Source organism: Saccoglossus kowalevskii, chromosome 6 (assembly GCF_978046115.1).
Source record: "Saccoglossus kowalevskii chromosome 6, keSacKowa6.1, whole genome shotgun sequence".
NCBI classification, from domain to species: Eukaryota; Metazoa; Hemichordata; class Enteropneusta; family Harrimaniidae; genus Saccoglossus; species Saccoglossus kowalevskii.
Window position 1 is genome coordinate 15,029,501 of NC_140646.1, and position 134,456 is coordinate 15,163,956.

The window sequence follows — 134,456 nt, forward strand, 5'->3', positions numbered from 1 at the left end:
GGTAAAATACATTGATTAATGCTGTCAATACCAGGGTGTTATTTTACAGTTGACAGCAGTAGGTTGTAAATAGGTGGACAAATCTACAGTTTTGGTTATATTTTTCTGTAAATATTAGTTTTAAAATAAGTATCAGAAATATCAGCTCAAAATCCGTGCATGTTTTTCACACAGAATAGTGTGATACCCCTGGCAGCTTGTAGGTTTTACGGATTCATCAGTGCATAACACTCTTAGTTAATAAACAGAGAACGGCATTCATCCATTGGTCTCAATGACAAACATAATTGGGTCTATTGTATGCTGTTGTACAGTAGGGGTTAGAGAAGTGATCTCCCTAGGGCTAAGCAGGGATAATACTAACTGTATGTGTACAAGTACAATACTGTATCTAGATAAAGAATTCACACTATTCAATTAACTTTAAGTTTGAATGAAAGGAGAATGAAAGAGACCGACATTAGTTGTAGGTGTACACAGCATTGTATGAATATATCCCATGACATTATCTCAGCTGTTATAGATATAGATACATTCTCCACCTCATTGACCACATATTCCTGGATTTAACCAATTAAATATTGACACAAATGTCTAAATTCTATTTCAAGATTTTATAAAGTTGAATTGTGCAAGTATTTTTGAAGCCAATCCATATTGCTATAAGGGGGATGCAATGTCTCAAGGGATGCACTGTTCTAGCAAGTTCATTAGTCTTGTCAAAGAGCCATAAATCATGGTTCAATTCTGTTCAAAATCACTTTATTCTCCCACAACCTTCTGTAGCTAGCAATTTAAACATCATATTATGTAAAAAAAAAAAAAATACCATGGTTGTTGAGTGTGACTGATTTATGGATGTTCGGAAACCATTCATCCATAGAAATTTTTCAAACTTTCCCAAGACACCCATCATCATTATCACCTCAGGCTAACTTGTAGCTAGTGTTGTTGCTATACATAGACCCAGAAATAAATTGCAAACCAATTTATTTGCGAAAGAAATATTTCTCCTGTACCTTAATTTTTTAATGTAAAGGCATACTGTTGCTACTTATTGAATTCAACAACAATTGCTGAAACAAAATGATTTTGCTAGTACGGTACTCTGTGTTTAATTATTAAAAAGTGTATTTTGAAATATTATTGTGAGTAGGTAATTCAATCCACGATAATTCCTCTACTCTTAAAAAAACACTTAAAAATAAGCTTAGTTGATCAAAAAAATTTGTTCAAGGACAAAATGATTAAAACTGCAGATCTAATTCATGACAAGATTATCATAGGTTACCCCAACGTCTAAATTTCAAGCCCACTTTAAAGCGGCTACATTACTCACTTAAATAAAGTGACCCATGCCTTAGAAGTTCAACTAGCATGAAGGCAGAATGTAGTATCGTTATACCTAATTCTAGCTATACAGAAAGTCAGGCGTGACCACCCAAGGATCTTTTAGGACCTAGTCTGTTATCATTATCCCCTGTGTTTCCCCATAACAATAACCCCAAAGTAATGTTAAACTGTATAATTTATCCTCGTACTGCTAGAAAGCCAGCTGTTATAGGCGAACCTCTTTGTTAGTTATCGGTATTGTGCATCTGAATAGAACAGGTTTCAAACCATGTCATTGTATTTCCAACATCACGTTATCCCAGTAAGACATAACTGTATGTTTTCACCAATGCTTTTGTATAATTTCCCCCAAAACGTGAAATACGATGATTTTAAATCTTGGTACCCTGCCCAATCTGTGTATATTCACGTTATGTTCCTTATAGATAAACATCGATACGCAATCGAGTAAAGAGTTGTATAAAAAGGATTTTAGTGTTTGCTGACAACTCTAGTGGCTGAGAGATGGTTTCGTCACGAATCTGAAATTCATACATCATTGTACCTGCTCTTTGCAAAATAAATATTTATTTAGTAAATGTTGTCAAGTAAATGCTGCAGTCGTGTAATTGTCTCAGGTTTGTTTGCCTTATTTCAGATACCTAACTGGTATCGGTTTATTATACTAGTATCTTTCAACACTAAGCGTTTTACCCACTGTTTGTTTAGTGCCATTTGTTGAATCGTGGACTGGTTTGTTCAGTTGAATATATATTTAGAGATGCAATGGATAACATTACTTTTCACTGTTTGAGCGAAAGTGTGTGATTTTTACTGGAGGGGTTAGGAAGTGGTAATTTAGCCATCTATGAGTTGGGATAAATCTCTACCGCAAATCTTCAATCAACTGGTTATTCAGGTAAGCCATGCAAGGAAAACAAACAACAAATATATCAGTTTAAGTGGCCAGGGGGGGTTAACATTTCACTTGGTATCGCTTAACAGGCTCAGATACCCGCTCAATGTGCTTCATACCTGAAACTTTTATGGATTCCAACTACCGTACTTTCATCAGTAAGTGTAACCATCTGCATAGCCATTAACAAAATTCTGACTGGCACTGCTGAAAAAATGAAGTTGTGGAATGTGGAAGTTGAAAACAATGACTTTACACAATTGCTTACTGTGTTTGATTAATCAGCTTTGATGGAATATCAATGTCAATTTGCATTTCGTTACTAATGGTGAAGTTCAGAGTAAATTAACAACTAAACAAGGCCGCCACTAGGTGGCGCTGTTCGCAAGTTACTCATATTTCATAGCAGAAAATTTGTTCACGTGGATATTAAATTTTCAATAAATTTTTTTTTTACACGATTCCAAGCCCAGAACAAAAAGTTCCTGGTCACTTTGTTTTCCAAAATTTTTGTTATATTTTAATATTAAAATTGTCATAAAAAATTGTTCTTTTATTTTGACTTAAATTTGACTAAATATAAATTATGAAAATAGTGAGGGTTGTCACTTGGTAGGTGTAAAGATTTTTTTCTAGTCTAGCAACCAAGATCCAATAATTTCACCATATAGAAAATACACCATGTTGAATAGATGAACATAATGTACCAGTAGGTCATGAAGGGTTCAACCATTTACACCCCCCCCCACCCATAGCAGGTTTATACTTTACATCCTTGTTTAATTAAGAAAGGATATTCAACTTGTGTTGAAAAACATTGTAGTGTAGCATGTCAGTTTGCAAACTTTCCATTTTTTCTAACATCAAATAAAAGAAAGCTGATGTGAATGTTTGTAACTGTTCAGTAATATTTGGGGGAGGGCTTATATTTACTAAGAAAGGATTTTAATGAATATGTAATCTGGGACATATGTGGACCAGATCAAGTTACAGTGGTGGAAACAATTAGTGCAGTTGTAAACCATAGTAGGAGATTCTTTCCGTAGACTTGGAGGTTCTTTTCCCTCCAATCAGTGAAGCTGAAAATACAAAAGTAGGGTATTAAAATTTAATGCAAATTGCACACTATCACGGAATTATCCTGTGTCCCATACTGGTGAGTGTATATACCCTGTTGTGCTGTAAAAATCCTAAGTTTTACAGTTTAATTATGACAACACACGTATACACTTCTTAAAATTGCTTTATAAAGTTTATTGACTAAATATTGACTTTACAAAAATATGAACGCTAATCTAAGATGAGAATCTTAGCTGTCTAGCCCCCCCCCCCCTATGAGTATAATAATCTTGACTGTCAAGGAATGCTTTCACCCCTGTATGTGTAATAGATTAGGCTATTACTGGCTTGTTCATTGAAGTGTAAGCAAACACTGACTGTTAAAAAACCAGCAAGCAGTGCAACACTACTCATAAAAACTTCTATCTTTTTTTTTTGCTAGCTCACTTTTTATAAGCTGCATGGAAAGAGAACTGTTGATATCTTTGAATTGAATCCAGGGTTTAATTCGTTGAGAAATGCTTCCGAAAGTGACTGCATCAAAAGATTGTGCTCCGACTCCGTGACTAGTGTGTGATAATAGTGTGTCTGTTTCATGGAAGCTATCCAAGTCTCATTTATATTAGTAGAGTGATGTAGGACTTCATGTGTTAGTACTTGCACTCAGGTCTTCATGGTAGTAACAACTTACAAATAAGCCGAGTGAACTTTGAAGTCTAAGTATGTGGCTCATCTGTGCTCTGCTATTGCAGGTTAGTGATCTTTTTATTCAACTTTTCATTCATTTTTTTCATTTAACTGAAAAATATTTTTCATATCCACACTGTTCAGCATTATGTGAATCAGGATGTGTGGAGATTACTGCAAACACTGTGATATTATTATAAACTCTGTAAACATCACAGAATTTTGTAATTTGGTGATTTAAGGATAAATAAGTGAAAAATGTAGAAATTTCACAAATACTATTTGCTATTTTACTGATTGAAAAGTGATTTTAAAATGACCAGTCACAATGAATAATTTAACAAAGTTTCTGAAAATTTTCTGTCCTCAATAGCCATGACTATTCTTAATGTAATTTAGAGAATAAGTCACTGTAATTCTTCAGGACTCCCGTGTAATATTTACTGAATTGAAAAATTGTTTTTGCTAAAATGAAAATGGCTTTATTTTTCTGACCTGTGTTTACTATTGAGAAATGTTAATTCCTTATTGCAGGGTTAAATTTTATCATGGATATATCCATTTGAGGTTTAAAGGGCGGTGGTTGTCACACCAACCATGCACCCATCATACAAACAAAGATGGTGACTTTGACTGTTGCGCAGACCAACCAAAGCTTTAACTATGTAATTTCCTTGGTGATTGGACAGTATTGAAAGCATCACCGACAGACAGTAACTCGTACTTCTTCATAAAAAAAGCGCATTGAATTGTGGGAAAATCAATGTTTATCGACATAGATGTTGCACATAAATTTCGTGACGACCACTGCCTTTTCAGCTCATAGTTTTAAACAATATACTTGTATTTTATGCTTAACTTTTAATTTATCAGTAGATTTAGTTGTCAAGTAGACAAATGAAAATATTTCTATATATGTCTTATGTTCAAAAGTATGTTGATTCTATAAAACCATGCAGCCCAACAGGGCTGTGTTCTACCATTAGGGGTAGACCAATTTTTCAGCTGGGGGATCTATACATGTCATATGTGTGGACACATCTTATTTGTATAAAACCATGCAACCCAACAAGGCTGTGTCCCTCCTTTAAACAAACCATTAGGGGTACACCAATATTTCAGCTGGGGGATCTATACATGTCATATGTGTGGACACATCTTATTTGTATAAAACCATGCAGCCCAACAAGGCTGTGTCCCTCCTTTAAACAAACCATTAGGGGTAGACCAATATTTCAGCTGGGGGATCTATACATGTCATATGTGTGGACACATCTTATTTGTATAAAACCATGCAACCCAACAAGGCTGTGTCCCTCCTTTAAACAAACCATTAGGGGTAGACCAATATTTCAGCTGGGGGATCTATACATGTCATATGTGTGGACACATCTTATTTGTATAAAACCATGCAGCCCAACAAGGCTGTGTCCCTCCCTTAAACAAACCATTAGGGGTACACCAATTTTTCAGCGGGGGGATCTATACATGTCATATGTGTGGATGCATCTTATTTGTATAAAACCATGCAGCCCAACAAGGCTGTGTCCCTCCTTTAAACAAACCATTAGGGGTAGACCAATATTTCAGCTGGGGGATCTATACATGTCATATGTGTGGACGCATCTTATTTGTATACAACCATGCAGAATGACAACTCTTAGCCCTCCTTTGTATAAACAGTGGATCAATTAGGGATGGACCAATATTTCTGCTGGGGCCATTAACTATATGCATCATATCAAAGGGGGGGGGGGATATGTTGATTGTATAAATCCATTTAACCTGGACGTAATAGTTAATTAGATAATTGAGAACAGAAAACATTAAATGCCAAACATTTCTCATATACATCATAACTTTTATTTCTGATTTATCTTAAGATATAAAATCATATTTAGTTAAAAAACCTTGATTTACTACATTCACTAATAACAGGGAGTCTTTGCTCTCCCTATTAAAAGCAGTTAAATAGACCAATATTTATAAAGGGGGAACTTTTTGGCAAATCATTTACTTGATTTTTTTTGTTGGTAGGATAGCATTTTTTTCAAGAGTTGTTTTTTCTCAAGATGTATGTAGTGGAACCCCCCTGCAGAAATATGGGTCTATACCCTGAATCTATTGTAAAATATCTAAAACATGATATATCTGCATGTTGATCCCTTCCTATAAGGATACATGTGCATGATTGTATACTACAGTAATCAAGTAGCTATGCTGGAATGTTTAGAGTGAGTTTAAATTTTGCCAATTATTTTCAAAGTTTTTTACTCCAGTGTGCAAAGCACACAATGGAAGTCTTTGTGTATGTATATATATATGTGTATGTATGTTCCATGGAAATCTCAAGAACCACTGGTTAGATTTCAACGAAACTTGGTACATATGTGCTCTGGGACAACATGCAGACCCCATAAAAATATGTGCATATTAGTTACCTATTTTACATAATAATTATCAATATTGACAACCCAAGTACCAATCATCACATTTCAATGAAACTTGGTACATGCATATTCTGTGGCATTGAACAGACCTGATTAGTTTTGGGTTGAAATGTATGCATATTAATTACCCGATTTGCATAATATGAATAATCATCACATTTCATTGAAACTTTGTAGATGCTCTGGGGTAATCCAAAAAAGACATTTTTTGTGTAATGTTGAAAACCATGAATAATGATTATCTAATTTTTTTAGCCAATATCTGATATTTCAAAAAATCAGATTTATATTGAACTAGTGGTTGGTAGAAGTGCAATGTACAATCGGATTAATTTTCTGTAATTGTTTTCACATTTTGCATCTTAAATGTATATGTGTGTGTATGTATGTTCCATGGAAATCTCAAGAGCCACTGGTTAGATTTCAACGAAACTTGGTACATATGTGCTCTGGGACAACATGCAGACCTCATTAAGTTTTGGGTAAAAATATGTGCATATTAGTTACATATTTTACATAATAATTATCAATATTGACAACCCAAGTACCAATCGTCACATTTCAATGAAACTTGGTACATGCATATTCTGTGGCATTGAACAGACCTGATTAGTTTTGGGTTGAAATGTATGCATATTAATTACCCAATTTGCATAATATAAATAATCCTCAGATTTCATTGAAACTTTGTAGATGCTCTGGGGTAATCCAAAAAAGACGTTATTAGTGTAATGTTGAAAACCATGAATAATGATTATCTAATTTTTTTTAGCCAATATCGGATATTTCAAAAAATCAGATTATATTGAACTAGTGGTAGTAGTGCAATGTACAATCAGATTAATTTTCTGTAATTGTTTTCACATTTTGCATCTTAAATAACAGACCAGTATTACGGTAGTTTCCAAACTTCTTGTTTGAAAGGCTAATCTTAAATTTTTAATTTATTTTAAATATGCCTTCAATACTCTCAGCACACAAGAGTTCTTTCTAAGCTTCTTTTGATTTAAATAGTGACAGAAAATTGAATATGGGTGGGGTATAATTAAAAATGTTAGGATTGTTCATTCCACGCGTATGAAATACCATCTGAACAAGTGGAAAATGTCTTTTTTTTGGTTAAAAAATGAATTCAATTTTCCAGCTATTTGCATTCTATTGTAAATATACACATGACACATTACTCATTTGGTTTGATGAAGTTTATATTGGCTTAATACTTATTCATAAGTGAAAAATTCAGATCGTGTAAAAATTGGTGTAGACTTTTAAATTTTAGCAGTATTTCATTCTCTGAGCAAGCTATATATTAATACTTTTTAAATGTAAGAAACAACATTTATAATAATCAGTAATGAGTGAATTACAATACTGGAGTTTTATACATCTAAACTTTGATACTGTTTTTCATGGGTTATTTCACCATAAGGTTAAGATTGACCACACCCATTCATTATGAAAGTCCTGCTGCTTTCAAATCACAAACTGACACAAATATTGGCATAGCTTAAACAAGGTCAAGTTCTATATCACACAGTGTCAGAATCAGTCAAAATATTAAATCCTATTTAGGTTACATGTCTTGCTGGAATACTGGAATTAAGGATGGTTGTGGCTACCAAACACACTTTTGGAACAGGACTTTTCTGAAATTAATTTTATAATTTACATTGCTGTTCTAAATTCTGAAGAAAAAAACGAGCTAGTTTTCAAATTATTAACCTTAATTTTCAAGCCAAAATGGCAACTAAAGTTGGATTCAAGACTATAGGGAAATAGCAAAGTCATTGTTTCCATGGAAACAAGTTGGGTACCCCAAATTCGTATTTGTTTGTTGTCATTTGTTCAAAGCAACCATTCACTCAGCAAAATCAAGAATTTCTAGTTTTTTTTTTTAAATTTTAATTGTGTCCATCTTCAATTAGGTAAGTGGGCATGTTTTAAGCCCTGTAGGACCTTTACATTGTTATTGCCTCTATCATACACCTCCTGTAAAGTCAATGCCTAAATAAATAACGTTAATCTTGAAGAATATCAAATTATATTTTTATTTAGCTTTTTGGGGATTTTCACGTTTTTTACGCGAATTCCAATGAAATTACCCTCAATCTGGCAAATTATTTTTTTTGCTAGTAATTTAAAGTGAGTATAAACGCTAAAAGTAAAAAAAAAATCTTTGATTGCTGTCTGAAGAGTTTTTATTGGTGTTCCACATGGTTAAGTCAAGGTTATAAGCTTATCAAGACTTGTAGCAAAAATAAATATTAAAGCAGGTGTCAGGAGAAGTGTCTCAACATGTGTCAAGGTTGGTATTAAGACAGGTGTCAAAGCAGGTATCAAAGCAGATAGAAAAATAGCTGCCAGGATAGGTGTCAATGCAGGTAGAAAAATAAGTCTCAGGACAAAGAAGGTAGCAAAACAGATGTCAAAGCAGGTATCAAGACAGATATTAAAACAAGTGTCAGGACAGGTGTCATGACATGTGTCAAGGTCGGAGTCAAGACAGGTGTCACAGCAGGTAGAAAAATAGGTGCCAGGATAGGTCACATGACATGTGTCAAGGTTGGTATCAAGACAGGTGTCAAGACAGGTGTCAAGGCAGGTGTCACAGCAGGTAGAAAAATAATTGCCAAGATAGGTGTCAGTGCAGGTAGAAAAATAGGTCCCAGGACAAAGAAGGTAGCAAAACAGATATCAGGACAGGTGTCACAACATGTGTCAAGATCAGAATCAAGACAGGTGTCACAACAGGTAGAAAAAATGGTGTCAAGACTGGTGTCAAGGCAGGTAGCATGACAAGTGTCAGAACAGGTGTCTCGACATATGTCAAAGATTGTATTAAGACAGGTGTCAAAGAAGGTATCAAAACAAGTGTCAGGACAGGTGTTACAACATGTGTCAAGGCAGGTGTCACAGCAGGTAGGAAAATGGTGCCAGGATAGGTGTCAATGCAGGTGTGAAGATAGGTGTTGCAACATATGTATCAAGACAGTAGCAAAGGCAGATGTAATCACAGGTGTTGAGATATATGTATGAAGACATATGTCAAGACAGGTGTCACAACAGAAATACCAAGATGTCACAGTAGATGTACCAAGATAGGCGTTTATTAAAGAGAAAATCGCATTTTGAGTTTGGTGCCTGTATATTCGATTTCACAAAAACATATTATGGTTATTGTGTTTATAATTATTATAATGTAGCAAATATGTTAATAATTTTTCGGTTGCCAACTTAACAGTTGGATTTCCTGAATTTCATGGCGCCAGCAGGATGTAATGTAAAACACATCTTTTTAATTAGCATGTTAATTTTGCTAACTTGAATTTTAATACTTTTGAGAATATTCGCAGAATAAATTGGTTAAATTAAAATAAGATTGGCTAAATTAGGTCCTCCCCTCCAAAATCAAGCTTTGTTTCAGCAAAATTTACCCCTCATATTTCAACATTTTTAAGGGGGAGCATGTCCCCGGACCCCTAGTAAGGTTGCACATTTGGTGCAAAATTGAACTTGGGTCTCTCGTTTTAGTGTGTGTCTCCAGTGGTGGTCATGTCCTAGATAGGATAGATTGCTGGATCTACTTGCCTATTGGCACAATAACCACTATACTACCATTTGTTATGAATATATTTGTTATGGTCGTGAGTTGTGTGTTTATATTTTTGTAATTTGCATTATTTTTATATTCGTACAAAGTGTTCCTGACTCACAGCTTAGTAATACAAATACATGGTCCAGTATCTTAATTGAAATCTATTGGTGCTGAATATTGATGATATCCAGATGCATTTCATAACAAGTGACTTCTGTTAAATCTGGTAAACAATGTACAGGAGTACACAGTGGTGTATTATTTGATCTGAGAATCTGAGCTTTGAGTACAAAGTTAAGCAGTATTGTATATGATAGAAACCGTCACACTGTTGTAGAATCAGTAGTCCTGTAATATATGACATCATATAACAACCAAATCATATGAGTAAAGTCGCAAGCAATGTTATATGTTTATGTTATTAACACAGGCATATGTGTTTGTTTTGGCATATTTTTCATATTTTGCAATCTGTTTAATTTACTCTGACAAAACATATCACGATGCATGTTATGGCATATCACGATGCATGTTATGGCAAGAGATAAAACCTTTTATTTGGCCCAGGTGTCATTATGTAATCTATATTCTCCAACGAATGTTCACAAAGATAATTTTTACTCAGTTTTAAATGGTTAAAAAAGTATGAATAAATTGGCAAAAAATGTAGTTCAGGTTTGTTTAATATTTACTGACTTGACATTAATGAGAATATTTAATGTTTCCTGTGTTATTGTATACTTAATTAGTGTATCGGTATCTTTTGTGTTTTGCTCAATCTTGATATTTGTGAAATTGAAATGTTGAATATTTTATATTTCCTTTCAGAGGAAGTAAATAGGAAGTGATGAATTTCCTTTACAATCAAACAATATTAAAATATTTCTATGCCTTGTTGTAGATGTAGACTTACTGTCACCATGATATTGTTCCGAACACCAAAAACAACAATATTGCCAGTTATATTGCTGACTGGTTTGCTATGTGTATCTTGTGATCTTTACATAATTAGAGCTGGCTAATTCAAACCATTTTCACGAGGGTGTATTGTTCGGCTAATTGTGGTCATTTAGCATTATGACATTGCATCTGACACACCATCAATTGTGTCATGACATTTTTTAATGTGTCAGTACATACATTTGCCTTTTAGAAATTTATTTGAATGGCAATCCCACTGTGATCTTCAATTTATACTCAATGTGTCTGAGTCCCCCAGTATTAGTTTGATGTCTCCTGCTGAGATTAGTAAATGACATATCTCCATACTAATTAACAGCTTCAGCCTATGAGAAAAATAGTGTGCATATTAGATGACTCATTTGCATATTAATTAGATGCCATGCCAAAGTTTCCTGACCAAACTATATCTAGGAGTTAGTGACATCAAAAGTGTGCATATTAAGTGACTCATTTGCATACTAATTAGCTACCAAAGTTTCCTAATCTAACTATATCTAGTAGTTAGTGACTTTAAAAGTGAGCATGTTAAGCAACTCATTTGCATAATAATTAGCTGCCAAAGTTTCCTGACCAAACTATATCAAGGAGTTGGTGACATCAAAAGTATGCATATTAAGTGACTCATTTGCATACTAATTAGCTGTAACATTTTCCTGACCTAGCTTTATCTAGTAGTTTGTGACCTTAAAAGCGTGCATATTAATTGACTCATTTGCATACTAATTAGCTGCCAAAGTTTCCTGACCTTCTAACTATGACTGATTTGCATACTAATTGTTTTCAGATCTACAAGCTTTATTTCTTTGGGATAGAAAAAGATGTGGACATTTTTCTTTTTACCCACAAGTAATTCTGTTTTACTCCAGCCTAGCCCCAGTTTTCAAATAGGGAAACACCGATGTCTTTTACTTCACAAACAGCTGGTACTCAGAATGCTTCACCTGGCTTCAACATGAATTGACAGGTCTATCATGAATGGTATGTGGACATACTACAAATATTTTATGTTGTACGCACCAGTCCATACTTTGTTGCTGTCAGGGCTGATTGTTTCTGGGACAAAAAACAATGTGAAGGTTTATTGCAAACTTGTTGATTAGGTAGCAAGATGTAAATGTATAATTTTTATTTCAATTGTAAGGAGTCACTAAATGCAAGTAGACGTTTTATTTTCTTGAAAGCTTTTCCTTAAATTTACATACTGAGATCATGGAGTTATTATATGAAATATATTTTTTGTATTTAATAGTTCACATATGCACAAATGGTGGGAATTATTAATGATTTTTACTGAACGTTGCGAATCACGCACGTTGGAACACTATTCAGAAACAAATTAAATTTGAACATAGTCAGATGAAAAGCTGTTAATGATTCCCAACATTCAGATACACTGCACTGAAATGCAATGAAATTTATTAAACATTTGTTGTGATTGAGGCCATCAAATTTTTCACATCATAGTCCTAAGTGTAAAAATTAAATGACTAAAATTTGATAACAAAATATTTTCCTCTTCTTGTGAGATCTTTTGCATATCATCAATTGTATTCTACATTCTAAAAAAAAAAAATCATGTAATGCAGCATGATCATTGTTGTGCTTTACCACTAGTAAAAAAGAATATTAAATCTTAAAATTAGACTATTTGTTTAAAACTGGTTTATATTACAATTAAAACGAAATTAGTTCTGAACAAATGTAATTCTTTAATTAGTTGGTAGTATGTTGTCATGATATCCTTTCTGCTATCAATTAACTTAAAACATTTCTCAGACCAGGAAGCAATTTCTGAAATAATAAAATGGATGCTAAATAACCTAGCTTGCTATGACAACGCTTCCAGTATGGCAAGGAAGTTTCCTTTGTCACATGTTACTGAACATTCTAAACTTGCTCCATTCAAGATCTCATGAGAAACTGGAAATACCCTATGAACAGTTATACAGTGTAGTTTATTGTGCATGGTTTGATTATCATTCTTGGAATGGTTTGCATGCTATCCATATTGTTCAATTAAAGAATTGCACAATGATGCGGAAATAAGGGGTTGACCATTAAAACTCTGGGAGGGCCCTATATATAAGAAAAATATGCAAATTATATTTTTTGTGTCTAAAACATTTTTTTTTATATCAACAATGATGTTACTTAATTGTCCTTGTAAGATGTTTTCTGCACAGTATTTAAAAAAAATAATCAAGACTTGAGTTTCTAATGGTTGAGCACTCAAGTTAAAGAGTGTGACAGAACAAGTAAAAAATAATTATTGGATTTTATAACCATCATTATTGCTAATAGTTGATTTAATTAATTTAAATATTTAGTTGATAAATTTTATCAATTACTGTTGTTATTTGAAATAAATGTATTGGCAGTTATTTATTTTTAATACTATAAATGGCAAAGTCAACTTTGACACCATTCCCAAAATAAACCCACATAATTTTTCCTTTAATTTGTATTTGGTATGTGAAATTCACTTGGTCTGAACATAAAAACAAATATTAGTGAAAACAATTATTTTATTGTTTTTACTTATCGTGATTATGTTTAACCTTTTTAAATCCTTCAGGAATTTGAACCATTTCAATAAAGTGGAATTTTTTTTAGTTATTACAGCCTTGCATTGCATAGAGGATACTTGCCTAGATGTTGAATTGTGCTCTGTATATAACCTGTAGATGTCATAGCAGCAGGGAATAACTAGGTCTGCAATAACTCATAGATTATACCATGCCCAGTAGCAAGCATATGTCAAAGGTGTCGATACAAATATGTGCTTCTGTTGTCGTTAAAATACTGTTCAAGTTGGCTGTTTTTGTCGGCTTTCCTTCAGCATCTTGAAACTTTTTGTAGAATTGGCCAGCTTTCATCCATCTTTTGAAATAATCTGTAGACTTTGTGGGGGTTTCTCCTATCACTGGAAAACTTTAGAAGTAGTTGGTAATTTTTCCCCTGCCTGTGTATTTTAAAGGTGCATCTCTTAATAGCTGTAGTGTTTGCATATTCTGTAAAAACTTTACCCCCAGTCCCATCCCCATCTCTAGAAGCCTTCTGAAGAATTTACCAGTTGTTCTCCACCCCTTGAAAATAATAAATAGACTTTGTTGTTTTTCCCCATCTCTTAACCTGGAGAATTTTCCATCTTTTCTCAACCTTTTTAAAATATTTAATAGACTTTGTTGTTTTCCCCATCTCTAAAAACCTGTAGAATTTGCCGACATTACTTTTGTCTCTTTTGAAGTATTCTGTAAACATGCTGTGTCAGCCTTCTCCCCATCCCTTGAATCATACGAGGAACACAATTTCGGGATTATGTGCACATTTTTTGTTATGACTTTGAGTTTCTTAAAGCGTGAGAGGTCATCACCTGCGCATGCGTCAGATGGCCATAGCGTGTCATTGTTTACTAACAAGTGTCTACCCATGAGCCTTAGCGTTTTTAAGGGTTGTTATCGTCGCTTGGGACTCAATTCCTGCATGTGCGTATGTGACACCCTCCCGCTTAAAATTCTGAAAATACTATAACATGTGTTTATTTCGCAAGTTGGTAAATTTCGAGAAATTTTGTAACCAAAGACATGAAGTCACAATGATTAAAGATTTAATTGTTAAAAATAAGCTGTTTATTTTTCATACAGTATTTCATTTTTTATATGTATTCCCATGAATAGGGTTCCTGTGGAAGTCGTAAATATCTTGAAATTGTTTTAGTCCAAGTTTGTCCTTTTTAACCTTTTTACCACCAGACTTTCTCGTGAAAAATTTTCTTCACTTTTTTTTTTTTATATTTTTGAAAGTTTTTGGAAATGAACCCTAATTTTGTAGCCAACAGACAAAATTTGAGTCAATTTCAATTTTTACTCAGAAAATTCGTCTATTTATGTCTCAGTTTTTTGAAGGAAAGTGCAGACTATAAACAGGACTATTTTGTGAATTTGTGATGAAAAGAGGGAACTGGTGGTGAGAAGGTTAATAAGGCCCTGAAAATATCAGCAATTGAAAATCCGTACAGCAACATTTATTGTTGAATATGGTTTCAAATGAATCTTTCCTTTTACAATAGCTTTTGTGAGCTGAAACCCGTAGCAGTCCCGATTAAATTTAGTGAATTTGATAATTGAAAAATGCTTTAAAATTCTTTATCTAATTCTCTGTCACATTTATACACTTACCGTGGAGCGATTTAAGTAAAATATGATTGTGTTTTCGGCGGCAACATCTCTTGAATCTTTGTAGTGGACATACTATATCACCAATAAGTATCACAGCTGCTGAGTTTTCCAGACTCTTTCACTTTAGATATACTTCTCGTAATTTTCCCGCATAATTTCCAAGGACCATTCTTATAGTTTGATGACATCTGTTTTATAATGCATCGTATGATAAACAATCCCATAAGACTGTCGTTTGCTATCATATAATGTATAATTCTGTTCATCTAACCTTTAAATAAATAAGATGTAACAAATTTTTCTCAAAGTCGTGTCTTGTTTAGGTTTCAGAACTGTGGAGATAAATTTGAGGAATTTGGAATTTAATTGAGGCGTGCACTATCATTGCTGTATGTATGCACAAGAACATTATTTGATCAGATGGCACTAGAAAAAAAAAACATGAATACTGTACCATATTTACTCTATTAGATATGTATATGCTTACTGATAGTAATATGACGTCAGCGATAGTCAACAAAGTCTAAGTTGCCATACTTTAACAAAGTAATCAGAGTAATACTACATGCTTGGTGAGTTTTAGGTGGTTTTCCGAGCCCTATCACTGGTTGTGTGTTGTCACAGTGGTATTACACATGTGTTACATGACTCATTTTGTATAGAAGGACAATAGGCCAATGACATGTAGAAATCACACCTGATTCATGTATGTATCATAGTAAACCATAAACCACCTGCTTAGCATGTTCACTAGAGTGCATGCACACGGCTCGTTGAAAATTCTGGGACTCTATGGCATTAAACTACTCCCATAGTAACGTTGGTTGCTTCTCTATTTCAAGATTAATAAACAATAATTAGTTTATAATTGGCAAACTAATTAAATTAATTATTTAAAATTTATAATTATTTATTATGAAAATTTGTTGCATTCTTGTTTTATTATTATTATATTACAACAATTTTTCTCTGTGCAGAAATTTCAAAACCACGAAGTTCCACTTGCAGTTCCACTTCTACCATCTGTAAACTTGATTTTCCATTTTTCGCTGTATCGACCTTCTGCAGTTCTCTTCCAAGTGGTGTTACCCAATTTCAAGTAGTGATAGTGAGGGCCACACTCAGAGACCACTGTCTAGTAACAGCACATGCATGCACTCAAGTCAGCAGATAACATTTATTATGAATTCCTAATTAAGATTAGAATAATTGCTTAGCAGTGTGTTGGTACAGATTGTCAAACACAAGGAAAACCATTTCGTGGATTTTATGGTATGTTGTGGACATTCTTACAGTAGATGTGTTTTTGTTTGAATGTGTGTGGTTATTTTAACAGTGTATGCATTTTAAATCATGCATAAAGTCTGGTGATAAGTAGTAATCAACCTGTCACCGTACTTTTCCAATCCCCCAGTGTGTTATTGTTAAAATCAGACACATGTCCATATTAATTCACAGTTCAATGCCCCCACCATGTAGTGTAAATGACCCTTCAATTTTCTAGTCTAATGTGTTGCCAATCTAACACCAATCAGACCAGTGGAGCCATGCATTCACAGTGCACTTTGACACCAATCAGACAAGTGGAGCCATGCAATCACAGTACACTTTGACACCAATCAGACCAGTGGAGTCATGGAGCCACAATATACTTTGACACCAATCAGACCAGTGGAGCCATGCAATTACAGTGCACTTTGACACCAGTCAGACCAGTGGAGTAATGCAATCACAGTGCACTTTGACACTAATCAGACCAGTGGAGTCATGGAGTCACGGTGCACTTTGACACCAATCAGACAAGTGGAGTCATGCAATCACAGTACACTTTGACACCAATCAGACAAGTGAAGTCATGGAGCCACAATGCACTTTGACACCAATCAGACCAGTGGAGCCGTGCAGCCACAGTGCACTTTGACACCAATGAGACCAGTGGAGTCATGGAGCCACAATACACTTTGACACCAATCAGACCAGTGGAGCCATGCAATCACAGTGTACTTTGACACCAATCAGACAAGTGGAGCCATGCAATCACAGTGCACCTTGACACCAATAAGACCAGTGGAGCCATGCAATCACAGTGTATTTTGACACCAATAAGACCAGTGGAGCCATGCAATCACAGCACACTTTGAAACCAATGAGACAGTGGAGCCATGCAATCACATTGCACTTTGACACCAATCAGACCAGTGGAGCCATGCAATCACAGTACACTTTGACACCAATCAGACCAGTGGAGTCATGTAGCCACAATGCACTTTGACACCAATCAGACCAGTGGATCCATACAGTCACAGTTCACTTTGATACCAATAAGACCAGTGGAGCCATGCAATCACAGTGTACCTTGACACCAATAAGACCAGTTGAGCCATCCATTCACAACGCACTTTGACACAAATCAGACCAGTTGAGCCTTTTATTCACAGCGCACTTTGGCACAAATCAGACCAGTGGAGTCATGCAATCATAATGCACTTTGACACCAATCAGACCAGTGGAGTCGTGGAGTCACAGTGCACTTTGACACCAATCAGACCAGTGGAGCCATGCAATTACAGTGCACTTTGACACCAGTCAGACCAGTGGAGTCATGCAATCACAGTGCACTTTGACACCAATCAGACCAGTGGAGCCATGCAATCATAGTGCATGCACCTTGACACCAATAAGACATATGCTATGCATTCACAGTGCACCAATCAGACCAGTGGAGCCATGCAATTACAGTGCACTTTGACACCAATCAGACCAGTGGAGCCATGCAATCATAGTGCATGCACCTTGACACCAATAAGACATATGCTATGCATTCACAGTGCACCAATCAGACCAGTGGAGCCATGCAATTACAGTGCACTTTGACACCAATCAGACCAGTGGAGCCATGCAATTATAGTGCATGCACCTTGACACCAATAAGACATATGCTATGCATTCACAGTGCACCAACCAGACCAGTGGAGTCATGCAATTACAGTGCACTTTGACACCAATCAGACCAGTGGAGCCATGCAATCATAGTGCATGCACCTTGACACCAATAAGACATATGCTATGCATTCACAGTGCACCAATCAGACCAGTGGAGCCATGCAATTACAGTGCACTTTGACACCAATCAGACCAGTGGAGCCATGCAATCATAGTGCATGCACCTTGACACCAATAAGACATATGCTATGCATTCACAGTGCACCAATCAGACCAGTGGAGCCATGCAATTACAGTGCACTTTGACACCAATCAGACCAGTGGAGCCATGCAATCATAGTGCATGCACCTTGACACCAATAAGACATATGCTATGCATTCACAGTGCACCAATCAGACCAGTGGAGCCATGCAATTACAGTGCACTTTGACACCAATCAGACCAGTGGAGCCATGCAATCATAGTGCATGCACCTTGACACCAATAAGACATATGCTATGCATTCACAGTGCACCAATCAGACCAGTGGAGCCATGCAATTACAGTGCACTTTGACACCAATCAGACCAGTGGAGCCATGCAATCATAGTGCATGCACCTTGACACCAATAAGACATATGCTATGCATTCACAGTGCACCAATCAGACCAGTGGAGCCATGCAATTACAGTGCACTTTGACACCAATCAGACCAGTGGAGCCATGCAATCATAGTGCATGCACCTTGACACCAATAAGACATGTGCTATGCATTCACAGTGCACCAACCAGACCAGTGGAGCCATGCAATTACAGTGCACTTTGACACCAATCAGACCAATCAAATCTGCAGTGCACCAGTTTAGCAATCTAATGATTTGGACAATTCAGTGTCACACAATAGGGAGGGAAAATCAAGGATTTTGAGCTCATGGCAGCTCAAGTGAGCTTTGTCTGTGTATAATGACTGAATAAAAACAAATATAGATTTCACATGCATTTGAAATGCTAATTGTCAGCTTGTCTGTCTACTGAATGATGTCTTCATTTCATACTAACAGAGTCATGATATTGTATTGGTTACTGAGATTGGTATTTTGGTTGTATCAGGGACCACCATGAAAGTTTACACATGTGTCGCTAGGGAGGATTATTTTCCTATACAGTGGCCGACCCCTTTATTGTTTGTATTTCCTGGATTAATTCACAACAGTCAGACACAAAATAAAATAAACACTTAATAGTGACATCTTAATTCAGTGGATATGCATAGGAGAACAGATAAGCCCTATGCTGGGATCACAATAAATAGTGACATCTTAATTCAGTGGATATGCATAGGAGAACAGATAAGCCCTGAGCTGGGATCACAATAAATAGTGACATCTTAATTCAGTGGATATGCATAGGAGAACAGATAAGCCCTATGCTGGGATCACAATAAATAGTGACATCTTAATTCAGTGGATATGCATTGGAGAACAGATAAACCCTGAGCTGAGATCACAATAAATAGTGACATCTAAATTCAGTGGATATGCATAGGAGAACAGATAAGCCCTGAGCTGGGATCACAATAAATAGTGACATCTTAATTCAGTGGATATGCATAGGAGAACAGATAAGCCCTGAGCTGGGATCACAATAAATAGTGACATCTTAATTCAGTGGATATGCATAGGAGAACAGATAAGCCCTGAGCTGGGATCACAATAAATAGTGACATCTTAATTCAGTGGATATGCATAGGAGAACAGATAAGCCCTATGCTGGGACCACAATAAATAGTGACATCTTAATTCAGTGGATATGCATTGGAGAACAGATAAGCCCTGAGCTGGGATCACAATAAATAGTGACATCTTAATTCAGTGGATATGCATAGGAGAACAGATAAGCCCTGAGCTGGTATCACAATAAATAGTGACATCTTAATTCAGTGGATATGCATAGGAGAACAGATAAGCCTTGAGCTGGGATCACAATAAATAGTGACATCTTAATTCAGTGGATATGCATAGGAGAACAGATAAGCCCTATGCTGGGATCACAATAAATAGTGACATCTTAATTCAGTGGATATGCATAGGAGAACAGATAAGCCCTATGCTGGGATCACAATAAATAGTGACATCTTAATTCAGTGGATATGCATAGAAGAACAGATAAGCCCTATGCTGGGATCACAATAAATAGTGACATCTTAATTCAGTGGATATGCATAGGAGAACAGATAAGCCCTATGCTGGGATCACAATAAATAGTGACATCTTAATTCAGTGGATATGCATAGGAGAACAGATAAGCCCTATGCTGGGATCACAATAAATAGTGACATCTTAATTCAGTGTATATGCATAGAAGAACAGATAAGCCCTATGCTGGGATCACAATAAATAGTGACATCTTAATTCAGTGGATATGCATAGGAGAACAGATAAGCCCTATGCTGGGATCACAATAAATAGTGACATCTTAATTCAGTGGATATGCATAGGAGAACAGATAAGCCTTGAGCTGGGATCACAATAAATAGTGACATCTTAATTCAGTGGATATGCATAGGAGAACAGATAAGCCTTGAGCTGGGATCACAATAAATAGTGACATCTTAATTCAGTGGATATGCATAGGAGAACAGATAAGCCCTATGCAGGGATCACAATAAATAGTGACATCTTAATTCAGTGGATATGCATAGGAGAACAGATAAGCCCTATGCTGGGATCACAATAAATAGTGACATCTTAATTCAGTGGATATGCATAGAAGAACAGATAAGCCCTGAGCTGGGATCACAATAAATAGTGACATCTTAATTCAGTGGATATGCATAGGAGAACAGATAAGCCTTGAGCTGGGATCACAATAAATAGCGACATCTTAATTCAGTGGATATGCATAGGAGAACAGATAAGCCTTGAGCTGGGATCACAATAAATAGTGACATCTTAATTCAGTGGATATGCATAGGAGAACAGATAAGCCCTATGCAGGGATCACAATAAATAGTGACATCTTAATTCAGTGGATATGCATAGGAGAACAGATAAGCCCTATGCTGGGATCACAATAAATAGTGACATCTTAATTCAGTGGATATGCATAGAAGAACAGATAAGCCCTGAGCTGGGATCACAATAAATAGTGACATCTTAATTCAGTGGATATGCATAGGAGAACAGATAAGCCTTGAGCTGGGATCACAATAAATAGTGACATCTTAATTCAGTGGATATGCATAGGAGAACAGATAAGCCCTGAGCTGGGATCACAATAAATAGTGACATCTTAATTCAGTGGATATGCATAGGAGAACAGATAAGCCTTGAGCTGGGATCACAATAAATAGTGTCATCTTAATTCAGTGGATATGCATAGGAGAACAGATAAGCCCTGAGCTGGGATCACAATAAATAGTGACATCTTAATTCAGTGGATATGCATAGGAGAACAGATAAGCCCTATGCTGGGATCACAATAAATAGTGACATCTTAATTCAGTGGATATGCATAGGAGAACAGATAAGCCTTGAGCTGTGATCACAATAAATATTTACTTAATGCAAATGTGTACTAGATTCATGTCGGTCAATCACCTTTATAGATGTGAGGGACATTGTTTGTCATTTTTTTGCATATTTCTGTTTTGTGCTGTTCCAAAATTGTATAACCACAATTAGCATTTTTTAGACCATCGCACTGTGATGTCATATGTTTACATTTTGACAACCAGTATGGGAATGTACGATAAAAAATGTGGCTAACTGATCAATCAACACTAGCCTACGATCTGCTGCGACAACAAGTTGTTTTATTAACAGCAACACATACATGTATATTTACCATAATAACAACAGCAACACACAATAACAATGTTATTTCATCTTTGGGTGCAAACGCCTGGTTCTTGCCAATCAGTCACTGTGTGGGTCAATTCGTACAAAACGTAACGCCAGTCAATAAATTTTTTGTAATTATAGATTATCCAGATTTTTCAGTTGTGTAATCAATTTAAAGTTACTGTTGTATGTGGTACTGCTATATGTCTGTTTTTATAATTCATATAAATTAGATTTCAAATCATATGAATATTATTATTATTATTGAATCGTTTATATGTATGGATATAACATTGACACCTGCACCATTGAGCAATTTAACCTTGTGAATAACTAATTCAACTTCTGTCACCTTATGTAAAAAAAAAAAATATACTTAATTTTTTACATTTTTTTCTAAAATTTTAATCAAGACATGTGGCCAATTAAAAGTTATGTCTTTTCATTCAAAATTATCAGAAAAATGAATAAAAATGTTGCACAAAATTTTTAGGGAGAAAAAAAGTTAAATCCACCCTACATGACTTTCACCCTCTTTCTCACCCCCCACCTTACTGATATACTGATATTTGACAGACATCACTATGGTATTTTCACTTGGAATTTATTGTTGCTGGAATGATGAATCAGTGAAAATAAAATCCAGTGAGAATACACAATGTATCTTATATTTTACATTCAACTCATCAAAAATCAGTGAAAATAATCTTTATACTAAACAGTTAAAATGTCTTTTCAGCGAAAATCTAATCCTTTTAAAATAAGATGTTATGAAGTACCGGGGGGTACCAATAGATTTGTTTTGCTGCAATTGAGGCTGACCTTAGTTCATTTATTAGCTCAACACAAACCCTGCTGAAATACATGTATGTTTTTAACTTTACTTGACCGGAATATTTGACCAATGCTGTCATGCTTACAGACTCAATATTAAGTTTAGACTACACATACAGTAATCTATTGTTGCTGTAATGAAATCCTGATACTGTTTAATGTTTGCAAACTTTTTCAGGCTTACTTCTTTATAAATGATGCCTCACATTTTGATCTGCCAAATAGCTAAGCCATAGATTTGCATGGTCAGAGTTAATTTTTGAAAGGCACCTTCTGAGCTGTTGGAATGTTGGTACAGTATATAGTGTTATGATAGACTCGCGCCTGATTTCCTGTATGTACGTTCCCATACGCTTTCTTCTACTATCATTTTCTTCATTATAAATGTATTATACCACCACTGCAAGTTCATATACAAAGTTTATCGGCAATCATGGATGCAAAACGGCAGTGTGTTGGCCTTGAATGTTGGCGTAATGATTTTTTCGATTCAATTTCAAGTATTGTAAAATATTTTAGCTGGAATAAATTTTCGCTGAAAAGACATTTTCGGTGTTTTGTATGGAATTTATTTACACTGATTTTTGATGAGTTCAATGTAAAATATAGAGAAAAGGGTATATTCGCTGGATTTTATTTTATTCTCACTGAATCATCCCTTCAGCGAAATTAAAATTAAAGTATATGAAGTGAGGGTAATTAGTCATTATTATCAAGTTAGTGAAGTAATGTCATGACATTCTGTTACAGCAATTTACATGTACAATAAAACCATTTATTTTTACTAGCATTTAATTTCACATTTTTTATGTTTTGAGCAATTTCACTAGGTTTTAAAGTTCTTGAAATTGATAGAAACAATAAGTTATATGTTTATTTCCCATGTTCAAGTGGGAAATCAAAACCTAGTGAATAATTATTATGCTTACAGTGTTTAAAATGTAGGGATAAAAACATCAGTTTAGTTTGTCAGAATCTACACCGATTTGTCTGACCTGTATCAGTTTATATTGTCCTAATTCTTGTCCCAGAAGAAATTATATCTGCTACTGTGTAGCGAAGGTCAAGAATTCATTGGGAGGTTAGTTGTTCTATACCCTGGTATTTCTAAACAGCTTTCCTATCTATACTGCATACATCATTGGAATCGTTAAAAGATATAGCCATGTATTATGGCATGATTTAGAGGCTTTTGATAGAGGAATACATGAAAGTATTGAACTTTGGTCCCTCATATACAATTTACTTCAGTTGACATAACTGACGTGTAGCATAAGTTCATATATCGGTTAAAAATCCGATGATGAAGATATCAATTAACCACAATCTTAATTATAACATATTTTTTTTTGTTTCATTTACCAGTTATGAATTAGTGCGATCTGATAATGAAGATATCAATTTTGGAAAAATGAAATAGATTTAGGATTCACAATTGAGAGTGATTTATAAATCTTTGAAAGTAAAGTGATTTTGATTTTCAGAATCAATCTTTAAGGACATACATGTGTGTGTGTCTAAATCGATAACAGTTAATTTAACACCATGTGTATAATTATGTACATATTTGTCGGCATCTGTATCTCATGTGCATATTTACTCCCAAGGTAACACCTTGGGCATCAGAGTTAACTTTTGTTGCAGAAAAGAAAAATCTGTATAATTTTTTTTTTATACTTTTCAATCAAGAGCTGTACTAAATGATTATTTGGTGTAAAATGAATAAATAATTTATAGAAAAATTTGAGTGGGAAAAATATTGTCTTCAAATGTGTGAGGGCAGATCAGGAGAACTGATAACTGCTTTCAGTAAGAATGTAGATATAGTGGGAGGTTCAACTTTAAAAACACAGCCCTCACTGTTGTATATAACTACATTGTATGTGAATTTTTATTTAAATCAGGTTTGTTTTGTTTCAAAGACTGTTTTAATCCTCCTTCGAAAATATGTCAGGCTTGTAGCTAAATATACACTGGTTTTAAATGTTGTAAATCGCTTCCTATATGTGAAGTGAGTAATCTCATTTTGGCCTGAAAAATGATACAAATTAACTCTTACACTGTATCACTGTATCAAACAGCTTATAATGTTGTTACATTGTAGTTAAAATGTGTTTCACTGTGTAAATTGCGAAGTAGCAATCTAAACACAATATTTAAAATGATGGCACTTAAAACAAAAATTGTGATGTCATTTGTGTTACTACACCTACAATACACAGTGATATGATTTTAAAAGCTGTACATTAGATGTACTCTAATGGTATCAAGTTGTAATTCGTAAATCTACCATAGTATTTCTTCTTGAATATTTGATTGACACAGACCATGAACACATAGCTCACCAGGACACATGGTGTAAGTTATCTCAATGATATCTGACACCAATATTAAATTATAGAGCAGTCACATGAATACTGTAAACACATTAATTATTCATTGGTTTTTAATATCGTTACTTTCACTGATAAGTAAAACTAAGTTAAATACATGTGAATTTTTAATATAACTTTAGAACTTATTGTTTCACTGCCAAGTTTGTTTACTTCAAACTCGGGAAAGTTGCTCAAAACATTAAAATTAGATCTGAAATTAAATGCCAGTAAAAATAAATGGTTTTACAGTACTTGTCAGTTTGTAGAATCAATTACGTTTGTTAGATATGAATCTAAAGTTCAATCAAGATAAATTGACTGATTTAATTAATTTTATTTTATTTTATATAATAGTAAAAATAATGTCATTTTCTTTATTTTGTATTAATGCGTTTCCATTTCATGTCATGAGAATGAAAAAAAAAATATGGGGTCACCATACAAGGTTCATTCTAATGTTTTGGGTCATTTCACTATTGTTTTCCATGGCAACGATATTTCTCAATATCTCAAAATTTTAGTTGGTGACATAGGGTTAAAAAATTATACACAATTATACAAAAATGTACTTGTTTATTTCTAGAAGTATTAAAAAAGTGAAATTTTTTCAGTGGGTTTTAAACAAAAAATGTGTTTCCATGGGAACTGCTAGTAAATGGCATTTTGTGCATATTATTTTACATATTACAAATTTATTCTCAAAAACCTGATTGGCAGTGAATTGAAAAGTCTACATACTGTCCCAATATTGACTATAAATAACAAATATAATACAAAAACAATTTAGTAAAATATATACACTCAATATACACGTTACACGGCACACATAGTACTGTAAAATCTGTATTAGAAGCCACGACTTCTATTAAAAAGGTACAATTCCACAGAAGGAATGCAGCTTCTATTAGAGCATTTTTGGTTCTCAATTATGCGCGACTTCTATGTGGCTTCTAATGGAGATTTGTCAGTAATAAAATGTTGAATTTAGGAGCACTTTCCTATCACCAAGAATTCAGGAGCATTTCCTTAACCACCAGAAATTTAGAAGAACTATGTGCTAAAATACCATTAATACTGACAATGTGAATGTTTTATTTTGAGTTTGAAAAGAGCACTGAATTGGTAAATGTAGCCAGCGTGGACTGGTAAAGTTCCCACCAGTCTACTACAAAGCAATTGAAAACACTCACACATAACCTGACCTTACCTGAACTTACTGTTTTTATTTTGACATCGAACTAATCAAGATGACTCAAATCTCTTAGAAGTTTTCAATTTGTTTTGAAAACACTTGAAAATTTCAAGTGATTAAATGGTAATCGTAAATAAACCGTTCTTCTGTCCACTTGTGTATTATAATAAAACAGTTACCGAAACTCTTCTTATGTAGTCCAGTCTTACTCTTATCAACAATAAGCTACTATCAGTGTTTTTCTCTAAAAGTTTGAGTAGGCGGTACAACTGAAAACAAGTTGAAGTAATTCTATTACCGGTACGTACTCACACAAATTAGAAATCTTCCTTCATGAATATGAACAGATTGATATTAGGCCAGGAAAACAAAATTCTCTGTTTCTCGTTTGATGGAAATTTTTTAAATGCGGCGAGGCGATTTTTGTTTTGTTTTTGGAATACTGAGTTAAAATAGGGGAAATTTGAGACAAGTGCGAGTACAAGCGCATTTTGGGATGCTTTAGAAGGAAGAAAAAAAAAATGCGCATGGAAAACGAGAAACAGAAATATTTTTTTCTCAGCCTTATATCTGTTGCACTTTAGTGAAAATCGTTCTTGTATCGTAAAGTATCCAGACGTGATGGTTTGAATCACTCAGTATGGCTGTATTTATTCGACTTAAGACTTCTAGTATACCATACAGTCATGCCTTATTAAACACTCTGTCCATTGTTTATCCACCGTATGTGCTGATTTACAAATAACGGTATGCAGTTTCCTATACTATGCTAGATATACTGTTTGTTTGAATTACTTTCAATGGTATTTACATTTTTTTTACAGCACGTAATACAACCTTTTCCATGAAGCTAACAGTATATTACCCTTTTCACCACCAATTCCCGCTTTTCATCCCAAATACACAAAATGGTCCTGTTTATATTTTCCTTCAGAAGATAGGAACAAAAATAGCCAGATTTTTTGAGTAAAAACTGAAATTTTTTGAATAAAAACTGAAAATTGACTCAAAATACAATATTTGGGCAAGGAAGTTTAAACAAAGCTCTACTAAGTTTGTCATTGCAATTTTACCAACTTCTCAGTAGATTATTGTAGCACAGTTACGGTACATTTGTGTAGTTATAAAGTCATTTGTAAGACACTGACACAGTAATGCTGTTGCACTAACTGTGACAGTGTCGAACAATAGGCTACTATAGTTGTACACTGGGCAATTATAGTCAAACCATTGGTCAGTGTTGTTATTGGGATTCCAAATCTAAAGTATTTGAACCCTTCTACTGTACTACGTTCTTAATCTGCGTGTATGCTACTAGAACCACATTTTACCAATTGAAAGTTATTCAATGAGACTCCTTGTTAAAAAAAAAAACAATGAAATTATTACTGCTCCAAACGTTTTGCAATATCTTCCTGACTAACAACAATTTTGTCAGCATAAAGTGGTTTACAGTACTTGACTTACTGTAAAAGTTATTTAATTATTTGCTTGTTTATAATTTCGAACTCATTGTTTCCTTGTCAAGTTCATGAACTTAAAAACCCAGTGAAATTGCTCAAAACAATAAATGCATCAAAACTTAAATGCTTATAAAAGAATGCGGTCATTCATAATATATCATTTTTACATGTTTTTATTTCAATTTCATATAATGATGAAATAACTTTATCAAAAATATTATTTTCTGTCATAAAAAAATGACAATTTTGATCTTTTTAATTCTACTAATATATGAATTCATTTAACTGTATTAAATTGTTAATGAACAGATATATTTAATTAAGAGTGTGTTATTACTATTATGAAGGATTTGCTAGATATTTGATTGACAATCATATACGTAATCTTATTAAATAACTGAATATGAAAAAAAGTGTGCCCTGATTGGCTAGATATTGATAGCCAATGAGTGTTACACTTATGAAAAAACTGAATATGATAAAAAGTGTGCCCTGATTGGCTAGATATTAATAACCAAAGAATGAGTGTTACACTTATTGAATGACTAAATACTATAAAAAGTGTGCCCTGATTGGTTAGGTATTTGTAGCCAATGAATGTGTGGTACACTTATTGAATGACTGAATATTATAAAAATTGGGCCCTGATTGGGTAGATATAAATAGCCAATGAATGAGTGGTACACTTATTGACTAAAATATCATACAAATTGTGCTATGATTGGTTAGATATCAATGAATGAGTGGTACACTTATTGAGTGACTGAATAATATAAAAAGTGTGCCCTGATTGGCTGAATGAATGGTACACTTATTGAATGACTAAATATTGTAAAAAGTGTGCCCTGATTGGCTGAATGAATGGTACACTTATTGAATGACTAAATATTGTAAAAAGTGTGCCCTGATTGGCTAGATACTATTAGCCAATGAATGAATGGTACACTTATTGAATAAGTGAATATTATAAAAAGTGTGCCCTGATTGGCTAGATATTATTAGCCAATGAATGTCTGGTACACTTATTGAATGACTGAATATTATAAAAAGTGTGCCCTGATTGGCTAGATATTATTAGCCAATGAATGTCTGGTACACTTATTGAATGACTGAATATTATAAAAAGTGTGCCCTGATAGCTTTGATATTAATAGCCAATGAATGAGTGGTACACTTATTGAATGACTGAATATTATAAAAAGTGTGCCCTGATAGCTTTGATATTAATAGCCAATGAATGAGTGGTACACTTATTGAATGACTGAATATTATAAAAAGTGTGCCCTGATTGCTTTGATATTAATAGCCAATGAATGAGTGGTACACTTATTGAATGACTGAATATTATAAAAAGTGTGCCCTGATTGGCTACATATTATTAGCCAATGAATGTCTGGTACACTTGTTGAATGACTGAATATTATAAAAAGTGTGCCCTGATTGGCTACATATTATTAGCCAATGAATGTCTGGTACACTTATTGAATGACTGAATATTATAAAAAGTGTTCCCTGATTGGCTACATATTATTAGCCAATGAATGTCTGGTACACTTATTGAATGACTGAATATTATAAAAAGTGTGCCCTGATTGGCTACATATTATTAGCCAATGAATGTCTGGTACACTTATTGAATGTTTGAATATCCCAAAAATTGTGCAGTGACATACAAATTGTGTTATTATTTGATTACCTAATGGGAAGTAATTTATTGAGAGAGTGAATATCCTACAAGGTGTGATTGGCCTAAATCAAGATTTGATTAGCCAATGAGTGTTAACTTTATTAAAGTACTTTGAATGCTCCTTGAATGCCTGTGCCATCACTGATCATTAAACCCATGTTCATGTTGTTGTATTTTATATCCCGAGAGTGGCTGTAAGGATTGAATTGCATGTTCAATGTCTGCACACATCTGCATATTGACACAACACTGAATTGTGGTGGAATCTCAGACAAGCCTGTCTGGGATGAGGTTATCTGGTTCATTGCATTACAATCATCTCTCAATTTGTGTAGTTTAATTTATCAAAAAAACAACAACCCTGTACAATTTAAGGATGACTGCATCCTAACACTTTTGATGCAGAAATTTCAGAAACTAAGTAGATGAAATTTGTATTTATTTTTTTAATCAGTTCAAACCTTGACATGTTGATTACTGAGGATGGAAGGTATATGTGCATGGTTAGTGCTGGGAGGAAAGAGGTGGGTGCAGGTTGAAGATTGCTTCAGGTGCTCATTCACATCAGTTATAGCATTGCAGTAACAATTTATTTTAAAAAGTAAAATGCATTGAGTTAATTTCACAAACAAAAGTTCATCAGATATTCCCAGTGACATTCATTTTTATATATTTTTTTATAATGTATAATTTCATAAGTGTTATGAAGAAAGGTAACGAAAGTTGACTTTGGCATCCAAATATGACAACTGTGATAACAACAAATTAAATTTAAATCTCTTGTTATCAGCAGGAAGTTCTTGTAGATTACACAGAGTAGTTATACAGATAACACAAACACATTTTTGATCTATCGATATCGTGCTAGGATTTAGAATTGTTTGAAAATGTCAATTTGAAAAGTTTCTTGGGAGTTGTTTTTAGATGCACATATAGTGATTTACGTACATGGCATTAATGGACATTTCTTGCATTTGTATATTTCTATAATAATTGAATAAATAAATAATTAACTTTCTACTGTACAATAAATTTTCTAATGAAATAATAAGTGTACATTCATCACAAGTATTTGTCTGGAAATTTTACCCATATTCTGTGTTATGAACAGAACTGTAAATGTACTAATTATTCGCTGGTTTTTAATTTCGCTCTTTTCATTGATAACTGAATAAAACTCATTGTTTCCTTCACAAATTTGTGAAATTAAAACACAGTGAGTATGATCAAAATAGTGAAATTAAATGTCAGTGAAAATAAATGGCTTTACAGTACCCACATTTTCCAAAATGTTGATCAAGCACAATAAAATTGTCAATACTTACTACTAGTATATTGCTGTCAGGAAGGAATAAGATGTGTTTATTTTAAACAGTAATGTAAACTACCTTAGTATGAGGTTTGATTTAACCTTGTAAGTCCTGACTTCAATGTTTGGATTTCCCACCACAGCTTATCAGCACCTTGTTCTGATTTACATCTACAAACCTATCACCCAGTGCCAATTGAGAGGAGGGAAAACAAAATAGTTTGAGGAATGTGAAACTGAGTATGCGGCCACTGGAGCTGAATAGTATATCTAAATATTGTGCCATGTTCTGCAAATAGATAAATATGCACCATTTGGTGGTGGTGGTGGTGGTGGTGGGGGGGAGTCCATACAAGCCTGGAATATATTGGAAATTTCTGGAATTTGAAAAGTGAAAGATGCCTTCGAATATTGAAAAATCATGAAAAATGAATACTCGGCATGCAAAGCCATCAGTGTTGAAAAGTTGTCTATTGAAATCACATGGAATTGGACAAACTTATGTATTTTAATAAATTATTTAATAATAAAATGTTATATAACCTTTCTTTTAACCCCCCCCCCCCCCCCCCCCCCCGCTTCCTGGTATCGATTTCAAGTAATCACTGATCTTTGTTTGTTTGTCCTACTCCCTGTGTTGAAATGTAAACTGAAGAATTGAATCATAAGGATGGTTAATATAACAAACTATTCCTGTCGCAATTTGGTTTAACACTCCCGTAAAATGTTCAAAGTTGTGATGAGGAAATGTCATGGAAAATTGATAAAAGAAGTTCTGGAATTTTATTAAAGTTGTATGAATTCCGATTACCATATGCCCGTTGTTAACACGTGTTTATCAACACCCTTAACAAATGCATTTCAATCTCCGACAATTATGTGTATAAGAAGTACTAGTATATTCCTTTGAAGAAATTGAATGAATGGGAAAAGTGTTTAATAAAGACGGTCGTTTCTAACGAACGCCTATTTGTTGCAAAAAGTAGTCATATACTGTATGGTCGACAAGCACCCGTCACGGTCGCCAATCGTTTTGAGACAATAACAGATCATTCATTCGCAGTTATAAGTATTCTTGGATGAACTGGAATTATTTATTCACAGTTTCGTTCGTGAAAAGTAATTAATTGAACAGTCTAAAATGGCAATAATTTAATAACACGATATATCCCCCAGAATGCTAAAAACGGGTTACAAAATGTTGTGTGCATTGTTTCCTTAAATGCCCTTCCTCCAAGTATACGTTTTACTTACCCCACGGACGCATTGCAAACGGTACACGTGTTCGTGTTCGTTTACATCACATCTCGAACCACGTCTCTGATACTTGTAACACCCTAATTTTATCGCTAATGACACGTGGGCGCTGGAAATTATCGTAGCTATATAAACTGCCCCGGCATTTGATGGAGAAAAGTGTCGGGGAGGTCAGAAGTTGATGACAAAAACGTACCATTATATTTATTACCCCAGCAATATGTGCGACGAATTGATATGGTCCTATCAGTATCACACGTGAAACAAAATTCGACAGATTTTTTTTTTCTCGGATCTCATGTCTTATAATACACACAATAGATAATTGTGTTATTAGCTCAGACACATATCATATTAAACTATTAACATACTAAATACTATACTATTCGTATCGTTTTGTGAATGTATAGCTCTGTTACGGAAAATATCAAACAACGCCACCACATGGCGTATGGCGTCACGCATTGAGTGTCCGACTATTTGGTGCTTCCAATCTGTCGAGCTCATTGCTGTAGTCCACACGCGATGTCAGCATTGCTATGCAACGCGCAGGAGCCTAACTCGAAAGTTGTCGCTGATTGCATGTAGTGTAGAAAACTTTTATCCTTCGGTCAAGACGGTGATTTGGAAATTTAGCTGAAGCTACGCAACAACAGTCACTGACTATTTAGCCAACTGGATGCGTTAAAGTCGTGACTTGGCACTGGGGTTTGGATCGTAATAGCCACGGAACAGCAGTTTCTATTGTACATTGGCAGATGCCCAACAGTCCAAATGTTTAACTTTTTACTCCAGATACCGAAGTCTCGTCTTCATTGAAGTTTGGTGTTTGTAAATACCGCTGGTTCCCGTTAAGCGCTTGCCGATTAGTCGATAAACTTTTACCACGAGTTATTCAACCATCTCCCACTGAACACAGGATTACAATGTGTCCCTGTCGGTGATACAGCATAGTTTGGCACCTTTTCATGCAGTGGAGATTTTTGTTTCTACATCTCAAACGTAGATATTAATTGAACGTGTGTTCCTCTGGGAGTGATACATTATTGCAACTGTGACTACTAGCCTATGATGACAATATGCCGATAAAAGGACCAGTTCGTTGCCTTCTAGGTGTTCATCTCATCATTTTCCTCACTATTGTGTCCACAAACGCAGAACATCGTCTACAGGCACGTTTTACTGTATTATTTTCAATACTGCTACTTTCCGACTCATTCAAGCGGGCCATTCTCAGTTCCTGTCCGTTTAAGAGACGGGGTGTCCGGTTTGCCCAGGTCACGTAATCTGAAACATTGCCTTTTTCAAGTTCTACAAACTAATAATAATGTGATAATTGTTTGTGGACTCACTTGAGAACAAAGTTAGTATGTAGTTGGGCTATGGTCCAACCGCACTGATTAATTACTCGCGTGACTCTTTACTGGGCATGTTTATCGCAACAAAATCTTTGGAGTGTGTGTTTAAAACGATTGTAAGCGATTTTAAATTACGCCTGGGTGTTTAGCAACGGCCAAAGTTTTTTTTTCTCAATCCCACAACTGTCTATTCATTTCCACGAAGATACTGGGGCCGCCGCATTAACGATTTTGTATTTCAGACAACTCACTGAAACGTACTCAAAACAAATGTGGTCTGTTTATTTATTTTATAGAGCTTCCTGGGTCACGCGTCGTCTGCAAGCGCCGGAAACGGCATCACAGAAGAACCAGGTAAGCGTGTTTCATCTTTCATACGGCCTTCAGTTTAACTAACTTTCGAATGTCTGCATGTTTGACTGTGGTTTGTAAGCCACAGGCAGTACAGATGGTGATTAAAAAACAAATCCACTGATTAGATGTGTAGTGTAGGACATGGTCCACCAGACAGACCGACTGACCCATTTTATGCAGGCATTTAAACTGCAGAGTTAAAAAAAGATAAGCAGAAAGCGTGAAGTCGGATAGTTTATTTATCTCTATTCATTGCGTAGTTTATGAGTGTGTGTAGATAAATAAAACACAACAATAGTATGTTTTTAACATTCAGATGATGATACACTTTGTTTTGCATATATTAGCTACTGTGAAATACTTTATTTTAGCGGGAATTTATTTTCACTGAAAAGACTTTGGGTGTTTTGTATGGAATTTATTTTCACTGATTTTTGACAAGTTGGATGTAAAATATAGAGAAAAAGGTATATTCGCTGGATTTTATTTTCACTGAATCATTACTTCAGCAAAAATTAATTCCAAGTGAAAATAAAGTATTTTACAGTATGTAGTTTTAATATATAACAGAATAGTGTGGACGCCTCCCAGCAGATTTCAAGATTAGTAAAAAAACACTGTAGTCTTGCATATTTCGCTTTGCATCCTCAGTATAGCTAAAAGTGAAATTCTAATACTGTATAATGGTGTCTATTTCCTGTATAATGCTGTCTATTTCCAGCATTTTAGCAATAATTACAAAACTTTCAATGAAAAAGTTCAATGAAATGGATTACAGGTAACCATACCTTCTAAGGGGTAACTGTAAAGCTATTGTCCAAGAGTCCTAACTGTGAGTGTCGGTTTCTCTGGAATTACGTATCTGTTGGAGAATAATTAAAAGTTTTCTCTAATGGGTGTTTAGATACTCATTAATAACTAGACTGAATGTAGTATTCCATTATGACTGTAGTGGGTGGCCTCTTTAATTTCTCAAATGCTAATTCAACTTTCTCAAGTCTTTGTATTTAGCGGATATCATACAAATTACTTGTTAAAATTTCCTCTCAGAGTTTACATGGTGTGAACGATTTATCTTACGATCTGACAAATCCAGATTGGCTTTTCGGCCGATTGAATATAAAACTGAATGTGCATTTGTCAACTTTGTTTTTAGTTTAACCTCTTTTCTTTGTGAGTAACAAAGGGTGTTTTTCTTTATGCACAGTTGGTTTGCATGGTTGTTTGGTTGCATTTATTCCCTAGACACTTGGTCTTGTGAGACTTGAACACCATGCTAGATACAAACTTGTGGTTCTTGTACATTTACAGTTAAACGTCAATTGTCCCAATGCCTGGGACTGAGATACAATTATTCATATAATTGATTAGATAGATTTATGGATAAATCATTAATGGGGACATAAAAAGTAGTTACATAATTTGAAATTTGTATAATTGATATTAGGGTAATTTAAAATTTGTGTAATTGATTTTCAAATAATTAGAAATTTTTATACCGAGGTAGTTGATATTAAGATAATAGAAGATTTGTAGAACTGATTGGGTAGTTTGCAATTTTTATAATTAGAAATTTGTATAATTATTAATTGGATAGTTTGAAATTTGTATAATTTATGTTTGATCAATCAGTAATTTGTATAGTTAATTTTTGAATAATTAGAAATTTGCATAATTGATGTTTTGATAATTTGAAACGTGTATAATTGTTAATTGGATACTTTAAAATTTGTATAATTGATTTTTGGGTAATTAGAAATTTGTATAATTGATGTTTGGATAATTAGACATTTGTATAATTGGTGTCTGGATAATTAGAAATTTGTATAATAGATTTTTTGTTAATTTGAATTGTGTATAATTGTTAATTGGATACTTTGAAATTTGTATAATTGATATTTAGATAATTATACATTTGTATAATTGATTTATGGATAATTTGTATAATTGATGTTTGGATAATTTCAAATTTCTATACAAAAATTATACTTATATATATTATATTTTTTTTACAGTGTATGAAATGGTGATACCGGTACAAATTGATGAGCATGGAGAATACTTATCTCATAACTTATGGCCTCATAGATCTAAGAGAGATAATACCGAGAACGTAGAACAAATTCACTACAGTGTATCAGGTTATGGACAAGACTTTCGCTTACAATTAGAACCAAATGAAAAACTTATAACACCGGGATTGTCATTACAGTGGCGACGAAAAGAAAGTACATACACCACAGAGTTGGATATAACAGAACATTGTTTTTATCGTGGTAGACTTCTATCTCATAAAAATACAACGGTAGCTATCAGTACATGTAATGGGTTGGTGAGTATGAATTATATTTATTTCTGATTGAGTCTTCCCTAGCTTTCATTTCATCACAGAACACCAGTACGACATAGAATAAACACTCTTGGTTGCAGTCAGGCAAGTTGTGTAAACCATTAAACATTTGTTATCATGCTTGAAATCTTCGTCGTTTTCCGTTTTCGTAGTCACTGTGACTCTGTCTAAATAAACCTAGTGATAATTCCCATGCAAATTTTTCCTAACTATATTATTTGTTGGTATTCTAAGGGACTTAATTTCAAGAAAGTTTCTCTCCTTCAAAAGAAACCAAATGAAATGTGCCTTCTAAAACATTTGCCAATTTTTTTTTCTGAATTCACAAAAATGATTGTCTCCTGTGAAAGTTTATGTGACTGCTTGAATGTGGTTCTCTTTACTTCAAATATAAAATATTTATGCCACTTTACCAGAGACACAAATAACAAAATTGGAGAGAAAGTTTCCATCCATCCATCCATCCAAATATTATTAATAAAAATATACTTTTCAGCCCGCATATTGTGATACATAAGCCATAAGTATCACCATATTTCAGTTCCCTACAAGATACACCCTGTGTACGTCTTTACATTGTCTGAGAAGTAAGAGACATTTAAATAAAAAGACAATTTGCCCCTAGACCACCCATTTTGAACAATTTAAGATGAATTAGAAACATTTTGTCGACTACAATCACAGGATAAAGAGTTAGATTTAATGTGATTAGTCTCTAAGAATGTAAAGTAGGTTCATCTCATAGAAGTGCGATGCAATTTTAGAATCAATTGTTGTGGCTTTTAGTGCGATTACAGGAAACAACTATAAGGACGACTGGTAACATTGACAATGTTGTACGGTTGTGTTGGGAACAAAGGATGAGGAACTTGTGTAAAGTTCACTATTTGTACACAGCATATAAACTTATATAAACATATAGTTGTTAAATTTAGGAGTTTTGTTTACATGTTTTGTGCCATATATACAATTCGCTGATAGCTGTTTGAAAAATGATGTTCGGTAAAATTTGTGTAGTGCTAAAAAAACTGTGGAGGTAACAATTTACATACTAATTTGCATAACATTTGCATTTTAGTCATTGGCTGTTTGTGTAAATAAAATAGCCTTCAAGTTTTTACATGTCTGTTTATGGGGATTTTAATAGTAATACAAGACATTCAGTATGTTCCTGTATATTACAAAGGAATTGTAGGCGGAGGCTTCTTCATCATCATATCTTTATATGTTGCTCCAGTCACGTCCAGGGCTTCAGTATTGATGGTACATTACCGGTATTTGCCTTACGTAAATGACAGAGGTGTGTCAAAATACAGGATATTTTATTTAATGATTAGTATACAATGCAGTTATTGTTTTAAGTGTGCTTGGATTTGCTTGTAATATAGAGCAAATCCTGTGTGACAATTATGTACTTAGTAGACCCAGGAGGTCTGTCCCTATGATGGAATCAGAATGACAGGCTTTAGAATTGATAATAAAACTATGCAGCAGCTTTGAGGAGATTACACATACCAGTCTTCAGTAAGTCCCTCAAAAAACCACATCACTTACTGAGTACTGCAAATTAGCATGACAGCAACACCACTACTCACTTGAGAAACAGAAAAGTTGTGTGTCGGGGATAAAGATAGATAAACATCTATGAAGTGGAGTTCAATTTAAGTGGATTTTCTGAACCCCAAAACAACATGCCTTTGGGAATTATAACAAAGTTAAGGAATTTTATGGTCAATACTTCGGCTCCAGTCTGATTCAACTCTAAGCTCCATATGTTTTTTTAATGGTCTTTATATATAATACGGTCAGGTCTGTACCTTTTGACCAATGCATAATGACCAACATCTGTATATTTTGAAATGACCAATTGACCACTACTAAATAGCTAACCAAGTTTTACACATTTTGCCATTTACCCAAAGATTTTTTTTGGACTGATTTTGAGATATTATGCTAATGGTAGGCCCCTGAACAAGCATAATTAGCTGTATTCTTATTATTATATGCATAGTTGAAGTTTCAGAGTACAAGCATATCCCTTCAAACCATTCATGTTAACTTTTTAGTCCACGTTCGGACGTAGTCCGAAAACGGGGACTTGTGTTTTGCCCTGTGTGCGTCCGTGCGTTTGTGAGTCCGTGATCACCTGTATCTCGAACATGCATGGACCGATTAAGTTCAAACTTCACTCATACATCACACATTATATGGGACATATGCACATGCATTTTTTTCATGATCTGATTAACGATAGCCGAATAGCAGCCATTTTAAGGCCGAAAATGCATCAAAATCGCACATTTTCACCATTCCGGACCCAGATCTCAGTTATGCATGGACGGATTTTGTTCAAATTTGGTACATACATTAAACATAATAGGACCTTGATGCACCTCATTTTTTTTTTCGGATCAAGTTCAAAATGGCCGACTGGCGGCCATTTTGTTTCAAAGAATTCAGTTCTGGATCCGTATCTGAGACATGCCTGGATTGATCGAGTTCAAACTTCACACACGCAAGGTACATCATGTCACAAATATGTATGTGCATTTGTTTCATGATCTCATTAACGATAGCCAAATGGCGGCTGCTTTAAGGCCGAAAATGCATCAAAATTACGTATTTTCACAATTCCGGAACCGGATCTCAGTCATGCATGGATGGATTTTGTTCAGATTTAGTGCATATATTAAACATAATATAAGCTTGATGCATACCAATTTTTCTTCGAATCAAGTTCAAAATGGCCAACTGGCGGCCATTTTGTTTTAAAGAATTTAGTTTTCGATCCATATCTCGGACATGCCTGGACAGATCAAGTTCAAACTTCACATACACATCATACATTATATCATACATATGCCTGTGCATTTGGGCCAGTCCTTTTAAGGTCAAAAATTCACAAAAATTGCACATTTTCACCATACCGGAACTGAATCTTAGTCATGCGTGGGCAAATTTAGTTTAAATTTTTTTTTGGATTGTGTTGAAAATGGCTGACTTTTGGCTAGTTTGTTTTACTGAATGCAGTTCAACATCCATATTTTTGCTGCTTTGAATGTATATGTCACTCAAATATGAACGGAACGGGGACGTGTCATTGACAATGACTTGTTCACATTCATTTTAATACAAAATAAGCATATGCGCTACTATTAAAGCAATTACCAATCTATCTCTGCAAATAAATTTTTTGCTAGCATGTGATCTTATGCTTGTTGTTGATTGGTCGATGATGCATCACAGCAGTACAACTTTTAAAGATGTCCACCAAAACATTGTCATGCTGGTGTTCGATTTTCAAACTCATTGAAAGTGTGCGCTATGTTGTTAGATTCTGGCTGTTTTCAAAGTGAGAAGCTTATTTTTGATGTTAGTAACTGAATTGCAGTAGGGCATGTTAGCCATCTATACTACGAAGTGCTTTTGTTTGTTTATATTTCTGTGTCTGGCAATCAACTGGACTCTCAGCTTGAACTTAAAGAGCCTTTAAAGATAGTACCCACATTTTTCTGTGATGACATTTTTTTTGTAAATTATATTTATTTCCCCGATTTTTTTTTGCATTTACGAAATTTTTTTTATCAACTATCGATATATTTTATAACTTGTTTACCAGTAGAAAGAAAACAACACAAGAGCCCTCTAATAACAAAAACAAGAATAAGCATAGTAAAATCTTCTGTCACTTTACCACAAAATGGCAGTGTGTGGAGGGTAGAGATACTTTCAGAGTTCTAACTGCAAGGAACTCTGGGAGGGAGCAAATACATCGTTTAATTTTTTCAGTCTTAAGCATACCGGTAAATATAAGTCTTCTCAGGCATGCCTGGGCTGATTTTCATTCAAACTTTATATTGACATCATTCTTGGTGTAAAAAAAGCCCACATAATAAAGTATGAATAAGAACGTTAGCAATAACATAAATTTACAAAAAATAAACTGTGCAAAATCATTTTTGCCTCTACAACAAAAAATCTTACATGAAAATGTTAATACAGTTAGTACAATCGGAGAAGATGAACCTGTCTTTGACTATTGTGTTTATATGTTGTCTGTTTCATGTACTACTATATTAAATTCAAAATAAACATCACAAACTTTTAACAAGCTCATATACATTTTATTGACACATCTTTGTAACTTTGTAGTTGGAATCTTTATTGACATCATATCCTTAATGGGATTAGACCAAAGACTATAGAGAAGACTCTAGTCTTTGATTAGACCTCAGACTTGTATTACTAGTCTGAGATTAGACCAACCTGATTAATATCTGATTTAGTGTATTTTTTTATTTATTTTTCTATTAAATTTAATAAATTATCATTTATTTTGTTTGAATTAATAGGTATTTTTATTGTTTTTTTTATAATTTTTTATGTGGTTTTAACATTTTGTCATTTTGACACTCTACCTTGGTAACAAACAAAATAATAATTTAATGAAATAAAAAAAAAATAATAATAATAAAAAAGGCCAGTATCAACACATCAAGAGTTATCAGTAAAAGGTACATTTTTTTACAATGTGTGTGTGTGGGAGAAGGGTGGGAGGTTCCCCCATGACTCAATATATTTTTGAGGCATACCCCAAAATATCTTTAAAATTTCTAAAAAATTATCCAAATCTTGAATTTCTGGATATGTTTAAATAATAAACTCAGTACAAGGATTTGTTGTATCAGTTACCACTGTTTGTCTGTACTTTATTTCCCTTAGTCAAACTTGCAAGTATGACAACATTAATAATGTAAATACAGTACATGGATAAATGTATGAGAAAAGAAAACCTTTGGTAGAGTTTTAAAATTACATACAACATGAATCTGTTGGTGAGTCCATGCGTGCAGTGAACATACTGTTGACATTGAAAGGCCAGTGAGAGTAGGGCTATTAAAAAAAAAGGATTCTCTTAAGACTTGACCCTTGTGGTTGTAAATATATCTCTAACTGGTACGCCACCCACTGTGTCTAATATTTCTTGTGCACATAGCTCACATTCATGTTTAGATCTTGTGTAATATATTGTTATAATTTATGTAAATCGGATGTTCTTGTCACAAACAGAACTCTAAGTTATAAATATGATTATACGCTTTGGGGAGGAAGGTGTTGACTAATACGAATGGGGAGGGATAGTTAGGGTCTATCAGAACAGATAAAAAAAAATATTAGGAAAAAAACCAATAAACAGTTATTTTTACAAATTCAATAAAAATAAAAGCAAAGTCATCCTGAAAACAATTCTAGCTGAAAACTAAGTGAAGGAAAACAATTATTTTACCAAGTTTTGCTGCCCCTCCCCTTCCAGGGTTTCTCGTGGTCAACTCTTATGGGATGCCAATTAAGATTTGTAGGTAAACATGAATTTGGTACGAAAAGATGACGTTTTGGGTACAGCCATAGGGTGTATGCAATTATACTGTGTTTGACATTGCCCTGATTAATGGGCGCGATGAAGTTTTTTGTCCAAGTGAGGGAGAGGAAAGGAATTCATGAAATTGACACATTCAAACAATTTAAGCCTAGCTTGGATCAAGGAAAGATACTGTGTACATGAAGAAGTGGCCTTGTTCCTGACACACTGCAAAATAAATTTGGCATTGCACGTATGGTATGTCAATAATAATAAACTTCACATAAGTGTGATTGGTGAAAACTTACTTAGTCTAGTACCTGAATCCTGCTAATGCAGGAAGTCGTGCATTAACAAAAATCGATTTGTGCTAATTTGTTTTTTTCATATTTTATGGTATTTTCATTATTGTTTTCAATACTTGCATATTAATATCATGTGAAAATGCACCTGAGTAGTTATGTATTCACACTCCTAAGTAGTTCATTCATTTGTATAAGTTGGATATATCAATATTTAATTAATATTTACTGTAAAATACTTTATTTTCGCTTGGAATTAATTTTCACTGAAGGAATGATTCAGTGAAAATAATATTTTACATTCAACTCGCAAGTGAAAATAAATTCCATACAAAACACCCAAAGTCTTCTGCGAAAATTAATTCCAGCTAAAATAAAGTATTCTACAGTATTTCAAATTAGTGTTTTACTAATGATTCAAGCAACCAAGTGATTATGTGCAGATTACTCTTATGTAAGTATTGCCATGGTGATGAAATCATCTTGAAAACTAATATTTTTCTATAATGGATTAGTAAGCAGAAAATATTCTATTCTTGTGTTAATTAATCAAAATGAAGAATTGAGCAAATATTAATTGATATAAACTGAAGTTAATTGGCCATTTTCTCATTTCTCTGTATTTTAAAGCATAAATTGTGTAATTTGATTATAAGTTTTGTTGTGGTCTTACCTTAAATCAGCTCTCTGAGGTCATTCCTGAATTGGGTTGCGGGAATATTATGTGAAATATTTTAAGTTGATTGGTATGCATGTTTGTGAATTGTGGAATATACCGGTATTCATAGAAATTTCAGATTGCAACCGCAGTAATTTGGAGGTGAATCTCTCTGAAACAATTTGTGTCAGGAACATTATTCGAAAAAGTAGTGATTTAAATTTGAACAAATATTTAAATGAAAATCTGAAATGATCGCTGACATTAGGATACACTGTAAATCATATAAAAATGAATATTAATTACCAGTACATATTTCCCAAAATTTGGCGAAATTCAGACCATTAAAGGATGTTTGTCATAATTTTTCTAGTCTCAAGAAAGTTGGTCTCTAAAATTAAATCAGATTACAAAAAAGAATTTGCAATAGGCACTATTTTGCACTATAAATTTTTTACTTTTATATATCAAATATTAATACCCGGTATGCATAAATGCAAATTTTTCCTAAAAATTATGATTCTGTGGCCATTATCCTCTGATACATTATACATGCACATGGGGAAAAGATAACAAATTAGCTCTTAAACAGTTCAACTAAATATGGTGTAGAATCCTGAGCCAGCCTTCCACAATCTGATGCTGATAAAGACAAGCCTTGTTTATTTGACTTTGAGTGGCAAATAACCGTTTTAAAACAATGTTTGAACAGCATAGAATAAATAGACTAGACCATATAGTTCATAAGGTGACATGAAATATTGGAAAAAAATAAAGATATAATGTTATCATACTTAGTATATGTTTGACATTTGACCAATTCTGATATAGTCGGAATTGAAAGATTTCTATCAGGCCATCCAGGGATGCACATTATGAATGCTGTTCCATTACCTGACACCAGAGTAAATATATTAAAGGCATATAACATTTAGGTTTTGTTTGGTTTGATATTTTTGTCATCAGATGTGACTATTTCAATTGTTATTGAAATAATTGTTCAATTATTAAGCATTGTTGGGATAAATATATGTGTTTCATATGTACATGTATGCATGTGTATACATATGGGTATTGTGATTCTAAAGCTTATCTAATATGGAAGATTGGATACTGTATATAGTTTTAGTAATTAACCCACCTCAGCTGATCCAATATCGCATGACTGGCAGTTTTACTGAGACTATTGCATAAACCCATATTAGCTGATCCAATATGGCAGTTATATTGAGGCTATTGCATAAACCCATATTAGCTGATTCAATATGGCAGTTATATTGAGACTATTGCATAAACCCATATTAGCTGATCCAATATGGCAGTTATATTGAGGCTATTGCATAAACCCATATTAGCTGATCCAATATGGCAGTTTTACTGAGACTATTGCATAAACCCATATTAGCTGATCCAATATGGCAGTTATATTGAGGCTATTTCATAAACCCATATTAGCTGATCCAATATGGCAGTTATATTGAGACTATTGCATAAACCCATATGAGCTGATCCAATATGGCAGTTATATTGAGGCTATTGCATAAACCCATATTAGCTGATCCAATATGGCAGTTATATTGAGACTATTGCATAAACCCATATTAGCTGATCCAATATGGCAGTTATATTGAGGCTATTGCATAAACCCATATTAGCTGATCCAATATGGCAGTTATATTGAGGCTATTGCATAAACCCATATTAGCTGATCCAATATGGCAGTTATACTGAGACTATTGCATAAACCCATATTAGCTGATCCAATATGGCAGTGAACATATTCTATTTCATAAACCCATATTAGCTGATCCAATATGGCAGTTATATTGAGACTATTTCATAAACCCATATTAGCTGATCCAATATGGCAGTTATATTGAGGCTATTGCATAAACCCATATTAGCTGATCCAATATGGCAGTTTTACTGAGACTATTGCATAAACCCATATTAGCTGATCCAATATGGCAGTTATATTGAGGCTATTGCATAAACCCATATTAGCTGATCCAATATGGCAGTTATACTTAAGGTTATTGCATAAACCCATATTAGCTGATCCAATATGGCAGTTATACTTAAGGCTATTTCATAAACCCATATTAGCTGATCCAATATGGCAGTTATACTTAAGGCTATTGCATAAACCCATTATAGCTGATCCAATATGGCAGTTATATTGAGGCTATTGCATAAACCCATATTAGCTGATCCAATATGACAGTTATATTGAGGCTATTGCATAAACCCATATTAGCTGATCCAATATGGCAGTTATACTTAAGGCTATTGCATAAACCCATTATAGCTGATCCAATATGGCAGTTATATTGAGGCTATTGCATAAACCCATATTAGCTGATCCAATATGGCAGTTATACTTAAGGCTATTGCATAAACCCATTATAGCTGATCCAATATGGCAGTTATATTGAGGCTATTGCATAAACCCATTATAGCTGATCCAATATGGCAGTTATATTGAGGCTATTGCATAAACCCATATTAGCTGATCCAATATGGCAGTTATATTGAGGCTATTGCATAAACCCATATTAGCTGATCCAATATGGCAGTTATATTGAGGCTATTGCATAAACCCATATTAGCTGATCCAATATGGCAGTTATACTTAAGGCTATTGCATAAACCCATATTAGCTGATCCGATATGGCAGTGAACATATTCTATTTCATAAACCCATATTAGCTGATCCAATATGGCAGTTATATTGAGACTATTTCATAAACCCATATTAGCTGATCCAATATGGCAGTTTTACTGAGACTATTGCATAAACCCATATTAGCTGATCCAATATGGCAGTTATATTGAGGCTATTGCATAAACCCATATTAGCTGATCCAATATGGCAGTTATATTGAGACTATTGCATAAACCCATATTAGCTGATCCAATATGGCAGTTATATTGAGACTATTGCATAAACCCATATTAGCTGATCCAATATGGCAGTTTTACTGAGACTATTGCATAAACCCATATTAGCTGATCCAATATGGCAGTTATATTGAGGCTATTGCATAAACCCATATTAGCTGATCCAATATGGCAGTTATACTTAAGGCTATTGCATAAACCCATATTAGCTGATCCAATATGGCAGTTATACTTAAGGCTATTTCATATACCCATATTAGCTGATCCAATATGGCAGTTATACTTAAGGCTATTGCATAAACCCATTATAGCTGATCCAATATGGCAGTTATATTGAGGCAATTGCATAAACCCATATTAGCTGATCCAATATGGCAGTTATATTGAGGCTATTGCATAAACCCATATTAGCTGATCCAATATGGCTGTTATATTGAGGCTATTGCATAAACCCATATTAGCTGATCTAATATGGCAGTTATATTGAGGCAATTGCATAAACCCATATTAGCTGATCCAATATGGCAGTTATACTTAAGGCTATTGCATAAACCCATTATAGCTGATCCAATATGGCAGTTATATTGAGGCTATTGCATAAACCCATATTAGCTGATCCAATATGGCAGTTATATTGAGGCAATTGCATAAACCCATATTAGCTGATCCAATATGGCAGTTTTACTGAGACTATTGCATAAACCCATATTAGCTGATCCAATATGGCAGTTATATTGAGGCTATTTCATAAACCCATATTAGCTGATCCAATATGGCAGTTATATTGAGGCTATTGCATAAACCCATATTAGCTGATCCAATATGGCAGTTATATTGAGGCAATTGCGTAAACCCATATTAGCTGATCCAATATGGCAGTTATACTTAAGGCTATTGCATAAACCCATTATAGCTGATCCAATATGGTAGTTTTACTGAGACTATTGCATAAACCCATATTAGCTGATCCAATATGGCAGTTATATTGAGGCTATTGCATAAACCCATATTAGCTGATCCAATATGGCAGTTATATTGAGGCTATTGCATAAACCCATATTAGCTGATCCAATATGGCAGTTATATTGAGACTATTGCATAAACCCATTATAGCTGATCCAATATGGCAGTTTTACTGAGACTATTGCATAAACCCATATTAGCTGATCCAATATGGCAGTTATATTGAGGCTATTGCATAAACCCATATTAGCTGATCCAATATGGCAGTTATATTGAGGCTATTGCATAAACCCATATTAGCTGATCCAATATGGCAGTTATATTGAGGCTATTGCATAAACCCATTATAGCTGATCCAATATGGCAGTTTTACTGAGACTATTGCATAAACCCATATTAGCTGATCCAATATGGCAGTTATATTGAGGCTATTGCATAAACCCATATTAGCTGATCCAATATGGCAGTTATATTGAGACTATTGCATAAACCCATATTAGCTGATCCAATATGGCAGTTATACTTAAGGCTATTGCATAAACCCATTATAGCTGATCCAATATGGCAGTTTTACTGAGACTATTGCATAAACCCATATTAGCTGATCCAATATGGCAGTTATATTGAGACTATTGCATAAACCCATATTAGCTGATCCAATATGGCAGTTATACTTAAGGCTATTGCATAAACCCATATTAGCTGATCCAATATGGCAGTTTTACTGAGACTATTGCATAAACCCATATTAGCTGATCCAATATGGCAGTTATATTGAGACTATTGGATAAACCCATATTAGCTGATCCAATATGGCAGTTATATTGAGACTATTGGATAAACCCATATTAGCTGATCCAATATGGCAGTTTTACTGAGACTATTGCATAAACCCATATTAGCTGATCCAATATGGCAGTTTTACTGAGACTATTGCATAAACCCATATTAGCTGATCCAATATGGCAGTTATATTGAGACTATTGCATAAACCCATATTAGCTGATCCAATATGGCAGTTATATTGAGGCTATTGCATAAACCCATATTAGCTGATCCAATATGGCAGTTATACTTAAGGCTATTGCATAAACCCATTATAGCTGATCCGATATGGCAGTGAACATATTCTATTTCATAAACCCATATTAGCTGATCCAATATGGCAGTTATATTGAGACTATTGGATAATCCCATATTAGCTGATCCAATATGGCAGTGCACATATTCTATTTCATAAACCCATATTAGCTGATCCAATATGGCAGTTATATTGAGACTATTGGATAATCCCATTATAGCTGATCCAATATGGCAGTGCACATATTCTATTTCATAAACCCATATTAGCTGATCCAATATGGCAGTTATATTGAGACTATTGGATAAACCCATATTAGCTGATCCAATATGGCAGTTATATTGAGGCTATTGGATAAACCCATATTAGCTGATCCAATATGGCAGTTATATTGAGACTATTGCATAAACCCATATTAGCTGATCCAATATGGCAGTTATATTGAGACTATTGGATAAACCCATATTAGCTGATCCAATATGGCAGACTGGCAGTTATACTGATTCTATTGCATAAACCCATATAATCCTATCCAATGTGGCTGTTGACATATTCTATTGCATAAACCCATATTATCCTATTCAAAATGGCAGTTGACATATTCTACTGCATAACCCCATATTAGCTGATCCAATATGGCAGTATTGCAGTTATACTGAGGCTATTGCATAATCCCATATTAGCTGATTCACTATGGCATTCAGGCAGTTACTCTATTGCATAATCCTGTATTAGATGATCCAATATAGAAGGATAGCACCTATACTGGTCTATTGTAAAATTACTTATCATCTGATCCAATGTCAGACTGGCAGTTATAGTGAGTCTATTGCTTAATCACATATTAGCTGATCCAATATGGCAGACTGGCAGTTATAGTGAGTCTATTGCTTAATCACATATTAGCTGATCCAATATGGCAGACTGGCAGTTATAGTGAGTCTATTGCTTAATCACATATTAGCTGATCCAATATGGCAGAATTGCTATGTTTTTCCCAGCACTTACCTCTGTTTTAATAAGTACTTATATTGTGAGCGCTGTACTGAATTTTCTGTGGTTCGTTTTTTTTAACTGAATGTCAGCCATTTTGGTTCAAAAAAACTTCATTTGAATGTCAGTGAATGTTTTTTTTGACATGCTTGGTCTGATACATTGAGGTCATCGGTCACTTTGTTATCATGACATTTGAATGACTGAATAATGACCATTTAGTTGTTTCTGTGCTTGTGCTGTCTTCTGTGACATGTTGTACTTATCATATAGCCAGGGCCCAGAAATGAACAATTTTAAATTTGTAATTATAAAGTATCTTAATGAGGTTCAGATGATATTGAATATTATATGTATCTTCTATATGATGGTTTTATGCCATTAGGACACAGAAAAAATATGTGGGTCCCAGAGTCTGAAATGTCATTTTTACATTGGTTTCTAATGTGGAATTTAATTTTACTAGTGAATCTCACTACATTCAATGGGAAAATCTCCCATAATGCATTGTACATATGGTCAGTAACATGCTCTATATCGTTAGAAATGTCATGTCTATGGTCTTATAGTTTTATATACTTGATCATATAGATGTGATTGGATGATCTATACCCTGATTTTTTCATTTAATAAGACCATAAACAAATAATTAATTCAGCAAAAAAAATTAAAATATTATATTTGTTTTAATTATTATATTTACTGGGTATAATAGGTTTGATCTTGGCGATGGTACAATGGTTAGCACATTCACACCACATCAGATAGGTTCTAGGTTTGATCTTGGCGATGGTACAATGGTTAGCACATTCACACCACATCAGATAGGTTCTAGGTTTGATCTTGGCGATGGTACAATGGTTAGCACATTCACACCACATCAGATAGGTTCTAGGTTTGATCTTGGCGATGGTACAATGGTTAGCACATTCACACCACATCAGATAGGTTCTAGGTTTGATCTTGGCGATGGTACAATGGTTAGCACATTCACACCACATCAGATAGGTTCTAGGTTTGATCTTGGCGATGGTACAATGGTTAGCACATTCACACCACATCAGATAGGTTCTAGGTTTGATCTTGGCGATGGTACAATGGTTAGCACATTCACACCACATCAGATAGGTTCTAGGTTTGATCTTGGCGATGGTACAATGGTTAGCACATTCACACCACATCAGATAGGTTCTAGGTTTGATCTTGGCGATGGTACAATGGTTAGCACATTCACACCACATCAGATAGGTTCTAGGTTTGATCTTGGCGATGGTACAATGGTTAGCACATTCACACCACATCAGATAGGTTCTAGGTTTGATCTTGGCGATGGTACAATGGTTAGCACATTCACACCACATCAGATAGGTTCTAGGTTTGATCTTGGCGATGGTACAATGGTTAGCACATTCACACCACATCAGATAGGTTCTAGGTTTGATCTTGGCGATGGTACAATGGTTAGCACATTCACACCACATCAGATAGGTTCTAGGTTTGATCTTGGCGATGGTACAATGGTTAGCACATTCACACCACATCAGATAGGTTCTAAGTTTGATCTTGGCCATGGTTAGCACATTCACACCACATCAGATAGGTTCTAGGTTTGATTCCCGGACTGTTCACTCAGTGGTGTAAATTCAAGTACAGTCATCTATCCTTCCAAATTCACGGTATTAGGTTTAGGAGACTGGTTTGCATACATATACTTACAATTATATTAGAGCCTAAGACAAAAGAAAGTTAGGAGAGACAGCAGTGACTTCAATAACTAGCAAAGTCTTACACAAAAATATTTGAACAAAAAAACAAAAAAATCTTTTGATACATTAAACACACTATATTATCTAATAAATACATCAATCAACTCATTTTTTTTTGACAATTGACTTTTCACCTGCTATGTTGTGTTTTATTGATAGGTCTCTAAAATCCTGTTCTTACTTTTGAATGGGCATAATTCTCTTGACTACGATTCTTGATCGACAATTTTGAAAAAAAAAGTTATTTGCCTTTATTTCTGTGAAAGTGACAATTGGCTTTGACGTTTTAAGTGACACAGTCATCACGTGGCATCCATGGTTGATGTGGGTCCCATGCAACATAACCATAGCTTAGAAAACACATTGTTACATAAAATTGGATTATTTGCACGGTGACTGGTTCTTTAAATTATACATTGTTTTATGCATTCATTTTCTTAATGACCAATTTTCATACTTTGTTTTATTATATTAATGTTGAGATTCATTAAAGATACAATATGATCAATAAAGATCATTATATAGATATGGTATTCTGTCTGGAATTGAAATTAATTCATGCCATTAAAATAACAGATTGAGATTTTATTAAAAATTTTTGAGTTAAAATTATCTAAGTTTATGTTAAATTTATTTTAGACATTCTATATAAGCTTAGAAGTCTGTAAGTAAATTATTTTGAATTGTGCATCAATGAAATTGCTGAAAAGTTTATGAATGGGCAGTTTAAAATATACTGCTGTTTGTCAGTGTAAGTACATGTGCCAATATAATAATGAATGATTACAAAATAATGGCTTTGTTGACACCTTGATAATACCGGTACTTAATACATCAATAAACTCATATTTTATAATAGAAACCATTAATCTGACTTTTCACCTAGTAGTTTAAAATATTAATCTATAAACAAAATTTTTTATTATTGTTGAAAACTAATCTTGTAATACCACATCATGAAGGTATAAAATATCAGATTAGGATTAAAGTGCATTTTATAATTGTTAATCCTATCAAGATCCAGACTCTAGTAAAGTGGCCCTTCATATTGATTTTCTTTTATCTCTGTTTTATAATGATCATGGTTAAATCCATGGATTAAATATGTATATATTACCTTAAACCCCATTTTTCCACACAATTAGCACAATGAAGTGTTCACTGTATCTTCCGTTGTCCATCTTTGTGACAGACTCTATCATACAAGTCAATCACCTTCCAGTGTATTAACATATTTTTGTTTGCTCAGTGCAAAAGGTACATATCAATTATTGAATTATGGGAAAAATACTATTGTAGATTGCATTAGTTTGACTTTTTGAACTTTTACCTTAATATCTGATGTACAAACTGGTCTGTTCAGCTGTTAAAATTCAAAATTCAAGTTGTCTGCCCATTAGCAGTTGTTAAAGAATTTATTCAAGTGCCTGTCATTTTAAATAGACCATTTGCAGGTTTCTGTGTCACCATGGTATTTTTGTGTGACATTTTGTCGTCCTTGTTTAACATTGGTTGTTAAAAAGGCAATCCTCAAAATATCCATTTGATAAAAGTGTTGTGCAGGTTTTAATGTTCATACTGTGAACTCCTAAAAATGTGTAATCAATTGCTTTAGTTAAAGATGATGGTGCACATGTCATACATAAACTTCTGAACAAGAAGCCTACAGCACAACTGAGGTAATCGAACAACATACTTGCACCGAAACTCAAAAATAGTCATTTGAAAATTGGTTAAAAGCCATATAACTGAGGTTCGTAGTTCAACAACTAGTTCAGGTACACAAGTTTGTTCTTCAGGCTTTTAAACAGTAAATTACAGGGAGATTTAACTTGGCAATGTTTCAGGAAATTCCTGTGTCAAAAATGTCCATCATTAACTGTCCACAGGCACATACAATGTTTGCAGCCTAGTGTAGTTAAAATCAGACAGGTGGTCCAGTTTTAGCAAGTAGAATGTCTGGTGTCAATCAAGCTGTCTACTGGAAGAGTACACAAAGAATAGCACATTTCTTGTAATTGAAGGAAGTATTTATGCCCAAAGCAAGAATCTGTGCCTTTAACCTTTTGAGCGCCATAATTTTTCCCGCCAAAATTTTGGTGCATCATTTTGCCTATTTTTGTGTATTTTTTTATATTTTGGTCCAAATGAACATGATTTTCTATTGGCTACAGGTCGTGATCAAAATTTGAAAAAAAAATCAAAAAAAATTCAAAATTTGTGTTGGCAAAAGTTGACTTTGATGCTCAAAGGGTTTAGGTGGAACTGACATTTGTAGGTCAAAATGTAATTAAAAGTGGGCACACTAAAATCAGGAATTACAGAATGAAAGTTGAAAAGTTAAATTAATATTACAACAGTTTGAGTAGCCGTACTTTAGCTTCTGTATAAGGAAGTTGTAACTGCGTTGTGGTACATATTGATCTTCTGATCAAGGTAAGACCACTTGTTGAACAATAGGGATAATGCAGCCACAAATCACTGTCACTGTACTAGTAATTATGTGGCTACTACAAAGTATTTAAAGCGAGAGAGTCGTCACTTGCGCATGCGTCAGATGGCCATAGCGTGTCATTGTTTTTAAACAAGCGTCTACCCATGAGTGTTTTTAGCGTGTGTTCTGATTGTCGCTTGGGACTCAATTGCCACGCATACACAGGTGACAACCCTCCCTCTTTAATTGATTATTGGGTGTGTGAAATTATTACTGGGAAGTTGAATGTTAGCTGCACCCAGAAAGGGTAATATTGGGGAATTAAATGTTAGCTGCACCCAGAAAGGGTAATATTGGGGAGTTGAATGTTAGCTGCACCCAGAAAGGGTAATATTGGGGAGTTGAATGTTAGCTGCACCCAGAAAGGGTAATATTGGGGAGTTGAATGTTAGCTGCACCCAGAAAGGGTAATACTGGAGAGTTGAATGTTAGCTGCACCCAGAAAAGGTAATATTGGGGAGTTGAATGTTAGCTGCACCCAGAAAGGGTAATATTGGGGAGTTGAATGTCAGCTGCACCCAGAAAGGGTAATATTGGGGAGTTAAATGTTAGCTGCACCCAGAAAGGGTAATACTGGGGAGTGGAATGTTAGCTGCTCCCAGAAAAGGTAATACTGGGGAGTGGAATGTTAGTTGCACCCAGAAAGGGTAATATTGGGGAGTGGAATGTTAGCTGCACCCAGAAAGGGTAATATTGGGGAGTTGAATGTTAGCTGCACCCAGAAAGGGTAATACTGAGGAGTTGAATGTTAGCTGCACCCAGAAAGGATAATATTGGGGAGTTGAATGTTAGCTGCACCAAAAAGGGATAATATTGGAGAGTTGAATGTTAGCTGCACCCAGAAAGGGTAATATTGGGGAGTTGAATGTTAGCTGCACCCAGAAAGGGTAATATTGGGGAGTGGAATGTTAGCTGCACCCAGAAAGGGTAATATTGGGGAGTTGAATGTTAGCTGCACCCAGAAAGGGTAATACTGAGGAGTTGAATGTTAGCTGCACCCAGAAAGGATAATATTGGGGAGTTGAATGTTAGCTGCACCAAAAAGGGATAATATTGGAGAGTTGAATGTTAGCTGCACCCAGAAAGGGTAATATTGGGGAGTTGAATGTTAGCTGCTCCCAGAAAGGGTAATATTGGGGAGTTGAATGTTAGCTGCACCCAGAAAGGGTAATATTGGGGAGTTGAATGTTAGCTGCACCCAGAAAGGGTAATATTGGGAGTTGAATGTTAGCTGCACCCAGAAAGGGTAATATTGGGGAGTTAAATGTTAGCTGCACCCAGAAAGGGTAATATTGGGGAGTGGAATGTTAGCTGCACCCAGAAAGGGTAATATTGGGAGTTGAATGTTAGCTGCACCCAGAAAGGGTAATATTGGGGAGTGGAATGTTAGCTGCACCCAGAAAAGGGGAATACTGGGAAGATGAAAGTTGGCAACACTCAAAAGGGTGATACCGGGGATTTGAATGTTAGTATGTGTTTGAGGCAATTACATTCAAATCATTGGGTAAAAAAGAATTGTCAGAATTAAGTTTATAGTTTAGCTGAGTCTATTTACTATTTGCTGAGTCTATCATACAAATGTTTATTGGATAATATTAAACTTACATGCAACTGTGACCCACCATGTTTTGTAGGTTGTACTTTCAATCGAGTTATAAAGTGCTAAATAATCTCGTAATAGCTTGGTTGACACCTATCTAATAAAATACTGATATTATGGTTAAGACAATCAATGATCGAATAGTTTTGCTTGTGTGGAACTTTGACATTTTTATAACTATTGTTCTTTGTATACTTTCAATGGTGGCCATTACAGGCCATTCAAAATTATGATTGATTTGGTAATAGCTTCATTGACGCCTTGAGAATACTTAATACTGTAATAAAAGCCTATTTTATACCTATAATTTATAAAACTGACTTTTCACCTACTGTTTTATGTAGAATTAGGTTGTGTATTACATGGTATGGTTTGAATATCATATTTACTCTATTGTAAGCGCATGTTCAGTTGGAGGTTGGGGGTGTTTGCATGTTAAAATTGTGTTTTGGGGGAATTGTATAAATACTTCAAACCTGTGCTGATCTATTTATGCAAAAATTGGAGAAACGCTCTAAGTTACTTTAGCATGTAGGTAGACTTGTTTAGGTTTGATGTCATATGTTTGATACAGTAATGGACTACTTTCCGAGTTTATACGGTCAGATTTGCAGCCACAATGTATACTGTATACAATTTGGCAATAGAACAAAAATGAAACCTTGAATAACCAGGTAAACTTTTTATATTTTTTACAATGTTAAATGGTTTAGTGCATTCCAAAAATTTATCATCATCTTCATGATCCCAGTTTCTTTGTGTTGTATGATCACTTACACTCACTCGGAATTGGAGTGGGGGGGGGGGGGGGGGGGGGTTTATATATAAATATTTACACCCTAGTCTATTATCCTAACACATTATTTGTGCATACAGTGTGTCTATGGTTGAAATTAAAGTCATAATAAGCCAGTACGCAATAGAGTAAATTCGGTATGTGTAGGATATTGTAAAATACTTTTCGATTGGAATTAATTTCCTCTATTTTTGCTGAGGGAATGATTCAGTGAAAAAAAGCCTGTAAATATACTTTTTTTTTCTATATTTTACATTTAACTCTTCAAAAATCAGTGAAAATAAATTCCATACAAAACACCCAAAATTTTCAGCGAAAATTAATTCCAGCTATAAAAATAAAGTATTTTACAGTACAAATTTTAATATAGTTGAAAGCTTATCTGTCGGCAAATTTTGATTTATGTACCCCCAGTTGTAGGCAGTCAACTTTACCAGACTTAAATAATATTTTTTTGTTACCTCATAAATTATGAAATATTACAGAAAATAAAAACTAAAGTGTTTGTAAAGTTGTATGCATAGTCGTATGAATTATGCGAAAAATGTTATACTTTGTAACTAATTAATTTCAAATTTATTACAAATAAATAAAAGTTAAAAAAACTTGGGTAATCTGATCTTTGTTTGTAAATTTGTAAATAAAACCCTGAATGAAAACTTAAATATTAGTGAAAGTAATATACCAGTAGGTAAATTAAATTAAATTACTGTCACCTCCGTATTGTCCCGAATACCAAAACAGCAACTTTGCCAGCTAAGTTGCTGACTGATTTGCTAAGCGTGCTTCAATATCGTTACGCGATTAGAAAAGTTGGGTCAAACTAACCTCAACAGGAGTCGTCAAACTAATAGTGGAGGACTCAGACACGTTGAATATAAATAGAAGATCACAAGTTGATTGTCATTCAATTTATTTTAATGAGCGTAAATGAGTGCATTTAGCCGAAAGACTCATGATTTTTAAAGCCGTTTGAGCTAACCAGCTCTAATCGTGTAACAATGTCAAGACGCGCATAATAAATGTTTTGGATATTTTGAATATCCAAATCTCTTGCATTTAATATTAACGCTTAAAATTTCAGACATTATAAGAATTATTGTCATGATGCCAATGTTTTTTTTTTTTTTGCATACATTGAAAAGATATAGTATTAGTTATTAAAGGGTGATAGTCGTCGTGACACACATGAGATATATGGGTCTCATATAAACAAAGATGGCGACTTTGACTGTTGCGCAGATCAATGAGTACAAACTGAGACGTTACCAAGCTTTAATTAGATATTTTTTTAGGTGATTGGAAGGTATCAAAGGAGTCACCGGTGGTAATTAGTGCAAGTCGCGCCCAGGTCAAACCTCATACTTATGATTTCCATTAGAAGAGCGCCTTGGATTGTAGGAAAATCAATGTTCATCAACACAAATGCCGCACATGTGCAGCGTGACGACTGCCGCGCTTTAAATTGTAGTGACTCCAACCACTGTCAGAGTGGATAGTGTGGCTAAATAATTGAATCCTCTGATGTGATCTTGTCACTTATAATATCTATAGAACTGGTTGATACTGATGGCATTACCTTTGTTTGATGGATAAGACACTGACATGATGTCACATTGTATCAACCATCTCATGACCTCATATTAAGTGATAACCTAATATTATTTAAACTAAGGTTTTGTGAGAGATAAATGATTTCAAGGCTCTTTAAGGTCGTTCTCCTTAATTCAACCAATTAAACCAATAGACACGATCAAATTATTAGTTTGTCTCAAACATTGTGAATTGCGAAACAATTCGTATTTACCTAGTACGAAATTTTTTATAAGAAAAAAAAATGTCAAATTTGTATTTGAATTTTGGAATATGATATAGACCGTTAAATGTAGAAACCAAATATGTGTGGGAAATAGTTTTGTGACCTTAAAACCATATTGTAAAAATCAATGAAATCCCACTGGTTATTTCCTATGAGCAGCTAAGTCAGATTCTGTCACCAGTTCCGTTGCAATAGACACATAATCAGTAGACTCAAGTTCAAATTCTCTCTTGGGCTGAACACCAAAAAGTATCGACCCCTACACATTGGTTGAGTGTGCCACAGACTCAATGGGAAGGCTGATACCGCTGGTCGAGATTTATTCACTAAAGGATGCGACTTTGGAGGAACCTTGGTTAAGGTTTATAGGTGCTTGTGTTCAGCCGGGCCTGGGCCTGATTGACGATTGACGCCAGGATAGCTAATTAAATTGCCATTATGATAGAAAGATGGTAACATAGCCCTGTCACATAGTATCAAACATGGACTATGGTTTCTGTGACAAAATGCATTGTATGTCAGCACTAGCATTTGTAATTTACAGTTAAAAAATAAATGTGGCACGAAAATATATTTAAAAAAAAAAATTACAACCCACATCGTTTTATTTAAATATTTCTATCAATGTTTTGATCGAGATCTGTAACCATTAAAAAACTATGTTCATTTAGTTCCAAATTTAAAATGAAGAATTTGTTAACAATGATAGTAACCACATAAACTGTATGTACTTTTTGGCGGCTAATAGCAACAAAAATAAATGTGACACAGATCAACAGAATGTGAAAAATGTATAAAAAAATGATATAATAATAATCAAAAATAGACAAAAATGTTGACGTTCAAAGGGGATGCTTATTTAGTTTAATTGGGTGTTTGTAATTGAAGATGTGAAAGTTATAACTCCAAGTACATGATCGAGGTATGTAAATTGTCAGTTTCACTGTAATGCGTAGTGATTAAAATTTAAGTTATCTGTTCTTGTTGGATGTATTTCAGTTTTACAACCCTGTTACATTTTATTAAATAACAATTTGTAAATGTTTTGTTGAAAAAGTTGACCTTTTATCGGTAGCATATAGGGATTGTAGCATTAGACTCATGAGCGGTAGATCTGAGTTCAAAACAAGACAAAGCCTTTATGAGAAGGCTATAAATCTGCTGGAGAATTAAATGTGACTTTGGGGGAACCTTGGTTAAGGTCCACAGGTGCTTGTGTTCGAACACGCCTGGTTGACGCCAGGATAGCGCATTAAAATGGCATTATGATAGGAAGATGGTCACCCTGCCTGTTACATACATTTGTAGTCCTAAACTGGATTAGCGCATTAAAATGGCATTATGATAGGAAGATGGTCACCCTGCCTGTTACATACATTTGTAGTCCTAAACTGGATTATTCACACTTGCAATTTGCAGGAGAAACAACAGTGATACTTTAATTCGATGTCGCCTGGCACAAAAAATATTTAAAAAAGAAAAAGAAAGTTGACAAAAGATGAATGATGACTAGCATTAGGTGAGCTATCTGAATTAGTTTTTGTTTTTTTAGCTCTGCTGTCGACTTTGTCTAGCAAAGTTAATCGATTACTGATTGTCTCCTGCGACAACTTTTTACATGCATGACTTCTTTATGAAAAACGATTGTTTTGATACTTGGTTTTTATGTATCTTGGGTAGAGCTCTCTTAGATTTGTTCATTTCATGATGATATCTTCAATTCTCTAATTTTGATGAATTTTTTTGTCATTTTTGGTAAAAAGTGATATATTTAACTTCTTGATGAAAACCACAAGTTTGATTGCTTTGATATTATACATATAGGTACTACAGGTGGACTTCTCTCAGATTTGTTCATTTCATGATATCTTCAATTCTCTAATTTTGATGAATATTTTTGGTAAAAAGTGATATTTTTGTCTGATTGCTTTGATGTTATACAAATAAGTAACTCATGTGGACCTCTCTGAGATTCGTTCATTTTGTGATGATATCTTCAATTCTGCATTGCTTACAAGAGGGACAATCTCAGTCGAGAGGCTGCTTTTTAGTTATGAACCTCAGTTGTATTTATTTTGATCTACTTTTAAATGAAAATGGACAAAGTCATTGTTTCCATGGAAACAAGTAATTGTACCTTTCTTTTTATTTGTTTTTTGTAAGCATAATATCAAGAATTTGCTGCACATGGTAAAACTGTTGTAAAATAATTTTTCGCAAATATCTCAAGTCGACGAAAACTACAAGATTTTGTAGCAGTGAAAATTTCTTTGGGGGTCCTACAACCCGTGTCAGTGACTTTCACAACATTTAGTCTTCTTGAATGCCAAAAAATCCTATGCTATGCAATACAATGTTTATATATTTTAGACTAAGTCTTTTGAATTAAAGAAAAAAAACAAAAGAAAATAAACTTTGTTTAACTGGATGATACAAATCTCATTTACTTTGTAGAAACAAGACTTTCTGAAGTTCTTGTAACTTGAACGGGAGTTTCAGTTTCATGTCTTTCGTCTAGAAAAAAATAAACATTGAATACTGTATGAATGGAATCTGTTCTACCTCAATTGTTTTGTTAAATACTTTTGTATATCTAGAAAATAGTTGTACAAATGGTGTTTAAAAATGTTTAATATTGTTGTGAAACAAGTAACTATAACAGAATGTTACTCAATATTATCAGGACCAATCTAGTGTTTTTCTTTGCAAGAAGCACTGACTTCTATTTTTGATCCAAACTGTTGCTCTCAACAAGGGAAGGAAGGGAGGTTTATTTATTGAAATGCTTGGGGCTTTTCCTTTGTACTAACATTTTTTGTATTTTGGTTTGCAGTTTTTTGCCATCAATATTTTTCTTATGAACAAACAGACAGAATATAATATAGTTTGTGAATTGTCAAAAAATTCTAAATTTGATGGAACAAGTATTTTTTTAAATGGTGACATAGCTGACTTTGGCTGTGAAAGTGTTAAGGAATTCTGTTTGAAGACTTTTATGCTTGAATCTTCCAAGCCAGTTGCAGCCACCCCCAATTGCAAAATGGTTCAACCCTTGGGTATGATATTAGTGTTACACCTTATTCTTTCTGAGCAATTGGAAATTAAATTTAATGCTTTTTTTTTTGTAGCCCATTCTTCTGATATCTTTGACGAAGTGTTAAATTAATTGTTTAAAATTTGTGACGTTCAGTTAATGTCAAACACTGTTAATATTATTTAATATAGTAGATATTGGGTAGCTATCCCCAAGCTAATTTAATTGTACTTGTAAAATCAATGTTTTAACCCCAGGGACCCCCATTCTCTTATCACAGGCTACCGTCAGTCAAGGTTGCTTGCAGTAAGTCAAAATATACACTGGTTGTAATAAGTCTTGGTGTACATGAATGCTTGTGATTGATGTGTTGTTTTTAGAAAGCTGACAATGTCCTTGACTGTCTTGCTGGTTGAATTAGTATTCTCTGAGGATAAAATTCCTATGTTCAAATATCTGAGTTCAAAAGTACATCACAGTATTCTTAAAACTGATGCTGTATTTACTGCCAGTTAAATACTGCATCTCATCCTGTTAACAACATATAGCTGCTGTGGGTTATTTTCTTTTTGGTTCCTTCCACAAATACCAAACCCAAATGTACTGTATGAGAAAAGGTGGCTATGCTAGATTTGAGATCATAGGTAAATCATTAGAGGGCGGTGGTCGTCGTGCCGTGTCCTGTTCGATATGGGACTCATAGCGATGTATACAACGCGTGTAAAATACATTGTTTATTTACATGAAATTCAAACATTTTAAGTAATATGAATATCATATTTTTATAAAGAACGGTAAATAATGTTGGAAACATATACACAAGTCACACATTTAAAAATGGTCTCCCAACAACAAAAAAAGTAGGAATTTATGGCTGTCTTGAATAAATAATGACAAGAAAATTGTTTAAAATAATGGAAAAGTATAAAAAATTTTATGTCCCAATTATGTAAAAATTATAAATGTTTATTGGATGTTTTAATAAAAGAATGTTTGGAATATCATATATCGTGAATCAATCATTGATAATAAACTGTAAAATACTTTATTTTAGCTGGAAGTAATTTTCGCTGAAAAAACATTGCATTTATTTTCACTGATTTTTGGTGATTTGAAGGAAAAACATAATGAAAAAGTTATTTTCACTGATTTATCCTTTCAGCGAAAAATACTGAAAATTAATTTCAAGTGAAAATAAAGTAATTGTCCAAACAAATAAAAAATTAGGATATGTGGCTATGTCGAAATAGATAATGTTAAGAGCATCAATATGAGAGTAAATTGAATACTGTATTTACTCTATTAGAAGCACATCTCAAATAGAAGTGCATGTGAACCAACAGTGGATTGCATACCGAATCATTAAAAAAATTATCATGGAGACAATTAGAGCAAATACTGTATTTAAAAAAAAGTATCCAATGTCCCAACAATTTGCAAATTATGGATACCTTACATGGCTGTCTGGAATTAAATAATATCCGACACAACAGACATAAATTGCATGTCAGGACTGGTATATAACAATTATTTTTATTGAAGGTGAAATCCAGGAATTCCGTAAATTATATTGACACAATAAAGAATTTTTTTTTTCGATTCATAGAGAGGATTACTCAGGACAGAGGATGAAGATTACTTACTAGAGCCACTGCCAGTACATTTACATACAGTTCATAATGTTAATCAAGAAACAGAGCATCAACCTCATATGTTGTACAAGAGATCTAACTTACATCGAGTTCTCAGAAATACAGAAGAGCATGGAGAGATGTTTCATTCAAATAATTCTCATAAACAACATTACTGTGGCAGGAAAAAAAAATGTAAGTATAGTGGTGAGGGTAGGCTAAAAAATAAAATTTGTTTTTTTTGGTTCTGAGGATCCCACAAAAGGGTGTGCTGATGCTCCTTCTGATATGTTTTTTGGGTGGTGCTCTCTCAGTTTTATTCTATAGTTAAGGTGAATATTCCTGTAATTTTTGTTGAAAAAATGCTATATTGGATTTCTTACTGGAAACTGCTAGACTACTTTACGTTTACGTTTGTGGAATGGATCTCTGTCAGATTGATTTTGAGTCATTTCTCTATCACATTTCTTCAATCAGTGTTGATAACTTCAATTTGTCTACCTACTTGTTACCTCAAAAATGCTATATAAAGACTGATTCAATTTGTTTTCTATATCAAACAGTGGAGCTGCATCAGCCAACACCCTGCTAGACAACCCCCCCCCCCCCATAAATTAATACTTGCACTGACCAGGGACAAAACTATAATTTTTTCCATTTTGAAAAATCAAAATAACTTGATTTATGGCTTCAACTAAACCAATTTACTCTCACACACAAGAAATTGTTTGCAATGTTTCTGGTTGTGGTGGGTATATGCCACTTTGGAGTGAAATAAATACGTTTTGAGGTGAACGAAAGGACAGATACTTCATGTACCGTAAAATCTGTATTAAAAGCTGCATCCCTAATAGAAGTCGCACCCATTTTTTGTGAACAATTGAGAACCAAAAATTCATCATTTCTCATATGTGTATATGCTCTAATAGAAGCCGCATCCCCTCTGTTGAATTGTACCATTTTAATAGAAGCCGCGGCTTCAAATACAGATTTTACAGTACTAAGAAATATACTGCAAACAAATTATGCATCGACTCAAGTGTTTGCAATGTTGTCTGTTAATGTTACATTTATAACTAATATGTTTACACTCTGTATCTTGCGCTAGTGAAATGTCAAATATGGTAATATTGACACTTACTGACATCTCCACCATACATTACATGTTTGTGTAGTTGAGTAAATTTGTAAATTCTTGTGTCCGCTGACAATTGTGTTGGAAACTGCTCTCTCTCTCAATTTTTGAGTGCCCTGATTTATAGTTGTAAGTGGCTACTGTAATACCACGGCTACAGACTCTTATGAACACAATGTGAAACTTTTATTCAGACTGCTCCCTTGAATTATCAAATTATTGTGCAAGACATGGACAAGTATGCACCACCATATTTACATATATTGATCCGTAGTTTTAAAGCTATCAAGACAATAATTGAAGTATTGTATTGAAGAAGTTTTTATTCAAAGAACTATTAATTCAGATTTTGTATAGTGAGTGCATGGGGCATGAACTATTTCTTAAACATGAATTGACCGATTTCTTTCACATTTGGTATAAAGACAGTATACATCTGCAGTTTGGCTTTGATTTGATCAAATATGACCAACTAGCAGCTAGTATGGCTGCATCCTAGAATGTCTCCATTCATGTTCTAGGAGATACAGTTTTATATGTGTACATGTATGTTGGCAATACACATTGTGGTGTAGATGCAAGTTTTTTTTTCTTCTGAGATCTTATTTTAGATGTCTAAAGGTGATCGATTCATAGAGAGAACCATGCTAGTATTTTATTACAAGATATATAACTCAGTAGCAAAATTATTTTATTTTCAAAAAAATATAACAATAATTTATGATTTCAATTTATTTTTAAATTTCAGATCAACCGCATGTTCCAACGAAGCCATTTATTTTGAATGATGAGTATATGGATGGTGGCATACGTGAGAAAAGATCCATTGGTAGTAATGAGATACCTACGTCCAGATCAGTTGAAACTTTAGTTGTTGTTGATGAGAAGATGCTGGAAAATCATGGATCGGAAAATGTTACTACTTATGTCTTAACTGTTCTTAATATGGTGATTATTTTATTCCTTTTTTTGATTAAAAAAGACACTGTTGTGGTGATTTACTTAAAATGTCCTATAAACTATTACCAGAATAGCTATAAGGACATACTAAATAACTAACTAGTGAAATACATATAAAAAGAAGGGGTACATGAACTTGTTTCCCATTGAAACAATGACTTTGTAATTTCTCTATTCTCTAGCGGACATGAAAACAAAGAACAACCTCTCACAAAATTGTTCTTTTGGGCTACTTGTTAAAACTCTCTTGCACTGGGTAACAAAATTACTCCTTACGTGTGCAACATATCTAAATTTGGTTGCTCAGGATTACTTCAAAGTTGAGTTTATGCTGTTTTCACCAGCAATTCAACTGGCATTCCACTGCCAATCGCACAGAACTCGTAGAAATACAATGTACATGGTACAGTGGTGTGCATTCGAGCAACATAGAACGTTCTGTGGGGTAGCTCGGCCTCCGAGAATAGTGTTAATTTAACCCCTACTCTGATTGCCATTGATGATTGGTCAAAATACATACTGAGAGTCATTATTAGAAAACTGTTACAAATAGACAGCCACAGGAAATAACTTTGAATAGTTTCAGAAAATTTAAAAAAAAGTACTGTGAAATACTTTATTTTAGCTGGAATTAATTTTCGCTGAAAAAGCTTTTTGGGTGTTTTGTATGGAATTTATTTTCACTGATTTTTGGCGATTTGAATGCGAAACATAGGAAAAAAAGTATATTTGCTGGATTTTATTTTCACTGTAGCATCCCTTCAGTGAAAATAGTGAAATAAATTTCCAAGCGGGAATAAAGTATTCTACAGTATTAGTTGTAAGCAACTTAATAGACTGTGTTGAAAATGTAATAGTTCCGGTAATTGCTAAGAAAAACAAAGTACCAACTTGGTTTTGTGAGAGAGGGCGCCCTATTTTCTAATGACTTTGGTTCCGTTTTTAAATACAACATTGAAGATTGTTAAATTGTTGTCAGATAAACAATTTGTTCAAGAGAATATAGCCAGATATTTCAGCCAAAATACACTAGTGTTTTATAAGATACCATGATGTGATGTTATCAACGGTATTCACAACAGATTTTCACAAGATTCGGCGCAATTCTGCATTATAACGTTATAATTAGCCATTTTTATTTTCCTCATATTCTACAATTATTGACTTGCAGTCTTTTACACCCGTAAAATAATCTTGGAATTTCTGTTTAGCGAATATATTGTTTTAAAGTTTGCAATGAGGAATTCTGTTGAATACCAACATGCCTCGTATCTATTACTATAGGAAATCACCCGTTGTGATAAACCTAATTACATCATACTATTTGTTCAAAAAAAAAACATGTTTGAATAAATGTGCTAATCTGGGAAGTTGTAGGGCATATATATAGAAATAAATGTTGACATAAATTAAGTCTGTGTTTTTAGTCTTCAGTGACGCCAAGGTCTGTCAGACTGGTTGTATCTAAGCAGGTCATCTGTTCAACCTGTTAGAATGCGTAATTTATTTTTCACATTCTAGGTATCAAGCTTGTTTCAAGATGGCAGTATTGGTGATTCTGTGGACATTGCTTTAGTTAGTCTAGTTTTGTTAGAGGACGCACAGGTTAGTAGATAATTTTTTATTACATGCAATAACAAGGTTTGTGTTTTATTATATTTGATTAATTAGCGAAAAATTATTCCCCCAAAAAACATTGCTCACAGATACTGCTCATCAAATATATGTGTTTTTTGCATATTAAATGCATATTAATTAAACTAATTTACATAATCAGTATACTCAATAAATTGAGTTGACAGAACAGTGTTGCTCAGAGCGTTGATTGTGCATTAAGTTCACCAGAGAACAGTGAATTTGGTAACTGACCAAGGTTATGAGGTTATTCTCCAAATGTCAGAGACTTTTAATCGAGGTGGTAATCAAAAGTCAAGCATCTTTCAAAGTGAACACGCTGATTTATATTAGGATATGTATTGACAAGTAGAACTTTTTTGACATCAATGTAGATTTACAAAACAACTTTTGCACATACTAATACATGTACACAGATCAATATAAAAAAATTGGTATCAATGAGACAAAAACTGTACCGGTACTGGTGTGTTTTAACTTGATTTATGTTATGCTATTATCCTAGTGTTTTCTAATGAACAAAGTATGTAGGCGCTAATTCTACTTTGTAATTCAACAATTAATCTGCACTGGTCTGTATGCTGTGTTCCGTTCTAAGTACTTTTCATACAGTGTAATTGGCTAAATAATAAAATATGATGACTGATACTTTTTTGAAAGCATTAAAAGCATTAAAAGCTGATAAGAACAACTTGTTGCTTGTAAGAGTTTGGAGATGAGTTGCTGTCACGCTATTGGTCAGAGTGCTGCTCCATTATAATGACACACATGGAAGTGGAATTCTGAAAAAGTGAAAAGTTTTGGTAACTGTAATATAATATTTATTTCACAGGCGGGTTTATCCATTAGCAATCATGCAGACCACTCATTGCAGAGCTTTTGTCAGTGGCAGTCAACGTTACAAAGTTTAAACGGTTCTCGACATGACCACGCTATACTTCTAACTGGAATGGATATCTGTTCTTATAAAAACGAACCGTGTGATACCCTTGGTGAGTATATTTAAATGGCGTTGGTCGTCGTGCAGCATGTGTATGTATTCCTTATTTTACACACATTGTGTTGTGTACGCGCTATGAAAAATATAAGAAATACCCCGGTAAGTGCTGCAAAATTCGGGCAAGAAATTCTGGTGATGAAAAGGTTTAATCCAAGTGTTTGTGCATGGTAAATGAAATCTAGTTACTATCAATTATTTCTCAAGAGACAATAAATCAATGAAAAACAGTTTCCACAACAATTGTCATCTGACACAAAAATTTGCAAATTTATTCAACTATGCAAACATGTAATGTACATGTATCATGGTGATGTTAGAATGTGTCAATATTATACATATTTTAGATTTCACTAGCATAGATAGACTGTCGTCAGTCGGTCGTACATAATATTAATCTGTTATTATTAATAAATATTGTGTATAAACGTAATAGGCGTGAATAAATTGTGAATGCCGGGACAGTGAAATGCATTTCCCATCAAACGCCGAAAGCGTTTGAATGTCTGGAATGCTCAGTTATATTAGGCCCAAGTCTATAGCATAGAGATTGTGCCACAGACTCGATGGAGAGGCTAAATCCACTGGTCAAGATTCATTCACAGATGCAGTTAAGGTTTATATGTGCTTGTGATCAGGCCTAGTTGACTTGGTAGAATGTTGGTTAATTTAAGGTCCACATGTGCTTGTGAAACTTTCTCACTATGAAATTTTGCTATTTTGGAATTGATTGGGAAACTCTCCATATTCACATTTTACCTAATTAGCAAAATTTGTATTTCAAATATGAAACGATTCCATGGTATTTTCAAGGTGACAGACATTTTTGGAAAACAAAGTTCCAATAATATTTCCCATTTTGCTCAGTCAAGTGCTTGGATTGCAAAGATAAGGTTATTACAATATTACCGAAAAGTATGTGTAGTAGACGACCTATGATATGCATTCATCAGTAAGCTCATTTTGGGACGTCTTTGTGCATATTTTGCAGTACCCATGTACATGTAATAACCTCATCTTATATAAACTGTACACCTATGTGGATTGTTTGTGGGAATACAGTACAGAAAAAAAGGAAATAATTAAGATTTATTTGATTTATTAAAATGGTTATGTTGAACAAAAAGACTAAATTCAGGACGAAATATTAGCACATCATAAAAAACTACTGCTACAACTTGAATACATCACTACAGACATGCATGCTCGCACATAGTAAGCCTAACCTTTTCACCACCAGACGCACACATTTTTCTGCATTTTTTTCTTGTATTCTTCAATATTTTTGGAAATGAATCCTAATTTTGAAAACAACACAAAATTTAGGTAAATGTTTAGTTTTCATCCCCAAAAAATTGGCTATTTTTGTCCCAATCTTCTGAAGAAGATGTTGCTATCTCATGATCAATTTTTTTTTTTTATAAATTGGGCTAATTCAACATTCATGTCAGTGTTCTAATTACCTATGATTATTATGAATTTGTTCACTTCTGCTGTCAAATTTGTGAAATCATTTATTTGTTTTCTGGCTTCTTCATATAATTTCTGTCTTTGATCGATGTAAAAAAGGCAGGTAGTGACAAAGTGGTATTCATCTTCTACTTCATTCTTTGACTTTGAGCAAAGATTGCAGATTTGTTTTTCTGTTGGTGATATCAGAATAAATAAATAAAAAATCAGAATATTTTAAAAAAATAGTTAATTTTTTTTTTTACAGGATTTGCACCCATTAATGGTATGTGTAGTAAATATCGTAGCTGTACAATAAACGAAGATACAGGACTTGGTTTAGCATTTACGATAGCGCATGAATCAGGACACAAGTGAGTGATTTTTATGCTGTTATGACGTTCCCATCAGTCAACTGAAACAAATTGATTTTGGGGGATTCCATTTTGACTCCAGATTCCTCCAAAATCAATTCTGTTACAGGCATACTGTTTGTAAATGAAACTTGATTTACTATAAAATACTTTATTTTCCTTTTAAGGGAGGATTATTTGCAATTTGAGGAATATCCAAGAGATATGGGTACATTACAAATTTCTACAAAATTTTGACAGGAATATTTATCACTGATAAAATATTTTTATATTTAATGCAAATTAAAGAGGAAACTTAAAATCTGATCAAAGTCTCACTATTTTCTCACTAATTTGCTTGCACCTATCTCATCACATTTCCAATATATACAAATTCTTGCAAAGATCTTGTATGGTCAGATTCTAGTAATGGAAGTTAATTTCTGAGCCAGTATGGTAATAAAATGTAAGTTCATAAAATAAATGCACTGATTATGTGTGCTGTACTATGAACTATAAATATGGACATCATCACTTCACAGTGGCTATTACGATCAAATCATTTCAGGAAGTCTGCGTTGGTCTGTTATCACTTCTAATAAACAACAAGATTAAGAGTCCACATTTGTTTGCTATTCAGTTTTACATCGTTGTCAGTGCCGCGGCGTGGTAGTAAGCAACAATTTAAGTTTAGTATTAAGAGTTTATTTATATGTGGCTGCTATTTACTGAAGCCTTTCAAATTGAGATACTTGTATTATCAATAAATATGAAATTATTTTGAAAGTTAGTTACTTTCCGTTCTCAATAGATATTTCATTGTATACTGGTATGTCTTTTTCATGTTGTTTCCTGACTATAACTGGTTATTCTATCTTAGTGATGAATAAGCTAGTCAATTCTTTTTGGGATTAATTGCACCATGGAATCATGGCAGTTACCCATTTAGATTATATAGCACTTTGGCTGGCTGTATCTTGGCTGACATAATGAAATACTTTATTTTGCTGGAATTAATTTTCGCTGAAAAGCCTTTTTGGGTGTTTTGTATTGATCTTGTTTTTATTGATTTGTGATGAGTTGAATGTGAAATATAGAAAAAAAAAGATATTCACTGGATTTTATTTTTTACTGAGTCATCCTTTCAGCGAAAATAAATTCCAAGCGAAAATAAAGTATTTTACAGTACAGTAAATGCAATAACAATTTGTTGATTTTTAAATTCCCTTTTTTTGCTGATAAGTAAAATTCACTTAAAATCAAACTCATGTGAACATGTAGAATAACAATAGAACTTAATGTTTCACAGTCAAGTTCATGAACCCAGTGAAATTGCTCAAAACGTCAAAATATCAAAATTAAATGTCATTGAAAATAAATGCTTTTACAGTACTGGAGCACATGTTGCTAAAATTACCTCAATACACTCATGGTCTAATTTGTCAACTTCAGTAACTTCCAGTGATTTCCAAACAGTAAGTCAACATATACTACATATGTTTATCATCAGTAGTTTACGTAAACACACTGAATACTGGGTTTTGGTTGAAGTATGTTGCTAGAACTTGACAATGATCTGTTTATAAAGAGTTGTAGTAGGCACTCAATGTTGCCGATAATGGTTTATATCCGGTGTCTGTGTATGACTTCATGACCTATGTGGCTTATGATCATCCACATACATGTACTTATCCTGATGGATTAAATTAGTGAAAATAAAATCCATACAAAACACCCAAAATGTTTTATTCCACCTAAAATAAAGTATTTTTAAATTACAGCTTTTATTTTGTGATGTGATACTGTACAGTAAACAGCTTTATTTTTTGCAAGCGTATTCATGAATTCAGGAAAATTTAGAAGTGAACATTTGATTCAGAATCTTCAAGACTAGTATCATTGACTCACAAAATATCGTTTCCATGAACGCCATCAAATAATATCACAAAACTTGATATGGAGAAAGATAAACAGTATACAATAATTATTAGCCATTGAAAATATTCTAAGTTTGACTGTTTGTGGTTGTTGACTTTTGACACTGCTGGTATCTCATAATTATCTGTGACTTTGTCCAGCGTTTTATAGTATTTTTATTAGTCTTGTAAATTGCAATAGATGGATTATTTACTGAATAGAACTGGACAGAAGCAACGATTTGACTCTTTGTGTTTATAGGTTGAATTACGCAGTTTACATCGCTTGGTTCGTTAGTTATAAATATTGTTAACTAAGCGTCTATTTCAAAGCAATATATAACTGGTTGGTGTTTCTGAAAGCACGTTGTTTTAAACTAAATGTTTCTTGAATTTTGTGTGTGCATCTTGATGTCAGTGCTAAATCATTGGTTGGTGTGTTGGATTTCAGTCTGTCTGTTAGGTTATAACTTTAAAATGATATATTACGTATATAAATACTATTAAATTTAAAGAGTCACAATTGTTCAAATTTTGATGTGTTGTATAGTTTGCATATTGCACAATGGGGTGTGATGGGGTGCTTAATGTGTGTCTACAATTGTCTCTATGTACCGGTATGTGACGTTTGGTCTGGCAAAATTAGCTTGTAAAGTCAATGTGTTCACTATGAGTCTCCCGCTAGTGGTTTGTTTTGTCCGCTATGTTTTAAGATGGCTGTCAATCCAAATTTGTTTCTGTGGTAACATTGCATCATGTATTCTAAGAATGCATCCTATGTAATATTTGTTTCTGTGGTAACATTGCATCATGTATTCTAAGAATGCATCCTATGTAATATTTGTTTCTGTGGTAACATTGCATCATGTATTCTAAGAATGCATCCTATGTAATATTTGTTTCTGTGGTAACATTGCAACATGTATTCTAAGAATGCATCCTATGTAATATTTGTTTCTGTGGTAACATTGCATCATGTATTCTAAGAATGCATCCTATGTAATATTTGTTTCTGTGGTAACATTGCAACATGTATTCTAAGAATGCATCCTATGTAATATTTGTTTCTGTGGTAACATTGCATCATGTATTCTAAGAATGCATCCTATGTAATATTTGTTTCTGTGGTAACATTGCATCATGTATTCTAAGAATGCATCCTATGTAATATTTGTTTCTGTGGTAACATTGCATCATGTATTCTAAGAATGCATCCTATGTAATATTTGTTTCTGTGGTAACATTGCATCATGTATTCTAAGAATGCATCCTATGTAATATTTGTTTCTGTGGTAACATTGCATCATGTATTCTAAGAATGCATCCTATGTAATATTTGTTTCTGTGGTAACATTGCATCATGTATTCTAAGAATGCATCCTATGTAATATTTGTTTCTGTGGTAACATTGCATCATGTATTCTAAGAATGCATCCTATGTAATATTTGTTTCTGTGGTAACATTGCATCATGTATTCTAAGAATGCATCCTATGTAATATTTGTTTCTGTGGTAACATTGCATCATGTATTCTAAGAATGCATCCTATGTAATATTTGTTTCTGTGGTAACATTGCATCATGTATTCTAAGAATGCATCCTATGTAATATTTGTTTCTGTGGTAACATTGCATCATGTATTCTAAGAATGCATCCTATGTAATATTTGTTTCTGTGGTAACATTGCATCATGTATTCTAAGAATGCATCCTATGTAATATTTGTTTCTGTGGTAACATTGCATCATGTATTCTAAGAATGCATCCTATGTAATATTTGTTTCTGTGGTAACATTGCATCATGTATTCTAAGAATGCATCCTATGTAATATTTGTTTCTGTGGTAACATTGCAACATGTATTCTAAGAATGCATCCTATGTAATATTTGTTTCTGTGGTAACATTGCAACATGTATTCTAAGAATGCATCCTATGTAATATTTGTTTCTGTGGTAACATTGCATCATGTATTCTAAGAATGCATCCTATGTAATATTTGTTTCTGTGGTAACATTGCATCATGTATTCTAAGAATGCATCCTATGTAATATTTGTTTCTGTGGTAACATTGCATCATGTATTCTAAGAATGCATCCTATGTAATATTTGTTTCTGTGGTAACATTGCATCATGTATTCTAAGAATGCATCCTATGTAATATTTGTTTCTGTGGTAACATTGCATCATGTATTCTAAGAATGCATCCTATGTAATATTTGTTTCTGTGGTAACATTGCATCATGTATTCTAAGAATGCATCCTATGTAATATTTGTTTCTGTGGTAACATTGCATCATGTATTCTAAGAATGCATCCTATGTAATATTTGTTTCTGTGGTAACATTGCATCATGTATTCTAAGAATGCATCCTATGTAATATTTGTTTCTGTGGTAACATTGCATCATGTATTCTAAGAATGCATCCTATGTAATATTTGTTTCAATTGTATTAAGCAAAGTTTTTGTTGTAAAGTCCCTGTCAAAGTTTGCTCTAGGAGATGTGCAACCCCAATTGACAAGTTTTGAGTTCTGTCGTTACCTTAAAAACTTGCACACAATCGTGTAAAAACTCTCCAATTTCAGCTGCATACAAATGTAGATAGGATATTTGATTTTGCCGCTTAAACCAGCGATAGATGATCAGAACACAAGGAACAAAGAAAACAAGTCAATAAATTGTGTGAGCTAGAAATAACCCCTAACCACATTCTCGCACAACAACTGACTGATGGTGCTATAACTCGAAACTCGTTCATTGACGTACATGCAAGACAAAGGTATCAAATCATGTTGGTCCATGTATTGAAACTTAAATTACTGTTTAAAACACTTGTACATGTGTTTATTGTATGTTGGATTTTTAAAGTATGACTTATTTTAGACATTGATGTACCTCTGTCATTTACGTATGTTTTTTTTTTTCATTTCAGTTTTGGTATGATACATGATGGAGAAGGGAATGACTGTAGTAAATCACGTGGTCATATTATGTCACCGACAATGACAGGAAATAATAATGGTATTTTTTCATGGTCACAATGTAGCAGAGAATATCTTGAAAATTTCTTGAGGTAAGCTTTTTCATCATTTCCTTGTACAGTAGCTGTTATGCGACACTATCATTGTTCTGCCATTGTTTTTACTATGGAAATCGAATGCTATACACGATTAAAAGTGTAAACATTGCACATGGTTGTAACTAGCTGTATTACAAAAAATGCTCTATGTGCAAATATGACATGTAACTTTGTTAATCTAAAATGTATGTAGCCTCTGAATTGGCTTATATCATTTTTTGTTGTGTGAGCCTTCCCTATGTTCTTGGAAATTTCTGACAATAGTGGCTTATTATCATCTTCAGAGCTGTTATTTCTAGAGGGGCACAACTTAGATAACTCTGAACAAACTTGCTCAATTTGTTGAGTTGTTTTAGGGATAATGATACAACCATGCAATAACCCATTGAAATGCTAATCGAATAAAATTTTATGGTTTAATGTTTCAATACAATATCATGTATTAATTCTGTACTTTGTGTGCTTGTCATGCATTATTTGAAACTGAATAGTACAGCGCCCTCTAGAGCTAAATAATTTAATTCTCTCATTTTTTGTGGTTGATCAATACAGTTTTATGAAAGTCTTTGACTGATACTTTGTGAATATAATAGTTATTGCTTTACAAGGTCATATGTGAAAGAAAAAAAATTGTGGTCACAGACCAAATTGTTAAGATAAACATGACATTGCTGTATGTTGATTATGGAATTAATACTAGTATGGAACTCTATAAAGGTAAAAGTAAAACATGACCCCTTCAATTAGAAAATTTGTTCCTATTTAAGTAATGAGACAATGTGTCAAAAACTATATTTTTAAAAAATAAAAAAAAGGGAGAGTATTAGTTTTGCTAATTAATGGGTAATAAATTAGGGCAAAAAGAAATTTCACAAATTTTAGGAAATTAAAAAGAAAAGTTTTAAATATGGGTTAATGAATTTTTCAGTTATTTTTTTTTTCCTAAATTTGTTACAAAAATTATCTCATATTTCTAAACTTCGTCATGCAGTGTTTGAATTCTGCATAATGAATGTTTATTTTCTATGCACTATATAGTTACCTAGGACCCACCCAAACAATTTGTTGACTTTAGATAATTTATGTACATTTCTTTGTAGTTCTTCCAAAGCAGTATGCTTACTGGACCAACCTGCTGCTATTACTGGCTATGAATTTCCTGCCAAGTTACCTGGGGAACTCTACGATGCTGATATGCAATGTAAATGGCAGTTTGGAGAAAGTGCTAAACTCTGCACTTTTGACTTCGGAAAGGTATCTGCATGTAAGCTCTTTATAGGTATTTCTTCAATGTTAGATGTCTGACTTGTGTAGGTATACCAGTATCTATCTTTCTTCGCTGTCTTAGATATCTTATATGTATTTCTTTGTCCGTAGTGAAAATTGAAAATAACAAAAATATTCTTTGTAAATTGTAGAATACATGAATTCATGCGATAAGTAAGTATAATCTTTTCACCACCAGTTCTCTCTTTTCATCACAAATTCACAAAATAGTCCAGTTTATAGTCTGCACTTTCCTTCAGAAGATTTGAACAAAAATAGAAAAATTCAGTCAAAACTGAAAATCCAAAATTAGGGTTCATTTCCAGAGATATTGAAAAATGTAAAAAAAATATGCAGACAAATTTGGGTGAGAAAGTCTGGTGGTGAAAAGGTTAATAATCTCTCTAGTTGGTACTTGCTGACAGAGTCTAACAAATCCCTGCACTGTCTCACTACAAACCTGCAAATAGTCTATGTATACGAAATAATTATTGTTTTCAACATTGTTATTTCTAAAACCAAGTCATTTCTGTTTTTTAGAGTTTGTGTAAAGCCCTCTGGTGCCATAAAAATCAAAGACAGTGCGAGACGAAATTCCTTCCAGCAGCAGAAGGGACATCATGCGGCCATAGTAAATGGTGTCGACGTGGAGTCTGCGTGAATTACGGTGACGCTGGTCCATCTGTAATTCATGGGAATTGGTCGGCATATGCAGAGTATGGTGAATGTAGCCGGACTTGTGGGGGCGGTATAACATACAAAGAAAGAGAATGCAATAATCCCAAGCCTCAATACGGTGGAAGGTATTGCCAAGGAGATAGTAAATCTTACAGAATGTGTAATATACAGGTAAATTTAAGTTACCTTCTCTGAGTAACGTTTTTCTCATGAACTATTCTGTCCTGTATAATAAGCACTCCAGGTAATCATCTCAAATGCTTGTTGATTAGCTTAAAGCGCGGTAGTCGTCGCGCCACGCATGTGTTAGATATATGGGTCTCATATAAACAAAGATGGCGACTTTGACTGTTGTGCAGATCAACAAGTATAAACTGAGACGTTACCAAGCTTTAATTAGGTATTTTTAGGTAGTTAAAAGGTATCGAACGAGTCACCGACGGTAATTAGTGCATGTCGCGCTCAGGTAAAACCTCATACTAGTGATTGCCATTAGAAGAGCACATTGGATTGTGGGTAAATCAATGTTTATCAACACAAATGTCGCACATGCGCAGCGCGCCGACTCTCGCGCTTTAAAGCATGGAACTACAAATCATGGAAAAAACAAATGTATTATGAGGATTAAAATAACATTTGCTTCAGTGAGATTAACTATAGAGGCCCATGACTGTGTTGTTCCTTTAAACATAATGGTTCTTATTTGTAAATAGCTGCTTAGATACTGATGAAATAGATCAAACAATACAATTTGTTTTTCCCTTTAAATACTGTTCCATTCTCTCCTCTTATTATGCTCACTATTCCATATCCATGCTTATATAGAAGGGTAAAACTAAAACAAGTTGTGTAGCTAGATCTTTCCAAAACAAGACGCTTACTCTCATTTGCAAATAGGATACTGTAAAGGTATTAATTATTGCTAAATTAAATCTACGTCAACATGTAAAATAACAAAAGATCTCGTTTTTCCTGCCAAGTTTGTGAACTTTAAAACCCAGTGAAATTGGTTTTACAGTATATTGTAAAATTTTAACTTCATACAAGAATCTCCATTCAGCTCTATGGTTTCCCAATGTATATATGATTATTTTGTTCATTCCAGGATTGTCCCAGCAATGATATTGATTTCCGATCTCAGCAATGTGCAGCATATAACAGTAAACCATTCAGAGGATTCTATTATAAATGGAAACCATACACACATGTAGATAGTAAGTAAAACCAATAGGTTTACATATGGCTGATAAATATAATGGTATTCTTGTATCTTGATCAGAATGATTTTGTTTTTAAATCTTAGTTATACTTTTTAGCTCCGCTGTCGACCTTGTCGAGCGGAGCTTATCATATGAGTGATTGTCCAATGTCGTCCGTGTCAATGTTTTACTTTTTTGACTTCTTCTTGAAAACTATAAGCTATAAGTGTATATATACCTTGGGTAAACCTCTCTCAGATTTGTTCATTTTGTAATGATATCTTTAATTCTCTAATTTTGGTGAATATTTTTGTCATTTTTGGTAAAAAGTGATATTTTCGACTTCTTGTTAAAAATCGCAAGTCCAATTGCTTTGATATTACATATATAGGTACTACATGTGGACCTCTCTCAGATTTGTTCATTTTATGGTGATATCTTCAATTATATATTTTTGATGAATATTTTTGTCATTTTTGGTGAAAAGTGATATTTTTGAATTCTTGTTGAAAACAGAAAGTCTGATTGCTTTCTATTGTTCATTTTCTAATAATATCTTCTGTTCTTTAATTGCAATGTGCATTGCTAACAGCGAAGCTGTTTAAGCCGACAGGCTGCTTGTTGATTATTGCTGCATATTTAGTTCCTTATTTGCATAATTACTTGATATTTTGATTTTTGATGTGGAAAAGTTCAAATGAGATATAGAAGTTAGACTTGTATTTATATGAGGGTTTGTGTTTTACATACCGGTATATACCCAAGTTCAAAGATACACTAGCTATCTGCTAATCTTGGATCTAGACCTTTGGCTCTCCACCAATCACAAGGAGTTCATTTAATCCAATGGAAGTTGTGACTATTCTGTGCATATTAATTAGTTAATTTGCATGTTAATAAGCTGATTGGGTCATGTATAATAATTATAAATAGATATTTTGAAAAAGAGTGGATTTATTTTCACTTGGAATTTATTTTGCTGTAAATATCATTTTACATTCAACTCATCAAATATCAGTGAAACTATATTTCATACAAATTTGCAAAAATTTGCTTTTCAGCAAAAATTAGTTCTAGCAAAAATATTTTACAATTGATTAAATTGTGATGTATGATAAATCTGCATGTTTAAACATTGTGATAATTATATACATAATAATTAGCTAATTGTGATACTATAACGTTATTACGAAGATACCTCAAAGTATGGATGAAGACAGTACAACGGCAGTATTGACCGACGCGCAGCGGAGGTCGATGCGAAAGCGTACTGTCTGAGTGCATACTTTGAGGTATCTTCGTAAGAACCTTATTATTATACATCTTTTCCCTTTCAAGGATACATCTTGGAAATGCCGAAATCCAAAAAAGTTTAGAACAGAATCAGCGAACTTCTTTGTATGGAGTCCGGTCAAATCCTGGTGGCAGCCATGTTTGTTTTTATTATTAGAGGACGCTTACGCGCGTAATCATTCCATATTTGGAATTCGCATTTCTAAATATGATATTATGAAAATACCTCGTAAAATACCGCAAAATTACAGCACGCTGTAACTTATGGCATTACGGTGACAGATGTATAATAAAATGTAATTATATACATAATAATTAGCTAATTAGCATACAATATTAATGTCATTTCTGATTCTAACATGTTTTATTGATATTAAACATGTATCTAAGCAACAAGTAGTTGAAATATAATTATACCCCCTCGAACACCGATAGCAAAATGAGGTGGATGCGCAGTAAATTGATACTCACTGTATTGAATTAAACAGATGAACCAAACACAAGATAATAACTACCACAATCTATCTATTTATCTATCACAATTTATCTGTGAAAATCTAAATTTTAATAATAATGCATCTTTTAATATTAGTAAACATACACATGTAAAGATTACAGTTTTACATTGACAACACTCTGATTTCATGAAATATCCATATCAAATACAACATGGCGTGGAAATGACTGGTGCCTTAAAATATGATTCATACATTCTCTGAATATACATTGGCTTTACAGGAAAGGAATCGTGTAAATTGTACTGCATAGCAGAAGACTATGATTTCTTCTTTGCATTGTCTAGTAAAGTTATGGATGGTACACCATGCAGAGAAGATTCACTGGACGTTTGCGTTAACGGGAAATGTGAGGTACCAATGAAATGTTTATATCCCTGTATAACGTGTATGTGCTTTTGTGGTACCAACTTTACACTGACTTGTGACGTTGGGACCAACATTGTGACGACCCTCACTATTTTCATAATTTATATTAATATTTAATCAAATTTTAGGTATGGTTCAATTTTTATTAATATTAATATAATTATACCATACCTCCCCCTTTTACTTAACCTAAGTTTTGCAAACATTTCTATGTTCAGTCGCGGGATATTTTATTTAATTAAAACGCAATTCTATGTTGAATTGCATTGAAATTGAGTTTAATTAAACTCCAATTAAAACGCAACCCTATTGATTTCATATCACAACTATAATAAAAGTTAATTCAACTATATTAAAAGTTAATCCAATGTGTGTTGTTAAAACGACGGTAAGACGTGAATGTGTATGTGTTAACGAGAATGTGTACCGTTAAACAATCTGTCTAGAATGTGCTGCACTCTCCAGTAGAAGTACATGTGAGCCAAAAATCTCACTTTGTCATATTTCAACTTAAAATTTACCTTGAATGATGAAGACATTATAGTAATTATGTTTAAAGACTCTGAAAACTTGAACTACCAGATATTATGTACTTAATTGTATTTCAATACAGTCTGTTGGATGTGATCATGTGCTTGGTTCTTCAACTCGTTTTGATGGTTGTGGTGTGTGCAATGGGGATAATACTACCTGTGACTTCATAAAAGGTGTTTTTATGGAACAGCCAGCACACAATGGTAAGTCACAATATAAAGGTTATTATGAATTGAATACTGTCAAACCATAGAATCTAGGGATACTATGAGGTTATTACGATACCTCAAAGTATGCACGAAGACAGTACAGCGGAAGTATCAACCGACGTGCAGCGGAGGTCGATGCAATGGCGTACTGTCTTTGTGCATACTTTGAGGTATCCTCGTAATAACCTTATTATTATACATCTTTTCCTTCCAAGGATACATCATCGGAATGCCGAAATCCAAAAAATTTAGAACAGATTTTGAATCAGCTAACTTCTTTGTGTGGAGTCCGGTCAAACCCTAGTGGCAGCCATGTTTGTTTTTATTATTAGAGGACGCTTACATGTGTAATCATTCCATATTTGGGATTTGCATTTCCTTTTATGGTAGAATGAAAATATCCCGTAAAATACCACAAAATTACTGCACGCTGTAACTTATGGTGTTACGATGACAGATGAATAATTTTATTCATGTTTAAACAAATAAATCTGTTTATTGTTCCCCATTGTCTTTTAATTTCATTAAGGAAGTAATCTTACTAACAACCCCATGCAGACTAGGAAATACATCAGGTTTCACTCTTTGTACCAAAAACCATAATTTCTAGCTATCTCGGCCAGTGGAATTGGCCTTCCAATTGAGACTGTGGCACAATTACCAAGGGTAGGGGTCAACCCTTTTTGGTGTTCAGCCTAAGATAGGATTTGAACTTGGGTCTACCAATGCAACAACCATTATGCTACTCATTCTGATGAATCTTTATATAAACCCAATGTTAACATAATTCAAATGATACCAAATTCAAACATTGTATGTTTGTACATTGGATGCTGAAACAATCAACATTTAGATGCATTGAAAATCAGTGAAATTATAATATATGTAATGTATATTCTACCATAGACCCTCTAACCCTCTGTTAGAGGGTCTATGATTCTACATATTTTAGAGTGTGTTATTTATTGTGTATAATAAATTTATTTTTATTTCAGACTATTACCCTATTGTAGTTGTGCCTGAAGGAGCCAGGAATATTCTTGTAGAAGAAGTTAATATATCATCAAGTTATCTCGCAATACGAAATGAACATCATGAATATTATCTTACTGGTGATTGGACGGTTGATTGGCCAGGTGAATTTAAAATGGCAGGTACTTCATTTGTGTACAGTAGAGAATATAATAAACCAGAATCCTTGAGTGCACCTGGACCAACCAATGAAGAAATTGTAATTGAGGTAATTACATTATCACACTTGTTATTTGTACAAATTCTTTGAAATATATTTTGTGAGGAATCTGAGAAATGTCTACAGCGCCCTCTAGTGATGAAATTTGTTTGGCAAGCTGTCTGAGAAATGTGTATAACACCCATTGGTGATGAATTAGTTGGGTAAAAATTGTTAACAATGCCTTCAAGTGGGGGGATTAAGTTTCTGAGAATTGTATACATCACCCTCTAGTGGGAAATTAGTTTCTGAGAAATGTATACAGCACCCTCTAGTGGGGAATTAGTTTCTGAGAAATGTATACAACACCCTCTAGTGGGGAATTAGTTTCTGAGAAATGTATACAGCACCCTCTAGTGGGGACTTAGTTTCTGAGAAATGTATACAGCACCCTCTAGTGGGGATTTAGTTTCTGAGAAATGTATACAGCACCCTCTAGTGGGGACTTAGTTTCTGAGAATTGTATACATCACCCTCTAGTGGGGATTTAGTTTCTGAGAATTGTATACATCACCCTCTAGTGGGAAATTAGTTTCTGAGAAATGTATACAGCACCCTCTAGTGGGGAAATAGTTTCTGAGAAATGTATACAACACCCTCTAGTGGGAAATTAGTTTCTGAGAAATGCGTACAGCACCCTCTAGTGGGGATTTAGTTTCTGAGAAATGTAAACAGCACATCTAGTGGGGAATTAGTTTCTGAGAAATGTATACAGCACCCTCTAGTGGGAAATTGGCTTTCTGAGAAATGTATACAGCACCCTCTAGTGGGGAATTAGCTTTCTGAGAAATGTATACAGCACCCTCTAGTGGGGAATTGGCTTTCTGAGAAATGTATACAGCACCCTCTAGTGGGGAATTGGCTTTCTGAGAATTGTATACAGCACCCTCTAGTGGGGAATTGGCTTTCTGAGAAATGTATACAGCACCCTCTAGTGGGGAATTGGCTTTCTGAGAATTGTATACATTACCCTCTAGTGGGGATTTAGTTTCTGAGAAATGTATACAGCACCCTCTAGTGGGGAATTAGTTTCTGAGAAATGTATACAGCACCCTCTAGTGGGGACTTAGTTTCTGAGAAATGTATACAGCACCCTCTAGTGGGGATTTAGTTTCTGAGAAATGTATACAGCACCCTCTAGTGGGGACTTAGTTTCTGAGAATTGTATACATCACCCTCTAGTGGGGATTTAGTTTCTGAGAATTGTATACATCACCCTCTAGTGGGGAATTGGCTTTCTGAGAATTGTATACATCACCCTCTAGTGGGGATTTAGTTTCTGAGAAATGTATACAGCACCCTCTAGTGGGGAATTAGTTTCTGAGAAATGTATACAGCACCCTCTAGTGGGGACTTAGTTTCTGAGAAATGTATACAGCACCCTCTAGTGGGGATTTAGTTTCTGAGAAATGTATACAGCACCCTCTAGTGGGGACTTAGTTTCTGAGAATTGTATACATCACCCTCTAGTGGGGATTTAGTTTCTGAGAATTGTATACATCACCCTCTAGTGGGAAATTAGTTTCTGAGAAATGTATACAGCACCCTCTAGTGGGGAATTAGTTTCTGAGAAATGTATACAACACCCTCTAGTGGGGAATTAGTTTCTGAGAAATGTATACAGCACCCTCTAGTGGGGACTTAGTTTCTGAGAAATGTATACAGCACCCTCTAGTGGGGATTTAGTTTCTGAGAAATGTATACAGCACCCTCTAGTGGGGACTTAGTTTCTGAGAATTGTATACATCACCCTCTAGTGGGGATTTAGTTTCTGAGAATTGTATACATCACCCTCTAGTGGGAAATTAGTTTCTGAGAAATGTATACAGCACCCTCTAGTGGGGAAATAGTTTCTGAGAAATGTATACAACACCCTCTAGTGGGGAATTAGTTTCTGAGAAATGCGTACAGCACCCTCTAGTGGGGATTTAGTTTCTGAGAAATGTATACAGCACATCTAGTGGGGAATTAGTTTCTGAGAAATGTATACAGCACCCTCTAGTGGGAAATTGGCTTTCTGAGAAATGTATACAGCACCCTCTAGTGGGGAATTAGCTTTCTGAGAAATGTATACAGCACCCTCTAGTGGGGAATTGGCTTTCTGAGAAATGTATACAGCACCCTCTAGTGGGGAATTGGCTTTCTGAGAATTGTATACATCACCCTCTAGTGGGGATTTAGTTTCTGAGAAATGTATACAGCACCCTCTAGTGGGGAATTAGTTTCTGAGAAATGTATACAACACCCTCTAGTGGGGAATTAGTTTCTGAGAAATGTATACAGCACCCTCTAGTTGGTTATTAACTTTCTGAGAAATGTATACAGCACCCTCTAGTGGGGAATTAGTTTCTGAGAAATGTATACAGCACCCTCTAGTGGGGACTTAGTTTCTGAGAAATGTATACAGCACCCTCTAGTGGGGATTTAGTTTCTGAGAATTGTATACATCACCCTCTAGTGGGAAATTAGTTTCTGAGAAATGTATACAGCACCCTCTAGTGGGGAATTAGTTTCTGAGAAATGTATACAACACCCTCTAGTGGGGAATTAGTTTCTGAGAAATGCGTACAGCACCCTCTAGTGGGGATTTAGTTTCTGAGAAATGTATACAGCACATCTAGTGGGGAATTAGTTTCTGAGAAATGTATACAGCACCCTCTAGTGGGAAATTGGCTTTCTGAGAAATGTATACAGCACCCTCTAGTGGGGAATTAGCTTTCTGAGAAATGTATACAGCACCCTCTAGTGGGGAATTGGCTTTCTGAGAAATGTATACAGCACCCTCTAGTGGGGAATTGGCTTTCTGAGAATTGTATACATCACCCTCTAGTGGGGATTTAGTTTCTGAGAAATGTATACAGCACCCTCTAGTGGGGAATTAGTTTCTGAGAAATGTATACAACACCCTCTAGTGGGGAATTAGTTTCTGAGAAATGTATACAGCACCCTCTAGTTGGTTATTAACTTTCTGAGAAATGTATACAGCACCCTCTAGTGGGGAATTAGTTTCTGAGAAATGTATACAGCACCCTCTAGTGGGGACTTAGTTTCTGAGAAATGTATACAGCACCCTCTAGTGGGGATTTAGTTTCTGAGAATTGTATACATCACCCTCTAGTGGGAAATTAGTTTCTGAGAAATGTATACAGCACCCTCTAGTGGGGAATTAGTTTCTGAGAAATGTATACAACACCCTCTAGTGGGGAATTAGTTTCTGAGAAATGCGTACAGCACCCTCTAGTGGGGATTTAGTTTCTGAGAAATGTATACAGCACATCTAGTGGGGAATTAGTTTCTGAGAAATGTAGACAGCACCCTCTAGTGGGGAATTGGCTTTCTGAGAAATGTATACAGCACCCTCTAGTGGGGAATTAGCTTTCTGAGAAATGTATACAGCACCCTCTAGTGGGGAATTGGCTTTCTGAGAAATGTATACAGCACCCTCTAGTGGGGAATTGGCTTTCTGAGAATTGTATACATCACCCTCTAGTGGGGATTTAGTTTCTGAGAAATGTATACAGCACCCTCTAGTGGGGAATTAGTTTCTGAGAAATGTATACAACACCCTCTAGTGGGGAATTAGTTTCTGAGAAATGTATACAGCACCCTCTAGTTGGTTATTAACTTTCTGAGAAATGTATACAGCACCCTCTAGTGGGGAATTAATTTCTGAGAATTGTATACAGCACCTTCTAGTGGGGAATTAGTTTCTGAGAATTGTATACAGCACTCTCTAGTGGGGAATTAGTTTTCTGAGAAATGTATACAGCACCCTCTAGTGGGGAATTGGCTTTCTGAGAAATTATACAGCACCCTCTAGTGGGGAATTGGCTTTCTGAGAAATGTATACAGCACCCTCTAGTGGGGAATTAATTTCTGAGAATTGTATACAGCACCTTCTAGTGGGGAATTAGTTTCTGAGAATTGTATACAGCACTCTCTAGTGGGGAATTATTTTTCTGAGAAATGTATACAGCACCCTCTAGTGGGGAATTGGCTTTCTGAGAAATTATACAGCACCCTCTAGTGGGGAATTGGCTTTCTGAGAAATGTATACAGCACCCTCTAGTGAGGAATTAGTTTCTGAGAAATGTATACAGCACCCTCTAGTTGAATGTTAACTTTCTGAGAAATGTATACAGCACCCTCTAGTGGGGAATTAGTTTCTGAGAAATGTATACAGCACCCTCTAGTGGGGAATTGGCTTTCTGAGAAATGTATACATCACCCTCTAGCGGGGAATTGGCTTTCTGAGAAATGTATACAGCACTTTCTAGTGGGGAATTAGTTTCTGAGAAATGTATACAGCACCCTCTAGTGGGGAATTAGTTTCTGAGAAATGTATACAGCACCCTCTAGTGGGGAATTGGCTTTCTGAGAAATGTATACAGCACCCTCTAGTGGGGAATTGGCTTTCTGAGAAATGTATACAGCACCCTCTAGTGGGGAATTGGCTTTCTGAGAAATGTATACAGCACCCTCTAGTGGGGAATTAGCTTTCTGAGAAATGTATACAGCACCCTCTAGTGGGGAATTAGTTTCTGAGAAATGTATACAGCACCCTCTAGTGGGGAATTGGCTTTCTGAGAAATGTATACAGCACCCTCTAGTGGGGAATTGGCTTTCTGAGAAATTTATACAGCACCCTCTAGTGGGGAATTGGCTTTCTGAGAAATGTATACAGCACCCTCTAGTGGGGAATTAGCTTTCTGAGAAATGTATACAGCACCCTCTAGTGGGGATTTAGTTTCTGAGAAATGTATACAGCACCCTCTAGTGGGGAATTGGCTTTCTGAGAAATGTATACAGCACCCTCTAGTGGGGAATTGGCTTTCTGAGAAATTTATACAGCACCCTCTAGTGGGGAATTGGCTTTCTGAGAAATGTATACAGCACCCTCTAGTGGGGAATTAGCTTTCTGAGAAATGTATACAGCACCCTCTAGTGGGGAATTGGCTTTTTGAGAAATGTATACAGCACCCTCTAGTTGGTTATTAACTTTCTGAGAAATGTATACAGCACTTTCTAGTGGGGAATTAGTTTCTGAGAAATGTATACAGCACCCTCTATTGGGGAATTGGCTTTCTGAGAAATGTATACAGCACCCTCTAGTGGGGAATTAGCTTTCTGAGAAATGTATACAGCACCCTCTAGCGGGGAATTGGCTTTCTGAGAAATGTATACAGCACCCTCTAGTTGGTTATTAACTTTCTGAGAAATGTATACAGCACCTTCTAGTGGGGATTTAGTTTCTGAGAAATGTATACAGCACCCTCTAGTGGGGAATTAGCTTTCTGAGAAATGTATACAGCACCCTCTAGTGGGGAATTGGCTTTCTGAGAAATGTATACAGCACCCTCTAGTTGGTTATTAACTTTCTGAGAAATGTATACAGCACTTTCTAGTGGGGAATTAGTTTCTGAGAAATGTATACAGCACCCTCTAGTGGGGAATTGGCTTTCTGAGAAATGTAAACAGCACCCTCTAGTGGGGAATTGGCTTTCTGAGAAATGTATACAGCACCCTCTAGTGGGGAATTGGCTTTCTGAGAAATGTATACAGCACCCTCTAGTGGGGAATTAGCTTTCTGAGAAATGTATACAGCACCCTCTAGTGGGGAATTAGTTTCTGAGAAATGTATACAGCACCCTCTAGTGGGGAATTGGCTTTCTGAGAAATGTATACAGCACCCTCTAGTGGGGAATTGGCTTTCTGAGAAATTTATACAGCACCCTCTAGTGGGGAATTGGCTTTCTGAGAAATGTATACAGCACCCTCTAGTGGGGAATTAGCTTTCTGAGAAATGTATACAGCACCCTCTAGTGGGGAATTGGCTTTCTGAGAAATGTATACAGCACCCTCTAGTTGGTTATTAACTTTCTGAGAAATGTATAAAGCGCTTTCTAGTGGGGAATTAGTTTCTGAGAAATGTATGCAGCACCCTCTAGTGGGGAATTGGCTTTCTGAGAAATGTATACAGCACCCTCTAGTGGGGAATTAGCTTTCTGAGAAATGTATACAGCACCCTCTAGCGGGGAATTGGCTTTCTGAGAAATGTATACAGCACCCTCTAGTTGGTTATTAACTTTCTGAGAAATGTATACAGCACCTTCTAGTGGGGATTTAGTTTCTGAGAAATGTATCCAGCACCCTCTAGTGGGGATTTAGTTTCTGAGAAGTCTTCTGAAATTTGTACTATATTTCGTAATATTTCAAATTGTGTATCTTGTGATTGCAGCTATTACTACAAGGAATGAATCCTGGCGTGAAGTATTTCTATGCATTGTCCAACTCTGACAATGGAACTGTAAAAGAACAGATATATAACTATACTTGGAGTGCTATCATGACGGAATGTTCAGTCACATGTGCCGGAGGTATGTGTCTTCAAATCTACTCTCTTTTTCATAGCAGTCACGTCATTTGAATAAACATGTGAATAGACTATTTTACTTTGACTGAGAGATCCTGCGTTAGAAAACGGCAAACAATGACCATAGCATTGTAGTTGCGTTAAAACATTGCATGGGATTCGACAAACACAGAAATGTCCACACTCAATGCTATACGTATGATGATGATGGTCAATTTTGATGAAGTAAGGATATATCAATGCCATATTCAGAAATTCAAGTTCAAAATTATATCATTCAATTTTTTTGACAGATATTCAATCTGCATTTTTTTGCATTACCCTAGATCTAGAGTGCAGTGTTTTGAGCCAAAATTACCTTTGATTTACTAAATAAATATACACAGAGTAATATACATACAATGTTCATACTAGGCTTATGTACCAGTAACACACCTAGACAGCCAAAAAATACATGGGTAAAAAATATAAAAACATTTGCTACAAAATAAACGATAAAATATTTAGTATTAAGAAATTTAACTTGCTGTTGCTGGTGATAATTTGAGTGACTGTTTACAAGTCAATAATTGTATTTCATAAATCAACTTTTAACTTATTCACCAACAATTCCCTTTTTTCATCACAAATTCACAAAATAGTCCTGTTTATAGTCTGCACTTTCCTTCAGAAGATTGGGACAAAAATAGCTACATTTTTGAGTGGAAACCAAAAATAGGCTCAAATTTTGTCTGTTGGCTCCAAAATTAGGGTTCATTTCTGGAAATATTGAGAAATATAAGAAAAATATGCAGACAAATTTGGGTGAGAAAGTCTGGTGGTGAAAAGGTTAATCTTTCTAGTTGGTACTTGCTGACAGAATCTAACAAACCCCTGCACTGTCTCTCACTACAAACCTGCAAATAGTCTATTAAAAATTATTCTTCATATTATTTTTATATTGGGATGAAACTTCAGTTTTCTTTATGAAAGGGTGAACTTGCCCATTTGTGTATTACCAGTGTGTTTGTTGGTTTGCACGTGTTTACTACAGTGTTTTATTTCTCAGGTGAGATGACAACAATATCTCAATGTTGGAGAGATTACAAAGAACAAGTTGATGAATCGTACTGCGACTTAGAATTAAAACCACACAGTGGAAGTTATCCGTGTAATTTAGAACCCTGTCCCGCAAGGTACATATATTTATTTGTCTTTTTAATAGTTTCTGATGTCTGTGTCATGATCAGAGACAAATCTTATATCGATACATCGGTGTACTGGTACGCAATTCTAAGTGGTAATTGCTCTGTACAGGAAATGCATGCTGTGACATTTTAGTCAGTTCTGGGCATCCTACACCAAGTGGTTGTATCAGAAAGGGTCCATAGCGTTGGGAAAATCCTTAGAATGTCTTTGGATTTTTTGAGGCCTGGTAAGTCTTTGAATTGTCTTTAAATTACAGGAAAAATAAAAAAAAATCTTTAAATTCCTCCATAGTTATTAATTGATTTTAGAAAGGTCCGTTTTCTACAGGGAACTACCATATCCTCAGAACTTTGATGATGTTGGCCTGAATTAAGGGTCAAAATGTCTTGGGGGAAAATGCTAGAAAGTTTCTAAAAAGGTCTTGAAAAGTCTTGGAAATCATTTGGTTCTTGGTGCTATGGACCCTGTGCATGATAATAAGGTTAATACAAGGATACTGCAAAGTATGCATGCTCTCAGACAGTACATGGTCACATTGACCTTCACTATGTATCGGTTAATACTTCGCAGCAATTTCTTCATGCAGACTTTATGGTGTCGTTGTAATAACCTCATAATATAATGTACTAATGATGGTGAATAAATTACTCCTGAGACTGACGTATTCAAAGTTTATCGAATGTATTGTTTCGTTTTAAGAGAGAAACCAATACCTATATTTCATATCGTGATATTTATAATAAACTATTTAATTGCTTCTGCACTAGTAAAAATTTAATTACCTATTTGATATTGATGACAAAATAGTCATATTTCTTGACGCATTTCTGTCCATGGCAAATAGCAACATTTCGTCACCATTTGATAAAAAATGACTAACTGGTGGTCATTTTGGCCTTCAAATTTGCTAAATTTGGATTATTTATAAGTGATGTTTCCGTTTTTAGCTGGGTACTGTCTGAATGGGGTGACTGTGATAGAAAGTGTGGTGGTGGAAGACAAAAAAGAAAAGTACAGTGTATTCGACAAATCACACAGACACGTCAGAAGAGTGTTAAAGCAGCTTTTTGTCCCGGAAGTCGACCTCAGCGATGGATGACGTGCAACACGCAGGAATGTCCGCCAAAATGGATCGCTGCTAAATGGTCTCAAGTAAGTTAATGTTACTGACATGTTATGTATTGCTCAATGTGACTACAACATGGCCACTTCATTACAATAACAAGTATCATATGCTGTGTTAATAGTGTGCATTTTTAATGATTCACTTTACAACAAATGTAATTTTATGTTTATATGTGTTTTTAATAAGAGTAAACATGGTAATCCCTATATTCAAAAGTGTCAAATATTGTCCTGGCTACTAAGATTTTGTCAAGAGCATGCGAGTCACGTGACTTGTTGTTTCATTCTTTGCCATCAATACATTCAAACTCTAAACACCATGGTTCCGAAGCTCAAGTAAACAGTGGACGCTTTCAACAGAAGAGAGGCTAACATTAGTTGAATGGCAAACTAAGTTTGGTGCTAGGATTAAAGGGCGGCAGTCGTCGTGTCGCGTCCTGTTCAATATGGGACTCATAGCGACGTATACAATGCGTATAAAATACATTGTTTATTTACATGAAATTTGAACACGCGCTGCGCGACGACCACCACGCTTTAACCTTATTTTGTTTTTAAATTAAACATTAAAATCTACTTTTTTTACTGCCCTGCCTGTCAAGGATTCACATCAATTAAAAGAAAAACACTCTCTCTAATGGGTCATAAAATGTGATACATACACTCAGGTGTGATATAATATTATAATAATTCTGTATTGTATACCATGAAATATGATATTCCTGTCAATAAATATGATATGAAATATTTATGCTGAAAAAAATAATAAGAAATATATAATTAACGATGGCCTTCACTTTTTTTATAGTGCAAAGATACTTCACTCTTCTTCATTTATATTCATCAAGTATATCAATTTCTGCAGTTTGTTAATTTTTAGCTCCGCTGTCGACTTTGTCGAGCAGACCTTATCATATGAGTGATTGTTCGTCGACATCGTTCGTGTCAACTTTTTACTTTTTTGGCTTCTTCTTGAAAACTATATGGTATATGATGTTTTCTTTAATTCTTTAATTTTGTTGAATATTTTTATTTTTGGTGAAAAAAATGCTATTTTTGACTGCTTGAAAACTTCCAGCTTAATTGCTTTGGTACTATTTATGTACCTTGGATGGAGTTCTGCCAGATTTGTTCATTTCATGATGATATATTCAATTCTCTATTTTTGGCAAATATTTTTGCCATTTTTTGGTAAAAAAATGCTATTTTTGATATCTTTTCGAAAACCATCAGCCCGATTGTTTTGATATTTCATTTTTAGGATGATGGTCCACTGTCAAATTGATTATTTGATTATTGCTTGCTTTCATATTATTATTCATCTCAAACATTTCCTGTTTCCTTCATATATTGAATGTCTCCAATACCCTAAAGGTCTTTCTAAGCTTTTTTTTAATGAAATCTTGTGTTTGAATATATTTCTCTCCTCTCTGACTGATGTATAATATATGGATTGCTACAATGTGACACTAATTTTAGTTTTGTCTTCGATTTATGTTTGTTTTGTCTTCAGAAATGTATGTTTTTGTTAGATAGTGTGGTATGTATTTATTAGGTTCTGTTGCAAAATTTGTGACTTTGATGATTCTTATTCAGGTACGCTACAGTACTGAGAATGTTTACAATCTGGTGAAAACATATCACAGGGAATAATTTACTGTATTTTGTTTGCAGTGCTCTGTGACTTGTGGAACAGGTTTTCGTACTCGCAGTGTGACGTGTAATTCTGTTAGCTTGAAGGGAAACCATCGTAGATTACTAGAAAGTTTTTGTAAATACCAACGAAAGCCTAAGATACGACAGCATTGCCAGATGGAACCATGTGCCAGGAAGTCTCAGTGGTTCATTTCTGCTTGGGGAGATGTAAGTCAACAAATCAATATTATTATTTGTTATTAAATATTCAAATCTGTATTAGAAGCTGCATCCCTAATAGAAGCCGCACCTGATCTTGAACCATTCAGAACCAAAAATTCATCATTTCTCATATATGTAGATGCTCTACTACCGGTAGAAACTGCCTCCCCTCTGTTGCATTGTACTATTTCAACAGAGCCACAGTTTAATTATTGTGATTGATTCTTTAATCAAACATGTGGTATTAGGTTTGGTAGAATGGCGTTCTGTCGAGTGGAACTGTTAACCTTGTATGCTGTTTATGCTCTCAGTACATGTTAAAGATTTCCCACAAGATGATGTTTCATTTCTCTCTGTCACAGGGTGCTAGTTGGGTTGAGCTAAGGTTTCAAATTGTCCCAAACAAATGACACCCATAACACCCCTGTGAACTGGGTCCTTTAATAATTCGAAACTTAAGACAGTTGTATAATTTATATGCGACATAAACAACAAGTACACGCTACATGAGTAAGGTTTAAACAACGTACTTTATTCCACACACCTAAAAGATGGGCAGGAAATGCCTGACCCGTTACAAGGGGTAGTGGGGTACACGTTGTTTTGTTACACAAAAATATAACACTAGAAATATAATTCAGTAATAATATTGTAATATTTCCACACGGGGAAAGGGTAGGCAAGAAATGCCAAACCCTCTTTAAAGGGGTAGTGGATTACGTTATACTATTACGGGGAAATGCCTAAATCGATAATGTAAATAATTGTCTAACATAGAATCTTGCATGCATGCATAAAACTAAGAGACAAACGTACATAACAAACAACGGACGCAAATAATATACTGGCGATCGGACACAGCCCTACCTACATACAGTTTCTTCAAAGTAGATGAAAACGGGTCTTTGCGTGATAACGGTGCATTTTCCAGCGAGTCTCTGCTAACGGTGGCGACGACGGTAATTACAAAACGCAGTCAGAAGCACTGTAGTCGTAGAATACACGCTGCACACTCAGTCGAGCACGATACCAATCAATTACAGAGTTTATCTGTCCAATATTCGTAACTTGTAGAAGGAGAGTGGTCCGGGTGGATTCCCTTGCACCGCAGTACACCTCCGTAGCCAGTAACATAAATTAGAAGGCACATCCAGTTCAGAACCAAAATCGGGAATGTCATTCGCTGGCGAGTTTCCCCACTCGTTAACTGCAGTAGGCCGGAATTGGCCAATAGAATTATCTTTATGATGCACATTCCGTAGATCACAATACATTAATTTGTATGACAATACACAGTGTATTGTTCTAACGTTACTTGCAAACGCGTGATTAGTAGACACGTAAAAAATGGTATACTGCCAGCAACGGGGAACCGACGTCCTCCAGAATAGATCACAAACTCCCATGATGCAATATTATTCAATGGCTTACTGTGGTACCTACAAGATCGGACATCCACATTTGATCACATGAACGTTCAGATCGGGTTCTATCAAAGTCCGCTTCCCTAGTGCTGACTAAAAGAAACATCTTGCCACTCTATATTTAACAATTATCTATCGCCAAAAACAACATTGCCTATCTATCGCCGTAAGACAAACACAAAACGCCACCATCACGACATACAACATAAACACGATTTAATGTTTGACATTCGTGACACTCTCATGTACATAGAAGTAGTTGAATGAACTAAGGGTGTTTTTTCATGTTGATCTGAATTATAAAAAAAAAAATCAATGTAATCCAAAATGCAGGACAACAAGAACTACATTCCTGATGTTACACTAGAGCTCTTACACAAATATTTGTTTTTGTTTTTTTGATGAAAGAAAAAATAGAGTGAACTTTGTTGTAGTAAAAACAGTGAAATAATATTATAATGAAATTGTCTGTTCTCATGCACGTTCATTCGTTTCACAATCTGATTCAAGATGGTTGAATGGCCATCATTTTTATGCTTAAAATTCATCAAAATCAAATCTTGGTTGTGTATGAAAGGATTTCGTTCAAACTTGGTACATACATTGCACATAGTGAGATCTTGAAGCAGGTCATCATGTACATTTTTGAGGTCAAATTCAAAATTTTGCACTAAAATAAAACACAGTGAATATTTGTCACTCTACTCCTTCTATTAGAGCAATTGCAGTCCAGTTTCAAATTTTTTTTACATGAACAGTGTTCCAAGACCTGTGGTTTGGGTCATCGTAAACGACTCATCAAATGCAGCTACCTTGATGCACATGGACAATATAGAGAACTTCCAGATGAGAAATGCAAAGAACAACAGAAACCCCAATTATCTCTTCAAAAACCATGTAATATAGCCAATTGTTTAAATGAAGAAAGCACAACTAATTGGTTTGCTGCACCATGGCAAGGGGTAAGTAATCACTAACAAATATATTGTCATTTTGTTCTCAATCTTGACGTATATAAGTAGCAACAAAAACAAGACTTGTAAAAACATCTAATGACATCAACAAAGTGTTATCACAACTGGAAGGCACTCCAGTGCATATCATTTTAACAACTGCATCTCTAAGATGGCTTGCATGAGTTTGTTCAAACTACATATTGGATTTAGGTTGCACATTACATTTTTAGTGATTCAACCAAATATACTCAGCTAATTTCAGTACAAAAAAAAATGTGCACTACCGGTATTTAACCAAATTGTACATGTAAATGTACAACCAACCACACTGGATTGCTGCTAATGATGGAATTCAGCATTAGTACAAAACAGGTATTGAACATTGTCATTCATATTGGGTTACAGGTGCACGTCATATTTTTTTTTAGATTTTGGCGAAAAATTACCGACTAGTTAGTTTGTGGTATCCATGCTAGTTTTTCTCTCTGTATGCGTGATCATAACAACTTACATTTTGTCAGTCTATGCACTTCTTAACCTTTTCACCACCAGACTTTCTCACCCACATTTGTTTGCACTTTTTCTTATATTCTTCAATATTTCTGAAAATGAACCCTAATTTTGGATTCAACAGAAACAAATTAAATAAATTTTCGGTTTTTCTCCAAAAAAGTTTGGCTATTTTTGTCCTAATCTTCTAAAGGAAGCTTATAAACAGGACTATTTTGTGAATTTGTGATGAAAAGAGGGAACTGGTGGTGAAATAGTTAATATACTATTCTGAACATTGATATTAACTACTGGTACTACCAAACAGGGATTGTACATTAATTTTCAATTCTTGTTTAGTGGTTAGTATAAACACATACATAGCACATCTGAGCTTACTCAGAATCAGATTTTCATCACATATAACGTAGATTTATGTTGTATTCACTTATGTCATAAGTTGTTGATGGAAATAATTTTATATTGACAGTGTACAAAGACATGTGGTGGTGGATTTCAGGCAAGACAAGTAACATGTAGATCTACAAACCAAGGAGGTTTAGCTACGAGTTGTATCGCATCAGAAAAACCTACTACCTCACAAACATGTAATAAAGATCCATGTCCTAGACAAGGTAACATTGATAAATACATGTATTCTAGTAATTGTATGCAAAATAAGCTAATAGTAAAAATAAATAATAATTTACAGCGAGCGCAAGATATTTACATACACCTAAGTCCTGCACATGGTAGGTAATTACCAAAGGAATTTTGGAACATTCACAGACACTTTCCTAGATGATCCAGTAACCATTGTAAACACAATAAAATTACATATTTGCCTAGGTGACAGTTAATCAAAACAACGGTCAGGGTTTCAGATGGGTTCAACTATTACAATGTGTAAGCGTCGAGTCAAACATCAAACACTCATGTTTTACTCATTGTTGATATCAGACACTATTATTTCATGCATACATATGCCCATTCATTTAATAAATTCTATTTTGAACGTTTTGCGAAAATAATAATCCTAGTTGATACAAATATTTAAAAACGCCCATAACATATAATGAAATTACTCTCGTGAGAACAGTTTAGTATTGCTATTATGTCAAAGCGTTTAGACGAAGACACTGAGATGGAGATTATTCGCCTACTGCGAATGATCAACGACAGGAAGTTGGACTAGCGAAGGTAACGGTTCAAGGGATTGTGCGGTATTTCTGTCACATCGGTTGGATATGTTCTGAGAGGAGTCGACTGAATGTTACCAGGAAATTGTTGAGTTTATTGAATTTTGTCTGAGATCTGAAGGATATTTGAAACTGGTATATGGTGATGGTGTGGAGGTGAAACTAAGTAGAAGATTCCAGGGAAAGATTAACTGGGCGATGAATATTCTGGCAAACTGGCAATGGGACCAGCATTGAACGGGACACTCACAACGCTAATATTATTAATATAAATCAATTTACAACATCTCAACAATCTACCAATCAAAAGAATTTTCATTTATCATTTCTTGTTAATATTCATTCCCAGGTTTATGTTCGTATTATATTTCATCCAAGTGTTACACAGCAATGATTGTTATACCTACAAAGCAATGGAATATTCCAACTACCCCTGTTCCTCGTGTCCACACATCAAAGGCATACCGCGTCTGGTGTTTTGATTAACTGTCACGTAGGCGTGTATGTAACTTTATTGCGTCTACAACGGTCATTGGAGTGTATAGGAAAGCGTCTGGGGATGTTGCAAAGTCCCTCGGTAATTGCCTATCGCGTACGAGAGTTAGATGTATGTAAATATCTTGCGCTCGCTGTAATTAATTAATAATTAATGTATTGAATAAATAAATAATTGAATAAATAAATAAGCAAACAATCGACAAGTCCTCATGCTTTAATTATACTTGGGTATTTGTGAAGATATTTTCGAATCTCTAGTATGGAGGAATATTTTTGCTATTTTTTACTTTGGATTAGCCTATGATATATTTGTTCACTTTGTGACAATACACTCAGATTTATAATTTTTGTGTACAAATGTCTTAATTTGTAACTTTTTGGTTTACTTGTTATTTGCGACTTCTTTTTGATATTGGTAAAGCACAATTGCTTTGACATCTTGTATGTAGACCTTATATGTGGACCTTTGACAGATTTGTTGTTCGTTTTGTAACATTAAGTTCAATTTTCTAATTTTAGTGAAAGTGAATATTTTTGTCATTTTTGGTCAAAAATGCTATTTTCAACTGTCTATATAGCAAAGCTATTTCTGATCACCATTCAAAACAAATATATTTCATTTTCACCTAAACTGAATTCTGTTAGTCCTAAGAATTATGAAAATATTTGTTGCCCAACATGGTACTGTAAATTTAGGCATCACTCCAGATGGACGTCAAGGAAGAGTGAAAAAGTTGTAAAATAGGCTTTGGCTATTTATAGGGAAAATGTTGGTATTTCCACATGATAACAAATAGTACTCAGTGATTTTAATGTAATATGTATTTAGTTTAAATTTTGTTGGTGACCAAACGTATACATGTACGTGTAGCCTAAAAGAGTCTGGTCATGATGCATTTCACAAGTGAATACATTACTTGTTGCGATTCTTAATTTTTACTCAGTCGTGATTATAATAATGTACAAAAAATCAACAGTAAAATTCAATTTAGTTTCATCATATTAAATGTAGTATGATCTTTTGGCATTGATTTTAGTGGTAAAACAGCATAATTTATTTTTTTAATCAAGAAATCAATAGTTTTCAAAAGATAAACTGAGCATTCAAGCAACAGTTAATACTTTTTACGGCTATAACAACTCAATGTCGAAACTAAGTTTACCATTCACCCTAGTCACAATAAAAAACATAAAAACGAAAAACCTAATTTGTACGTTAATTTAGGCAGCATGCAGTAAAAACTGTATGAAACATGACATCTGAATGAGCAAGAGTATTCACATTTGACTATTCAATAAGCTACTAGTTATCAGTGCAAAACAATAATTTATTTAATCTAGGGATTCTCCAATTATTTGTATTTTTCATTATTACACTGAACACACATTCTATAAGATTTATTTGCAAATATTGATTATTGCTAATTATTAATAATTGGTTTTTCAATGGTGGCTAAAAAGTAAATGTTGGTTCCTAATGCAGCTCTTAAAAGGTTTCATAAACATGACTATTTAAAGAAACAAAATAATTTTGGTTTTGTTTAAACAAATGTGCATGCTTTTCTTTTCCTTACAGCACCTTTCTCATGGTGACCCCATGCTGTGCCATCGGTAATTTTATCTACACAGTAATTTCCACATGTAATAGACAGTAAAATAATATATACTAATCTCTCCCAACTTAAAAATTAATTTTGTCATCTTTATTTTCAATAGATACATTTCAAAAACCTTTAAGTGATCCAAACCTGTTCAAAATAACACTACTTGTTTCTCTGGTATATCATATAATAGTGGTTAATGAATAAGTTTTAATTTTTTTTATATTTTAAAATATTGGAAATCAAACTAATTTATATTAACACTCACTATTGAGAAATCAATAAAAATGTATGAAATATAAGGAAACTAATATTTTGGGTGAAATGATGAAAATCTTGTATTAACTATAAAGATAGCTAGCATTTTTAAAGTTGCATTTTTAAAGATACTTTCTAAAGCTTTACTGATGTCTAATTACTTTACTATTACCATGTGTGCTGTATTTGATTGTATGCAATGTGAGGAAAATATTTGATGAATCATTGAGTTTCAAACAGAGGCAAATCTTTGTGAATTCATGTACATTTGATCGATATTCAAAAACATATTAGGCAAATGATATCTAAACAAACACTCACATGGGAAGCCAAAACTGTTGCCATCATCCAAGCGTACTGAAAATCATTGAGCTTAGAATGTTTTGGTTCACACCATCAACAATTTCACATCAGTAGTGACTTCTACAAAGCTATACGAATGATCTCAAAGTACAAATTTAACATGAAATCGGTCAAAAGAAGATGTGTAAAGAATGACTCAATATCATTTTTTTTTTATGAACCTGTCAATTTTTTTTCATAATTCACAAATGTTAAACTCACTTAATTTTTTCATAATTTCCCTAAACTTTTGATTAAGACTTGTAACGAATAAGAAATTATGTCCATTTGGTACACAATTATCCCCCAAAAATGTAGAAAATACATAAAAAATGACAAAATGTTAGCCGGGAAAAATATATAAAATATGGTGCTCAGTGGGTTTATAATAAATGAGTGAATGATCTCTGTTTCAGATCCAGACTGTGTGGATCTATTTGATTGGTGCCACCTTGTACCTCGGCATAATGTATGTGATCACAAGTTCTATGGAATTAAGTGTTGCAAGTCGTGTACCAGAGGAAAAAGATGATACCAGATGTAAATACAGAAATATTTATATTTTTTTTTAATCACAACAGACAAATATTGCCATATATTTTCAGTGGACATCAGCGATGCAGAACAAGTTTTCGTAAGAAGCACAACACTTGTGGTTGTTCTGATGTTTAAATCAAATGTATAACATATATCGTCATTCTGTTTCTAAGTGTTGGTTGTGTGATTATGGGTTCCAAGTGAAATACATTGTCTGTTCAAACACTTTAAAATACATATAGAAGCCTATTCATAATTTTTGAGAAAAAAGCTAATAATCACAATTATATTTAATCAATATTTAATCTTTAACTTGAGATCAGTGTATCTATGGTGTTAGTGAATGACATCTCTTTTGTGGTACAAAACTATGTTTTGGAAAAAATAGATTGAATATTATGCAAACATTTTCAAAGAGCCTATCATGATAATGCATTATTATTTCTTTCCCAACCTTTTTTCTAAAACCCATGCTATCATATTATATATTTTTTAACAATGTCACTATATGAAAACAGATTAGAAGATGTCTTCACTATGGGAAAAAGGATAATTAGAAAAAGTTTTAATTATAAAGAACAGTTACCTTTACTGTATTTATATTTACATGTACAATTGTTCAGAAAAGTTTCTGCCCATATCTTTATTATAGCTCAGAGTACAGTATGATTAAATTTAAAAAAAAAGCTTTTGAGTAATAAAGCTCATATCTGAAATTTAGTATGAGATAATGTATAGCAATATTATCAGTCGATCTACACTTATTATTCATTATTATACTCAGAGACTGCTGTTATTTTGTTATATGGTATCCGGACATGCTCGTATTTCTTTGCCTGCCAATGTTTAAACTTTTAGACTTGAAAATCAAAGAAAAAGATTATATTATAAAGGGGATTACATTTTGCGTGTATGCGTAGTTGTACACACTCAAAGATAAAATAATGTAATTTTTCATTATGATTTTTGTGAATCCTGGTCACTGAAACTTGGGGACAAATTGTTATCAGATTGAAAGGTATACTTATATGCAAAGCATGTTGGTGGGCAAAAATGTGAAGAAATTACATCATTGTGCACAGTTACTGTATAACGTTTTTATTACAGGAGAGACGTTTTTTTCTAGAAATTTTGATGCAATGAACATTTCTCTGGTGTCCTTTCTGAAAATTTGTAATCATAAATGCCATTAAGGTATTAAATTGCGAAAATTATACATACGTAAATTGGTCAATGTTGTTAATATGTACACAATAACAATAACAACACTATTCCAAACTGTGTCTAACTCAGTCACCTAAATTTATCAGTATAAAATCTTTGCATGGTGCAAATGACAGATGTCAAAAATTGAGAAAGTAGAAGTCAAAATTTGATAAAAATTTTGCCTGTTTCTACTTGACTGATTATTGGTGATACACTTTCAGAGGTCACTGGTCTCAGAGGGAATATGCATTGCTGTATTGCTGTACGTGTATATGTTCAATGAAGTGAATCATTTACATGTATCTTGTACCGGTAATGAATATCAAATCCCATGGGAATAATAGACTTAGTTTCAATATCAACTCATGGAGATGATTGCTGCACAGTCTAATACACATTTGCAAACATACCAATAAAATACATAAACTATCGTAACAGAAAATAAGATGTGATAATCGATATAAGCACTCCTATGAATAACAAACGTTTATAGTCTGCTATTTTCAACATAATGTTGTCAAAAAGTTTCTAACTTTTCGATTAAAAACTAAAGGCAATGTCATATTTAGTTTGTTTTGTTCAAAATTAAGACTGAATTCTGTAAAACTTACAGAAAATGGCAACAAATTAAATCATTTTTGAGTAGAAACAATTTGATTCTCAAAGGGTTGAAATTAATTGTAAATTGAATTAATCATCAACTGATACAGTATCAAACCAAATATTAAATAAAATAACGTGTTTTCATCCATTTTGCATCTTTAAACTTGAACATATATTTCCCCAAATCTAAAAGTATATCCAAATCCATAATATCCATAATACATAATATTATGATTTGAAATCATCTTTCATAGTATCTAATTTTTTTGGACTGGTGAATTTCAACAGGAGGGTGAATGTATTAGTTATATGTATTAGTTATAATGTAAATGCTTCTGTATTAAAACAGTTTTATTTATGTTTATGAATTTACAATATTGCAACTATGTTTTAATATTCAGATGTGGCGGTGTGTTGATTTGATGTATCTTCGATTCCCTCTGTGTATTCTTTACATTGTGGTTACATCAATGGCTGTATGATAAATATCATTTGTGTTCAATATTTTCCATTTAGCTTAAACTATTTTTTTTCTTCTGAATGTGTACTTATCTGCCAGCTATATGAATCAAAATAATAACTTGTATAAACCTATATCATATATTCTTGTATATGTTGATGTACCGCATTAGCTCCATTAGAAACACAGCTACAATAGAGATGCATATTTTAGTCATATTTTATGTACAGAAAACACCTAATGATTCACATGGTAAGTTTCTCAATAATTTGTTTACGGAAGCATATTCACTTAATATACGGTACATTAGTGAAATTAATATTTTTGATTAATTGCCTCTGAATGGGGGCACACGTTGATGTCATGTGAGGGGGGTTACGACTCGCGTGCGTTGTGCAAGTCATGTGTAGGAGATTAAGATTGACGCATCGTTGCCCAGCATTAACACAGACTATGCTGACGCATACTCATACTACTAACTAAATAATTACATCGTGTTCAGAAACCTAATTATATTAATCACATAATTATACATAATAAATTTGATGAAATACAATGAGACCCTTGATAAGTTGCTTTCAAATATACTTGGTGCATTTGTATTGTTTGACTCATGTTTGTATGTTTTACAATTGTAGTATAAACATCATAGACTTTTTGTGGGCAAAATGTTCATTCAGTACCTTCTCTGACGAGTGTAATATTGCCAGCTTCTCTACATGTGTGAATATTCAATTGTTATCATTCTTTGAGTGGTGCTAAATAAAAATGATTACAATAATAATTTTCTCGGCAGAATTGTTCTTCTTGCTGTCTTGCTAGTGAGTGTAATGTGTCAAACTGGATTCTGTTGTAATGTATGTTTCTTAGTCCCTGTTTGGACGCAGTCCAAAAACGGGGACTTATGGATTGATGTGTATGCGTTCAGACATATATCTTAGACATACCAGGACTGATTACATTCAAACTTCACACATACATCATACATAATATTATACATATACGCACCGATTTGTTTCACAATCTGATTCAAGATTGTAAAATGACGGTCATTTTTGTACTGAAAAATCATCAAAATCCAGCAATTCCGGAATGGAATCTCGGCTGTTTACTGTTCAAACTTGGTAAATACATTAGACATTATGGGACCAATGTATTATAAATTTGATAACTAACAGGGATTGTGCCATGCATGGCTGTTTATATTGTTACTAGCCAAATTGGCAATATAAATTGCAGTGTCATCTGCACACCGTCACGCACGTATCATTTTCACATAGTGGTGCCTTTACTCTACACCTGTATGACTTTTATATATTAAACATAATCAGCAGATATTGACTATATAAGCCTTTATACTGTACTGTGCATGCGTTGTTGAACTCAATATTTGTACTTAATGTGAACTTTCTATTTTGATGCAATTTGTACATGATCACCAGGTGTTCAAAACATATGCTGTTGTACATACAGACGAATATCACTTACATTTTAACTGTTGTCATCATACCAGCTATATCGATCTGTTCTCTAGTAACCAAACTTTCACTTAAGTTTGTCATTGATTTTGTTTCTCAATGATCGCAAGATCCTCTCCGGACAATTCTCGACTTTCCAGAGGCATGAATATCATGGACATTTCTGCTAACACACTAGAAAATAAACTTTTTTTATATATATATATGATTCTTTGCCAGGCTCTGCCTAAAATACTTCCATCATGTTTTCATTCCAAATATTGTTTCATAGTTAGCAATGGTATGGTAAATCTTGTTACGATATTGACTGGTGGGATTGTCTGTCCAATAAGGGATAACCTCAACACGACTTTCCAGTGAAATTATTTTTGTTATCAAATTTGAAGAATTACGTGTGATGTGATGTTTCATCTGGCACTGCAACTGCAACTACATGTTGGTTCTCTTTACTTCTAAAGTACACTACAATATGCGTTTGTATTACTGTGCTTTTCTTTTCCTGTATGTACGCTGAATCTCAGCTCTAGATTTTGCCATTATATCTGAGACATGGTTCAATAGTCATCACGAGTCACAAGTGATAAAGAAATGTAACAAAACGTGTATAGTTTGGACAGAAACTATGTAACTAATGAACAACAAATATAGGATAATCTTAGTAGTCTAAACTGCACAATGCATTGAGTTGAATATTTCAAAATTCCTGCGATTGTTGAATGAACCGACCAAATCCGTGAAAATTGACGACGAAGTTAAACCGTTAATCGTTCACTGCTTTTTTTCAATCGCATATCAAGCAATATGTAGTACTACAACTGTTTTATGAATGTGAATTGCAAATTACTTTGAAATTAGTTTGACGGGGTAGTTCGACAAATCAAACCAACCCGACGTCATTCAAGTTGGGGTCAACAGGAAACACCTGGTGGGCTTAGAAGAAATGATTGTTTTTCCATTTTAACCTCCGATTTGTTATACTAGTAAGTAGTGTACATTTCAGTAACGTACATTTTTTTCAGTCACATATAGTATGCAGCGTACAATGTCCATATTGTTACTGTGTTGGATTATACTGTTATTCGATCTTCATCTGAATGTATGTCGTACGGATTTGCTATTTGTAAAGATAACGTACACGCACGTACTCTGTTCAAATTGAGACTGGTTCGTGGAGCACCTTTTCTAACACGAATTTATCATGTGCGGCAAATGATATATTTGTATTCGTAACGTCTTACTTGCGTGAGCGCCGGAACAGTACATGTAATTATTTTTAGGGGTATTACGTAATATATATTACTAAATGAAATAGGTGATTGCTGAAACGTTTTTTTATAGACCCGTTTGTAGTGTCAATGTAGATAGAACATATACAGGAAAACTGTACACCACCATTTATGTACACCATTTGCACCTCAGTAATGTGTTTGGGGGTAAAAACTATATGCTAACTTAATCCATGGTTGCACTTGCCACATCTAGAAGATCAGAAACACTCATTTTCAAATGTTTATTTGCCTTAACATTAGACACATGAGTTCTGAAGCCCATTAAATTTGCATATGCAAATTCAGACCCGCTAGAAGATCTAAAAGTTATGGCAACTTATTGCCATTGCCGTTATGATAATATAGTATAATATACATCATCGTCTTATGTTGCAGTTTGCTCCATAATTGGGACTCTAGCCAATAACTGTTTATTCCAGACAATATTTAAACAGAGACATAAACCAATTAAACAGTAAAAACGCAAGTCTTATTATTATCGGTTACTGTCAAATAGATATTGTTTAAACATAAATCCATATACGATTAAATACTCGTTAAATTATAGTACTCCAGAAATGCTGATTTTGATATTACATAAACTGGAAAGAATAATATATTTCGGATAATAACGAGACTGATAACTGGTGAAGGAAAACATAAATCACAAGACCAGAACACAAACCAAACCATACAAAATCTTTAATTTTACTGATTCGTCTAAAGGTAGAAACTGCACTGTTTACACCCTTGGGTCTCGGAGGCAAATTACAATCGATAGAATCATCAGCTGAGTAGACACGTGTCTATTTAATTAATGTGTTATAATATTTCCCCAATATATTCTTTTGTTGAACATTACAACTGCCATCTCTAGTCAGTTTTTGCGTTCACAAGTAAATACGATAATGTGATTAGCATTAAAGCTCAATGAGGCTATTATTCAGACTGTTTTTGACAGGATATGAGCAAACTGATTCAGAAATATATTGCAAGTAATGTTGCAAACATTTTTAGCATCGATATCTTAATGTTTCATCGGGCATACAAAGGCACTGTTCAAGTTTTAACTACGTCGACAAACTAAGTATACCACATTTGAGCAGTGGTTTTCATGGCGTAACTACAATAATATATAAGAAATCTTTATTGATCTATCGAAAAAACAGCTGTTGGCAACTGGAGATGCATAAAAGAGCTAACTGTCTGTAATTCGAGAGTATAAACCCAGTTATCTCTCAATCAAGGACTTTCACTTTACCTGCAATCGATGAACGAATTATGTTAGGTTTCTAGTACCATATATATAACCATAACAATATTGAGGGACCTAATTACAGCTTCCTAATGTATAGTTCAGCAAGGCAAAACAAGCATTTTATATTGAATAAGCGAACTAATAAATAAAAAGATTTGTTCCAAAATAGAAAAACACTTCCTTTGTTAAACAATTTCAATTGTTCGGGATGTTTGAACCGAGTAACTACAAACTACTCAACGTGGAACAAACTAGCACTGTTGTTATTACTAGTGTCACTGATAACAACACCCTCTAATGAATAAAAAAAAATGTCACATTAGAAACGCCAACAATGTATTCCAGCTGGAGATTTAATGATAAGGAATAGTAGCAGCAAAGCATGAATGTGTTCCCACGTGTATGTGTGGATTTAGTGGTGCAATTCACAGAATCAAGCACGATTAGGTAAAGGTAATTCAAATGATTGCATATATGTAAATCATTTATATCTGACATTCCTGAATATAGTATAAAAAGATTAATTCTTGCTGCTGTTGAAAATGGTTATAATTCACGGATTCTCCAAAGTTAAACATAGATTTAATTTAGCGAATTTTACTCTTCTATGTCAATAAAAACAGTGAATAATTAACAGTAATAAACATTTTATGGCAAAGAGTTATACCACAAATGTCATTGTGTTTATGACACTATATGTAATGAATAATGTATCCATGTGTAACTTTACGTGTAATCTGCAAACAAATATGACAGATGGCAAAACCCATGTGTAATTTGAATGGTATATTGTCATTGAGGTAGTAAACACTTATTTATATATAGGTATTATATCATTTTGAATTATATGAAATTTTCTATATTCAATTCCTATATTTCTATATTCGATCGCTTATCATATTTCTATATTCATTTTATCTATAATATTGTAACATGTATAGTCATTTTATTGTATTCAGTTAGTAGAACAAGCTTGTATCTGGATGTCATAAGTGTCACACATGAGCTCTTGGTGTCTGTTCTGCTTCCTGGCTCTTGAATATTCATGTATATCCGCATGTACAATTGTTGTACGACCAAACCAGTTGAAGGCACATTCATACTTGAAGTGATAGTCGGATGTAGACATTAGATGTTCCAGCATGTGACTAGTTGTATTCGTACTCCTATAGCCTTACACGTCTTGGAAGAAATTATATATCTCATTATAATAGTAATTTTGTTTCCTATTGTGCTGAGTTGCTGTTGTAGCACTTTATAACAGTTTTGTGACCTGTATAACAATATTTGTAAGTGTAAAATTATTGATTTCATGGTTAAATATGAATAAGTGGAAGAATTGTTATTATAATATGAGTATATATTGTAATTTCTGCGATACAGAGCCAGGTATTCCCCTCCTGACCTCCCCTCTCAGTATAGTTGATCACGACCATACATTCTAAACATCAGTCACTTTATAGCACTTTTGCATTTTACAACAGTCTTGTAACTATTAGAACAATATTTATATAATTCAATTGTGTTTACTTTCATTTTTCGCTCGATCCAATGTTGTATTTGTCACTGTAAAATTATTGATTTCTTAGTTAAATATGAACGAGTGGCAGAATTGTTTATTATAATGTAAGTGTATATTGTAATTTCTGCAAAACTGGGATCCCTCTCTTAGTATATTCGATCACGACCATACTTCAAAATATCAATCTATATATATATATAAATCCGACACGTTGGAAGGTGCCTGAATTCCTCGGATCAAGAAAGGATATTTGAAAAAAGTTTGACATCTAAAACACTTAATTAATGCAAGCTTGTTTATTTTTAATTATATTATACCAGTATATTGATGGTGTTAATCCATTGATTTGCTTGGTCCAAACACAAAATTTGCATATGCAATCCATGGTATATTGGCTGATAATGCACGGCTAAACCAAGTGGCCCTGGAACATGAATTGACTACAGGTTTAATACGAAAATGCATAAAACGGGTATTATTTGATTTTTAGGTAAATATAGTGGTTGAATTTTAGAAGAATATTGAAAAAAATACTGAATTAAAAACATCTGAAAAGTTATATAACTATAATATTGCTTTTTGTTAATGGTGGGATCCAAGTTGTGAGCGTCGGTCGTTGGTTGATTGTCGTTCGCCACACAAACCTAAACCACCGTCCCTTAACACCGTGAGGTGCCGACACGAACGCCAGAACGCTATGTTCTCAGTGTTGTTACTTTGAGATGGATTGCGAACTTCCAACAAAGAAAACATGATCTTTAAGTACAAGATATAATTGAGGGATTTAATGACATAAAAATGCAAAAAAACTATGAGTCACAGGCAAAAATGTATGCCAGTTTGCCACTAAATAACAACCGGTGTTCGGTAGCGGCAGCTGACAAAATTGCAGTGCATCCGGGTAATTGTCATCTGTTTCAAAAAACACGGGACAACGCAGGATTCGACGACGATATATGGTATTGTAATTCTTCACTATGGGTGAATAAATTACAGGAGATGATGAAGGTAATTTCGAAAGCTACAGATTTGTGCCGAGTGTACACCAACCACTCAGCGACGGCGTGCAAAGTCTTTCGGCCTTAGTTGAGACAAGGCATATCATGTACGTGTCACAAAAACGATGTGAAAATCCGATCTTACACCATCAAACTTACCCCAGAACAACGACAAAACTTGTCAGTCATTCTGTCACAAAACTTTGGTTATACCAAAGGTATCCAGGTCAGATGTTGGAACTGAGGTCGCTGTGCTGGTCGCCGTACCCAGTACGTTGACACGTGATATGACACGCTCTTATTTCGCTCCTCAATATGAGTAGATAATTGCGTGTTGAAATGCTATTCTAGGTCTTTATTATATGACATATTATATACAAGTTACCAGGGATTGGCTGGAACACCTGCAAATTGCTCAACAATCGCATTTTGCCGCGAATTTTGAATCCCCTTTTTTGTGCAATCGATCGTCTTTGTTGACAAACAACGCATCAAGATGGCGGAGAACACTACAGTGAACAAAGGAATGGACAACGACTTACAACAAACAAGTAAACGAATCAATCGCTCAACCAAGGACAACGATTTTATTTATGACGCTAACATAACTATGGTTGCATCTGACTCGGCCACAAAATCATTACCACAACAGCAACGTAAAGGGAAAGATCTGAAACCTGACGAAGTTGATACTGTTACTCACTGGCGATATGACAAAAGCGACAAACCGGAAGTAAACGATATCTGTTTTAGAACGACTTCAAGTAAGATAAAAATATGGATTGTTGCTGCTAAAGACCGATATAATCAATCGTTTTCAGAGGAAAATAACATTAACATACAGTGGTGTGACGTTTCAGGTGGAATACAGCTAAAATGGGTTGACAAAAAACGCGACGACATTGACAACAGCAAGCAGGTAACCGCGTGTTTCTACTACACGACGGGACTAATATTTATCCAGGGGAAATTTATTCGTAATTGGGTGGATACAGAATATCCTATTTTGAGATCAAGGACCAACAGTCTGTCTGCGAACTCTGTCGAAATTTGTGAATTGTCAGCGCAACATTCCGATCTTTCCGAAAACGCAAGTGAACAAGTAATCCAAGATGGCGCCGACGTAAACACTAATCCCGGGGAAACGACCCAGTATCAACAGATTGATCAACCATTGTCTTGCACATGCGACTCATTGCCAATAAAATCACCAGAAATAGTTCAACCTCTTGAAAGTATGAATTGCAAAATAACTAACCAAACTGACGTTTTACCACAGTCACCACTAAAAGCCAGTCTCTTGGAGAAAGCTAGAAACATTGTTTTAAACAAGGAAAACAACTTTTTGGAGACAATAGAGGAACTTGAAACTAAATATATTGATATGTCAAGCAAGTATAATGACATCCAGCAAGAAAAATTGAATACCTTGACGAAACTTAACAACCACAATAAATTGACTGCCACATGGCAAGTTGAAATTAAAGAGCAACTGGAAGGGATAACCTCATCACTGAACAAAACTAACTCTGAAGTTACCAGCATGAAAAGATCCATCAACAAAATACATGATACCCAAAACATAATTATGAACATCCTAAAAGAAATCCAGAGTCCAAAAAACAATTTGAGAGCACCAACTACTACAAGCACCGCTTTGCAAACAGAGAAAATGGAAAATTCAAATCCAGGTAGTTACATGCATGAGTCTGATATAAGTACTGCTTAAAATGTACAGCAACAACAAACACTTGCTCTTAATGCAGAAGCAAAAGAATTCATAGTAAATGTACCAACCAACAATTACTACAGTTCTCTAAAAGATACTCCAAAATCAACCGATATACAACAGAGCTGTTCATCTACCGATGTCACTCCAGACAATGATCAATTGGCATCCAGTAGCACAATTACTCACCCCAGGCACAGAAACAACAACATCCGCAGTAAAAATCAGATCAACAATAGCAAATCTGATCCCAGCTTTCAAAACAAAGGTAGTTAAAACACTGTTATTGTGGGAGATTCCACAATGAAGCATATTATACCTGAAAAATTTTCAACAGTACGGAAAACTTGTGTTAAAGTAATGAATGGTAAAGGGATAAATCATGTATCCTCATTCATTAAGCAATCTAAATTTAAAGATTCAAAAAACATAGTGCTACACATTGCCTCTAACGATATTGACAACGGCATCCCCCTACAAGAATGCTGTGACCAGTATGAAGATTTAATCGACGTAACACGTGGCATGTATCCAACAAGCAGAATATTCATATCCAGTGTCATCCCTAGACTGGATAAAGATATTTTTAATGAAGCAGCAGCAAGGTTCAACACATCATTACAACTCTTCAGCAAACAGAAGACTGAGGTATATTATATTCACCATAACTTCCTTGACAACGAAAATAACATCAAAACATATCTATTTGAAGACAAAGTACACCCCAACCACAGAGGAACCAGATTCATTGCAAGCAATATAAAACGATATGTATACAGAACCATAACTTCGCAACCTGGAGGCAAGCCATCCAACACTCACTCAATGCAAAATCCAGATCTCAGAGTAAAAAACACTCAACGCCAGGTATATAGACAAGACAACAAACACTATAAAAGTAACCAAAGAAACTCGAGAAATAAACATATAGAGAACTTACTCACCAGCATTATGAACATTATCCACAATTGAATCCAGTTGTCTGCATGTTACACTGAAATAGATAACTTTTACATATTTACATTTGACCTAGAATAGTGTATTTAACACTCTTTATCTGCTCTTACTTACTGTTTTTTTTGTTTTTGTTTTTTATCTGCCATTCCACAATGAAGTCCAGTTTAAAATTTTCGACTTGGAATATTTATGGCAGTCTAGTCCAGAAAATTAATGACGTAGATTTTTTAAATTGTATTAGTGATTTTGATTTTGTTAGTTTAGTTGAAACCAAAACTAATTTTGGTTCAAAGATTAAAATCCCCAACTATTGCCACTTTCATTCCTTTAGGAGGGAAAAACATAAAAATGCTCGTACCAACTCTGGTGGGATTGTTATGTATTTTAAAAACTTGTATAAACAGGGTGTAAAACAAATGGCAAGTAGCAGTGATGACTTTATCTGGGCTCGCCTAGATAAAGAATTCTTTCAACTAGATGAAGATATATTTCTGTGTGCATTATACTTGAGTCCTCAGTCATCCAGCATTTTTCGTTGGAAAAATTCTAACCTATTTGAACTACTGGAAAATGATATCACAAGATATTCTCAATTTGGCTCAGTAATGCTTACGGGAGACTTTAATGCACGTATAAAAAATGAAAAAGATGTGGCATCTTTCGACAACCCTATTTACCAGCAGTCTGGAAATACTAAAAACCCATACAGAGAAAGAACAACACAAGATCTAACAGTTAAAAACCAGTATGGTAACCAACTGATAGAACTGTGTATTGGTGCAGACCTAATTATACTAAATGGAAGGTGCATAGGGGACCTCACTAGCAAATTTACCTGCTATCAAAGCAAAGGACGTAGTATTGTAGATTATAGTATTGTTAGTAGCAACTTATTTAAACACATTTCCTTTTTTCAAATACATCCACTTAATTTGACACTTTCGGATCACTGTCAAATGTCTTTTCTTCTTCAAACAAATGCTGTAACGAATTGTGAAACTGCTAAAACTAATCAAAATAATTATACTACAATTCATAGCCCGAAATACTTTTATTCTTGGCATGATAATTCCAAACTTCTTTATAATAATGCTTTACACAGCAAAGAGATTTGTAAGCTAATCAATAATTTCTCCAATGCAAACTTTGATGACACACAACAGGCAGTTGATGAAGCAGAACATTTACTCTCAAATATTTACCATGAGGCAGCTGGTAAAAGTCTTAAAAAAAACTTTATTAGAAAAAACAAAAAACATCAAAAAATTAAACCAAAATGGTACTCCAATGATCTTGGCAATCTTAAAAAAGATGTCCAGAAAATATCCAGGAAATTAAGTTCGGACCCATACAATAATGATCTGAGAAACAACTGCTATAGTCTGAAAAAGAAATACAAACAAATGGTTAAGAAAACGAAAAGAAACTATAAAAAAAATATACTAAATAAACTTGAAGAGATGGGTAATTCTTCTCCAAAGGAATATTGGAATTTGATCAAGGAGCTTAGAAATGGTCAAATTAATAATGACAGTGAAAACATTGAAGACCAAAAATGGTATGAACATTTCAGACAATTAAATGCAATAAATAATACTGATGAAAGCACTTTAAACGAAGAGATTGCTAAGCTTGAAAAGGAAATTAAACCTATTACTGAGCTAGACCAAAATATTTCACAGTTAGAAATACAAACTGCAATTAGCAACTTGAAAAATAAAAAATCTCCAGGCATTGATAATATTAGAAATGAGATGATTAAAACAGGGAGAAATGTGCTCATCAAACCTCTACAAAAAATGTTCAATCTCATCCTAACGAGTGGCCATTTCCCTAGCTCTTGGAATTTGGGCATTATCACTCCAATATTTAAAAAGGGGAAAAATCTGATCCAGGCAACTACAGAGGGATAACTCTCTTAAACAGTCTTAGCAAGCTCTTCACAGCCGTATTGAAACAAAGGTTGACCAAACATGTAAAAAGCAATAATATCATAATTAAAGAGCAAATTGGTTTTCTTCCAAAATTCAGCACAGCGGACCATATCTTTGTTCTCAAACAGCTAATAACAAAATATCTTAATAAAGGAAACTATTTATTTGCATGTTTCATCGACTTTAAGAAGGCGTTTGATTCCATTTGGCACCTCGGTCTTTTATATAAACTTCACAAAAACAAAATCTCAGGAAAATTTCACAACATAATTAAATCTATTTATCAGAATGCCACTGGCTGTGTTAAACTAAAAGGTGGTTTGACTGCTAGCTTTCCAGTTCAAAGGGGTATCAGGCAGGGAGATGGTTTAAGCCCACTCCTTTTCAATCTTTTCATTAATGATATCAAATGCCAGATAGAATCATCCAATAATGAACCCCCTTTACTTGTAAACAATCATTTGTCATGTTTGATGTATGCGGATGACCTCCTCCTCCTATCACAATCTAAAAATGGTCTGCAAAATGCAATACGCACAGTGGAAACATACTGCAAACAATGGAAACTAGATATCAATGTGTCAAAATCAAAAATTATCATTTTCAACAAGCAAGGTAAAATATTAAGTAAGTTCAGATTTCAAATCAATAGCCAAAAATTGGAAAACGTCTCATCATACTCCTACCTTGGTGTTAAAATCAATGCTACTGTTAAACTGAATAGAGCTCAAGAAGACCTTAGTCACAGAGCAATGAAGGCACTTTTTAAACTAAAACAATTACTCTATGCAGACCCAAATATTCCAATCAAAACACATCTGAAATTGTTTGATGCTATGGTTAAACCAATTTTACTCTACTGTAGCGAAATCTGGGCAAGCGATATTATTAATATGCACTCAACAGACTTGTTTAAACAATCCTTGCCTATGGAAAAATTACATCACAAAATGTGCAAGTACCTACTACAAGTAAACTGTAAAGCCACAAACTTGGCATGTTTACTTGAACTGGGAAGATATCCACTTATCATCTCAAGCATCAAACGTATGATTAACTACTGGCTGAAAATAAAACATATGGATGAAACCACTCTGATCTCTGAGGCCTACAAACTTGGCACCAATTTGGACAAAGAAAACGTCAGTAATTGGACCACAGGCATAAAAAAATTACTGAACCTTTTGGAAATTAGTGATGTTTGCGAAAAAAACAGTATTATCCCATTAGCTACAAAAAAACTAAAAAATATGTTTGAGAAACACTGCACAGAAACAATGCATAATGACAATAAAGGCACTAATCACAAAAATAAACTTCGTACCTACAGACAGCTGAAAACTGATTTTGCACTTGAAAAATACCTTGAAATTATTAAAAACCCCATCCACAGATCATCTATGACTAAACTGAAGATAAGTGCCCACATACTTCAGATTGAAGTTGGGCGATATCACAACATAGATGTCTTAAATAGAACATGCCCTGTCTGTGACTCCAATGAAATTGAAGATGAAGAACACTTCCTCTTCAATTGTAACCAGTACAAATTTGAAAGAGATGCTTTGTTTGAAAACGTAAACTTATCCGGTAATCTGAAAGCACTTCTCAATAACAAAAATTCTGAAACCGTCCAAGCAATTGCCAAGTTTATCAGCGACTGTTTCAATAAAAGAGAGAATTTCATGAAAAGCAATTTACCAGCTGCCTCAAAATAACACCAAAAAAATATTTATATAATAATATTTTCACAGCATTACTATTTATTTCTTTTTTATTATTATTATTACTTATGTATTTTATTGTTCCTTATATCCTTATTGTATTCTAATCTAGATCCCAGAAGGGATACGATATCAATAAAGGTTGTTATTATATTACATGATACACCGCGTCCCGCCGCGTACCGCTGTACGTCAAATATACACAGTTACAAGTAGTCTGATGAGTCACAAAACCGGTTTATTTCACAACTGTACTTTCAATGGGCAAATTACAGTCCAAATTGTACAAAAACCGGAATGAAAACGTGGAAAATCCGTTGTTTAAATGATCCAAACTGTACACGACCCTGTATTTCAAATCGCGTTGTGCGTCAGTAAAAGGTCATCCTTTGTTATGTTTTTTTTTCATGTGGAATAAAAATTAGTTTGTATTCAATTTGAACTGTGTTGCGCATGTAATTTTTGTATGCATTCAGCGTACAACTACATACTATTCTTATAAATATTCATGTTCAAGGGCCATAATCATGATCTTTTAGTAGATGAAAGTAAACTCTTTTTTTACGAGTTTTATCGAATTGTCAATATACTGGTATAATATAATAGCAATAACCGCCGCCGAAGTTGGGTATACCACTTGATATTACACAATTCACTCCATATATGCACTCGCCTGCGGCTCGTGCATATATGTCATGAATTGTATAATATACCGATGGATGAATACTACAAATTGTGCAATATCTCGTGGTATACCCGCCTTCGGCGGGGTTATTGCTCAAATATACCAGTGACAATAACGTGACACATATATTATTCGATCAGATATAACCCACTTATTTGTATACGCCAATAGCTATGTATATCCAGGTTACATTATTGTAATGCCTTGCCCAGCATCATTAGATGTTGTCATATTGGTGTAAACATATTATGTTTCATTTGGTTTTATTGCCTGTTCCCACCACTGAGACGTCAGTGTTCCATGGTGATCAGTTCTATATTTTGTTAAGAGCGATTTATGTCTCACGGAGCTAGCAACCTTGAGCTGCTTTGTAGGGAATCGAATACTCTTTCTGCCGTGACACGCCTATTTATCTAGTTCTGTATTGGTAATTAGGATAATAGCATGGATAACTCAAATACGAGAGGAATGAATCGCACTAAGTTAATTGCATAGCTTTTCATTATACTTATATTTATGTTCAACTTCAAAACACAATACAATAGCCCCAGGATCAATATTGATACTTATGATAGCTGCAATTAGATATATGATCATACACGTTACATACAAATAAGTATTTTACATTTCATAATAACATGCATTAATGATGCAGTGCGTAAGTTCACCGCCCTTTTATTCTTTTGTGAAAATTACAATTTTTTTGCCAATTTCGTGCTATTTCGTATGTTATTCATTAAAATGCATGTGAAATGCCAACCAACATATTTATTCTTTGGCCCCGTGAAATGGCTATTTGTGGGAAAAAAGAAAATTTGAAAAATAAATTATATTCGAGTAAAATTGAAACGGATTCCGGGTTGTAGTTACGCCCCTCTGCTGCAGTCGACTGTTTTTGGCCTTCCAAATTCTTTTTTCGTGACTGAGTAGACTGCATTTGTCATATGAACCTCAAGTAATTGATGACTGTAATATATTATAGTATTTTACCGTGGTATAATAGTACATTAGGAAGACACATGCAATATCAGAAACTAAAGCCAGGATTGAACGAATAATCGCGTGTGACTTTGTTCATACTGCTATGTAACATCGATGTTGACCTTCTTCTATCAGTAAGGTAGAACACCTGCGGATGAATGGTCACAATACATCAACAACCAATTAAAATGTCAATTGAAAGTGTAGGTTTATTAGTATTAATGAACCCCATTACTGATGTATGACGTATCATAGAAAATAATGGCGTAATTGACAATGATCGATGCCTAATATGAATAAGTAGAATCATGAGATGCTTTTTTTATCGCATATATCGCCAAGAAGTGTTTGATCAATTCGTTGCATTATTAGATTGTATCATATATTTTACCCAGAATGCAAATTTGTTTTTGAACAATTGAGACTTTAACGTGCGTAATCATGTTTTCAAAACACCGCCACCTGACAGTTATACCATAAATGTAGCAGGTAACCTAGTCAAATATATGCATTGCACAAGTCCAGTAGGAATAATAGTAGATTTATACATGACGACAAAGACTTCAGGTAACCCTAATAAACTTCGTGTGATACATGATATAGGAGTTAGAACAAAGATATTGCCGAGATCCCGATTAGAGCGAGAAGACCACGGGATCTCGGTTGACTCTCAACTCAAATAGTGTTTAATTTTCTGCCGTAATCGCGTCTTCTGTTGTCCCAATCTATGATAATTTGAATAGTGGTCGCGATTATAACAAAGTCAGCATTTAGAACCGTCACGGTTGGTCTTATCACTATTTTTAGAATCATAGAGACTCTAAAATATCATTCATTTGTACCTGTTTGTTTCAATACTGAGGTTCATTCCCATTTCTCGGGGCTATCGAAATTGAAACAGGGATTCCTATACTTATATGGGTAGTAGTCATGCCTTTCTTTCTATATAATATTTTGTAAATTTTATCGCAGTTATGTTAAAAACACTTCCTGTTAATAATTTATAATAATTTTTTTGGAAATTTCAATATAGGCTCAGGACTGACCGCACCCACTAAATATGCGATAATATAAGCTCTCCACGGCGATATTAAATTGCCCTTGCCCAGGGCCACTGCTCATTAATTGTGCCAATTATTTAATTATATGATCATTATTTCTAAAAAAACAAAAACATGTTCATGTTCGATTTTCGCGAGAGCACCAGCTTTACATAGAATGGTCCAAGAAAGAGCTCGTATCATTCTCTGGTGAACGTACACTATCTAATACGCTTGCGATAGAATTTATTTATTATGTTATCTGAACCAAAATACAATTCAATGAAGACTTTAAAATATATAGCCACAGAGGCGTTGTGTTGTACCATGCACACGTTCGATCAACGTAAATGGTTACCTTACGATCCGATCACAGCAGGGTACATCAACTGCAAACTTTCTTTATTTACTTCTTCTTTTCACGAATGCATTATTTGTGATTTGTTCATAGCAACGACTTTTACTTCTATCTTAATAATTTCTTAAAACTTCACACAACAATAATGAAACTTGAATGACTTGTTTTAGCAAATTATTGATGAATTTTATGTTATTTGGCTTGTTTGCTTTAAATTATTTGAAATATATTTTTGACAAAAATAATTTTTGTTCGTGTTAAAATGTGTCAGTCATTGTTATTATTTTTCATAGTAATCACACCATATTCATTTCATGTTCATTTCATTAATTGCGATCAAAATACACATGTGATTATGTTTCATGGTACAAAAACTATTTTTACATTTTGTTTCTTTCAACGAGCGGCAATCAGATATTGGTAATTAGGATAATAACACAAATAAGAGAGGAATTAATCACACTAAATTAATTGCATTATATTTACATTTTATTTTTAACATGTGTGCTCAAGGAACAATACAATAGCCAGTAGCAATCTAAGGGTCAATATTGACTCACGTAATAGCCACAATTAGATATATGCCCATACACGTTAGATTAAAATAAGTATATTTTATATTTCATAATAACGTGAATTATTGATGGAGTGTGCACGTATACCGCCTTTTATTCTTTAGTAAAAAAATTTCTATTTCGCATGTTTCTCATTAAAATGTCTGTGAAATGCCTACCAACATATTTATGTTTTAGTCCCAGTTGCCGTGAAAAATTGAAAACAAATTATATTCGAGTAAAATTGAAAGATTCCGAGTTGTAGTTACCCCCACTCGGCTGCAGTCGACTGTTTCCAGCATTCGAAATTCTCCCGATGTGAAACTGTTCCTCCAAACATCAGACAAAGAAAGATCACCATTCTATGCACTTAAAACTCGTAGTTGTAAAAACGTTTATTTTTACAATTGTGTTTTTGAGTGAGTGATATGTATTTTTTGGAATGAACAATTTAGTTATAGGTTTGTGTTCATTTTTCCCATTGCAACTTTGCTGTAATTTTTTTCCTACTGTGTGATATATTTGACCCTAAAATTTGTTCGTGCAAATGTTTTTTTTTCTTTTATTTATCTCTGCAGCCACTTTTTTCCTGTGCATTTTTTTATTTTGTGTTTACATTATGTCATCGCCCTTCTAATAGCCCACCCGTAAGAAGTAAATTTCTGTTATCCTCAAGTTTTTGGGTTCAAAAGATTTTAAAATGGCCGCCATGTTCAATGAAAGTCTATCAATCTATTCGTGTTTACGGAGAAAAATTAAATAGCCTTAAAGCCAATTCAATAATAATAAATATTATTATTGCGACACATCTTCAAAATGGCGGCGTCCCAAACGGAAAGTTGAAATTGTGGTTTCTGTACAATAAACAGATGGGACACCTTAATCGACAAATATATAGGTAATCAACACCCAAAATAATCTCAGTAATGAACATTTTCTTATAAATTAAAATCGTGATTATAGCAATTATGTTATGTTATCATTATTATCATTTTAAGGTTATTGAAACGCCATGGATCTCCACCCCATAATACACCGACCTTGTTTTATGTACTTTTTGCAGATAACAGGTTAACATTATTAAATCCACGAAGCATTGCATCAAAATACAATTCAGAATCAGAATGTGTTATCCTTTACTCAGTTACAGTGTATGCCATATAAGTGGTAATGATTTGATGCCTGACTCGTTTCACATACGCATGACATACATCTCTAAGATTGAATGCACGCATAGCACCCGATTCAACGATTCTGTAGTCGGAGAGGTCGTCACATCAAGGCGTTTCTACAGTGGGCTTCAATTTAATGTTTTACTGACGATCGTTTGTAACCCACACATATTGACTAATATTTTGTCCTTCCGCGTCACGACGTTCCTATTGCCAGATTTTCTAAATTGCTATGGTAATGTTTCGATAATGTATATGTAAAACATCCCTCCAGGCAATTGGAGCATTTAGTCCTACGTGCATGTGATGCAATGTATTCATTCAATCAACAACTAATGGTCGATGTTTTAAACCTAGTAAATGCAAATAGCGTTACCTCTGGAGTCCAATATTTTTCTGTATTTCTGTAATCTGATAAGCACCATCATATTATATCTGTTATCCGCGGATTGAGTCATTATTGACGAACAAACACAAAAATAGTATGATGGAATTTCCTAAAAGTATATTTACATCAGAATGTGACTTTGTTTCAAATTTGATTTGAACATATTACAATAAGAGAATGAATTGACACAAAGGACAAAAGATTAACACGATATAGGTACCGCTAGTTATAGATGTACAACAAGTCTATGCATGATACTTAGTAATAATATCTGGAATTACTGTACATAGAGCACTAAGAGTAGAACTATATCAGGAATCAATTAGACTAAATGAAACCTTATTAGGTACATCATTGTATAGGTTGATATCAACAACCGCGATGGTCAATGAAATAAATTGCCATGGCAACTGCAATCCTGTATATAATTTATTTAAAATTGTATGTCACATGAGGTTCCATATCAAGTGCGCCGTGACGTGACAATTCTCGCCCTTCAACTTTTAGTAGTTGTCGAACAATCAAATTATCAAATTGAATATGCATGGTACCGTGTCTTTAATATGAAAACAAAATTGGGTGACACGTTTTAGTTCAATAACCATATATAGCCGTGTGATCATTATACTTAGGATTCATTTATGTGTCCAACCCATATGCATAATTAATCAGTCAGGTGTCTTCTTGTTTTTTGGATGCTACACAATTCGAATTTCTTTCATTTATTGTTCGTGTTGAAGAAAAACACACTATTTGTTCATTGTAAATGTAACAGTCTACAGGCCGGCGTTTTCAAAGAGGAACATGATTGGTTGGATGTCATTGTGACGTGTTATCCGAGACAAATGTTCAGCACTTTGATGGGAGTATTTCACTCAGTCCAACATATGCGTATAATCATTCACTGGTTGTAGTACGTTGATCGTGACGAGAACGCAGATAGCCGACATTTCTAACTGTAAGTACTGAACTAAATAACATATTCATATTCGATTTGGCAGTGAGGTTTAAATGTATTGACGACAATTATTTACATTTATATAATATGTGCTAAAATGTGGAATTACTAATTTTAATCTTAGTCATTTGACGTAACCTATAACGTAATACGATAATCCAGCAACGGGATTACATTCGGTGGCTATAAAAGCTAAATGCAAACATCAAGAATGGCATGATGGAATGTATTTTTTTCTTCGACTAATAAATGTATTTAATATTTGAATTTAATATACCGCCAAGGGGTGGACACGATGTGTAATTGAACACAATACGAATGCCGATCTTTTTACGAGAAATCATATTCTTGCCCGATGTATACATTCGAGTTTTTATATTCTACCATGAAACTGTAGCAGGCATTTAAAGTAAATGAAACATGGCTAGGTACATTACTGTTACAATTGCATTCAACAATTGATGCACAATGACGCAATAGTCAATAGAAGATGTTGCCATGGCAAATGCAAACCCAGATATACTAGTATGCAGTTCACAAATGATTACGTTTTGTAAAAGTCAATATATTACTACAATCATTATAAAAACATATTTTGGATATTTCACATTTCAGTAAACACTTTATGGTTTAGTTATCAGTATACACTATTATGTCATTAATATGAAAAACATATATTGATGTACTTTTGTGTCTTGGGTTAATGACCATATATAATTGTGTGATCTTTTATATGTTCGCATTACATGCCTATATAGTAGTTGTGCTAGTGATGTGCACACTGACAGGTTACCGCTCCGATTTCTATTTGATAAGCGAAATAACAAATCTACCTGATCGCAGTGTGCAATCGCGATACTATACACAAACATGTTGCGATTAAATTTTTTAACACGAGTCTGAAAACAATTACAAACAGAATCCGAAATAGTTTAGTGTGTTGTTGTTATGTCAGTATATATCAGCTAAATCAAGAATCAAGCTAAATACATATCGATTTTCCAAATAAACTATGCTGTTTAAATAGATCTTAATCGCAAATGGCTGCCTAAATCTCGTCGAGAATGTTCACGTGCCTTGTTTTTCCAGCAAACACAATCTGACTATTATCTGTTATCTCCCTGCGTTATGGTGCCGCCAGATGTTTTATTATAAAGCAATATTAAAATTTCGTGTCTGCAATATATTCATTTCACCTTGCATCTGCCCCAGACAATACTACATTAAGCAGGTCTTACTGGTTTGATCTCGTTCACGCCCCGCGGTGATCTATTCAATGCGTATGACAATTGGTTATTTGGTCTAAATTTCTAAATCGATGTTTCGAAATTATTGCTTGAAAAGCAACATATACATATTGGCTGACAACCAATGTACTGTGCGCCCATTACTAGAAATACGTAGACCCAAAAGCAAATACAAAAAGCAATCGACCTTTCAATGATTACACATTTATGCAGAATTTCGTTTTCGGCTGTTATTCGAGAATATATAATTTAAAACTTTAAGATACAAATTCTATAGCAGGCACAAACTATTGATATGGTTTGGGGATTATGCAAATCATGTTTTTCTCGGGGCATATTTGCATGTGTACATTCAACTAAACATAATGGACCATGCCGCGACAGCGTAACTTCCCTCGTTGAGTAGATGTCGTTGAAACTAACACGGCCTTTTTATGAACTAGGTTTTCTCATCATCATACTCCCTGTCAGCAGTGACCGCGTTGGCATGACATTGACTGAGGATTATACGCAGTACTTTTGAAACACGGTGTCGTCACGTCGATGATCCACTTGAGAGGTGAGTGACAATTCTTCTTTGGAACTCACGAAAAAAGAAGCGTTTTCGTAGTTCATGTAATGTGTTTCGTGGAATATAATAGTAAAAATATTCATTCGCGTTGTTTTGATTTGTAAGCCACCACTTAAGGTAGAATGCTGCTTTCTTAATTTTCACATAGTGTGTTTTGTCTGTTTTAGGGCATTTTAATATTTGACCATGGAACAGATATATCTTAATATCTCAAAAATTTCCCAAGTGACATATCATGGTGATAATAAGATATATAGTTTATTACACGGTATTTTGTTATGTGTAGAAGTAATACAAATTTACAATATTTTTAGTTGGTACAAGTACAATTACATTTTGGGCCAGTGGTTTGCCGTACTCGAATAAACTAAACTGAACTAAACTAAACTAAAATTAATTGACAGATTTTGACACAAAATATTGCTACTGCCACATGCGCTAAAATATGCGCACATGTAAAAAAAACAACTCGCGAGTAGCATTCTAACTTAATAAATATATTATTTCAATAACAGCTTGGGAGAACATTTCCATCAATTCAGCAAGTTGTGAGCAATGATGAGCATATATGCCATTTACAAATCCAATCCATCACCAACTTTGAGTTCTTTATAATTTACTTAATTTATTTTGTCGCCGTAACACGTAGATTAGTTTCAGAGTATGATATTAATTGTCAAAACGAAATACTCATCGGGCGTAATTTGTTTTCAAGTGTCTTGATAACTTTCTTGAAAATTATAAATATGATTTTCTTGGCATTTGAATATCAGGCAATTATTCATATTTTTTTATATTTATATCCTGCTAGCGTTAATTACTATATCATTTATTTGTGTATAGTTAATCGTACATGTATTATTATATTCATAATTATCGAATTATTCCCATCCGTACATTGTGTACGTAAGGACAATATAAAAATCAAGCAATAATGTTCTCGAGCATATTCGTCATACTGTCGCTATAAATGGTTTCCATGGTTAGGGGAACAGTGCAGTGGACGCCATGATGTAGGGTACAACAAGTTGCCTACCTCTCTCGCCCTCCACAAAATCGCTGCAGCCATTTGCGAATATGATATATCTGTATATTACCTACTGTTTGCTTATAAGGTATCATCGTCTAGAATATGTCTGGAATATGTTCATTTCGTTTTTTCCTCTGTCATATACTTTACTACATTATGTACGTCTCACTAGTCTGATATTCACGCCCACCAACTTCCGTTTATGAATATTTCTGAGATCAAAAATGTGTTCGTGTGCTTAAAAATTTTAACTTAAAAATGAGAAGCATTTGTTGCAGTGTTATATTTCAAGATCACTGATAAATTCACCCTGGGGTTAAAATATATAGTTGATTTCACACAGACGAATCGAGTCGGACGTAACTTTATATTTAGCGATAAAATTCTCATTTTCTTTTTTGGCTTTTCTTATCTACTCTGTATATAATATGTACTCGGAAATAGCCAACATAGCAGGTCTTCTTTGACCATCCATAAGTTCATATTCTCCATACTATTTTCATAAATGTGACATGGTGAATTTGTGTTCACGGTAGCTGACACCATTTTTATGCAGTCTTGCAAATACTTGTATTATATCTATTTACAACGTCGTAGTTGTCATGAAGCCTTTGCATCTCATGTAAATATAAAAAAAATGTAATTTCCGTGCGTTACACACGTTGCATGGGACCCGTATCAAGCACAACCCTTTATTTTGTGTACAACACAGCTTTACACTTTTCCACTGTATAATTAGTTCGAATCTTATCTTATTTATTCACAGGTCGTTAATATGTCTGCAAATGAAGAGGTGTCTATTGGTGTCATTGTTCTGTTGTCAGTCATCGCTTTCTTGGGATTTATCGGCAATATTTTGGTTTGCTACATTATTGCGTTCACACCAAAAATGCGGAATGTGACGTCACTTTTTATTGTCAACTTAGCCGTGTGTGACATACTTTACTCAGGACTGAGTATGCCACTCAAATTAATCTCAATGGTTAACAATCAACAGTGGACTCTTGGTGAGTATCAGTTTCTTTGGGTGCCGTTATCGACCTGTGGGGAACATGGTAGTTGTCGGTAATTTTATTAGTCATGTTATTTATCTACTATTATGTTGAGATATTGGGATGAATTTGAAATTACGAAAACAAACTGGGGTACACATACTATTTTTTTAATTATGAACAAGCTAACATCAAAGACCATCAAAGTATTCAGACATTTATTCTATGACATTTTGTCGTCATAACCCCAAATCCAAAATTTATTATTTCTTCTCGTTTTCAAATTTAATCCATTGATAACATTGTGAGTGCTCATATCCCGCCTGTGACGTCATGTATTTACATTTTCGTCAACCTGCCTGGGAGAGTGTGATAACAAATCTGATCAACGCAGGCAGCGATCTGCTGCGATGACATTGTCCATAAGTTGTTTTGTTAAAAGGAATACGTACATGACTATTTAAATATGAAATAACAGAAGCGAAGAACGCCGTTATTTTATTTCGAGTGTGAACGACCGGATTTTTGACAGACAGTCAAGTAAACAAAAGCGACGACCTATTATTACATGTTTAATAAATTATTGAGAATGTCTTTAAGCGGTGGGGTTGTAACCTCCGCGTGAGTTCCTAGCAACAATAACAACGCACGCTGAAAACGCCCCATGATGACGCGCTATGGCCATTTTCCGCATGCGCAGGTGACGACACCCCCGCTTTAAGCTATATATTTGATATGGCCATATACTGCTGACAAAAACCGCACGTTTATATACGCTTCTAAAAACTGTGAATGTATTTATATCTAGGAAATGCTGGCTGTAAAATTGTGATGTCATCGCCACTTTGTTGTATTGCCAGTTCCATCTACACCATGATCGTTATTGCTCATGAAAGACGTGTTGTCATTTTGGGAGGATTGAATAACAACAGCATGACGATGAGACAAGCTAAAATAGCAATTGTAATAATCTGGATTACATCCCTTGCAGTTTCCGCACCTCAGATGTACGAATATTCAACGTATGAAAAAATTGTCTTGAACAATCCGTTAGAGCACGTGTCCCAATCTAGTTCTGATGAAACAATGAATAACACCATGTGGGACAATCTAACTGAGTCTGACGCGGGAGGAGCAGCCAATGAAGAAATACCTGAAAATAAACCACTTATAATTGGTGGTGGGTCGTCAGAAGAAATTATACTACCAGAAAATTTTACTGATTACCATTTTGAAACATCTTGCGGTTCACATGGCATTCCAGACATGTTTGAAGAAGTTTACTCCATTTGTATATTTGTTATTGGATACCTAATTCCACTTATCATTATATCTGTCAACTATATCCTGATTGTGAGGTACATTTGGAAGACGTCACATGCCCTTACCAAAGAAGGTGGAACAAGTGCAGTGTCTAAGAATAAAGTAAAAATCATTAAGATGATGATGACTGTGGTAGTGGTTTTTGCTGTTTGCTGGGCGCCATTTTTTGCCCTTTTCGTCAGAGAGGTCAGTACTGCAAAATAATTTCGGTTCAGCTACCATGTTAGATACCATGTTCCAAAGGGCAGAGACAAAATTTATTTTTAATGTTGTAAATGATGAAGGCAAATCCGACGTAATTAGTATCAGTTCAACTCTATATTTGTCTATGTTCCAGAATTATCAAGTAAATTTCGGGATAATTGGATTCGCTTAAAATGTGCTACTGTAATGGTTTGTTTTCACAAAAATATTTTATTTGTTCGTTTTAGATTTTTTTCTGTTAATTTCTTGTATTGATATCAGAAATGAGGAAATTAAGAACAATACTACCCTACAGTAGCACATTTTAAGCGAATCCAATTATCCCGAAATAGTTCCAATTGTGTTAGTATTCAAAAATTAACACATTATACTAAATACAGTACGTTGACATTACACCATATTTAAATAATGTGTCTTTATTGAATTATGAATTGGCCTTGGAGGTTGCATTTAATCTGGTATCTAATTCATTTCATGAGCTCAATATTCTATATAATATTCTATATACGACATGATTTTAAAATCCAATTCTTATTTTTTCTTATATCTTTTCTCCAGGAGGTTTTGGGCCAGGATAATAGTGGTGATTCCGGATCCGTTTTTCATTCTATAAAGCTAACATTCGCTGCGCTGAGTACAATCTCCAACCCCATTATATACGCCATGTTCAATAAAACATTCCGTGAAGGTTATCGGAGAATATTTCATTGTAAACTGGGCAGAGCAAACAGAGTAGAAACTACCGGAGAGGGAGCATCAATAACATTATCAGCACAAGGGTCTACGTCATAGAACATATATTCATTAATGTCATAACCAATAGTAATACTAGCAGCAGGACTAGATGGGTCATCCCAAGGACTGGCTCATTATAAAGACTAACATCAGTTATACCACCCTCGGCGACACGACTAGCAGTAGATGAATAATTCTAGGAACTAACTTCAATATTTTCTACTGTCAACTGTACGTTTGAACGGGCCATTCTAAGGACTGACATTAGTAATACTACTCTCAACCACACAACATCACTAGCAGATGGGACTGACATCAGTAATGTTTTATCAATCACATCATTGGCAGTAGAGGAATTATAATATCATTGTGCCAATTTAATGCGCTACCCCGACGTCAAGCAGGCCTAGTCGAACACAAGCACCAATGAAGCTGTGGTTGGCATTTTAGACTGATAACTCTAAGCAGGAAAAATGAAAATAATTCACAAATAATGCACAAAGGCAGTACGGTGATTATTTCGACCTTTGTTATGCTTTGTTATTCACGGAGATTGAGAATCGCTTAAAAGACCATTATCCATATTATGTAAATTAATCTATATCTATAATTGTCCTTTTTATGATTTGTTGTTATGTGTTGCTATGTAGCGATATATTTCAAATGTTACTGTTATACCAATTATAAAGTGTTTAACAAAATATTTTTAGATCGATGATTGTAATCATCACCAGTATTTCTAGAATTATTACTAGATGTTTCTGGTGTGCATGAGACACTTATTGTATTTCAAATTCACGTATATGTTAGGTTACCACGACTTGGAAGACACCTGTATGCGTGGTAAAACCAGTTTTAATGAGCATTTGCAGTAGCACTGGAACACAATACACCATTTAATGTTGTCTACGTTACCAAACACATACACTTATGTGCTATTCAAAGATATTTTAATATTATTTTAATTATTCACGTTTATTAGACTTTAATATATAGCACAGTTGCACATATATAGCTAGATGTGCAAGTAAGACATGATTTACAAGTCTATATATTCGAGTGAACTCCTGTGGAGAAAGGTCAAATATTCTATCCAGCATGATCCACTGCTTCGTTTAATGCATGAGAACATGCTACTCCTTATTTTCTTAGCACTAGAACAACCTAATAACACTTAACATGCACGTTTTCCCTGTGAGACCAGGTATTTAATCGCTTGGCTGCATAAATCGAACTAAACATGCCCTTTATAGAAACTGAATAATATGCCATACTAACTAGGTTATGCTCCACTGAAATACAATACAACTGTTCCTCCACTAATTAGTCTGTGAATCTATCGCTAGCTTTGATTTCATTGCTTTAGGTGTTATGCCAGGTAATGATGTTTTCAAACCTGTGATGACGTCGCTGAAAGTAGGTCAGTTCAACATTTTGACTGGGTTTATTTAGGTGCCGTACCATGTATTTAATGAATAAGGTACTACCAATTCCAATGTAACTTTGCATTAAGTATTTGATGACCTAATCGCGGAGAAAAAACTTTATAGTCCAGAAAAGTGCGATGCAATGATTCTGTACTTTTAATGCATTCAGTGAGTTGTGTCATCAACGAATGATGCACTAGGGAAATGCGATCATGTTCCTACTAATGAATAACAATCATGGAATGAACATTCGTTATCTACATATAACCCCATATAACACCGAAGTTGAAATAATAAGCATATTTAAATTGGCAATGTATACATTTGTATTCCAACACACTTCAAAATATAACCGTGTTTTCACTTCACGAGCAAGCAGGTTGTACGACATATCACTTTAGAAAAAGCAATGTGAGATATATAACTAACTCATTCTCTTGCGAATGCCTTCTTTCTAGTGACAAACACATACCCCCCCCCCCCCCGCTTGCAAAAAGTCCTTACATAAGTTATGTATACAACTTTGAAATATGTAAACAGCGCTTAAAGCGGGGGAGTCGTCACCTGGCTGCGTCAGATGGCCACAGCGTGTCATTGTTTACAAACAAGCGTCTACCTATGAGCCTTTGCGTTTTAGCGTGTGTTGTTATCGTCGCTTGGGACTCAATTCCCGCGCAGGTGCAGACCCTCCCGCTTTAACATAACCTCATTTTATCGCACAGCCAGTTTGACACATTTTGACAAAATTATTGAAATATATGCTTTGCGTGATCACTTGAAGATTATACACTTTTGTCGAGTCAGACAATACATAAATTAAGTAAAGCAAAACATTTGTTTAATAATACTGCAATATTAAGAGAGTTGTGTTCTTATTGTTTAAACCTTCTTAAGATATTTGACATTCTTTTAAATAGTTAACTTCATATTATCCAAGAAGGGCAGAAGAAATATCTTGAAGGAAATGTTTTTATAAATTTCCATAACGATATGACATTCATATACTATAAATAATAAGGTAATGAACATTAAACTGATGGATTTCAAGCAATGTATTGATATGAGGCACACATTTGTATACATATATTGTTTATAAGTGGATTGACTTATCTCTTGTGTACTATTAAATCAAAAACCTTATAAAGCAAGGCATGATGTGTGTGTTGTATTATCCTTTATAATATTCTTAAAGCAATGAAATAAAAGTATGTCACATACAAATAAAACAATGAGTAAGTGTTCACAATATATCTAGCATATTGTTATTTAGATTAGTTTAGTTGAAAAATAAATAAGCGTGTATGCTGTATTGGCTAAAATAAATTAAAAGGCAGTACATACTCTCAGTGCTGTAGTGACATGTTATGACACGGCCGCGCGTTTTTTTTGAAAACGTTCAAATATGAGACGCTTTCAACCTACTCTTCATAAATAGGTGGGGTATGACACGTCTCCATCTGACCAATGTGTTTTTCATATCGCCCATTTGACCATACTCATTGTAGCATTGGCACGTCACATGTAACCTCGGAGAAAAATGTGTTTGAGCAAGGGACGAAGCTTATTCGACAAAACGGCCAGTCATTTTCGAACAAAATAACAATCGTTCTCACATTGTGGTGTTTTCCAGCCATCCGACAACAAATTGTTGACATTTATTTCATTGTATTATCTATAAAATTAAAATATCTCAAAATGTTGACCACAGCAACATTAAGAAAGCTACATCATTGCCCATAATTGTAACCTTGGCTCCCATGAACATCACCAAAGTTACATTAAAGCGCGGTGGTCGTCGCGCAGCGCGTGTTCGAATTTCATGTAAATAAACAATGTATTTTACACGCGTTGTATACGTCGTTATGAGTTCCATATCGAGCAGGACGCGGCGCGACGACTGCCGCCCTTTAATACTGTCTACATTCTGGTCCAGCGTACGGTTAAAAGTTGAAATAACAGGTTCGATCAAGAAATGTTTTCAACATGTCAATGAAATAGTTGATTTATGTCTGTATTTCACGGACATTTTTCAAAAATGTGCGAGTGCTCTTCTACTGCACAATTAAGACAACTTTATTTGATGTTCGCCTCGCCACTATGGCTGCCATTAAAACACTTTAGAGGGTACGCGGTTTGAACGAAAATGGAATTCTGTGTGTTCTGTTCTCTGTTCATAGATTCCAAATTTTAGTGCATTGTGGGATCGTTAGTTCAGGTTGCAGGAGCGGTTGCGCTTTGTGATTGGCGGAGTTGTGTTCGATCACGATTTGATTCGGGCAAAGCTATCCCACAATGCACTAAAATAGTGAGAACGCTCGCCGTTTATATACGTTTCCACGTTGTGCAGGGCGTGTAAATAATTACGACATACGACGTCCTGTAAAAAAGGGTCCGTTGGTGGTGCCATTTACTAGCTTTAACATTATAATTACATTGCAAAGTAATTGAAAACATGTTCGGGCTCTTGGTATTTATACTGTCGTGTATAAATTACAATAATTGCAATAAATTTCAATAAAATTAAATTCAATAGTTGTTGCCTACTGACCTTGTGTGCAGACTATTATGTCTGTCGGCAGATTCGATAGGCTGCCACTCGTATTGTGGTGAATCTGAGTGAACAAATAGTTAATGAAGTGGAGGTCAATATTATTGTTTAATGACATGAAGAGGAAATAATCTGGTATAATAGAATGACCTTGGTGTCTGTTGCTATGTTTTAGCATCAATAAATCTATTTGTGGTGCTTTCAGACCTGCCCAGACATTCTTTATATAACAATCCAAGATGGCAGCTAATGTGGCTTTCAATTTGTGGCAAGTTTTGATTTACATGATTATCAATTAAGGTAGAGATGCAGTTTACCTGACAGGTATTTTAATTAGTTAATTAGGAAACGAAGATGACCTCCCTTGTCCACAAAACTATATATTTTCGGAAAGCTTATTGTATGAATTTTGAAATGTGCACAAAAATGTGCTTTTTTGGTCAAAAGTGATTTAAAAAAAATAGCTTCTAAACCATGCTTCTGTTTCTTGTCAAAATTGGTTTATGGGTACATCTGTTTACTATGAAAATAAGTACCGTCTTGAAAACTGTCTACCAGTTGTCAATTTTGCAGGGCAGAAACTCAAATTTCACTACCTCAAGTTTATGCATAAATTAACACCCAGGCTAGTTGTCTGTACGATTGCTGTAACACTATTCAACTAAAAACAATGCCCGACGGCGTTTTGAAGATAAACACATTGTCAATCAATTGTGAAAATTGTTCTGGGATGTGCACTAAAAAAAAGCTGAGATAATTGCTAATTTGCATAACAATTCACTCAGTAAGAAGTTTGCTAATGCTCAAAATTAAAATGGCTGTAACAGTTCCAAATTTAAATGTATTATCGTTTTGTTAAAAGCTAAATATAGTGCATAATATGGAGATCCCGTCATTTCTTTTTTTCACAATGTTTCTTTTTTTATTATTTATGTACACCTCGCTAAATCTTGCTAAGCATTCAAAAGAATGTTATCTATATTTTAAAATCGTTTTTTGAGTATGTCCCACTATTCACAATTCTACAAAATTTTAACAGTCTATAGCCAAAACTGTTTGGATAATAAAAAGCAAAAAACAAAACAAATTCACTCCCAAGTGCCCATGAACCTGCATCTCTACCTTAATAATACAATATATTTGTGTATAAATAATCAACTATTGTATATAATATATAAATAATCAACTATTGTATATGTTGTATTAATCGCATTTCAGACAAGCATGGTATTTGTTATTTCACTTGAATATCGAGCAAGAAATATTATGGCTGTTATAAATTTTATGAATCACTTCAGCAGAGTATAACACGTATTACTTAACAGTTTCACAGCTTGTGTGGTGCATTGGATTGGGCAACCAGTCGTGATATATCCCTATCATATATTATGAGTGTTTCTTTTTGAATAAGTGTATGTGATGTTCATTGTTTAGTGGCATTATTATTGTACATATTATAGTTGATCATTTGAACTGCAACAACTGAAAATAGTTCCCGTCCCTTGATGCTTTGTACATATACTAACAAGTATACTAATATCCTATGGTAAACAACTTGGACATGAACTCGAGTAGTTCATCTTCGTGTAACACTAATTTTGTAAATTAGTCGTGATAAATCTATACGCCCTATATAGCAGTTTCAAGTTCGCAATTCAGATTGTGCGAAATTATTTTGAGATGCGAAGTAATGACACGTGTTTGTTTTTATGGTAGCATTCTATGTAGGTAGGTACCTGTTGTGTTTTAGAATCTAGTAGTTCAGAGATCCCGAATCAGCAAGAAGGCCCGACTAAATCATCTAAATTCTGTAATTCTTACTATCTCTTTTATCAAATGTCCATGCAATACACTCCGAAAGACACCAACGACCATCGTTGATGTCGGTACCGGTCTGTTTACACTGGTCTTCATAACGCAACTTGAATTGTCAAATGACGCTTAATGCACAGCTATCTCATTATCTTATCTGAAAATGCTTCACTGTGAACATTAACGCTCATTTACACTCACCTTGGCGCTCTTCTCTTATTCCTTCGAAACAGCAGTGGGAGTTAGTGGATTGTGGTATATTGGTATCTTTGAGCAACTTGAGTTGGTCGAAATCGTTCATCAAACATTCAGTGCATGCTAGTTTTAATGCTTTAATCCAGCAGATGATTTTATCGTTTGTCACTTTGATGTCATCATCCAATGGGAGGTGTTCTGTATATAATACAAAATGAGTAAACAACTTTAAAATATAACGATACTCAGAATTAAAAGTAGCGTAATTTTCTTTATTATTCCATATTTGGCAAGTCATTTAAAAAAGATGAAGACAATTAATTGCAGATAAAGATCCATCGTATTAATTATTTAGAGAGAATGAATCCATGTACAAAAAGAAATCAAATCCAGCAACATATTTCGGGCATTGTTTTTTAATATGGCAAGAATTTGTCAAACATCTTAAAATTGTGCACGCCAACAAAAGATGAAATGATGTATAATAACAAATAACGTTTAAATAATTAAAGGTCGGTGGTCGTCACGCCGTTTCCTTTTTGTCACGAGTCTCATAGCGACGTACACAACGCGTGTAAAAACATTGTTTATTTACATGAAATTGGAACACGCGCTGCGCGACGACCACCGCCCTTTAATGCCGCGGCGTGTTTCATTATGGTATACGCATGATATATAATGTTACGTTCAAGTTGAAATTGTATAGATAATAATTACCAAATGTTCGCGAACCAAAATGGATAGTATGAGCTAAAAAAATTCCAGACAGATTTTGCGCTAACTAATGCAGTTTTGTTCACAAAAGCGCACCGCGATATTGAGATTTTAGTTGCATCATGGTGTTGTACGGTAAAACATACTTAACATGATTTATCAGTAGTACAGTGTACTACGATTAAAAACACTTTTCTAAGATAATTTGTTCAACCAATGTGGAGGCAATTTCCTGTCGTGGTCGAAGAGCACAAAGTGATCATAGCAATTTGGATTGTAACGAGTTCTGAAAGCTCGATCGGAAATACATCAAACTAGTCATTTATACCAATCGCCGTGCCGTGCATGTATGTATGTCGAGACTCGCAACACATAGTAAGCTTCAATGTAATGTCGGGAATTAATATATTGCTCACCTCAATTTGAACTTGTTCCTTCTCGGATTCAGTAACTCCCCTGTGCTCTGTTAAATAAAGAACATCATACACTATGCTGGGCATTAAAGTGTAATAAACTCTGTGTTATATAACGACATGTTAGTATTGTGTGTCATTTACAGTAACATTATCGACACTCAAATAGACAATTACAAAATAATTTAATTTAATAATTAAGTGTTACACCTAAGTTTGAAGTTATTTCAAATTGCAAATTGCAATATGAAATACAGCATAAACATACCATATCATTTATAATTCACTCAGTTTAAAAATGACCACTTGTTGTCTCTTTCTTCGGTACGATTGTATCTGTGTCCTTCCGCTTATTCGACGCACCCTCTGAATAACGCAAAATCGATTCATAATTATATGGAACACCCAACGAGTCGGTTGAATCGAGGTCATATTACTGGAAATTATCGTCCATTCCATGGAAGAAATAGATGAGTTGATAATTGGTCATTCGGTTACATTGAAACGCTAATATGACAGCAATTTATGTTGGTAGTAAATATGCGTTCAATAATAACACTACATTATAGAAAAAAATCGATTTAGCTCAGTCAACAGCTCAACAGAAGCAGCATGTAACATTTTGTGTTGGCTATTTACTGAATAAACAATTGAAAGCTTATCAAGGTGAAGTCGGTACAACATTGTATCATAAAATTCTTTTGTAAAATGGGTGGCGCATGTTTATTACACTAGGCGACTAGAAGTGTGAGTAGAGTAATCAACGACAACGGTATAATAAACAGTTATATTGTCTCTAACCTTGTCTATATTGTCTCTCTATTTAAATCACTATGTGTTTAGACTAGACACTACTTTATTTCATTCTATTCAAAATACAAACTGTATCACTATTCAATTGTCGAACCGCACTGATTTTCGCCGTATGCCAGTGTGTAGTTACATCACGCTATAAATAATAAAAAAAAATCTGGAAATGAAATAAAATATTTGAAATAAAAATACCAACGTCTCAAGCAAGAAAACAAAACAAAACATTATAACATATTTCAATGCCAATATTTAATCAATATGTCATCAAGTAACCTTAATGCATGACTTTATTTATGACTCTACTTAAAGAAAATGGAAAAATATATTTACCCTGAAGCTGGTGACACGTCAACGTAACCACCCTCTAAACTGTTATGTTAGCCGACTATAGAATCGGCCATTTTATTTTAACTTAGGGATTGACTATTAGAAACTATGGAGGAAACATCCGCACGTCTATTATTATTTTCATACGTGGGTCACGTTGGCCAGTATTATCAAAAGAATATAGATTACATGATACGTGTAGTAATGATACAGAAGTGGTGAAAGCAGAATTGATGAATCATCATTTTCTGCTGCTGAAGTAAAATATTCATGGTCATAATAATTCCATATTGCTAGAAAACACTGTTTGATACATATATTGTTGACGAAATAAGACATTGCAATATAGATAAAAGCGACATTGAATTTATTTAGCTACCTAGAGTAGGTGGAATTGTTATATTATAATGGCTGGCTTGGGATGGGGGCCAGTCTTGAAGTTTTCTGTCAGAGGTTACCTTAAAATGTCATGTTTCCTTTAGGGAGGGATCAAATTACGAATTGAAAGTAATCTCCTGATAGTAATGATAGTAATTTTATAAGTACAATGCCATATTCACCGTGATGTCAGTATATGCTTTACACGTGGACTCTTGCAGATTGTGCTCTCCGACTTTGGGTTTACAACCATATCATGTATTATTCAT

General features: G+C 34.2%; 2 protein-coding genes across 2 annotated transcripts; both read left to right on the forward strand.

Moving 5' to 3' along the window:
- The first annotated feature begins 3,716 nt into the window (after positions 1-3,716).
- On the forward strand, positions 3,717-101,238 carry LOC102803394 (A disintegrin and metalloproteinase with thrombospondin motifs 18-like). Its single transcript, XM_085500101.1, has 22 exons — positions 3,717-4,059; positions 33,717-33,774; positions 35,790-36,106; positions 61,497-61,716; positions 63,405-63,604; positions 65,138-65,221; positions 66,084-66,243; positions 67,966-68,071; positions 72,898-73,038; positions 74,145-74,298; positions 74,851-75,159; positions 76,094-76,202; positions 78,219-78,349; positions 78,978-79,101; positions 80,103-80,347; positions 86,577-86,715; positions 87,760-87,886; positions 88,847-89,051; positions 90,699-90,887; positions 93,064-93,267; positions 94,241-94,385; positions 98,065-101,238. The coding sequence occupies exons 1-22, from the start codon at positions 4,030-4,032 to the stop codon at positions 98,178-98,180; spliced, it is 3,513 nt and encodes a 1,170-aa protein (XP_085356227.1). The 5' UTR covers positions 3,717-4,029; the 3' UTR covers positions 98,181-101,238.
- Positions 101,239-123,081: 21,843 nt separating this feature from the next.
- Positions 123,082-125,617, forward strand: LOC102805129 (G protein-coupled receptor 83-like). Its single transcript, XM_006819248.2, has 3 exons — positions 123,082-123,313; positions 124,107-124,807; positions 125,384-125,617. The coding sequence occupies exons 1-3, from the start codon at positions 123,082-123,084 to the stop codon at positions 125,615-125,617; spliced, it is 1,167 nt and encodes a 388-aa protein (XP_006819311.2).
- Positions 125,618-134,456: the final 8,839 nt, after the last annotated feature.

What these genes read in the sequence shown, in the direction of transcription:
- LOC102803394 (XM_085500101.1), top strand. Translation starts at nt 4,030, where the DNA reads ATGTGGCTCATCTGTGCTCTGCTATTGCAG. An exon ending in CGGCATCACAGAAGAACCAG is followed by an intron (nt 33,775 to 35,789) that starts GTAAGCGTGTTT and finishes TTTTTTTTACAG; the next exon opens with TGTATGAAATGGTGATACCG. An exon ending in TTTTGTTAGAGGACGCACAG is followed by an intron (nt 65,222 to 66,083) that starts GTTAGTAGATAA and finishes TTTATTTCACAG; the next exon opens with GCGGGTTTATCCATTAGCAA.
- LOC102805129 (XM_006819248.2), top strand. Translation starts at nt 123,082, where the DNA reads ATGTCTGCAAATGAAGAGGTGTCTATTGGTGTCATTGTTCTGTTGTCA. An exon ending in CAATCAACAGTGGACTCTTG is followed by an intron (nt 123,314 to 124,106) that starts GTGAGTATCAGT and finishes ATTTATATCTAG; the next exon opens with GAAATGCTGGCTGTAAAATT. An exon ending in TTGCCCTTTTCGTCAGAGAG is followed by an intron (nt 124,808 to 125,383) that starts GTCAGTACTGCA and finishes TCTTTTCTCCAG; the next exon opens with GAGGTTTTGGGCCAGGATAA.